Genomic DNA, 130,073 nt, shown 5'->3' with positions numbered 1-130,073 from the left:
ATCATACGGCGATTGATTGTCTTATTTTCATTAAAACTTGATTTTAAAAACTAGCTGTGAGATAGGGTCTTCTTTTATATTTTAACATTAACTGCTACATGTTAACTGTTAAAATGGCCTCTAAGTATGTCGCTGCGAACAACTTAATTGTTAGAAGTTAAACAATAAAATCACCTTGTAGATACACGAACTACCTGGGGTCAACCACTTCCTCGTAACTTCTGTCCTTTGATTTTTTTGTTGTGGAAAGAAAACTGCCCTCTCCGCGCCGTCTCCGTACCATAACTGTCCGAGTTGTATAGATCACCACACCGAACTTGCTAAACGCATCGTGTCGCGGTTTCGATCCTCATTCATGTCATCCATGAACGCTTGTTCTGAGTCTAGGTATCTTTGTGCATGTGAATTGAATGTGTGTAGAAACCCACCGCAAAACGAATTAAATTCGTGCGAAAGTCATTAAAAAAATCTTTATTCGAAATAAAACAAAACGCAACAAGAGTTCTGCTAACTATGCATCATAACATGAATTCATTCATTTATGAATGATATGACCGAGTTTAATAAGTTGTTCCGGATATCTGTTGCATTGTGTTATCTAAATACAAACAATGAAGTTTTATCGAAACATTCCGGATGCTTTCCCTTTAACCTTTATCCCTTTGTACAGTTCCATTTGAGTGATTAGAGAGACAGTTATATTGAGTACTGACGCTTAGTGAAAGAGATGCCTCTTAAGAAACTTTTAGAGTTACTTTTATTAAGTTCAGAAACACTGATACGTTATTTAATTTAAGTAACCAAATGCAGAAGGAACATACCATCAAAACTCTCCACAAAACCTTTTTAGAATTTTTTCTCTTTAGGTACACATACGAATTAAAGCGGTTTTTAGTAACCGTTATTACAGAAACCAACGATATCATCTCTATGACATGGTTTGTTTATAGTCATTTAATAATACACAATTAGATTATCTAAGTTGTACCCTGCGCCGGATAGGAAACAGCGCGGCCTTGGACACATCTAATACAGCGCATTATATAGCCACTAATATATAATTATGTTCATATCACAAATCATGCCATACGTACGTCAAGATAATGTAGATATGCAATATGTGTTATTAACAACCCAACAAAAATGAAAGTAATCTACCTAATAAGGCAAGCTACTGACGCTTGCTAGCTTAACGATAAGTTTTTAATGTAATCATTTAAATCAGCCTATAGCGGCCCATCACTGTACATAGGCCTCCTCCAAATATGGGGTCATGCACTGGACACTGTGACCATATTTTTAAGCTTATAATAGATATGTGATACGTTCAACTGGCAAAATATAATTTTAATATTAGTACAGTCAGTATCAAAAGTCAATAAACATGCGTCCGATGTGTCGGACGTTTTTAAGGGACCAATAGAATCCCTTCATTTACCTCGCTTCGTTCACAGCTTACCGCAATTAGATTCTGTCACATACAAAACAAGTAGAGATTGAGAGCGAGATTGTATCGCGAGGTTCGCTACATACTTAACCAGGTTGTCCAAATCCTCACACCGCACATTAATAAGCATTTTCAAAGCTCCGCTACACATCCTCGCTTTACACATTTCTTTGCATCTTCGGTGAAAACGAAGCCTAAAGTTAGCCGTTTGACATCATCATCGAAATCGACATGACTATCATGTATTAAATGTAATCTTATAGTACAATTAATAAAACATATCTTAACTTATCTGTTATCACGTGTGTATTTTGATATCTCATTAATTATTGAGCGTAAAATCTGATTTATTGCATCATAATAATTGTTGGGTTAATTTAATAATAATTTATGGTTAAGTACTGCAGTTCGTTGAGTTAATAATTATTTATAATAAGTAGGTGTAATAATAAATTATTCTGATACTTTTTAATGCTATTAAGGGATACTTGCAAAATTTACAATAGGTAATACCTAATAAAGACCAATTCGCACAGTCTTTACAGAAATTATATATTTTTTTTGTGCTCAACTTTTACAAATTGAATACAATATTAAAACGATCCGCCTAATAACTCTTCCAATCGCCAACGTTACTTGTCCTCTCGGAAGAATATCCTACTTACAGATCAATTAATGATTTCATTTCAGAAGGTACTGTTTTTTCTTTTGTTTTTGCAGTAGAATTAATAAAGTCATATCTTGTTCCAGAGATGAAGTGAGCACGTTAAGGTTCCTGTTTCTGATTTGGAACATATTCTTCAACTTCTACCTGACGCACTGGGAGAAATACAACACTGGCGTTATGTTCCTGCCTTGGGGGTACGACTTCACCATGATTGTAAGTTTAGTTGCCTTGTCTATAAAATAGAATAAAATAATTAAGTTTCCCAAATTTTACTTTATCCTTCAAACATTGCTTTGGCACTAGCAACCTCGAATGAGATATGTAATTACACGTATGTACCAGTGACTTAAGCAAGAAAGCTTATTGTCGAATGTTTGACGGTTATTACGGATTTAAAGCGGGGAAGAATTCTTTAATTTTGCTTAGGTACCAATTAGGCACAACAAGTTGCATGACCTAAATTATTCCGTATTTTTTGCTTTCTCTCTGACGTCCTTTGCCAGTGGCTGTATTTTTTATTCTTTTTCTAGGGCTCTTGCATTCTCCTGCTGGTGACGTCAGTGTTCGGGCCGAAGGCGTGGCACGTGACGCTGCCGGGCGGCATCACGCCCGGCGTCATCTTCGAGTTCGTTCTCTACTTCTCCGCCATGCTCACCAGCCAGACTGTCATTCTGTGGAATATTTACAAGTAAGTACTACTGAAGGCTCGCTGATGAAGGCAGACAGTTAGTACGTGATTTTCTATATTATTATATGATATGGGCTTACGAATTAGATTGAAGCAATTGAACTTCTACGTAATTGATGTTTTACGAAGTGGCGATACAGCTAAAAATGTACAATCATTAAAAAAAACGAAATACAAATCTTGAATCTGCGTAAAATAAAATATCAAAAAAAACAAGCATACGGAGGAAAAATAATTCATTTATAAAACTATTTTGTGTCATGTTTCTAGGTCATATCGCGACGGCACGGGTAAAATGCGTCCTTTCAGCGAAGCGGTGAGGCCGCTAGTGCCGCTCATCATATTCTTCGTGCTCAGCTCGGTGTGGGCCATATACTCGCCTACAGACATCATCAACAGAGCGCCCAGGATCTTCTATATACTGACCGGAACTATATTCTCTAATATTAATGTAAGTACATACTTTTAATAGGGATGGAAAATTCTAAGATTTTTTAGCAATAAGCTGCTGTTTTTAAATGAAAAGTCATTTTTTTTGTAAAGTAAAAATTGTCTGTAATTTAATATTCTAGCTTTTTAGTCTTAACGTGAAATTTTGTGTGGTGTTAAATAATATTGCAGCATTTCCATACTGTAAAGTAGTAGTTTATTGTTTTGTTTTAACAATAATATCAAGAAAAACAATTTCATGCATTTTCTAGTCATATTCCCGCATTGTACTTACCAATAATTCCCTGTCCATTTCCAGTGTCGCCTCATAGTGTCCCAGATGAGCGACACCCGCTGCGAGGTGTTCAACTGGCTGCTGGTCCCGTACGCGGGCGTGGTGCTGCTGGTGCTGGGCGCGGCGCCGGGCGCGGCCGCCGAGCTGCTGCTGCTGGCCGCGCTCGCGCTGCTCTGCTCGCTCGCGCACATCTACTACGGGACCAAGGTGGTGAGTACGGACACCAGCCACGATCTTTACATTAAAGATGTACTCATTATGTGATGACTTTTTCTTTTTACTTTCTTTTACCTCTAAAAGGGTAAGATTACTTTGTTTTCCGTGGTGTTTGGTTTTTTGTTCACGACGAACATCGAGGATAATGCAGAGGTACCTCGGGCTCATGGCAACATTAATTTCAATGCTAACCCTCAGGGATAGCAAGGTGTGCAAGACATTGCTTCTGTTTCCTCTTGGGATGAGGATCTTGGAAAAAGTCTGAAATAAAAATATTACATTTACTTTATACGAGTTTTCTGTCTTTAGATGCATGCTGATTTTTAATACCTAATTATACTAATTTTTTGCTTTCAGGTGCAGGAAATGTGTCAACATTTCAATATAGAATGTTTCCATATCAAACCAAAGATTAAGTAATTTATTTTATATGATTCAGACAAGACGTTGTGGAAGAATTACAGAAATTTAAAATAAGTAATACTCGTGGTATGTGGTTGTATTAAGTAAAGGAAAAGGTATGCATACCATGCTGGTAATGGGAAGTGTACACAAGTATGAAGTTCGCCAATAATTGGCAATGCCCTTGCTAATTTACTATCACTTAAGAATTATTTTATTTATTAGTTGATTACCTGAAACGGTGAATATATTTTTGTTTATTGAAACATCAACTTTAATGGCTGTAAATTTCTTGCCTTATATAGGTATGCAGTTTTAATTTAATTTGTTTTCGCACATACCTCTATTGTAAGTATATTCCTTATTAAGATATTTTGTCGTGTACCTTTATCAATGAGATAGTCGCGTATTCTAAGAGACCGCATTCGTTGTATATTACGCCCTAAATAAGTATGATGTTTAAATCAAATCAGGGCAATTCTCAGTGAGCATTTATCTTACAAGTAGTAATAAATATTATAATATCTCTTTTCTGTATACTGAGGTTCAACAACATAAAATCATCTGACAATGTATTAATGGCAATGGATTTAATGTTCTATTTTTCCATACTTGTAAATATAATTTTAGTCCAGGGTAAATATTCGTATTTGTTACTGTGTCGGTAATCTAATTATATCGGGTGGGCATTTATTAAACATATTTATAAGAGCTATAGTCCTCATAAAGTAAGTCTAAATCAAAACGTTACTAGTAACGCTAGTCATGTTTATTAGTTATAAATTGTTACTCATGCCATATAATATGTCATACAATAGATTGTAATTTCATGCCAAATGTTTCCATTTAGGTTTAAATTTAGTCAATTTTATCAATTATAGATACTTTCTGTGAAGTAGTAGGTGTCTAGTATGAATGTATTTTTATATACTGATATTCTAGACTTGTAAACTCGATGTTATAGCATGTAATGTTATATTTATTAAGTAGGTACACTTGATTATGATCTGATATCTAAATCTCAGGTTGATATGCGCGTTCCTTTTTATATTTAATTAATTTTATTTCTGGGACAAGGTATGAGCATATTCCAATGTTTTGTGATGGCGTTAAGCATGATGATTTTCATCAAAGTTACTTCTAGAAAATTATTAATACCACTCACAAACTAGGTACTTGGGTACAATAAGTCTAAACAGTTTTAAGGGTACTATTGACATATTTATTATGAAACTCAGCAGTATGTTTAAGCAGTAAATACTTTCAGAAAAGGAGAGCAGTTTTATTATTTTGTAAGTACTGATTGGTGACACTTAAATCTTACTATAGTAGAATAATCATTGTAAGAGCAACATACAATAAAAATATAAAATGCTGTTATTTCAAGATAAACACCTAATGACTATAGATATTTTATCTTGGTCATTATAATACTGTCAGCCATTCCCCAGTAGAAACACATACAAGATTAAATGTTTTGATATTCAACCTCACCATACTTATTGTTCATGACAATTATCTATTTATGTTAATAACTTGTTGCTGAACAAACCTGAAAATTATGGAATATTTCCCATTCTGTATTTGTTTAGCTCTAATATATGTTCAATATTCGAAGTGAAGGTTGCTCAATCTTGTACCTGTTTTATTTTAATAATAATAATTACCACCTGAAGGTTTAAAACCAAAAGGTATGAACTGTAAAGTAACTCTGCCTCATCTACATTTCAAGTCTTTGTATTGTTAATAGAGGACTTTTATTCAAATGTTGTTTTATTTATTAAAAAATACCCTTAGTTTTGACCAGAAGCCAAAATCCACAGAGAATAAAATTAAAAAAAGAATCCATTGAGTTATAAAAGGCAGCTTACCTTTTATAACTCCTGTTCATTTTCTATATCTATAAACCAAAACAAGTATAATAGAGACAAATGGAAATTGTAAATAAGTGCATTGTTTCAAGACTTGAAACTTGAATTCAACTATTGTCTCAGTAACTAAATAAACACATGCTCTATTTCATATTGTAATTGGTTGCATTACTACTGTGACATCTATTTAAAACCAATTTTGACACTGAAAGCTACTACTTTATACCACACATAAATCATGCATTATTAAAACTATCATGAATTCTTATTACCATTCCTATTGTAAACAGTGACAGGCATCTAAGCTGTAGTAAAAACAAGCAAGTGTTTTACAAATACTCAAACATTTATTACAAGAAACAACAAACAGTTTAACATAAAGTACTAAGTGTTTCATTTATTTCATCACCCAGTGACATAAGCTTCCTCCATTGCTCAGGTGTCATGCTAATACCCTTCTTGCCCGGTAACAGCTCACCATTCTTTTCATAAAATTCTCTTATATCTATATATAACTTTCCTTTGAACTCCCTTATTTTAACCAACTTTTTGCCTTGCAGTACCCATGTTGGCTCTTTGTCATCTGTCCTGTTTCCCATTTTGGCTTTCTTTTCTGGTGGTGGGTTTCTCTGTAAGTAATAATAAAATGGTTAAAAGTAACATCAATAAAGTATCTTTCTAAGGCATCACATGATCATGACAAGACAAATAATTACCATTAAAATATAAGTAAATTTATGAGTTAAGGGCCTCATGAGTGATAGGGATAGTCTTGATTCGATATAGATAATAATTAATGCACAGACTTGTGTGTTTGAATAATATAAAATCATTTGGCCAAAGATCCATCTCTACAAAATACCTTTATTTACCGAAGCATTAACGATTGCCGTTAAAAGGCGATAAGGTGATGATTAAGTCATGATTTTCATTTCAACAACATACTTATCGTATCATAATCGAAACAAAAAAGTAAAATAAAAGTGTTGGCCATTTGCATTACACGTGTAAGTATACGAGAAAAATGGTCTATAACAAATAAACAGACCTATTTTAGAAAGCTAGTATGATGTTTAGAAACCGAAAATAAAACAAAAAGGTCTTACATCAACAGGTCCATCATCGCTATCAGAGCTGCTGGAGCTTTCCTGCTTCTTCTTGTTTTTTGGCATTTTATGGTTAAATATCTGGAAAAGCGAATAGAATTAATTATATTGATTCTAAACTTTTCATATCGCATTAATAAGCTTTGGCTCAAAAATGAACTACACTAAAGTGTTGTAAATTATCGTAAATTCTGATAAAATTTATTTACCGGTTCCTCAACAGTAGTTTGTCTTCCGACCGAAAAGTAACTTTTATTTTGTTTCTCTACAGGTACAGAGTTTGACGTTTGATTTTTTATGGCTTTAAGCATTAGGTATTCTAGTTTGGATTACAGGAAAAACACTCATTCTGAACGGAAATTACGTTATCCAATATATTATGATTTACTAAAAGCAAATTAAGATTTAAATGAAGTGGATAGAAGTTTTGAGTAATCCTTGCGTTACATGGTTGAACAACTTCAAGACGCGAAAAGGAACGGTTACCACTTCGATATAAACATGTCAAACTTGACGTTTCAGCATAGAGGTTATGTTAGGAGTTGATGTCATATCGATGTGTTGAATTTAAATAGTTTCGGGTTTCGTATATTCTAATCATCATAAGAGAAACCTGATTGAAGTATCTGATAATGCTTAAGCCATGGAACAATAAATCTCTTTTACCACCACCAGTTAGCATGTTTCTATGTCGATATAAATTTGGTGAGTAAATTAATATTTCGTCTGTCTGTAATATTGACAAACTTTGTGTTAGTATTCCTATAGCCTGTTATCAATAATTATTCATATTTAATTAGATTAAAGTTGGGTTTGAAAGGACTAACGTTTACTGTGTTGAATTTCAGATCTGTCGGCAATAAAACATGTGGTGAATAATATAAACAAAGTGCTATCAAAACAGTCGCCACTACACAGGGAGGGCGCTATTTGTTCAAGATTTTTATACAAATATGATAAGAAATTCCAGAACGATATAGGCTACAGAAACTTAAGAAAAGTTAATACTGCACTAAAGAAATACTTGTCTCTAAACTTATTGAAAGATATAGAAAACTTTATAGCAGCATTGCCTTCTGAAAACGATGACGATCTTTATTTACCCACCAGACAAATGCTAGAATATATCATGTTGAGGATCATAGCATTTGCTGAGATTATGGTAAGGATATGTGTATGTTCAAAACAAGCTGCAGTATTTTATTTAGACAGGGTAAAGAGAGGTGAGAGCCACTGGATGAGTCTGCTGCCATATGCTTTATTAAGCAGAATATGGTCTATGAGTATGGTTCTTGTTCAACATTCTACAACATGGTACTCAAACCTATACATATATTTGGACAAATTGCAATTAAAAGGATTGCCTTTTCTACCAGATAGCTATGAACTACCTGAGGATTTAGAACAATGGTTAGACCTGAAAAATATAGATAATTTTGGCAGGTTTGATTGGGCCCAGCGGAAGAACATTGATGTTGACAACTCTTTAATTGAGGATGATGATAATGACCTTTTAGACAACATACTTGACTATGTCAATAAAATGAGTAAAGATGAAACAGTATCAGATGAAGAAGATAAAATTCAACCACTGTTGGTTAACCCCGTCCCTAGCATGGACCAAATTCAAGTGACCGGTTCCACAAATATTGATCATGGGGTGGCATTATCAAGAGAAAGCTTCAAAGTCCTACTTCAATCAAATAAAGAAGCACCACCAACACCACCAACACCACCTCCCCAAGAGAAGTATGTTGAACACACTTATAAGAAAATCACTAGCACTGATGCATTAAAGGCATTTATCGACAGAGAAGAAGACTTTAGAAACCAATCAAACAGAAGATCTCTAACAAAACATCTGAGCTTCATGCAGTGGCATTCTCTCAAAAACTCATTACTCCAACTATGTGACACTGACAGCAAAAGGAAACTGAACAAAACCTTCTACAAATTATGGAAGGAGAAATGCTTGGATTATTTAGAATTAAAAAAACTTTAAATAATAAAATTTGAGTTTTATATTGTTTAAATAATAATATTTACAGATACAACAAATGTTACAGCACCATTTTTAGATGAATAACTATGCACATAATCGGGCATTTAAATTAAAATAATGCATTAAAAACATATCAGGTACAATTAAATATGTGCAGAATATTTTATAGTTTTGACTAACAAAAACCAATAGGAATTTTGAATCTTACGCATCTTTCGCCGACTAAAAAAGGCTTTAAAGAAACATCTATAATTAATTTTTAATATAATTTTACATTGATATGAACAACAATATGGTCGTCTTAAGTTAATTCCTGCAATCTAATAAATTCAGTGTCTTGGCAAGCTGGCAGGTAGCAAGTATACTAGCTCATAAATACAGCATACATCTTACTGACTGTCTAAAAAGGCCTTTTTAAGAGAACTTAATTCCAGAAATAATATTGGCCATGATTACAAGTAGGCCTTAGTACAATATATTGTACACGATATGAGACTCATTTCATCACATAAAAATAAAGTTTCATAAAAGGAATGTATAAGTAGTTTCGTTAGTTAATCCATTATATAATAAACATGTTTGTTAAATGGAATGTTACATCAGGAATGCAAAAAAATAAGTTGCTTTGTGCAGTGCAAACAGCAGAAACAGATGGCCAAAACAATATCCGATATTTCTTTGCATTACTTTCTAGTACTAGACAACTTCTGTAGTCGTGACTTTAATCCACCCTCCTTTTTGGGCTGAGTCATAGGTTTTCTTTCTTCTTGGAGCTTTTTCGCTTCTTTTAACCTGTAATAAAAAAATGACATTGAAATGCTGTTACTATATACAGAATGATGTATACTTATAGCATTGTATGGATCACCTAACAATTTCAGGGCAGTATATTTGAGTTTACAAATTCAACTTACTTCTCCTTTATAGCAATTTGTTCTTCCTTCTTATAAATATCTTTGAAATCACTACAAAATGAGGTCCATAGTGAGAAGAAATCTTTCGGTTCGCAGTCTTCCAGTTTGCCGCATTTCGGGTTATACTGGTAGAACTTAACCGTCGCAATGAACTTCGTACGGCATTCTTCTAAGTTTTCGTTTTCAGTCTTTAATTTCTCTTCGGCAGAGTTTAGGAATGCAGACATCTTGTCTCTGAATACTTCAAGCCGTCTTTTGCTTTCGTCCGTAGGGGATTCTTCGTTAGAACCACGTGCTTCGGCGTCGGTTTCCAGCACTTTCTTAACTTTTTCTTTGCACGCTAAAAAAATAAAATATGATTTAGTGTGGCATTTTCGCCCTTCATAGAGGTATAATGTTAACATAGAATTCAACTTTTTAACATATATACATTTGCCTTTATAATTAATTAATGGGCTTTGCCTAATTCCTTTTTCTACTGTTGATTTTGTATGGGTTGATGATTTTATTTGACTGGAGCTCTTAAAACACATTAAATATACAGAGTGGCGCCACAACGGTGACATTGATGATGTCACCATTGTAACAGCACGCTGTAGCTCAGTTGGTTAGTGGTGGACAGTACTGACCATCGAGCTGGTTCCTGAGCGCGGCGAGATGCGCGGCCACGTCGGCGAAGTCGAGCGTGGCGGCGCGCGCCACGTCGCCGGGCTCGGGCACGGGCAGCGCGCAGCCCTCCGCCAGCGCGCCGCCCGCGCCGCGCATGTACGTGCGGACTATGAAGTGCAGCAGCGTCACGTTCGACTGCTTCGACTGGGGACAACAATTATATGCAATTGCATAATTAAATGCTAGTAACATCAGCCGACATCAAAAAGATAGAATAGAAAATGGGAATGTTCTACTTGTATCAATAAGTGATAACATGGCATGTAGCATTTAGTAGAACATATTGATACGTAGGTATCAGGTATATCTTTGTCTTAGACCTAAAAAAAATTCAAAACCTTTCATGGTCTATTGAAATAAAAAAATACTTGTTAATATTAAAGAGAGAATTACTGAACAAATTTCAAAGAAGAGAAATATTACCTTTACATCCTTAAGTTTGGAAAGTATCTCCAAACCGAAGCCATCAGCTTGTCCCCTCTGTCCGTTACCACCATTCATGTAGTTGCCAAGAGTCAAAATTATAGCAAACAATTTCTTTAGAGATTCACTAGTCATAAGAAACTGCAAAGAAGGAAAAAAATGTTAACCACAATTATGAAAACAAAACATTTTTAATCACCAAACACTTGCTACTAAACCATGCTTGATGAGGAGCTATGAAATATAAATTTCAATTTACATAAGGCATAGTCTTTTGACTAAAAAATAATTATTTGTAACTTTGTTTATATTTGCTATCATTGTCATGTATAAAAGGCAAATTATAACCGAAGAATACTTTTGCCTGGGTCGCCTACTAACTCAGGAACTACTTAAAACCATCGTAAAAGCAAGTCATAGACATCAGACGAAGAGAAATCTTACCTCGCAAGTATGTTTCAAATTATCTAATTTGTGCATTGTTGTGCTAACAGCATCTTCGAATTCCGATTGGAACATAAAACAAGATATTCGTTCAGCGAAATTTGGTATACCAGACAGATCATGTAGAAATGCTTCTGGTCGGTCCAGAGGCACATCGGATTTTGACCGTAAGTGTTCCTTTATCAAAGATAATTCTTCTTCAGAGGCCCGCTGAAATGACAAAAATGGGCAATCATTATATGATAATACTAGCTGTTGCCCGCAATTTCGTCCGCGTGGTTAGAAGATATAAGTTAGGAATTTTTGAATGAAAGCCCTCGAAGATTAATATTTTTGACCGTTTTTGCCACATTTTCCATTGTATCTTCGCTTCTATTAGTTGCAGCGTGATGTTATATAGCCTAGAACCTTCCTCGATTAATAGTCTATTGAACACAATAATATTTTTTTCAATTTGAACCAGTAATACCTAAGATCAAACAAACAAACTCTTCAGCTTTAGATATTAGTATAGATATGTAAAACGTTACATAGTTACCAAATTATGAGAAAATGAATGAATTTTACCAACCAGCTCGTAAATCTGATGTAAAGCTTCCAAACTAACAACCGAAGTATCGAAATTGTATATCGCATTCTCAATTTCTGAGAACTCAACATGTAAGCTCTGAGCTAATATACCAACATTTTGCGATCTTTTGCTATCAAGTATCTTAATCGGCTGTATCTTCGTTTTAACCTCGACTTTCTTCTTTACAGGCGCTTTAACAACTTGTCTTGAAAACAAATCTGTGAATTCATCAATATTATCCAATTTAGTTTCTTCTATTTCCAACCAGAGTGGTTTAAAATTTCCTGTTAAGGATTCCCCATGGCTAGTAGGTTGTGGGGTGGTTGCTAATATTCGTGTCCAATATAACGGTTTCATGGGTGCAGCAGGTTTCACTGGAGTTTTTCGTAAGGCTGAAATAATAGACATTGTTAATACTAACTATGGCGTGTAAAGTAACAGTATAAGGCCAATTTAAATAAAACACTTACTTGCTCTTTGTACGTTCCATCCTCCAACTGGTGGGGCTGGGAATGGTACAGGACCACTCGAAAGAGGAGGTGGCGGAGGTACGGCACCCATGACAGGTGGAGGAGGAGGATCCATTCCAGGCATCAGCGGTGGTGGGGGGCCTATTCCCGACATAGGTGGGGGCGGCGGCCCTATACCGGGCATTGGGGGAGGCGGAGGTCCCATGCCTGGCATTGGCGGAGGTGGTGGGCCCATACCAGGCATCGGAGGTGGCGGCGGACCCATGTCAGGCATTGGAGGAGGCGGGGGTCCCATTCCAGGCATTGGAGGTGGTGGAGGTCCCATTCCAGGCATTGGTGGCGGTGGTGGGCCCATTCCAGGCATGGGAGGAGGTGGTGGGCCTAAACCAGGCATTGGAGGAGGCGGGGGTCCCATACCAGGCATTGGAGGCGGTGAAGGACCCATGTCAGGCATTGGTGGAGGTGGGGGTCCCATTCCAGACATTGGTGGAGGTGGAGGTGGGGGAGGTGGGACTAGTCCAGCTGGTGCTGTCGGCATTGTCGGAGATGGCTGCCTCGCAGTTGGGGAAAGCGATGGAAATTGGCTGTTCATTGGTGTTGCTGATTTGGGAGAGCCCACAGGGGATAAAGGTGGCGTTCCTGGCATCGGTGGCGGAGGTGGTGGCATACCCGGCGAAGGAGGAGGGTGGAAAGGAAGAGTTTGACTAGCTAGTTTAGAATCTGCTGGCATTGCTTTTTCAATTACAGAAGTGTCTGTAGCTACGGCCTTAGTCTTCTCTTCTGGAGATGAACATTTCGAATTTTCTTCACTCAAAACACTCTCACTTTGTAATGTAATACTTGAAGGTTCAACTAATAACTTATTTGTTTCAGGCGAGGCTTTTTGTTTTCTATCAACTGTTGTATATAAAACTTGTGTAGGTGGATTACTCATAACAGTTGGGCCATTCTTTAAAACAACAGAATCTTCATTCTTTTCCAAGTCCGAGGAACTTTTTGCACTTGTGATTAAATCAGTGGATGCATATGTACTTAGGAATGAAGCATCTGATGAACAAGCACTTGTTTGCTCAGGGGTGAATTCATTGTAACTATTCCTTTTCGAGTCTTCTGTACTAGTAGTATTGTCTTTAAGCTCCAATGCATCGTCTTTGCGATAACTTTTATTACAATCTCTACTTTTATTCAACTTACAATAATTTACAATTTTTTCAGATCTTACATCAGTTTTATTTGCAATAGCCATCTCACTTCTATGTTCTAAACTACTTAAATCTAATGCTTTATCAATATTTACATTTGTTCTTAGAGGGTCATATTCAGGTATGTTTATCACAGGTTTATTTGATAGCTTATTTATTTCATTGGCAAAATTAGAAGTTTGGACTTCTTTGCTTGATAATTCTGTTTTATTTCTAATTAAATTATATTCACTGATAGAATCAAGTCGTTTTTCTAGGTTCTTATTGAGTGATTCAATTTGACTGTTTATTCTATATTTTTCTATTTGATATTCTAGTTCTTGGAGTTTCTTTTTCAATTGAGATATAACTTGTTTGGCTTCATCTATGTCACTTATTTCTTCATTATTGTTTTGACTAAAGAATTTGTTGTTTTCTAAGTCTCTTTGATTATCCTGTGTAATGTAGGGTGAGTCTTTATCAGGCGGCCAAACAGACGTGTGCAGCCTGCCCGGGGTGACTGGTTGTAGCGCCGGCACCTCCATATGAGCCCAGTAGTACATTAAATTTGGCTGGAATAAATAAAAATGTAGTTTAGGAGACAGTTAGCTCCTAAGATTGTAATATTACTATTTTCAATGTAATATCAATTTAATTTAACAATTTATAAAGTTTTAATGTTCTCTTCTGAAAACAATTATGTTTAGTTATAAATTGCAGTTTCATGAAATATTTAAATAAGTCTTATAACTATTTTAAAAGTATATTCACACAGAAAGTTTTTAACTATTTTTCATTTCCTTTCATGAGATGGCTAATTAATCAAGGGAATGTGTAGTACTATTTTTTGTTGATTGTATGTAGAATAGCAGTACACTCAATAAAAGGCAAGAAGTTCAATATTTTTCACAATACTTAAATCTTAAATAATATTAATGTGGGACTTTAAAGCAACATATTACTTACATTTTTTTAATATTATGCCAAGTAATATAAAACACACTTTTAAATTAAGCGAACACATGAAGTACTACACCTACTACATAGTTACCTATGTTACAGCAATCATAGTTTGGTTAGGACATGTAATGCTTATTAAGGTGAAGTATTAGAAATTACTACGCAATAAATAGTGAATTCTGTACCTTGAATACGTTTTCTGTGGGCGCATCCTTGTCTGATATCTGTCTTAGCACGCCTGCAGCAAGAAGATGGGTACAATATTGTATCCCAAGGTTCCTCAGATCTTGAACACTCAATAAGGTTTTCAGGTGGGTGTTATCAGTTATTGAAGACACAAACCAGTTCAGGAGCATCTGACCTGTAAATTGATAAAGACATTTTGCCTTAAACTCGCACAAAACGATATTTATAACAGGTTTAGAAACATAAACAAGTCTGGCAACTAACCATGACCATAATAGTTTGACAGCTGAATGAGTTATGTTAATGCAAAATAGTGACGTGCAAAGACGTTCAATATCGATATTTTGGACCATTTATTATGGTTTTAATGATTGCTAACTATTTTGATTAGAATATTCTGAAATCTTTTATTCTGCTTTTGATCTATAGCCTAGGTTATAATTTAGCATAGTATTTTAATTTTAGTGTTACCTAGTTTAAATCTTGTTTTGTGGCTTGTAATATTGAGCAACTACTAGCTTTATAATGGAGCAATCCAGAAAGTTACCTGTTGAACTTATTAACGGCCGCTTTCTATATTCGATCCCGAATCTAAGATTCCGATCAATCCAGATTTTTCTCAATCCCTCGATTGAGCTTGAATCTGCATTTCTTTAATCGATCTCGTCTCGAAATCCATCGAAAAAAAACGGATAGATCGCCCTGGTAAACGTTTTGTTTTACGCATGTGCAGAAAAAGTACTTCAGCGATTATTAATGAGTAAAATGGTGGCTTTTTTCTTAGAGCTTATCTATTTTATGTATAATCACTAGAAATTGCACAAAATACAAAAATAAAAGATTGGGAAGTCGTAGCGGTAAATACTATAATTCTACCTGAAGAATAGAAAAAGCATAAACGACAAGAAACGTTTATTGATGAGCAACGGAACGTCAGTCAATCGAAAAGTTGTCAGTCAGTTTGACATTAACATAATATATTTTAAAATCGCAAGTTTATTTGTTGTTTGTTTTTCCGATGTCTCAGTTATAGAATAGAATACAGCGGTAATATTCGAGCGCATTCAGAATAAGTTCACGCGCCATCTGTACAAGAAACTGTATGGGGTGTATCCGTTCTACCTACTCATGGATCCCACTCTGTTTGTTCTGGGCATGGTTGGCAATAATCAACTGTATATGAGACGGGAGTTTGCACTGGTCGTCTACTTGGTGAAGGTGCTTCGTGGAGTGGAGAATCACCCGGAAGTATTGCAGTGCTTGAGTGGCGGAGTGGGCGGCGAAGCCCGCACCTACTGCTGGTTCCTACCGCGAGAACAAATTTGCTCGCCAAAGCACCTCTTACAAGAGCTCTCCATACCACCAACTTCTTCAAAATCAGACTGACGTGTTTTTAATAATGAAATGTGTTTCAATTTTTGTTTAGTATAAGTTCTTTGCTGTCGCATTAGGGTAAACCCTGTAATGATACTTCATGGTTTTAAATAAATAAATCAAAACGAGAATATTATAATCGTTATCCATTGATTCCAGTATTACAGATATTGGTAAAAGTGTACTTAGTACACAAAAACTATAATACCGAGAGCAAAAAAGTTTAAGCGTCAGCTTATGCTTAGCAATCCAAAAGAATTACTGAGCGCTGGTCTTCAGCTTAAATCCTTGACCCCCGTTTACAAGTAAAGTACAGAACAACCACTCGATACCTAAATCACAATTACAAATTTTAAGGACAGAGTTTGTTCTACTTCGCTGTCACTACTATCCCAGTCCGATAGCTGAGCTAATACTTCAAGATCGCTATCACTATCACTTGAAAATATTTCCATTTTAACAGATTTCTCAGTACAATCCGTAAAAAATTGGGGATCGCAATTATAGATCAAAAAAGGCCAAAAATCGATTTGTCAAAACCAGAGATCGGTTATAGAAAACGCATAACTGTCACTTTCGTACAAATACCAATCTAAAATCTCGATCCGCCCTCCCAAAGATAGATTGAAGAAAAAGATCGAGAAAACGATCCATGGATCGGTTATAGAAACACTAAAAGTTGTAAATGGATTCAAATGTCAATCTCGATCCGTAAATTTTGGATTGAGATCGAATATAGAAAGCGGCCGTAATTCAACAGTCCCCTTTCTTTGACATTTGTTTATTAACCATTGCGTATTATAAAAGCAAACGGAATTTCTCAAGTAGTATGTAACGAGCAGTGGATAACAAATTTCAAATAATGTTGCATGCTTGCTAATACTTTAGTTAGGTAGGCACTTGTGTACCTTTTATTGACATAGGTACGTCATAAGTCATGGTTAGTTTAGGTAGTTAGCTAAGTAAGTACCTACTTATGAATACAATGGTAATGTAATCTATACATACTGGTGTACATGCTTCCTTTTGTGACACCGTTGGTCACATTAATTGTACACAAAACTGTCGTTTTACTTCGTAAAAACACTTGAATTTCAATACTCAACATTTTTATATCACACTGAACAAGAATAATCTGATTTCCTTTGTATAGTACAAAGATCACATAACGATACCATTGAGATGTCTTTGGGACTTTTGTAGTCAACTTTTTCGGAGGCACATATAATACTAAAGCACGTTTATATTTCAAGCACTTTGATAGGAAGCGGTGGAACTTTATTTTAGTTGAAGATTCCGTCTCCACCACCGAAGACGCGACGTCATCGTTATGCAAACGCAAAATATTTCCGTAGTTGTGCGTCCCTCTTCTGCGCGAACGATATTGACTAAGAAACTCGACATAATTGAATTGTGCTACTGTTGAGTTGGTGAAATTGACACGATTTGTTGACAATTGCATCGCTTTCGATTGAAAAGTTTCGCCCGCTCAGCAAGAGTCACGTATGCACACTAGTAGTCACTAATGGATAGTATCTCTGTTAACGCTAATGATTAACGCCGATAAGACATTATGGACTATTTGTTAATAAGATAACGCCCTTATCTCGACGTTCATTCACCTGTTAGCACTATAATTAATTGAGAGATGATTTTTGATTACTTTTTAAACCTTATTGTTTTTAATGAGGTCATTATAATCTAAAGCTGTCTGTATTATTTACGACCTTGTCGTCGGACTATTAAAGTTAAGTAGGAAGCTAGTAGGACGTGTCGAAACTGCTTACCTTCAAACTTTTCATAGAATTTGAAATCTAGCTTGTCAGGGACGAACTTGGGTCGCACTACTTTCGTCTCGGTGAGTTTATCAAGCGTGAGGGATGCCACTTTCCTCAGGACATTCGAATCAGACATTGGAGCGTCACTCACACTCGAATGTCGCCGGTCTTTTTCTGATGCAACTGTAAATAAATAAACAAACAAATTAGAAAGTAGCTGTATTAGGAAATAAGGCGGAGTGAACTAATTATTTTATGTTCAACGGTGACGCGAGTTTTTGGAAACATTGGAAGACGATAAAACTTGTTTTCCTTTTTAGAGTTACCTTTTGCTGAAGCGCTCTAAATAACTTTCATTTTTATCTCTGGCAGGGACAGACGGACAAGATGACTTACATTTCCATTTAAACATACAGACTAGTTATGGCTTTTTTCTCAAAATTCGAGAAGCTCAAATTCGACTACATGTAGCAATCTGTCTGTCTCCATATTTAGCGGAATAAATGTTTGGGTTTGATTGCAAATTTTTCGGAAGTATTTTGTCGAGACTTTTAAATTAAACTGTTGTGACTTGTTTTAAATTAAAGACTGAAGCTTACTGACCATATTGACGTGCATGATACGTTAATCAATTATAATAATTAAGTTCTAGTCAACCTTACATCATGACTAGGGCATCTTGATACTACATAATTTGGTGGGATGGACTAAAACTGCGCAACGCAAATAATTTGCAACAACTGATTACAAATATTTTGCTCCGATAGCTCGCCTAATAACAGCCCATAAAAACCTTTGAAGTACCTCGGTACCCTAAATAAGTCGGCACTTAGCTGTACTTGAGCAAAAAGAAGACAATTTGTGTCATGTACCTACCAAACTATAATTATATTTGGGAGGAAACGAACTCAGCATTATTGTCCAACAAAAAACGTCATAATAAACTTCCCACAAGAAGCGTACACCAGGTAGGTAGTGAAGGTACGAGTAGTATTCGATTTCGAGCATATTCATTTTAGACTGAGCGCTATAGGTAATCATATTTCATTACAAGTGCGGGAAAACTGCCTTATGTAAGTACTACAACGTTTTGTTACGTCGATGCTGGTCAATAGATCCATTTTGACAGCGCTAGCCCCCTTGCAATAGAGCTGAAAATTGACTGCTCGCCGCTCCGGTCTGCTTCAGACCCGGCGTAAAAACATCAACAAACAGGTTTGCTCGACCATTGTGAAAAGTAAGTACTGTCAGTAACAGGTACAAGAGAGAATAGAGATTGCCTTATATGAATATCGTCTATATATGTATGTAGGTGAAGAGGGGCATTGCGTACTAGATACCACTGATTGATCTGTACAAGGATTTACGATAAGGGATCCACAGAGCGATAACTTGCGTGAATAAATTTTATCTGTTTGCCAAAGTACAGTGTGTTTGTACAGCATATTTGTTTAATTACTAGTTTAACTCGTAACTGTTCTGTTATTCCACGAGTGTTATACTGACACATATTTTATGTATGCATGCGTTACTCGTAAACAACGTCTTATAACAAAGCAAAAGCAAGAGTTTACTACAACTACGAATGGTGCTCTAATTAAAAACTACTAACAGAAAACTGACCGTTATCTAGTAAATTGAGAGATGGTTCACAAGCGACTGGAGGCAGTTCCACTTTCCGATGTTTTGACAGCGTAAACGTCTGCCCAGAACTAGCTTTCAGCCTGTTGTCGCTAAACTCATTGTTGCATTCGTGATTGTTTCTCTCTAAGTTTCTGTCCGCTCTGTGGTAGCCACAAAACCCCGAGAATAATGTGCCCATAACCTTCTCATTTTCGGCTTTGTCAGCACTGTCATCAAATACGTCATCTTTTTCTTCTTTTTCGATGTCGTCGGCGGAGAGCGAGGAGGTGGCATCCTGGTGCGGCAAGTCTACGGTCATGGCTGGGACGACAGTCGCGGGCACGTCGGCCAGCGAGGGCGTGAGGGTGCGCGGCAAGTCGTCGTGCGCGCTGTCGCTCTCGGCGGAGTAGTAGCACAGGTTGAGCTCGACGGCGAGCGGCGTCAGCGGATCCGTAAACACTGAGTCGGAGGTGGAGTCGTTGGCGGGCGAGAGCGCCGGCGGCGGCGGAGCGGCGGCGGGCAACTGGTCGCGGGTCGGTGACCGCGGCTGGGCGCGCGCCTCGCACCTGGTCACCGTTACCTCTGACTGCACGCTCGGCGACTCCGCGCGCTCCCCCTGCCGCAGTGTTTTGAACACGCACTCGACCGTATCGTTATCTGATGGTTCGATCGGTTCGTTGATATCGGAGTCCGGCGTTTTATCAAACTCTCTGTCGATCGCGTCACGTTTGGCATCGCTCTTTTTTCGTCCATGTTTTTTGCTGTCCCTTCCTGGAGACTTCCTGTTCAAGTTTCTCATAAAATGTTTACCCTTCGCTGGAGATTTTCCAGTTTTGGATTGCTTATCGTTGGTTTGAATGTTCCCCATGATTCTATAGACTGTATACTATTCATTTAATAAACTTTGTAAACTTCAATGAGCTTTAGTACAGAAATAACAACGAGAGCAAAAATTGAAAACCTTACTTCAGTAGTTTCACAGCCCTTTATTATCTAAACCCACCCTGAGGCAACTACCCTGGCGACATGCGCAGTTGAGAGATCAATATTTTGGATGCGTACTCATTTAAACATATTTCTAAAATATCTTTTCATATAATTTGTACTGTTTGTCAAAATAAATGTGCTTATTCATTTTGTGGTATTAGTTTTACGTATTATAATGACTGAGCCTTGAAATGGTTTTGAACGCATTCGAATACCCGCGATAAAAGCGACTGTCGACAGACGTCAACGGGTTTTCCTGATTCTGGTTAACATCAATAGATGGCGCTACGAGTATCATTTTGTGCTTCAAATCAAAACAATGCACGGAGAGGGTAGAAAAGCAATTACATGTTTATTGCATATTCAGCAGGATTCTCGTTGTTGTCTTGATTACAATTTTCACTTGCCGGTTAACAAGTTTTACACCGCACTTTATGTTTTGCAAAGGTACGTGCTACTCAGTAATGTTGGACTTGAGAATAATAAATCCGTCTCATTGTCTAGGAGGCCGTTGTTCGCTCCTAACGTATTCTCCCCCTATGTTTGAATACCTGGTTGGATAAAGGTTGATTGGATTTTCTGTTTTTAGATAGTGGCAGTGATAGCGGGCCCATGGGACTCTATATTGCTAAACTGTGGGTGTGTACACCTGAGCCGAACCCTTCGTAACGTATACTGTATAATGGTGATGTACGCTAAGCTAATAGACTGTTGGAGATGATAATGGGAATTGATTAACTGTTGCCTTTGCTTCCTACTACCGTAGACGTATTTTTGCGCAAGCATTAGTAACGTAGGTAGGTACTAAGGTCTTTTTTATTAAAAGCTTTTCCATTGTCTGTCTGCCTGTAATCAAATCACTCACTCACTTCTCACTTCCTGGTTATAGATCGAGCTTTAATTATGACAGTATATACCTACCTACATGTGTATAACGTGGCAATGCACTTTATTATGTCACATAAATGCTTAGTACAGAATAAAAACGCCATTGAGTTTAGATTCGTTTGAATTGTCTTTTTGGGTACCTTTGATTCTAAAGCAAAAAAGCTATTAAAAAAGTGTTTGCTTATTCACGCTGCTTAATCCCGATGGCCCGGCTTAATTCAATCTCTTTTTGTTTAAGATTTGAATTTGTTTCAGTTCTAAAATTGTACTATCAAACCATTTCAAGTGGTGATCCACAAATTACAATTAGTCGTCGTTAGTTGTAGATCGAGCGTAGTTCAAAGTCGTGCCACGGTAAGCATTGGCGCTAGTGTCGGACTGTAACCGAACTCGATTCTGTTATCTGTCGCGAGTTAGATTCTAGAGAGTATCTAACTGAAAAAAAATAGACATCAAGTAGTATTTTTAAAAGATTCTTTCGGGGTTTAAGTTGTCCGTTACAAAAACGTTTAAGCACTGGGATATAGAGCGTGAATATTTCCAAGCAAGTCTTCGTAAATTCTGTACAAAGCCTTATAGCCCCTTTACGTCGCCTTTCGTACAGTTACAAGTCTTTAGACATGTCTAATTTTTCCTTTTTTCCCTGACGAAGCGAGTTTAACTTGTGGAGCGGCATTGTCTCGGGTTCCAACATAAGATGTTACTATGATAAGTAATGTTACTCTCAAATGTACATGCTCCTACTTATATTTAATAAGATACTTGTCTTCTATCTACTCTACAAGGCTTGTATGCCTTGTATCTACTTAACATGATGGTAATATCTGTATTTGTAAAAGAAGAGGATTTTTTTGCTTAGAATTAAGTTGAAGTTAATAGAAGTAAACTCTACACAAATCTTATTTAAAATTGGTTGTGGACCTTAATTATTTCACAGACTTAGTGAGAAATAAAAATTCTCGTCCCTCAACCTGGCATATACTTCTGTAGATTATGTATGAATATCTTTTAAAGAAATTACCCACTTTTTACAGATCTTACGTAGCTATAACTTATAATGGCTACAGCACCAGTAGTAAGGGTGTAATAGGGGTGACCCGAGGTATAAGACATACAACACACGACAGATATCAACAGCAGCCTTTTTTACTAAGCAGGTTTAATAGATGACATAAAAAACATTTTTTTCTAGTGATCCTCACTCACGCGCAAACCTTACTTGAAATAACACACAACATAAAAATTCCAATGTTTTTTTATTCAATCTTATTAATGAGATCTAAATTCAAAATAGGTATTCCCTCTCATAAAATGAACAGGGTTAACATCTCGCTAACAGGAAAGATAATCGATTAGTAGGTACACCTGTATTCGATTCCTTTTAACAGAATCCGAGATTTGAGTGCTTTATTTTAGAGGTCCGTACTTTCCGCTCTTTTCATGAAAAAAATATGCAAACTAAAACACTTGACGGCTTACTGAAAAATGTATTATTTGTTATGGAATTTCAATTTGGCCCTCACCTTGACTAGCTTTTAGATTTTGTAAATTCATCATTATTTAAAAAAGCAATTTTGCAGATTACTTGTCAAGAAATTTAAATTCCTCTATTGTTCCACTGAGAACGATTAATAATAACCATCTATATTGTATAGGAACATTTTTCCATACCCGGAAACTTGTCTGTGCTTACTCTACCGTAACTATGACCTATATTCTGCTACAGAAAAAGTGGTTAAGGAATACGTGCTTAATTAACAAAAATAAATTGCTTTGAATATGGAGTTCTGTTCTTTAGCCTCGTAATAAATCTTTTCTGTCGTCCCTAGAATCGCATCAACAGCAAGATGGCTAACTTGACCTGACAACTAGAAATTTTAAGAGATACCATTTACAAAATTGCTCCACTAAAAGACTTGCTTATGAATAATTTTGATAAAAAACGTAGACTTCTTTTTCTTGGTCAAAAGTTAAAAAGTAATCGAAATTATGTAAGTACTTTATTCTGTCATTGTACACGTAGATAATTACATCAAGAAGGTCTAACTTTAGTGTACCCTCCAGTACTGTACCAGTACTTCATCAACAATTCAAAAGCAATATTTTCAGTTTCACAGTAAAGTTTCAGTCTTTCATGTGCAATTAAGTTATTTATGCAAATTAACTTTGTGAAACCTCATTTCGGAAGCAAAGGTGGTCAGATAACGAAAATCCAATGAAGGGGTCGAATGTCGTAGTGAAGTCATACCGTCCTACTCTTGTGATATTATATTCAACAGACGACACCTCTGTTTTGACAATGTGAATTTCTCCGCAGGGAAAGCTGCGCCTCCTTTCTTTGCAACGAAAATGAGATTGAGGAAATTATTTCATAGCTGTTTATACGTAGGAACAAAGCCTCCCGGATTTTATGCGGATATCCTGTCTAATAAAGCTATAACGTCCTGTTAAATACCTCTCGGCGGATCTCTTTGCTTCATAGGTATCGGCGTAAAGGGAAACTCTCTTTGTAGTCGACGTTATCGCAAAGACAATGTATTGGACGCAGATGCAAGCTGAGTCGCGCTTAACTCAAACATATTTCATAGAGCTCAATATAAGTTGGTACTGAATAAGTTACTCATCCTCCAACAAACTTATCGTAATTCGGAGTATTTATTACGTTGCAGATATGTTTTGGACAACATTTTGTAGGATCTGATGGAACAGGATTTTGTTGAGTATGTATGTTTTTGTAAATAAATAAGATTCTTCCTCAAAAGCGGGAACTATATATATTATAGAGAAGGGTCTTCGGAGGTCCGATATAAAGTGGGTTGGAGTTGTGTATAATGGTTACCGCTTTCTATTATTCTGAAATAGCCAAGTGTAGTCAGAAAAGTTATTACTGATGCAAAACATTTCCATATAGGTAGGCAATTTTATCAAAACGAGTGTCGCGTTGATTAACGGAAAATGTGTGTGTATAATTCGGTTTTATCTGTTCGAAATACAGATTACATTACGTCACGTACTGCGTCATGAAATAGAATGTTTGAGTACATACCGAACATGGCCGGTCCCGAAATGTCCGATGTAAATTCGCATACTGGATGAGGCGGGAAATTGAGCCAAGTAATAAAATTAAAACATTCTTGATCTAAGTGCACATAACTTTGCTAATGACCTAAGTTCAGAACACTACTTGTGTCGACTATATTTTGGCAAACTCAAAGAGCAACTTGAAGATCAGACAAACAGTACAAAATAACAATACTACCAACCTAGTTTCATAAAACCTTTTAGAATCATTAATTAAAATCCATTTGTAAGCAAATTGGCACATCAAATACAAGGAAATCTTTTGACGAGTGAGCAAAATATACAATATTAGATCTGCTAAATTCGTCCAGGGAATATTGATACGGAATAATTGCACGGGCAAAGTGAGGCCTTGGGTAAACCTATCCTGGGATAAAAACAAAGTAAAGATAAATATGTAAAAGATATTTCTTTTAATAAATATCGGTGGCCTCGTGCTTCACGATACTTTTATTAGATTTTTTGCATAACGTTATGTGGATATTATCGGTAAAGAATAATCTTAGGTTCCTCAAAATATATTTTGCTCTCCTCTACCCTCAGTTTAGCCGGAAATTTTAGCCGTTATTACAGCTGGCAACTTCTGAACTCCGAACTCTTGTCTAATTTTCATAAACCGTGGGTCTTGTACGAATAAAATTACTTTTAACTGGTTTGGCAAGTGGCGTCTTTAAAGATATCTGAAATGGCTGTAAATTATTAATTCTTCTTAAATTGTTTATTGGTTATGTCTAGTTTATTATTCTTTAGACCTGTTACTGAAAATGGTAGGGCGATCTAGATATAAGCATGTAACGTAGCGTTTGCAAAGCCTGAATAGAAACGGTCTAGTCAAGTCCAAAATGTCTGTTTGAAAAGCTGATTGACAGCGGACTGCTTTATAGTTGGCGGGGCACAAAGTTTGGTCGGGCATTAGATACTCTGCAACAATGCCTTAAATCCTTTTGTGATTTTGTTTACAAAAGAAGTAGTAACATTTAGATATAATTCAGATCGGTACAGAAATAATAAATTACTTTTTACAGGGGGTAAGTGTAATATACCTTAATTTATTTAAAAAATATGTTGTGGGTTCATGGTTACTAGACAGTTTGATTGTGATATAGAAGTTGTCTCTAATTTTTTTAAATTTCAACTATGTGAATTTTCATTCACTGAATTAAGTAAGTGCTGGTGTTTCATTTTCCCTGGTTACCAGTGACATTTTCTCATTATTTGTAAAAATATTTTTTAAAGTTGATTATTTCACAAAACACCTGCCTAACTTTACTCATTAAAATATTAGAATAGATAACAGAAACTTACCTAGGCAATGTATAGACGGAAATTATATCAACTTCTGGGAGTCGCAAAGAGGTTTCCGATGTAGAAGTTAGTCTAGTCAAGCTTATACATTTATTTTTAAGTAAAGTTCGTTCATTGTTCAAGGCACTATTTTAAGGCAACATAATAATAAACAATTATGTTTATACTGTTAATATAAATAAGTAGGTTAGGGAAAACCTGCATATTTAAGTTTAATCCGAACAGTAAACGTATCCACTTTACTATGATACATTGAAATGGTATTTACTATCTACAATTAATTAAAATAAAGTAGTTGAATCTAAAAGGTTTTTTATTATGTTGCAGCCTTTTTTAATTACCGCTGTACAAGACGCAGCGTTGATTCTGTACATTTTTCACACGCCCCTAAGGAATGAATCTTTACGATCTCTCAAATGACTCATAAAGCCCGACTTGATTAGTGTTGCGTTTATCCTGTACCACGTATTCGCTAGATGTATGGAGAAACAAAATTGTGATTCCTCACTGTGTTCCCAGGCTGAAAGTCGAAATCAACTTTTTCTATTTAGCCTGGAATTGGAGCGCGTCAGTTTTGAGAGAATGAATGACTTATAGTGGGAGTAATCCGGAATAGTCTTGTCATATTTGTTTGTTTGTTTGTTTTACTGTATCATAATAATATTTTACAACTTTTACACAACGGTATTTACTGTTAAATTAAGCGTGGTTTATTATGGGAACTTATTCAACTTATATATTTCTGAATATTTTTAAGAACTTTCCTGGGGGGGAATTCGAGTCCACGACCACGAGCCAGTCCAAAATGAATTAGTAAGTTGATAAAAACTGTGCCGAAACTCCAAGAGCTTGAAAGTATCTAACCTCGTACAAAAAAATGCAAAAAAAGAACCTCCCCTTTTTTCTCAGAAAGCAATTTACAGGCATAATGTATTAAATTGCTAACAATACACGGTCATAAAACCATTGAAACGCCTGCACATGGGATGTAATTTATTAGGTACTATTTACTCGCTAATTTAGCCGAAAATTTATCACGTTTACCTCATAATAACAAGCAAAAAAAAGAGATGAAATTGCGCCAACATATTTTACTCTTTCACGCCTTACACAGAACTACCTCGGGGAGCTATAAAAGAAAACAATTGAAAACAATTTTCTCTCGAAAGCTTTTTCATAGCAAGGAGGCGTAAGATACGATACTCGTATTACAACAAAATTCGCATAATAAAGGGCAATCTAGAGAACGTACGAGTTAAATAAAATTAGTCTTGTGTAAGTTGGACGCGGCTATTTTCAAGTTGCTTGTAAGGCCGGCTGGCTGCGATCACGCGACCTTTACAAGCATGTAATCTAAACATATCAGTGAATTTCTTAATTGAAATAATAAAAAAAATGGTAATAAGTGGAAATTACCGTAACAAAAATTGCAATAACGACTAAATATGTTAAATACTTAATTGTTTACAAGGATAAACACTGAAGTGAAAGATTTTCAATTAAACTTCGTTTAATATACTAATCGTTTAAGGAATCTTTCAAGTGTTTAATTCTTTTAAAGTTCCTTAAACTGCATTATTCCAACGAGACCGTCAAATGGATTAACGTATTAAAACCCGAACGATCCAATTGCGAATTGAGGTAGATACTCTTTATAGAATTCGGATATTTATAAGTAGATTATTGGATTTTTCGAGTTAGATTACCGAAGCATTTCAATCTGGTTTATTTGTCAAGCCCTTGATTAAATCCATTCAAATTAATCTGAACCTCCGTACATAACACAGAATACTAATTTCGGTGAAATATTGTACCAATACATGTTAAGGTAGGCGGCTACTGAAAATCTTAAGCTTGTTACCTGAATTTTGATGTCACTGGCGAAATAAAGCTACACTGATTACTGGACGAATTAATGGCAAAATTATTCATGGCTTTGCGGGGATGCCTTAAAATTTAAATTAAAGAACATTAAAGAGTTTTCCAATTACGAGAACGAACAAAGCTCTTTCATTCCTCCAATGGTCGCTTAGCGATCGACAGATAATGTAGGTATAATTATGCGACATTGATGAGTAAAGCCTGTCAAGTTGTCAACAGATCAATAGGTCTCTGCTACAATAGAGGTTGTATATAGCTTTAATATATAATTATACTCTCAAATTCCCAACAATGTTTCGCAAAAGCAAATAAAAATCTCACCTCATTTGTGAGAACTTTACTTAAGTCCAGTGTTCCAGACGCTATTGTTCGGAAAGAAAAATAACGAGAGCTCCGGTGATAATAATATGTCAATGTTATGAGAAGTCACCGTGAGTGAAAACCTGAAACAATTTCAGTAACGCAATCTGAAATATCTATTTTATTTGGAAGGGTGCTTGTCAAATAGCTGTCATGTGTAATAAATGTCCTTCCCTCGTTTACATTTTCAATAAATGAACCGTGGACCTTCGAAAATCTCATTTGGACCTTTGTAAACGTGACGGGTTTGTGAAATAAGAGTTTACCTACCTTGTCAACAACTATTCTTTGCAACGGGTTATTTAATTCTAATTTGTATGTGTTTAATAGTCGTTGGTAAATGTCCGCTACAAAACAGGTAATTGTTGACGTCGGTTTAATTTTGAATAAACGTTATTTTTGCCATTTACAATGCTAATAGGGTGGTATAGGGGAAATGCGATAGTATAAAATAACGGTTTAATTGTTATAGCCATTGGCATACTTTGTAGGTGTTATAATTAGGGGATTACTTTAAATCAGTTGGCAGGAAAAATATTCTTTTTGTGTTGTATAGTACTAACTAAATTATATAGTTAATAGAATACCTAATTATATCAAGAGAAAGTAACAGATCTTGTTCATGTATCAAGAATCTAGTATTAGCATTAGGCAGTCAGCACGTAAAGGGTTGGGCAACATTATAACATTATAAAATGATGTTAACGAAGCTTCGATTTCCATTGAATTATTAATACGGCTATAATTTCATGAGTCCGTTTGCTCAGCGTTTAATACGCCACTAACCATAGATTTTGTTTAAGCTTTAGTTCTAAGTCATTACATATTGGTACAGGACTTTCATATTAAACCCAGTTAACCTACTGAACTCGTTCCACGTCTAGCAAATCACATATGTAGGATTGTGTTACTGGGTGCTTTGTTAGTTGAACTAGCAGGGGCTAATAATGGCTATTTATACTGGCTCAATTACAATAATACGGCACGGTTCGGCCAACGTTAATGTATAATTCTAGGTTCCCACTTAGTGATGGGACAGCTGTAACGGGCGGTTTACAGCGAGAGCATTGCTTGGACATATTTTTACCACAAACATAACGACCTGCCCCCTAGAGAAATGACGTCACTAAACGGTAACACCATTTTTCAAAGAGGTTTTTAAAAATATAAATTTATTATTGTTTATTTTAATGTGCACTCTTTATTATTACAATGTAAGTACAGGTTTCATCTTTTATATCCACCGGCCATTTTAAAAGACGAAGCCAATATGAATTGCAAATCGGTATGATATTCGATTCATCTATTTTGTGAGATATCTATGCAAATTTGTTTTATTGGTGAATTGCATTTTTATAATACCTAAGTAGCTTACGAACAGCAGAATATTAATTTATAGAAACGTCTGAGTTTTGCTTGTTGTTATATTTTTATACAATATGCCTTGTGGGAGTGACAAATTAAAGAAACACATTTCTTTACTTAGAGAACAGAAAAGTGAAAATAATAATTTGTGCGGACTCGTGAATCAGGTTCTGTACTTATGAATTCTTAGAAGGAGACCTTTCGGGATTCAAATTTACCTAATTAACAGTTTCAATGAAATAGAAATAAACAAAAACGTTTATATCTTGGTTTTGTTTATTGAATAATTACATTGAAAGTTAAATTTTAATTGATTCTAATACTATTAGCTTGTAATACAGCTTCTTTTCATTGCAACATAATATAATATTAAAGCAAGAAAATATGCCGCGACGTTTATTAACTGTGCGCTAATTTTCACCCAAATCCAGTTCAGTAGCTTTTTAGCAACGGGGTTACAGAACTACAAACATACATTGAACAAAACTTTGCGCTTATAATATGAGTGGGATGTCGATCATGTTTCATGCAACTTTCGGAGCATGTAGAGGGCGCTGCGGGTCGCCACTCCGACTTGCTCCGTCACGGAACGATGGGTTTATTCCACTTTCGGGACTCTACACGTGTTTTGAGTTACATCTTTGACTTAATCGGGAGTCTGTGGAGTTTTTATTATATCAAGTATGCGAAAATACGTGGTTTGATAGCTGTTATTGAGAGTGTGGTGTTATGATTTGATTTTTATGTGTGTTTGTTACATGTATTGTTGCGCATAAAAGACTGAACCAATTAGGATGCGGTGTTGCCTTGCGGTTGAACATAAATATAATGTACATACATCTAACAGTACGATTCTATAAGCCTTTTATACTTACTTGAAATCATATTTTCATCGCAAAAACCTAAATTAATTTTAGTAAAGGGCGTTAACTTTGTAATTCCACTTACAATTTTCGAGATCACCACTCCACAAGTCAAGATGAGCTTACTATTTAATAAATGTTTGAGCATAATACCTTTGAATATTTCTAATAGAGAACTCATTAATGTCAGCTTTCCATGTAAATATATTACTAAGTGATGTCCATAATTTATTAACCATACGTCTACCTTTGTTTAGTGTATCCAGAGTGTTCTACTGGTACAATACGAAGACGCAATTATGCGGTCTAGCCCCACACCCAACGTGGCCTACCTCAAGACTATCCAACTTGATTGGCCAGTATACGCACGGATAGGTACCGTCAGCAACTGAAGTCGGTGTTCACAATCTGGTTTTCAAAGCAGTACACGAATAAATGCCACGAGTACTAGTGCACAAAACCCGCTTGAGCGTAGTAGGTATTAGTAAAACGAAGAAAGCACTAATTTATACTTCGGTGAAAAATACTGGCGGTTCCTAAATACGTGTTTCTGTTTATCGACTTCTGTAGGTGATTGTACAATTGTAAAAGAGAGCCATTTCCAGATGGCCATCTTTTGTAAGATCATACTTAATTTTAAGTTATGCAGTTTTCATGGTAGAGGCAGGCTTTTCTAAAAGACAGCAATCATTATGATTTATTTATTGTTCTTAAAATTTAAATATAATAAAATAATTATCAAGCAGATTGCAAATCATATTATAATTTTCTAAATTATTTAGAATAAATTACAAATGAAAATAAATAAAATACAGGAATAACAATAAGGGTTAGGTCTGTTAGGATTCTGCTAAAATGGTACTAAACTTGAATACTCCTTTCTACATTAGTTATTTGAGTCGCGTAGGTTTATTTAGTCAAATAAATAAATTAATCGAAAGAAAATAAGGTAGCGCGTAAACAGGCTAAAATATCTTGATTAGTCCCCTAACAAATTTTTGCCCTTTACGGCCATTACTTAATGACCATTTTTATTTTGGTATAAGCCTTCTTTGCTTTGGCGGCAACAGAAATACATCATCTTTGAAAAATCCATCTGAATTAAAATCGCGGTTCCAGAGAAACAGCCCGGTAACAGACAACGGTACCTCAGTAAAAGGATTTAATTTTTACCCAATGGGTATGAAAACCTGCAAATGGTTACTTGTCAAAGCATAACATCCTAATATTGCCGGATGATTGTTTGAACAGTACTTATTTATAAAGTGTTTGTGAAGACCGAGTAAAAGGGAATGGTAATCTCAGTCGCTTGAAGTAAGAAATTATGTATTGTTTCTGATTATAAAATCTGCTGTTTATTTACTTATTTTTATCTAATTAAGCAACACAAAGTATCTTTCCTAGAACTCGTGTTTGAATATGAGCTTGTGATAAAGATGTTTGTAATGTTAAAATGTTGATTTTGTTTTTATTAGAAATATTTTGTTTTTCTTGGTACAGATTTCTGTTTTTTTAGATAGAGACGATTTATTATTGGCTTTCGGAGTAAATATAACGCGTTTAAAGTTTATTTATGTAGGCACAACATACAAAGATTACTTACACACACATCACAAATCGATGAGTACAAAGTTATTATTAAGCATAGACAGTGTGGAAACAAATGAAACATAGTAAGAAAAGCAGCGAATGGATACAAACACACAACTATTGCATAATATATTATACATACTATACTATTATAACATATGTACTTTTATTTATAAACTAGCTGTTGCCCGCGGCTTCGTCCCCGTGGGTAGAAGGTATAAGTTATGATTTATACCTGAATTATTTTTTTTCACATTTTTCTTTGTACCTTCGCTCCTATTAGTCGCAGCGTGATGGTTTATAGCCTAAAGCCTTCCTCGACTAATGGTATATTCAACACAAAAATATTTTTTCAATTTGGACCAGTAGTTCCTGAGATTAGCGCGTTCAAACAAACAAACAAACAAACTCTTCAGCTTTATATATTAGTATAGATTGAAAGGGTCAAAAGTCACACAAAATTACAATTAATATGAGTGACAATATAATATAGTATTAGTATATATACTTATTTGATGGTTGGCGCTCTTTGGGGGAGGCCTACGTTCAGCAGTGGACGGCGATAGGCTGAGATGATGATGATGATGATGATATATACTTATTTATATAGTTTTTTCACATTTTGTAGGTATTGTGTCTAGTAAATGGATCTTGTGTTTAAAAATGTATGTATATAAATAAAGAACAGGCACTCCATCAAACATTACAAGCAAAATTTTGCTCCCCATCTTAATCCGGGAAACTAATCAATAGAAGATCTCCCGACAAACGAATAACGCCTAATTATTCATATTCCTCGGAAGCACACAATATAAGGTCCCTGCTCAATTAATTGAGTATAATATTAGAGGTAGAATCTTGTGGGCGCATCGTTCATTTATCACCCCGCTGATAAGACAGGTGGATGGTTTACCTTACCCCAAATGTATTAGGAGATATTTTACAGGCGAGGGTCAAAATGTCAAACGGAACGTCCAAGTATGTAGGAGGAGTTTTAATGTCTTTAGTTTGAGATATATGAAGTTAATTAAGGCACTGAAATTTGTAATTTATTATGCTTCTGCTAATGTGAGACATGTACCTACAGGTAAAATTCTTTATTTCATTAGGTGTAGCTACTGGTATGTAATGTTATTTAGAGCTGTCAGTTGGATGAATATTTAACAAACTGTTTAAAATTGTATTATAGCAGAGTCATCACTTCTATAAGAGGAGAAGTAAACCAAATCTATTTCAATAAAGTGTTTGGTTTTTGAAGCCTATTTTTAGGATTCCGTAAGCAAAGGGTGAAAACAAAACCTTATTGCTGAAGCCCCGCTGTCCATCCATCTGTCGGTCTGTCTTTCTGATCGTTCGTCCGTCACCAAGCTGTAATAATTAAAGATCAAGATTAAGCAACGGTCACAATAGTTTTATTTTAATCCTCGAAATATCGCGATTTTGATTTGCACTTGACTGATTTTTAGAACTTTTATAAAGAACATATCACGCAAATATTTTTTTATTGGCACGTAGAAATACCATCCGGTATTCAGAATATGATCGGAGATTATTTAAACAATTCGTAAAATACTAAAGTAGATAAATGATTTGAGACCTTATCCAATATTCCCTAACCTAATCTCATTTATCAGGCACCAGGCATCCCTTTTTAATAAAGTAAAAAAATGATAAAACGTAAGCTATATCCTAAATGGTTTGACATAGCAAAACCGTGTCGCACGAATCTTTGTTCCTGTGACGACACACAATTTTTTCCTCGTTAGTCACGCGCCTTGCCCAAAAACGCATTCCTAAAAACTAGGCTAAACTAGACATGGCTTTTTGAAAATAAAATGAAAATGTCGTCACATTTTTTTCCGTAAAAAACCATGTCAAACAAATACGGGACCAAGTTAGGTCCTTCGTACGCGTAGCGACGCTTACTGATACTCAAAACTTTTGTCTATAACGACTAGTGTGATTGTACGAACTCTGAATTTGTATAACACGCCCTTGGAGACAAAATTAGCGTGGCATCGGCAACTTTTATTGCCTCGTGTACATAATGGTTTAAGACTAGTAAAAACTAGTTTTCTATTTAATTATGAGTGCTACAAATCCAGATAGGTTTTCTAAGCAGTTTCTGGTGCACGTTGTTTCTTAGTGGGGGCTTCTACTTTATGATGTCCGCATATACATGCACACAGTCACACAATAAACCCCTTTGTATATAGAAATACTCTAGATATCTAGTATCGCAAGAATAGCAATTGTTTTAAATGTATAATCAATTGAAAAGAAAACTTGTTCAAAAGATTTTTAAATTAAATTAGTTTAAAATAAAATATCACGAAACATGTTTAACTATAATTCTTCATCCACATTGGCATTTCTATGTAATATAGGTACATACATACATACAAAGTTAACAATACCAAGTTAGTTTTCGAGACAAAGGTCCTGCACCTTGGTTCTGCCTGTACCAGCTTTCCGAATAGCGTTATATTAATTACTCAAGTCCTCCACCCGACTACACGATGCTGCCTGAACGAGATCGTTGAATTGCGATAACACAAATTGTAGGTACTATAGCATTGTCAAATGATAAATTACTTATTATGGTGTTCAATAAAATGGAAATTTACACAATTCATCATTACAAATGCCAAATTAATTGTGTCTGTTTCTATCGTTTTCACGAGTAAAGTAAACAAATAATTCTAATACAAATAATTTCCATATGCCTCTTATTACGTGAAAAACTGCATTAAAAAAGCACTTGAATAATTTCTTTAAAAATATATTAAATTTTAGGTCAAAACATTAAAACAACACCTTTTGTAATATTAAAAAAAATCATTAACAATTTATTTACAAAAACAGCTTTTACAGGCTGCCTTATTTAGCACTATACCCAGTAAGGAACACAAAAACAGACTCCCCATAGGAAATATTACTGCATTTCGCGCGTGAATCCATCTTTTAGTGTGCTGTACAGTAAACAAGAAATGATGTGCACTATTCTTCACTTTGCAAACTACGTGGAGCGAATTATGCTTGATTTAAAACGAAACGTGGTAAACAACAAAATTAATTCATATCTCTGGCACAAAAGAACGCATGCACCTACAAAAAGAGGAATAAGAAATGCCTTTGACTTGTCTTGCATTTCAACTGCTGTTTGAAAAAAAAAACTGGCCAAGTGCGAATCAGATTCGCACACCAAGAGATTTAAAAAAAGACTCCGCAGTAAGGAATTTTATCCTTGTCGCGGGTTGTACAAAGACACCCAGACTCATAACAAACATTCGTGGATCACACAAATGCTGGTCGTTCGCGGGGTTCGCACCCGTGACACGATGTGCACAGTCAGTTTGACGTGGTGACCTCAAACATTATTACGATAATGTACCATCATCCATGACAATAGCAAAAAATGCTTTCTTAAATGTTTATTTTAATCTGTATTCGTGGTTTCAGCGGCATTAAAAACATTCACGGGTCATGAAACAGCTTGGTGACAGACGGATGGACAGACAAAGAGCGGAGCTTTAGTAATAGACTTCCGTTACCCCCGGGTACGGAACTCTAAAAAGGTGCATTCCAGTGTAGCGTTCTTAAACAAATAAGAGAGATATAGAAAAGTATTTTTTTAGTATAATAATCTTGTTCAAGTACCTAGGTATCTTACTATTTAAGTCATGCGACAATAATTCCGAAGCATTTCTACCGGAGCGGTAAGCAAATGGCCTTTACCGTTGGTCAAAATAATTATGGAAAATCCCAAACAAAAATTGTTGCCAAAGTTCTATAAGGAAAACAGACGCCTATTTAGATTTCCATGTTTACTTATTCTCTCTTTTTGTCTCATAAAAAATTTAAACAGGTCTGTTGGTTATACACGAAAGAACGACATGCCATCTTTGTATAACATAGTTTATGTAATAAGATAAATCTTGATATAGGTAAAACTCGTAACCGGACAGATTTATCTTGTAAAACAGACAAAGGAATTCTAAAGCAGTTAAAACTTAGTCCAATAGACACGTGTTTCTTAAATAAAAGTTACTGTACATTAAACCCATTTTTTTTTTTCAACGAAAAGTTTTAATTGCTATGTAAAGTTATAGGTATACTTTATACTAGAAATATATCCGGTATCGGTATGAACTTTGAATATCGCGTTTAAAGAGGCAAAGCCACGGGCGGCAGCTAGTTATCACATCACAATAAGTACCATGGCCACTGATTGGGCTCAGTTCGGTCAGCGGAAAAGTTCTTAGTGGTCCGAAAAACAAAACACGAACATAACTTTACATAAGCCTGCAATAAATTTCATGTAAATCCGAACATTTAAGAATAGAAACTTTGTTATTTATAGGAATAGCAGAATTATGCATGTCATGGCTGGATGTTTGGAAACGTTTCCGCCAAGTAATTTTCTGCTGAATTTCGATACTTCGTAGAAATTCGTTATACGTTATTAAATAAGATCGTCTACGCGTCGGACGTATGGGAAGGTGGGGTAAGACGGGGTAGCGAGGTAAGATGGGGACCCTCCAAAAATATATAATACAGTATTAATTGAAAAGTTATTTTGACGCCATCTAGTCGTATTTATCAGTACTTGTTAGAGTCGCAAAAAGTTTGTTCGAAGGAGCGCACGATTCTTCATGGTAAGTACATTTTTAAAATTTGAAGTGGTTTTATCTAATTATTGAAGCATATAAAGTGCATGACTGTTATAATGTATGATAAACATAATGTGTGACATATTTTTTTTGTTAATTTGTATTTATTTTACTATTGTAAACTCATTAATTCATGCCGGTTTCTTTTGATTTATAACCTCTAAAAATTCAATACAACTTTTAAGTCCAGTTTGGGAAAGATGGGACACTTATGTGGGGCAAGACGGGGTAGGTACCCGATCTTATCCGCTGAGTTGTTATTCAGTTTGTATTGAGATTGCATTCAACATTAACTATTTTTTTATAGTACAGTTCCAAAAACAGTAATGTTGTCATTTCCTGATGCTTAAATGGCTACACCGCCGTAAATCATTTAGCAAACTCTCCACCTCCACCAACTGCTTCAACCTCATGTCTCAAGCAGGCAACAGTAAATGATTATATAGATAATGATGCATTCCATCTGGTTAGCCCGAAAAAGTTAATGCCTTATTCGCGATTCGCCGAAAAAAGACCAAGACAAGTTCGAAGAAGGGGAAAAGCAGCTATTATTACTGCTTTTCTATATAAAAAAGAATGAGAGGAAAACTAAAATAGGTAGAAACTAAAACCACATGTAACAAACAAAAAGTAAATGACAAAAATAACAATAAAGAGAACTTGAAAAACCGAAAAAGCGAAAAGGCACAGAAGAAGAAGATACAGAATGTCTATACTGTCGCGGCTTGTATTCCGATTATCATACTTGTATCACTTATCGTACTTGAGGCAAGTGAGCGCATTGTGTCTGTGCAGGAGTGGAAGACAGCGATGACGAAGCTGAACATATCTGCCCGGTTTGTGAAGATGACGGCGCTTAAATAGTCTATACCCCATCTTACCCCAGGGGTATACCCCATCTTACCCTATAGGTGGGGTAAGATGGGGTGATTCAGTTATTTTTTAAAAGTTTATATTTTTATGAGAAGAACTTATTTTTTTTTGTTTTGACTGATTGTTATTAAAAGAAGAAAGACTGATTATTTAATTAATAAAAGTTCCTACGTTGTGCAATTAAAAAAGATGGGTTTTATTTATGAAATACCTTAAGGTCCCCGTCTTACCCCACCTTCCCCTCCCTTCCTACATTGTGTCGATATTTTATTCAGTAATTAAGATTGACGTTACCTTGTTGAATGAAATAAATTTAATAAAAAATAATTACTCTATTACTCCTAAAATTAGTATCATGATGATCCATTCTTTCCAAAATTCCAAAACAAATGATGATTTTTAATCATCATGAAGTATCTAGTCTAAAAGAGTTTCCCTCAGACTGGTTTCTCGGGACGGAAATAGCTTCTGGTTTTGCAGACTGCGGATAATACCTACTTACATAGTTTAAAAACATTGAGGATTATAAAAATACGACTGCATAAATAGTTCTTGTAATATCATGAAAGCGAGAAATCTTATTTATTTCACAAAAGGAACGCTTTATTAAAGGAGGTTTTAATTAGTGATGCCTTTTACTACCAGATATAGTGGTTCTGCAAGCTTTATGATATAACAATATTTGTACAGTTCATGCAGAGCAGTTATGACAACTTTTTAACTACATGAGTAGGTACACTGACAAATAAACGTAGAAAACATAATATTAAACAAAATTTTCCCTGTTTTTATAAATAAACAGATGACATCTCATATAACAATGAGTTAAAGTATTACAAAACTTTGTTTTTCTTTCATTCTGTTCAGCACGGATTGTTTGTAAGTAAATTCAGAATGCGAGAGAGTTAAGTGAAGGTTTACTCAGTCAACATAATTTTCAGGAGGCTCTAATGAGTTACATAAGTATTTGTATTATACCTATATTATTCCGCCTTAGGCATGTTGTGAATTTTAATTATAAAGTTAGATCAGATATCGCACATGACAAACAATAGACTGCTTCTTATGAAAACTGGTTTGTGTACATAACGTCGTAAGTACTGACTCAAATTAAAAGGTGGTTGCTTGGAAAGCTGTATGAGGCTTCTGAGCCGGGCGTTTTCTTTGTTGAGATGGCTATTGTTATAAATGCTTTATAAATTCATTAAAGGAATCTATAAAAAGTAAGTATAAAGTTAAATACTTGGTGAAGTTTCACCAGATCAATAAACTGACGTCGAATTCGAAATTTCCTTCTCTGTACGAGAAGAGGACCCAGAAATAGAATACTTAGTTTCGAAGAACAGTAGACTTTGGACTGTTCGAAGAGACAAACTATATTGGACGGAGCTAAGGGCTTACTTCACTAACTTCAAACCCGATCGAAAACTTAAATAGCTGATATTATTTAAGTAACTCGGGATCGATTCAAGATTTCGGGCATCAGTGAGTTGTCACATAGCTTCGTAATGTGATATCAGTAATTTGCATAGATTTAGCAATTTTACACTTCGTTAACGCTGATTGATGACATTTTTTTCTGCCTCATTCACTCTGGATCTAAGCCAAACTGAGTCACGCACTTTCCAATATCTTAACTCTTTTCACACACTCATGAGCGCTACATATTTTTATAAGGAGGCAGTGTTGCTTATTGTAAGTGTAATTTTAATTCGGCAGATCAGGGTCCTACCACTATATTCTAAAGATTTTTTATCGCAGATGTGGAAGCAGGACAACGCGATACACAGCGTAGAGCGGCATCTCTCTTTCACACTTGCAATGTTATGTCGAAGAGGTCATAGTAGGGCCTCATACCCCATACTGTTGTACGCAATAATTCAATTCAAGGATGATACATTGAGTTTAGTAACAAAACTTGGCATAGTATCTAGAACAAACAGTAAATATATGTTTGTACCTATCACTTAGTATCAGTGTACAAATAGGTATTTACTTCAAGTCTGGCAGTCTGTGAATTGATGAATGGTAATGGGTCTTGGCTCCTGTATAAATAAATATCTACAGGAGATTTAGGTAGTTCGCTTTGATAAGATTCAAGTGGATCGCCAACTTAAAACTTTTGCATTAAATAGGTTATCTGCGTTCGTAAAGGCAGATAGCCGCATTGTTGCATGAAAATAGATAAAAAAACGAAATAATCTACTAAGAAACAGTTGAGCTGTCAAGTGGTATGTTTAGTTTCTAATACTTAGGTAGAAAACGCTGTGATGTGATAAATATTGTATATAATACCAAAACTTGCAATAACAATTAAATACATGTTACATAGGATTTGAACCTGCGACTCTGGTTAAGCGGATCAGTGATTACCAACTGACCTATTGGGGTCACTGACAAACAGCCTCATATTTGTATATTTCAAATTGCATATCCTAAAGTCTATTTTTACTATGTTAGTCTTCATATAAAAGTACCTAAAGCAACCTGGTTGCAACAGTTTTTGGTTTAAAAAATATAGTTTAGGTTATACACAGCCGTACTCCCTGAACCTTGCCTTCGACACACGACATCATTGTAATAAGCGATTCAAAAAAAAAACGTGAGCGTTTTACATAAAAAAGCATGAAAGAGTAGATATATTTTTAAAATACAGTGAAAACGAGATGAAAACTCACACATGTCATTCCCTAGAGATCAATTCATCTCCATACCAAATTCCATCAAACTCTGAGCGATTTCACTGTGAAAAGGAACCGAATAGTAATTACATTCGCATCTGTATTGTGGGTATGCGGACTTAATTATGTTTCTGAACATGATATCACAAGGAATCCCGTGATTCATCAAAACAGGGAATTAAAATGCAGACTGTAAACTAGGATTTAGGAGAGCTAGGGTAATTTAATATTATTTTGAGAGATTAGATTGGTATTGAAAGAAAATTATGAATTATATTCGTATATCATTTTAAGTAACGACAAATGTATTTGTCACCGAATCGATTTGTTTTATTTTGCCTATTTGTAGCAAAACCCTCAGAGGCGCGAGTGCAATTCGCACTTGTCCGTTTTTATTTCTATCTATGTGCAATAACTGGCTGATATGCGATGGTTTTCCTCGAATTTCAGATATGACATCCATTAGATCAGACCAGTCATGCGATATCATACTCCAAATAGCATCAAACGCAATGTCAATTTCTGCGTCAAAATGTTACAAAAATGGTCTTTTGACGTCGAACAGCGACGAGATCGACAGTGACATTGGACAGTTTTTCAGCTCTATTTAAAATTGAATTCGTGCAGTAGGCCTACAATTAGTACGCAATAAATATTTTGATTTTCAGTCAAAGCTTTGCTGCTAATAAATATTTTATGTTGTGGATAGAGTTCCATTGTTAATATTTGTTAATACCCGTCAAGACAGGATGTTTGAGGTTTGTAAGGTAACTTGATTTGTTAGGAAAATAGACAACAGATGTTCACATGCCTAGACGCAGATGCTCAATAACACATCGGTCACATATCAAGTGGCCTCCTGTTGTCAAGAGCTCATAAATACAGTCACTAAGTTAGGGTCAAGTTGTGTGTAAGTTGCACGTGTTTGTAATAGCTCCGCACATAACACTGTGTTACATGTTGCATGACAAACAGTGTGCATGCGAACTTGTTTCCAGAAAATTATGTAGAGAACAGAAATTGATTAATATTTAATTTATTTATGATTTATTTATAATCAGCTTTCCCTGTAATAACAAATAAAAATCATGTTTTTTTTTTATAATTGCTGCATAATTTAATGGAATAACTTACTAAGTTACTTTTTATCAACGAATTGAGATTTACTTCTTGTGTAATCATGTCTGCAGCCTTTAGGGGGAAAGTCAATCACTTAGCAACTGCGTGAATAGGGTCGTCAATTGACCAACCATTTAATCAACAAGAGATAAGTCCCATTTTCATCGTCCTGTTTTCAAGTGGAGAAATATTCACGTATTAGTATTAAAAAAAACAGTCGACGCCTACGAGAATCTTCTATACTACTACATTGAAAGAGGTTTCAAGTAAGTAGTTTATAAACCCGGTCGGGTTTAATAAATAAAGGTTGGGTTGTTTGTTACTTAATCACGTTGTTACATCGAAGGGGACCGGATTAAATTTTGGTTTATAACTTTGCGACCTAACCTGCGGTTCTCATTTAAAACTATTGTGTCACAATACCGTAATACAGTCCACCAGTAATACTGGTGACCACATTACAACACTCGTAGTTAATTGAAATTATTCATTATTATAAGTTGTTGTTTTATTTAATTTGTGTGCGGTTTTCTCTAAATATTTTCTGCTATAAGCTATATTTAACACAGTGTTAAGTTCTCGAGGCGATGGAGGAAAGTTTTAAAATCATAAATATTAAATCTCGATCGATAAATCTGAATCATTCACAGGGAGAGCTATCCTATATTATCTTCTCACAAATGAAAGGTTCTTAAAGCATAATGAGTTCAAAATCAAGAGCAAGGTTGCCAACAGTCAAATCGTCCTTCGAATAAATCTTTTGAGATTTTAAAAACCCTTTTCATCTCGCCTTCATTTTTGTATGTTTTATTCTTTTTAGACTTTCATTAAGTTTTTACATTCATTTCATTGTTACTCTAAAATAACAACTCGAAGTCGTTTGTCGTATTTTTTGGAATTTGTAGCATCTCAAAAAACATCTTCAAATCACTACGCCAACACGGATTATGATTTTCATTTAATAATGAAATTATAATCTGCGCCAGGGTGAAATCCATCAATAATCGCTCACTCAAGTTAATCTATGGGAGTGGATAAGAGGTTAGATCAGGAGGCGGGAGAGGGTTGACTGACGTGCTTATGGCTATGTAAAACTCGCTCGGTCGGTGACTGAATGCCGGCCTGAGAAAATTCAGCCTCGGTTCGGTAATGGCTCTATAACTAAACGTTGAAGTTCGAGCGAGCGACGAAGCGTTAATTTGATGTAATACGGGCGTGTCTACGGCAAATATAAGGTTGCCAGACGCGGTGGATCCAACACACAGTCATTTATATTCACAGTTTGAGTGAGAAATTGGGCAACGATAAGAATTTTAATGAAACTATCTGTTAGGATAGTTCGGGGTTAAATATAATTTATTGAAACTGAAAATGGTTCTGCGATAACTTTCAGTTTTTATTCGATTTATATTTAAATTGTTATAAACTCTTCGGTTCAGTTTTCTGGGTTATGTTAATATTGCTAGCTCGTTGTATCTAGAACACCTAGTATCTTGGAATGTTTTCTGCTTTTTATAGTAATCTATTTTGTGTAAAGGTGGGGATAAATATATCTACAAAATGTAATACTTTAGGAGTCAGTACTGAAATGAATTAACGTTTATCCCTTACCTTAATTCAAATCTCTGTCCTTTTAACGAAAACGTCTAATCTGACACAAAGTTAATCAGAAACCAGATTACAAACGCTCATTATATCTGGACAAGGCTCCCGACTGAAACAAAGAAAATGTTCAAGCAGACTGTCTTTCCAATCAACGTGTTCAGAGAATCCGATAGCAAATGTCTTGACTTGAATGCAGATGAGAACAGTGTATCTACACTATCTTCACCCCAGGTATAAAGCAAAACTCATAAACGCTAAGTTGCAGATGAAAATTCTTATTTGATCGCCTTTTCTTAAAGAAAACTCCAAACCTATTAGTTTCGAGTCAATAATTTTCATTTATTACCTGTATTGAGTATGAAAACAAATCGGTATGGATATATATAAAATTGGTTTACTGTAAAAAAATGAGGTATGTTAGGAGTTAAACTAGTTGACCGAATACGGAACAGTGTACTGCGTTCCAACAGTTTAATGAAAAAGGGCATCTCTTTTTAAAATATACATGTCGATACATTATATACATATGCATGTATAGTAACGTAGTGGTAAATATGCAGCAGCTGTGCGATCAAAAAGGGTTAGACGGTTAGCCATATCTGATACGTGCCAAATTTATGCACAAGTATTTGTCGCGTGGAGTCGAGTAGCCAAGTCTAGCGAATATTGCCGCGATCCAGCCTGCGTCGGGAATATCGGGGACTCTCATCCACACCTACCTATGTGAATACAACATACGTGTATTTGTATATGTATAGGTGTAAATCATCAAAAAGAGGTGGGCTTTGCTGAATTAAAAAGTCAAATCTTGAACATTTTGCTTAAAAACTCAGGTTAAAAATTAAACATGGCTAAATGTGGCTAACCAATGTGGAAAGATAAAAATTACCAAATGAAAAATATTAATATATAGGTATATTTTCATGTTTCTGAACAAAAAGACAAAATCGTTTACCATTTTTAAGTAGGTAGCTCTTTATGTTTTTTCCGACTGTGCGCCTCGTGTCACTGCAGCACTTCTTCAACCCCCGTGTGGGAAAAGCGTTTGTGTGATCCACGAACGCTTTTCCTGACACTTGACTGTTTGTGATACCCGCCACGAAACAAGGATTAAATACCGTGTTCAATATGTAAAATGTCGCGTTCAATTTAGTTGAAGTAAAATATTGGACCAATATAATGAAAAGCATTTTATAATATTTACCTTTAGTAGTTTTAATTATTTAATTTGTGGCTTCAGGATAGATCAATGCGGCGTCAAGTAATTATAACATATTACTGGTTTCATGGTTTGAGAAATGTTACTGTGTTACTAATATCTGTTATTAATAAATAACTTGCCGCAATTGAGGGGTGAGAGCCATTTAATAAACTACAAGTCAATATTTGTAGAGTTAACAGAAAAAAGAGGAAAATTGCGAGTCGGACTCGCCCATGAAAGGTTCCGTAGCAGCGAATAACGTAATAAAGTAATTGTAGATTGTTATTGGTTTTATATTTGAGTTGATTGAATGACATAAAATTGCGGTGACATCTTTTTAGATCAATTTTCGGTAGAAGTTAGACCTTAGGTACCTTTTTACCTTTAGAAACAAATAATATTAGAAACTTCAACATCATTTTTGAAGAAAATGAAAAATAATAGTTTCTGTTGTATGTTAAACGTCGTAATGCAGTTCAAAGAATAAATCTTTTAACAGTTTCGGAAAAAAGTGACGGATATACGGACGGGCAAACGGACGGACATGACGAATCCAAAAGGTTTTCCTATTCTGCCATTTGGCTACAAAATCCTAAAAATCAGATGAAAAAGAAACACTCAGTTGTTTTCAGAATTCTCTACAAAAATACAGAAACTACAGTTTACTGCCAAAGAGGGATTTAAATGGTTATTAAGTAGGAAGGTTCCTAATAAATCGTTTCCTAGAATTCATAGAGGATGTTTAATTCAACTTAATTATCCAGTAAAACATTAAGCGTGGACATTTGGAATTAACTCTAGAGCTATTTAACAGTGCTAGTTATGTAAATAAGTTAACATAAAAAATGCTTATTTATCCTCTTCCTTTTTTGTAACATGTCTATTTATACGCTTTAACAATATTTTTTCCGTTAGCTACAAAATATATCATTTCTCGTGTAATCTAAGAAGCTTTCTGCTGTAGACGGAGATAATCTGTACGCCCACATTAAACAGAGTACTAAGCGCACGGTTATTCAATGAGAATCTCAAATATGGCGAATTATAAAAATACTTTTTTAAGTACTTTAACTTTTGCCGAATATGTTGAGTACTTAAATTTCCATGAAAATAGTCTAAAATAGAATGTTGTCACCTCTAATACTCAAATGCATAGTCAGAGACAAAAGCTATATAGATCAGCACTTTTCCGAAAACTTTTCTAGTCTCGTCTAATAGAATCAGTCATAATTATCCTCGCTTTAAAATTCTTAGGTGAAAGGAGTCAACACTTTGCTTGCCTGATATGGCGTTTTCATTTAAATATTAAAAAAATAGCTCAATTCTTTGCAAAAGTAATAAAAATTCACCTTAATTAGATTTTACCCGGCATTCTTGTTTCAAACTTGCATGTGTCGAAATGATTTTCTTTTATTCAGCTGACTTTTTAAATAGTGCATGCAGTCCGGTAGTTATTATAAATGGGGCCGACATGGAAACGTAACACGGGAGTATTTAACTATGTTGACGTGTACCTAGTTAGCTGAGTTGTTAACTAGGTGCTAGTGCCACTGTTCCATAAAATGTTAGGTAATAGTTACTGAAAAACAAAAAGATAAAATAAGTACCGTTTGAATGGAACTTTGCCACATTATGGTAGTCATAATTACGTATCATACTCGGTAGCACTTGACTTGTCTTTATTTATTTGCTGAATTTAAATCAGGACAGATTTCATACAGGTATCCTTTCTTAATACTCTTTACTTTACTTAATTAAAGAAATTAGCAATAAAAAAGTCAACGAGACATCTAGAACCTTGTAGTCAAGACCTTCCATTTGCTGCCTATATTTAAGCAGTTGTAAAAATATCCTTTTTTCTTACTTTTTGTAATCTTTTTATTTAGAACGGAATTAACGGAGCTTAACATCATTCAGACAAAAATAACTGATATGGTACATCCGTTCCAAAGCCACGATGCCGTAGACTAACACGTCATACTTATAAAAATAAGACAACTTTAAATATTATGCACTAAATGACTGACATGCCATATTTACCTATACTACATGTACTAAATAATGAAAAATCTAAATCTATCATCTGTGTCCTAAGTTTGAATCTGATTTCACTGTACTCAGTACATGAAACACATCTATCTGAAACCTGTCCAATATTATAACTAGCCTATCTGGGTAGTTCACGTTGGCTTTCCAACATCTCATCTTGTTGATGGATTGTTTGTGACATAGGACAGTGATGTAAATAACCCTTTCGGCGAATATCTTAGTGTTAAATACAGCATGTACGGCGCGTTCAGCAAACCAGCTATTTGCGACGAGGATCGAATCGCCGAACGGAACAAATATTTGCTCGCCTTACGGATATTTGTCCCGGTAGTTGCAAGCTCCATGTTTGCCAAACTTCTCTTCAGAAGAAATAATTGGAACTATAAAATGGCTTTAAAAATATTTATACCTTCATGTTACAGTCGGCATAGTTGCCATATGTGTAACTCGAGAATACGTGAGCCAATTTTCATGATTACTATATTTTTGGATTCGTATCCATATCGACTAGCATAATTATTGAAAACTGCAGGAAAAATAACAAAACATAAAATTTAATAAAGCTTTTTGTATCAACTGAACTTGAACGGGTGACTTTCAGCTGGTATATTATAAAAAAGGAAGAGTTTTTGAAACACAAAATGCTTCACCTAAAAATAGTCACGGATGAATAATTTCTACAAGACAAGTGCTAACATACACCCAGTTACCAAGTTTCGAAGTCAACTAGTATAACTTGGTACGGACCTACTTGCCAACTTGAACCGAAACGTACGTCTAAGCAAAGTTTCCAATTCAAATCTTTGGTTAGCACCTATGCTCCAGAACTAACAATAACTCGAAGAATAAAGAAATATTTTAAAGAATCCAATTCCAATCGTGTCTCACTTGTCTTTTACTTTGGACATAGGTAAAGGATTTTCGTTTGCCGAAGATCCGTGTTTATGACCTTAACGTGAACGGGAATAGATTTCTGTGAACTTTTAGACTTACTAAAACCTCACAGAAGGTAAGTACTAACGGACAAATGAAGATTTTATTAAAGGTTTGTAGAAATGCTGACTAACGAATAGGAAAGCAGTAAAAAACGAGGTCACTACGAAGTGAATAAAGTTTATGTAGAGAGTGTTAAAAGTGTGGTTATAGGCCTTTTAGTACTTAGCGCTCTTGTCATCTCCTCAAATTGTCTACTAAACTAAACAATTCTTGTAGAAGTCTATTGGATAAAGTTAAAAAAGCGGTTATTATACAATGTTAAAAAAGCAAACTTCAGCAGTTTACCGTTGCTAGAACTTCCTAAAACTTAGTCTAAGTCTATGCTGACAATATTTAAAAGCCGAAGTTATTGAAAATAATGGCTCGAATTTCCAGTAGAATGATTCTTCTTTCCTTTGGAACGTTTAGTTTTCTGCACTGAAAGCTGAGGATTATACCGTGAGATATAAATATTTTCGATACTAGGATTTTTCGCTTCGCTCGACTCAATTATGCCTGCGATATTTCACGCCAGTTAAACGATGCGACGATACAGGAACAATTCATTTTGCAACGTTTGTATTAAAACAAGATTTGATGATGTTCTGAAATGTCAATTATGCAATTTTCCTGAAATTCTGCGGTTGCTCTTTTCTTTACCCAATAGTTTAATCCTAAATTCGATCAATCGGATGGCAATAGTCCTATTATCCTACATGAAAATCCTTTCATCCGTATCCGAAACAAGTCTGACCGTGTTTATGGATTGAATGTGACAATTGTCTGCGGTCAAATGGAATTAAGGATAAACAACGAGTGAACACTCTCTAGGGCAGTCCACAGCGAATTAATTCTGTATATTTTACTTTGAATCGCATAAAAATGGAACAGTACCTCATGGTACGATTTTCACTTTCCTATGATAGTTTTACTAGTAGAGACTCGGTATGGCGGTGTCCTAGACGCTATCTACAACGGCTGCTATCTACAAAGACGGCAGATACCTTCAGTCGATTGCCTCCTTATTAAAGCCAGTCGACTGCAATATACCTAATCGGAGGAGTCACGCAAAATGATGTACACTACAGAAATATTGGCAAACGAGACACTTTATTGACGTTACTTATATCGAACAAATCTTTAATGCTCAGACATGAGGAAACTGAAGATATTGGCCAGATATTGACAATAACTAAAAAGTAAATAGTGGGATTAGACCTTGGAAGCGTACAGATATCCTTTGTCAAGCGTACAATGAAGAGAATATAGGAAACTATCAAGTTGATTTTATCTTACTCTGATTTCAGTGAGAGGCCTTTGAATGGGATTTATCTAAAATGTAGTCACGCAGCATTGCACATATCTACTAACGAGAAAAATTGAGGATAGCAAAGGACGAAAGAATATCTGGTATTACTGTCCTTCAGTTAGTTAATGGTATTATTTATCAGTTCGGTTATTATAGGGAAGTCAGTGATCGAGAGGTCAGTAATAGAAACCTTATTGGAAATACAGTATCAGTCACAATATTATATATAAAGGAAACATCCTTTCCTCTGCAAAGTAATGTGGTAGACTTTTGTTTCTGCCAAAGTGTACACGTGTATTTTAATATTAAACGTAGCACATTCTACGATCTAGCTAAAAAAAGAAATAACAAAAAATACCCTATTCCTGGCTTTGGTTAAAAGAAATTAGAACAGGCAGTTCATTTGATTATTAATAACTCCGTTTTCAAACACAAAAATAGCTTCCGTGTCGAATGAAACTTTAGTTAATTTGCATAATATCGGTTCATTGAATCTAAACACTAATAGAATCGAAAGCCATAAAACGTTTGGTTAAAAAAGTTTTATAAAAATCACTGAAATATTATTTTCATTTTAGCATCGGAATTGATGGTGACAAGTTATTCAATGGCTGCGTTTGGATCCGGAACGGTTTTGTCAATGAATGGTCTGCCCGACGAGTGTGTTTCAACGTCTGTAAAAGACCACTCTCAACACCCATGTCCTAATTAGTGAAAGTGCCTTTACATTTGAAGTTGCATTGCGACAATCGTTAGCGTAGATAGAAAACGTTACGATGCAAGAAAACGTTAGGTCACGTGATTAACCGATACCAAATATCATCGTCATACATTTGAGCGTCTTTTGTTGACGGTTAAGATACGTCCCTTTGCTAGGGAATGACATATGTCAAACCTTACATATATAACGTTAATATTTTCCTACGATTGTTTTAATTGTTTATTAGCATAGTGCTATGCATGGTCTCCCCTTGTTTGTGCAATACTTCAATGCTTATTTTACTAAGTGTTAAAAGTCTTCAGAAGAAAGCAGTAACTCCTTATAGTAGGGTCCCAGCTAAAGCTTATTAAATAACACAATGAGCATCATAAAAGTCCCGTAATAGCTGCTTCTTGTAATACAAAACCTAAATACAGTAATTTAAGAAAAAGGTAAGTAGGCAATCTAAAAATAACGGGCAATTCTCACAAACGATTTAACATAGTAAAATAAACGATTGAAAGATTCCGGATATCACATTAAATGAAATGAAATTCATGGAATCGGAATCAGTTGATTGTGCAGATTAACAATAAAAATTGTATCGTAAGGATGCTGCGCCAATATCTAAGAGCGATCGGCTCATCAATCACTTACCGATTACCCAGATGTCTCAGCCTTCAACTTATAATATGAAAGAAATTGAACAGATCTTATCACAATATAGCCCATTACAAGCATTATAATAGGACCATTGTATTTATCAATATATTGTAACGGCGGTAATTTACAAAAGGTATTGTGACCACAACGTTATTGTTCTGATTTTCTCTTATTTATCGAAATGCCAGTTCAACTGGTTGGCTAAGTCTTATTGTACCTATGTGGGGATTTTCCATGAATAAACAAGTTGTTTTTTTATATTTGTGTATTTTAAAGCTCTTCGGGGCAAAAAGTGTCTGTATTCAGAAAGAGATCCGAGAACGCGATGTGCGGCGGGTTTGATTCCCACTTGATAAAAGTTTGTGTTTGAAAACCGCTTATTAAAATGCGAATTATATGTGAGTGTGTAGATATGTACGTGTGTAGATGGGTTACCTCATCACGAATTATCAAATTGAGTTTAAAGGCAGTCGATACCTTGGATTAACACACAGGCTACCTTTATCCGATTGCGTTAAAGGAGGGTAATATTTTTGCAGTTATAACCAACATTCAGTCTGAAAAAGCCTGAATGCGGAAGAAGAATTAAAAAGAAAAGCCGCGAGTATCAGCTAGTATGTATTTTTCTGAAAGATTTTTGTAAGTAAGCATTGAAAATTAGCACCCTTCATGGTGCTTATTTTCAATAAACAACAAAAGTTTCAGGTAAACATTTCCTGATAAACAAATACCCATGTTATCCGCATTATTAATTTACAAATACGAATCAATTATAGTTTATAACTTTCGAAATTCAATCAAACTCTTTTGAGTAGTTTAAACGTTTCTGTAGCTTAACTCTACGTGGTTCTATTACAAGGTATTTATTTAAAACTAAGTAATGGCGGGTTAAGGGTTGAAACTTACCCCCTCACAACCTGTGCGGGGTTTATTAGGAAATATATGAAAACATGATGGTATGTTATTGTTTATATAGCGGAGAAGACACATAGATGAGGCATTCCAGCGATTTGTGAAAGTCAAAATCAATTTTTGGAAACGTATTTAAAGAAACACTATTGATTATTCATTATTTTGTAAAAGGACAGACGCATTACAGAATGTTTTAAAATTAACATACCTTAGAGAAAATATAATAAAAAACAGCTGGAATTAATAGTAATTAGGTAGTATTTGTTATCGTTATTTTCAATAATATCTAAATGAAGTTATGCAAAAAGCAGGCGACAGTGGCAACTATTTGGGCGCTGGAACTGAAAACATCCCTATAGAGGATCTGAAATATTTTCTACTACTGGGAAATGAGTTTTCATGTGAATCCGCAAAACATAGAAACTTTGTTTCGTTATAGTGATACTCAGTGTCGGAGCCGACGCTACTTAATTTTAATAATTTAAATTTTGCCACACACTTTACTTAGTATAACCCAGTTTGGAAACAAAGAAAAAGGCTGCGCTAGAAGTTTTCCTCTAAAAGCTCATTTTCGTTTTAATCTAACGTATACATATACCTATAGCTTGGTCGCTATTTTTTTAATACGCAGAAAATGCTTCAAATCGGATTATAATTGCAATAAAAAAATGACACGTTAAAAAAAACAAGTTCTTAACCAGTGACCTCGGTAGCTTATGCGGTAGAGCAACTGGCGCGTAATAGGTGTCCTCGTGCATTTGACTTGAATGTTTGTGAACCCCCCGCGATGCAAGGAATTAAATCCTTAACGCGGGAGTCGTTTAAAAAAGTCAGGAGTTGCAAGCGACCTGACACATACATATTATCTACTCATATAAAGGTGAACGCACACTGAGCCGTCCGCGCGCATCGTACGCACCGCACGCACCGCGGTCAAGCAGGTAATAGCCTCGCACACCTGTCATCGTACCGCGGTCACCGCAATCGTACTCGTCGCACACATCGCAACGAATTCCTTTCAGTCAGTCCCTAGGTCACGCTGGCTATTTGATGCAAAATCATGGACGTGAATGCTATAGTAACGTCATTAGCTGCGGTTTGGAGACTTAGCACGTTTTGGGTACTGAAGCGTGAGGTTACATATGGTAACTGCGGTGCTTGCAGTGCGGCTGAGTGTGCGTTCGCCTTTATTAGTATATGAGTCTATGATGTGACTATTCGATTCATTTTGTTCGATTGCTTCTTCCGCTGCATTTTATGAACGTATTTTTTATCAGTTTAATTAAATGCAACCCGGTACACAGTTTAGTACATTAGGTTTCATATTATTTTGTCTTATTCTCATGGAACCAATTGTTCGAACCAAGACAAGTATAGCTGGGTAATCAGTGCTCGTTCAATTTAAGTGTTGTTAGCTAAGTTAAATAAATACTTTGCTTTCTTATAGGGTTTGAATAAATACCGAGTGGTTTATGAACCAATTTCCTATGTGAGTTCTATAATTGATTAACAGAAGTGAACCAATTGATGCACTATCAATGAATAGTATCTATTAAATTGAATAAATATTTTTACTGAAAAAATATCATAGCGTTTCGTCCTTATTTTCTAAATCAAGTTTAGCGGTATTTTTGGTTTAGAAATATTAAAAAAGGCGTGTGCTATTGACGTTGACGTTGGTCGAAATCACCATTTCTCTTAGGACGAAAGAAAAAAAAAATGTGATGCGTGATGGTAATTTTTTTCCAACGCCGTTAAAGAAGTTTCACTTCAAGAACGAATCAACATTTTACTTTCAATAGATATTCTGGTACATTTAAAACTAAACTACTTTTCGAAGGTAGATTGTTCCGTCTCATTAACCAGAAACTGTCTAGAACAGTGTAGGAACACTTTATGCAATATAGATAATGGTTGCCAGCTTCAGTCAAGCTCCAGACTTCATGAAGCTGATAGAGGAGCGCAAATCTGATTTTCTCTATAGTAATATTCAATGGTTATGCTCTTCTGTATTCTATTACTTAGAGATACGTAACTAGACACATTATATATGGGCTGTCCTATAATTGTATAAAGATGAAAGAGCCTTTTGCCTGTTGTTTACAATTTAGTATTTTGTTTTTCTCTAGTATAATTTTATGTTTTGATAAACAAATAATAAGGACACATACATATAATACAGTTGACTCTACGACGTTATTTCGATATTGTTATATGAAAATAACTCGTCATATTTTTTCGACAAATACCTACCGGTATCCGCAGACATACCGGGAGGTGTATTAATTAAAATTTTGCCATACCCACCCCATGTCCTGCCTTTGAAGCTTTATGTAAATATTTTTAGAGTTTAATTAATGAAACTGTTTATAAATGTCAAATAAGCGTAGTTGCTAATATTAGAGCTTTTGACGTGAGTGTAATCATTAGTACATTAGAGCATTGAATAAATACTCATTTTGTGTACATACAACACTTAGTATTTCTCTCAGACTGTGATTATTATGACGACAGCAAAATCAAGAAGTAGATAGTTTAAAAATTGCACAAAAAGTAATAATAATAATTTAAAGTATTGGTTTTAGTCGTAATATGCACTACTTCTCAATAGTGTACCATAATAGTAAGCACATACGGTTTACAATTGTGTGTATATCAAACTTTTTCGTTAACAATTAACTTTGTGAACAATTTTAATGCACTGGGGGTCTATTAACGAGCAACTGAATTAGTGAATCCCTTGTATAGCCCACATTCTGTTTATTGGCTGAGTTATAGGCTAATGGGAATGAATCCAAACACGATCGAATTCAAAATGACTGGCGTTTGTTTTAGTAAATGTGTTTTAAATACGTCCATGATTGGCCATTGATATAAATAAAACAGATAACTGACAAACATCTGATTACGTGAATTGATTATTTATTTAGTGCCTACTCGATACTCCGTGTAATCCGTGTAGTTCTAGCATCTGTAAATCCTCCTCATCGAAATTATGCAAGTGTTAAGCGATATAATTTCCGCATGAATAAACATGCATTTGTTTTACCTCTAAAACTCACATGCCAGAAACCTTTAGTTTTATGATATTAGATGGTTTATTTTAACGCTCATAAACCGACTGGTTTAAATTTAATGAAGGCTGTCGTAGCGTTTTATAGTACGTTATTTCAACTGAGCTGGGTGAGATATATTACTTAAATGCATTATAAAGAGATACAGCCCTTAAATATCTTTCAACCGATTTTCATTTTTGATGAAATATATTTTGTTATTTAAAACCTTATTAAATGATTCTGCTCATGATTAAGGACTCCGATTTTTTTTTTATTTATTTATTTATTAAACAGGTACATGATAAAAAACATAAAATCTGTTGCAATGTCCAACAAAACTATCGACATAGTTTGTCTGTTGGATCTCGTTAAACATTTCTTATACATAGATATCTAGGTATGTAAATTAAGTATAGTATATATCTGCACGTTTATTTTACAAAGTAGTGAAATTTGAATTTTACTGGTAGAACTAAATATTATCGTGAATATAACAATAATATATTACAAGGTAACACATTTTTAAGGCACATCTATAAAATATTATAAATAAATACTCAGTGCAAAGAATGGTTGTTTCACCGTTCGAGGGTATAAATACCTACAGAAAAATAATACGGCAATTTCAATTCTTATTTGATGGATAATAAAATAAACAAATTAAATAACCTTGAACATCTCTTATGTATACAAAATGTTTGTATATTTTGATCTTACTATCTCCGGAATTATCGCATTAAAACAATGCACGAATAAATAAATTTAAGCGTTCGTATGCTCCATGCACACGCTGAGAGCTACGACAGATGCAACAATAAAAAATCGCGAAATAGTGCTACGCTATTCATGCCAAGCTAAGACTAGTTGTTCAGTGAATGTACTTATTGGTAAAATATGTACTTTTCGTACAAAAACCTACAAAATTATCACAAGCGCTCAAAAGTAAAAATAGATAGACATATTTATGTGCCTATTTAATACTTAAAATGTGAAACATTTCTGAAGCGCCTCTTTAAATCCAAAAAAATAAAGCTTCACTTTAGTATAACATAAGAACATGACGATTTAAATACACTAGGTATGTTAAGGTTCAAAAATATAAAATAGGTACTGCGATACTTTGTACTTTTTTAAGATTTGTTCAAGAAACTATCAAAAAGTCGACATAAAACAATAAAAGATTTAAATTCTGGCATTGAAAAGAAAAGTGTATATCTTTTAGAAGTAACTTCAGGCACTACACGTTCCGACAGGTGACGCGGCGCGGCGGCGCTACTCTCCCTGGGGGCTGCTTCGTCGGGAAAATGCAGGCTCTTCAACATGGCGTGGATCGAGAACAACAAATCTCTCATCAATACTCACAACTCGATAAAACTCTACATATAAACGAAAATATAGAGAAGAGCCCTCAATATCCTCAAAAACATCCAGCATAAAGTCAAAAATTAATATTCGTTTTTAATCGTCAATTATTGACGCTTGTCGATAACGTATGCGATTTTGTAATTAATAGCTGTGCAATGCAATTTTAATTGAAGTCACGTGTTTTTTATCAAGCTGTATAGTCTGCAAAACAAAGGGAAACCTACGAAAATCTTAAGAGAAAACTTACGTAGAGGAAGTAATTTATTTGGATTAATATAATTTATTTAGCTTTTACCTTCATTTCGCCGACATGAAGGCAAACCAGCCAAAATTCATTTGTTCTAATTTGAGTGTAGGCACTTACGCACTCCACCTTTCTCGTAGACGTTGCGTAGCTCTTAGAATTCAGTGAATGACTACTTTTACTTAAGAGCGCGATTATTTCTGGTGACTTAATAATTGAACTGTATAGGATATGGTATTATCTTATTATCTCATCTGCTTTCGGTTGTGTTGAAAGTAGATTATCGCTTGAAATTCTACGAGGGTCGCTTGCTTACATTTTCTCGTTACGATTACCGGTTTGCAGATAATCGTTTAAAAAACAAAATAATTTAAACCTCATTTTTATCAAAATACCTGCTGTAGCCATTCCAAGATATTATATATTTTAGCTATACACTTATGTACGTATAGAGAAGGAAGATTGATCACCACCCTTGCTATCGTACGTGGTGATTTCTGATTTTATACTGGAATACCTACAGTTAGTGTAGAAACGTCATTTTAATTTTGCCCAAATCGAAACTACCACCATGCCACTTTGAGATTAGATCTTCATACAATTAGTTAGTGAAAACTCATTCAAAAACACAACAAACAACAAAGCAAGGCTTGAAGTGATTTATATCAATTTTAAACCTCAACCACTTGACCCGAACAAACAATTTATAGAGAGACCCCAATATTCTTATCTCAGATTGCTGTCAAAGTTATGGACTGCTTATTGCGGTTTATAATAGAAGTGATATATGTACTGAATACTATTATAATTACGAAATGAATAAATTTTATCAGCGGCGTCGCCGCGTCGCTGAGCCGCTCCGACCTCTTAATGCAGTCATAGTTTAGGGAGGCTTTTAACGGTATATTTACATAATATTTATATTACTCTGATGTTCAGGCCCTAATTTGAATATTTTTTTCAATGTTTACAAGTAAATAGTGAATTCAACAAAGCATACAACATTTTACTGTAGTTTTGTATCTAAGGGAATTAATTAAAATTAAGCGCATTATTAAACAATTTCACGATTCTATAAAATCTGTTCAATATTGGCCCATGTACGGAATTTCTATTATATTTAAAACAACTGTTGCGAAACTCACATTGTTAACAAAATACCGCTTTATATCTCATTGCTACACAACTCTTCGTTGCATCAATGAATCGGGTCAGATGCAAGTTGGACTCGCACTGTCGATACTAAGGGATCTATGCAAATAGGATAAAAAATAAACCGGTTCGGCGACCAATAACTTTATGGGTCACCCACTCACAAATTTATGTGTAACTCATCACCAAATTTGCGACTGTTTTGAAAACAGTCTACCCATCCTATAGACTTATAGGATACTTATAGTGGACCCTCAATTTTGGTTCACCGTATTTACCCTTTGAGCAAGGAACCTCTAAATAACTATTTTAAACTTTATGAATTGCTAACCTGATTATATCAAAAGAGGTGAATTTTACGTATTTTCTCCAGGAATGTCCCACAAGAGCTATACTTCCTTCAAATGTCTGTAAAACAGAATTGCTTCTTGGTTTTAGGAATCCCACATGCTCTGCTTGTGACTTAACGTAATATCTTTATGGAATATATAAATGTATTAGAATGGGATTTAGTTTCCATGTAAAATGCGGTGTTCAGCTGAATCCTATCTGAATATCAGCGGCTTGGAAAGAGACTAGACACAAAAAAGGATTAAAAATTTGTTTTAGGTTTCAACGCGGTTTTTTTTACTTCTAATTGTCCGTTTACTTTTCAAGATATCGCTTTTTTGTGAAGTATCCTACTTTGTACATTTATCATTAAAACTATACCAGATGAGAGTTCAGTTAATTTATACCGTATTTCGTTCATTTTAAATATTTACTCAAATTAAATGAGTAAAAAGTAAACAGGCCATTTCGTAATTTAAATCAATTTTATCTCGAAAACAGCTTAACGTGATGGTGGGACGGATTTAACATTAAAAAAATAACGCAGAATACGTTTCACGTAATTTAAATACAATGAAATCTATTTATGTTCCCGCTAAAAAATATATGAAAATCAGAATTTCGATTTTAAGCGCACACACATGTAGATACATTCGTAAATTTAAAGGGTGACCATGTCTTTTCATATTTCGCGAGGCCAATTATAATAGCCCAATAGCTATCATTATCTTCAGTGAGGCATCGCTAGTAATTATCTATTTATTGCTTGAAGAACTAACACATATTCGGGTTTCCGAAGTGGTGTTGTCAAAAGTATACCTATTATTGCTTAGCTGGTATTGGGTCCTTTGCCTTGCACAAGTTTTTATTGTATGCTAGTTAGTAACAATAACCTACTTCGGTAGTCCGCATTAATAAATACTCAGCCATGTCGTTTTTTATATTTATGCAAAGCACAGAAGTATGGTTAATTACGTGTTGTTAATATAATCTTATCGTAATTAATACCACTATAATCCATTACGTTAGCTCACGTTGACGGTTCAACTTGCGTGAAGTGAAATATGGTGTAAGAAATAAGTTCTGAATTCTCCAGCGCTGTTCATGACACAAAACTATTTTCACGGATTATTGCTTTTATTCTTCTCACGGTGCCAGAAATAGTTCGAAAGTAGTTCCTGGGCGTTTGAAATTTCGAACAACAAAATAAAACGGTCAGCTTGTAAGTACGTAGTAAATTAGTTCTGATCTTTCCTAAGCAAGACTGCACCGATTTTTCAGTGCTTGCTTTTCAACGGGAATGAGCGCGAACGTAAATTCTACACAATTTTATTTCTCTGTTCCTTCTGACGTCATAGAATGAACTGCTCGTGTTACGTACTGCATCGCTTTTATGTTTAGATTTTCTCAAATGAGTCATTTGTTTTAATTCTTGTACTAAGTATTGTAATATAACATAAGTTATCTTGGAATTTATTAAGCTTTTACATTTTTTTTTCTATTAGGTGGGATTTAATCGCCTCCACAAAAATGCTGTTAAATTATTCAGGGGCTTCAATACAAATGTTCTGTTGGCGTATTCGTACGACCGCTTCGTACAGTGTAATTACACTTATTTTATGTGCGTTGAATTTTAAATGTATTTTCCATATTTTCCTTTTCAACTCAACCCTATTTCCAATAAATCGGAGGACATATAAAAGCGAAACCGCTAGCTGACAGTATATTTCATTACGTCATGGTGAACAACAAAGACGAGATACACGTTTATTTAAAACTCCATTAAAAATGGCTAGCGCAGCTGAAGCGATTAAACCCCAACTGTACGTAAACTCCGCCTTCAGAGTTAAAATTATGACCCTTTTGAATACGCCATAGCGGAGTAAAAACGAACTTACCTACCTGGAGGTATTTTCAAACATCGCGAGGCAAAATACACGAATAAAATAAGTGGCTTTGTTTCTTAGAAACTTGTTAGTTATTGATATTCTTTTTATTTAGGATTATGTTATTGTTACGCGGAAGTTTAGTACTTACAATTATTTATCATGAATTTGAAATGTATTTGATTATTCTTAGCATTTCTTTGGGCCCTTAAGTGGGCTCGAAACAGGTCTGTTGTATACTTTATTTTATATTTTTTATACTTTATTGTGATATTTTATATTAAGAGTAAGTTTTCATAGCCAAATTTTCTTTTTACTTTTTTTGTAGTATATTTTTTTCCTTATTATTTGTTGTAATTTTTATTTCTATCTATTTTTAATCATACCTCTGTAGCACTGAAACATACCTTTTGTGATAATACATGTAGGATGATTAGTAATAATTAACCAAGTTTTAGGAGGTACAGCACTCCTCGCTGGGATCTTCCGCGGCGAAGGTAGTGTGAAGATCCACGTAAATACGCGGGGCGCACATGGCTACAAACTGCAAAGAATAAGGAGGCTTTTGTTAAGCAGTGTATGTTTAAATACAATACTAATACTTAAACTAGCTTTGGCAAAATGTTTCTTCAAACGTTCAGATTATGTTTGAGAATACCTAAGTTACGCTGTCCAAGATATCATTTGAAATAAACCCAATTATTTCAACTGTAATGCCCATTCCTTCAGATTCATAACTATGGAAATATACGGGGATGTTTCCATGGTTACCAACCCTAGTAATATTATAAATGCGAAAGTAACTCTGTCTGTCTGTCGCTTACTGTTACGCTTTCACGTCTAAACCACTGAACTAATTTTAATGGAATTTGGTAGATAGAGTTGACCTTGAAAAAGAACATAGGATAGTTTTTATTCCGGATTTTTAAGAGTTCTCTTGGAAACGCGATATAACCGACATAGACGCGGGCGAAGCCCCGGGCGAAAAGCTAGTTCCTTTATAAAAAAAAATATAGTGAATAAAATAGTTAAAGGAAAGATTTTTGCTGAGATAAAAACTATACACGCTGTAAATATTGTATATGTGATGAGTAGAGGTCTCTGAAAACAAAGTTACACCTGGCATTAATTATATACAGCCAATCTAAATTGAAATTTAATATTGATCAAATAATTATTTGAATAGCATCATAAGCACTTTCTGTTTATTAATATGTTGTAATCGTTATAATAAATATAGTACTCTAATGTAAATGATAATATATTATGTTAGAACATAATATTGTTGAAGAGCCTATTCACGATAATACCTACGTTATTTTGTACCAAAAGAGGCTTTATTCGATGAACCAAAATAATTCATTAAGTAATACTTCATTTGGTAAGGCACGTTAATGAAGGTGAACAAACTTGATAAAACTTTTATGAAAATACATATTAAATAAATAAATGGCTTTTAGGTGGTATTTTTGTTTTAGAATAAAATGTGTATAAAATGATATACTAAAATATATTTAGTTTGTTTGTTTATGTAGGTAAACCTAACCGAACGGAGTATAGACCGGTTTTTTACATACAAGGTACCCAATCTGAAATTTGTTTGTCAGTCACCAACAAGTTCACGAAAGTAGCAGCAGAAGAAATACATCATCCTCAAAATGTCAACTGTCTTGCTATCACAGTTCATGAGATGCAGCCTGGTGAAGGACTGACGAACAGACAGCGGACCTTTGTGATACCCCCTCTACTCTTTGGGTGTGCAACCCTAAAAACGTAACCGTAATATTCCCAAATCGGGGCATTTTCTCTAAATCTCATTCCATTCGCCACTGCCATTGTAATCGGAACTTCATTGGGTGCAGTTTATTTTTGGTATCGTTAGACACGAAGACTGGACACAAATAAAACAGAAAGTTACTTGTGGACTTATGGAGCAGTAATTAACTGGTAGAACTGCTGGTACGAGGTATTTTTTGTTCGTACGTGGAAGTTTGTGACGGGCAATGCGAGTCGACGTTGACAGGATCAAGTTCTTATTTTAGAACATAACATGTATCTAGAGGTTATCTCGTTAACGATGTGTACGTCACAGACTAATAGATGGTATCCAACGCCTTTACTCGATAATTTAACATGTTACACCATGTTACGTTCGATCATGTTCGGATACGTATGCCGCTTACATTTTGTTATTAGTATAATATTATATTATAATAACATGTATCTCGTACCGTGTCGACATCGAGCTAGTAATCCTTAATGAAGAGAAAAATAAGCATATTTATTAGGAAGTAGAGGGAGTATTAGTAGTACGCCGTAATATAACATTCTCAAATTGCTTTTAGGTTTGATTAAATGAGTAATGGCAATCGGACAAGCCATTTTAGGAATTCAGTTTCAATATTTATTTTAGGTTCTTATCCAATACAGTTGGGTGTAACTGATAACCTGGTCTAGTATTTTATTTGATGGAACTTCGCAGAATTTCATTTATTACCATTCTGAACGATACTTTTTCAGAATTCATTTTGTTCTAAGTGTTAAGTTGGCCTTTTTGAAAGTACTGGTTTATACCGTTTGTAAAAATAATTTCTTTATCAACGGATTTTGCTTTGTGTAAAAAATCCCTTTTTTTAAAGATTCTTACTATAGAAACTTTAACGACTCTTGCACGATCTACGTTACGGCTATTTGGGTTCGTCTTTTTGTTCCCCACTTAGCACATAGCCTCATATGGCAGAGCGTGGCTGGCAGTTAGATGCGTTGTAGTCTTAATTAATTACTGCACTTCAGGAACGTTTACCCCTAAGTACAACCTACTCAGACAGAACTGCAGTTTGTAATTATAACTAGGTATGGAACGAAGAACAAGCAGCTCGGTCCTATTACCCTATCTGTATAATAATATGTGAAATGTGTCAAGCCCCTTTCATGCGTTGGTATTGAGCGCAAGGGGTGTGAGATTCGGAGAGTTACGCTTAAAGTTTATATTTGAGGAGCGAAAGCTAAGAAACATTTAGTACGGTTCAATTGGCTTTGAATTTATAAGCATATGCTCGAAGAATATTTTTCTGAATAACACGTATCTGAAGCGTAGGTATACTAGGTAACTTGGAAGAAAAGCTGTCTGATCCACAATTCATAGATATAAATAGCATTGACAATGGATAATAAAAAATCAATATTATATCGTCCGCTAAGCAGCCACTTGCAGCGATATTAATGTTTATGTCAACATGTCTTATGTGGGAATCAATATCCAGTTTTATAAGCTCCTAACAAATCTTCAATATTGTAGAAAAAAAACATTGTGGGATTTTAATTGCATCGAAATTATAGTTAGTACAGTTTTGAACTGTCTGTTATCCTGTCATAGTATATTAAAGTTGGAAAATAAAGACGTCAAGTCTCTCTGTTTTTTTGATAATGTAACCTCACTCGTCGTTATTCTGTAAGGGCCACTGAATGTCCAAGTTAAATTCACACTTGAGCGGTTTATTTTGTTTGGTTTCTCTTCTTTTCCATTTCTTTGTTATTTCCAATTCACGTAAAGATTGGGTCCTGTGTCTACCTGAGCGGTGAATTTGTCTTTCAGGCGTAATGATATCCAGAAAAGGACTGTTTTATTGGGTTAGAGGGTAAGATTATTTGAGATCACAGGTTCTATGCCAAGTCATACCCGTAGACGTGGCACGTTTCTGTTCAAAACAGATAACTTGAATATATTTCTCTTATATAAGGAATAATAACATCCCTAAGTGCGTATTAAATAACTTTGAACCTACTTTGGTCGAGTAGCAAATTTATACGTATGTACTAAAAATAAAGGGTTTGTAAACATGTGTGAAAAACAATCGAAATTATTTTCGATGCTCAAGCAAGTTAAAGCGCTATTTTCATAGCGATAGAGTCTAAAATGTTCTGGCACATCTCAAGTCTAAAAATCCTTACTATTATTTTCTATACCTACAACCGAAAGTTATGGAGCGTGTCACCCTAAGGGGCGTATTGAATAAGTTACGTTGCATTATACTAATATCATATTGCTCTTTCATACTTCCAAGTACGGGAACCGTAATGCCCTTTTAGCGAATATGACTTTTGCCTTCAATAGATATTGCCAAACCCAATACGAAAATAATTCAAGTAGGTTCTTACTCGGAGATTTTTATAGAATTAGGTGTGGAGGTAAATTGGTCCTCGAAAAAGGACAGAGGATTTGTCAGGTAAATGAACTAGTACTTTCTCTACAAAAACGAATGAAAGTTATTCAGTCTGTTAATTCAGATCGTAATAAGTATTAAAAGTGTGTCATATGCTTGACTAGGAAAAGGAAAAAAACTACAATCGTAGGATTCTAATTTTTAGATATGTGTTTTTATATAAGTGTTAAGTTCAACACCTAAAGATAAGCATCAGAAGTTTTCGAGATTAGTAACAAGGTTTTAGAACCCATTCTAATAAATAAAAAAATATTACTCATTGACGCATCTACTTATTAGTTAGGTATGGGTGTCAGATGAAAAAGTCTGATACAGATAAAAATAAACAACGAAATATTATGGGAAAAATTTATTTAATAAGTCTTACGGGTGGTTTATAGTACTATTTACAAATCGTAACATTAATTGTAATATTAATAATTAGCAATCAATTTCGATATCCACTGCTGTCAATATAATCACGTTACCACTTTGTCAAGGTGTGTTTGGACAACGTACATTGATGGTTTAATTCAACTACGAGTAATCACACCAGTCATTACCGCCATACAATTCAGGACAAAATGGAACGCTATTTTAAATTATTAAAATTATCAAATATCCATATGGCATATTATTATATTTATATGTTCAATTAAGTACATCACATAAAGTATCATTTATTGTAAATTACAATGTAATTGTAAAAGAAAGACTATTTACAAAAAAAATATCAATGGTTTCACCCCTTAATATAATTTTAACTATTCTTCTATACTTAGGCAAAGGCAGTGTTTGAAGCTTAAATATTCTAATTGAGTTTCTGCATGTTTGTTTACAGCGGTCTTGTTGCTTAGGTGTTTATGTTAATGTAAAAATGTTACATATTTACATCATCGGATGAACGTCTTAGGCGTTATCTTGGTGTCGACATTACATGGAATACGGCTCGAGTTATTTTATATGAAAATGTTAACTGTTTTTGTGAGAACTCAAGTGGTAAAGACGTGATACTAAAACGAACCTTACCAACTTTGGCACACCACAAGGGTGTTTAAAAAGTCAACATTTACCACGGTTTAATCTCTATTTTCATATCTAAATAAAATCGAAAACAATCAATAAACTGGGCCAATAAATGTTATAGCGGTACACATCCTAACACTATTTCCAGGTATTTTGAATTGGAGTTATTCATGAAGGATTACCGCTGCAATGTGATAGGCATGTTATACGTACTAATTTGGAGAGTTCACACAAATATTGATGTGGTGATACATGAATGCTTTTATAAGCCTAGAGTTTATTAAAACTAAGCAAATAATATCAAAATATTATACATTCACTGTCTCGTGCTAATAAGCTCTATAATTGACGAATAAAAACTCACACTGCCTTATAATATAATGTCGTACAATTAATGTTTCGTATAAAATATATATATGTATATATCTAATACATAGTGTAAAATAAATTTCAAGTTAACATTTCAAGGTGGGAAATTTCGTAACTTTAAATGAACCTACCATAAAATGGTATTGATGATGCTGAAATACTTATCTAATAACATTATAGGATCGGAGTAATCGTTGTTGAATCTTTAATATTAATTGTATTTTAACAGCACAGACTAGAAAATGGATAGAGCATGCAACGTTCGGTGAATAAAAACGTTGCAAAAAGCTGAAGAGCGGATTTCGTTTTGTTTTTTTTAAACGAAATATCTAAAACACGTTTATTTATTTTCATTTTGTTCAGCTCTATCTACTTTTTTCTAGCCTGTGACTACATTATAAGCCTATTTCAAGCTCGTCGTATTCTATTCCAATACACCAGTAGCGAGAAATATTCTTATTTGTTAAAATACGTGTATAATAAATTATAATAATTGAATTAAACGAAACTCAAAATCTCGTGTTTCTTATTTAAGTAGAAATTTATAATTAATAATGATGTTTGTAGAATTCATACATTTTTAAATTTGATGAAAAGACACGTCAAAACGAATTAGAAAACTGATTAACTGAATGTTTTATAAATGAAATATACCAAAAAATATGATGCTCAAAACTTTTTACAGTATTATAAAAATATAATGGATAATTATATAAATATAGTAGATTTACATAATAGATAAATTGATTGACGGACAGTCAAATATTTTTGATGACTTATCCAGTCAAAACTTGCAACTATTATAACTAAATATTATATAAATCGTGTATTGATACGTCATAAGTTTTTCGCCCCTTCTGTGAATGACTATAGTCTATGCTTCTGACGAATTATGTACATTGTCTTAAACTAATACGTCATTTTGTAACTAGTATATTATTATCCAGGCAAATTAACAGACTTATGAAGGAAGAAGTTCTATTTTTGACTGAGTAAGTTTAATGTTTTTTAAGTTGTGTCACTCACAGGGCCAAGACAATTTGACTAGCCCAAGAGGACTAAACTAATAGCGAAATATCATGAACTAATAAAAAATGAAAGAGACTTATATTTGTAAATCACAGACATCTTTTGAAAACAGTCTTTATCTAAAAATCTAGAAATACTACTAATTAAGTGCTATCGTAAGAATTTATTTTTAGAAAATACCTTAACATACCGCAGTCTAGACTTTTAGGTAAAAAATATTATTAGATGTCTGGAATATAATGAATTTAAGACTAAATAAATGTATATCAGCACTTAAAAACTTGATAAATACAATTACATTAAAATGAAACAAGAATTCATCAGAAGTGCGTTCAAAACACGAAAGATTAAAGTTAAAGTATCGTTGTCATATTTATTGTTTAAACAAAGTATTTTGATTTCTAGTCTTCTGTGATGACATCTCTTTTAACACTAATAACAATAAACTAAATGCTAGTACATTTTGACAATCATAAAGTGTGTTTTTTTCGATGAGCATTGCAAGCAACGGCACATAGTGATACAGCATTGAAACTGTTAATGATATTACGAATTAAACATGTACACCGATCTCACATTCGAAGAAAAATAAAAATTCAGGTTTGCAAGGCATAAAAAATATACGGTGGTCAACAGATCGAATAACCAGTAACACACCTGGCATCTTGCCCATATCAGGGTCCTACAACAAAAATTTATTGCTCTCGAATTGTGGGCCAGTGTACATAAAAATTGGCGCACTCTATGATATCCGAGGTCTGCTAATCGAAGCCATTTGTTTAGATGGTATAGTAGCTAGATATTTAGGTCTTTTTATATTACGTCGACCGCCGGTGACCGACGAAGATTTAAGAAGAATAAATCACCATATGCCATTGCTACAAAAATAAAAATAACAGAATTCAATTAATTTTGTAGACATGCCTCGACTTCCAGTATGACAGTCTTTTATCGATGACTATAACCGTGGGCTAGACAGGATTTAAGGAGTCTCTAATTTGGAAGAGGTTCGTCGTCCGAACTAGAAACCCGAGAAAATCATAGAGAAATTCTTTAATCGATTTGTGCATCCTGCACCTTACCCTGATTACGCCCCAGGCTAAAGCCGAAATATGTAAGTTGATCATACATCTAGAATATATGAAATAGCTTTTGAGCCCTTTATACAGACTAAGAACTCATTAAAAGTCATTAATATAAAGAGTATGTTTCGAAAATTCATATATTTATGAACATTGACATAACAAGAGTATATATTTACAATTAACCAATAATTATCTTAATCCTATAATTTAAAAACCAATGTCATCGTTCTCCTAATTAACCTTACACTAATAGATCTGAACTCCTCACACAACAATGCATTGTAATGAATGCGGCTTGAATTCCTGTTTAACATGAAGAGTTTAAGAAATTACCATATGACATGACAAAAGCTCACGGTCGCCGCCCGGACATTTTGTAAACAACATTTCAACAGATCAAGACTCTAAACTTATTTAGCGTCGGTAGAATATTAAACCTGCTGATGAGAACTCTGAATGTCGACGTTGACGCCATCCTTATTTTTATACCCAAGTAAAGACCAAGTTAATATTTTTAAAACACAGTTTTAATAAAGAATAAAATGTAATTACGGTCGTTACTAAACAATGTTCCAGGGAGTCGTTATTCCCGACATCAGTGCAATTCATATAGAAATTGAGGTCATTACCAGATCACATCTTGAGGTCGCGTAAAAAGGAATTTGTGGCTTCGACAAGATTATTTGGGTTCAGAATATAGCTTGCTGATTTAAATCTGCACACAATCTCCCGTACAATAATGAGTTCTCGTAAAAATGTTGTTTGTGAAATGTTACACGAATTTGTATTTATTGTGATGTGATTGTATTGTATATTTTCTAAAGTATTATGTTGGATATGAATACTGTGGCGCAGTGTTCGTGTCACACTGAAGTGATGCTACACGACACCCAAATTACTTTGATTAAATTAGTAGGAAGTGAGTGAGCTCGAACTCTGTCATGCCAAATGGAGGTGTCACCACTCTTGTGCTCGTAAACTCTACAGTGAATGTGCTTCACGTGCACACGTCACACCATCACAACTGACAACGATCACTATTCTATACTTGGATGATTTATTTACAACTCGCACCATACTTGTATAAATTCAATAATAAACCACATTTATTACAAAATATGAGCTACGGAGATCACATATTACTTCCCTTAGTACAAAACTTAACTGTTTCGAAGTTGTTTAAAGGACGAAAGTAAAAGAGGATTTTATCATGAAATAACAAGACCTTACTTAATAATCCTATCGCTTTTCTACCAGTTCGTCGCGATAGATAGCTTAATTAAAGAACTAGTTAAGTAGTTTTATGGCAACTTGCGTCTCTATACACGTAACGATGTTTTCACGTTTTTGTGGATTTCAATAAATGTCGAAGTGGACAATGCATCTCTACAGGTTTTGCGTATTTTTAACCAATCAACATATTGGACTTCCGTTGGGAGAGTCATTTTAGATAAGTGTTGTGCATGGTGTAGGGAAGAACGTGTTTCAAATATGTCAAACGAGTTCTTATCAACATTTTAAACACCATGTATAAATCGAAAATATGTTAAAATTTTTGTTCTGCTTTAATGTAAGTATTTATTATATAGTAATTTGTAGGAATGCATTGCCCATAAAATTACATGGTTTAATGTATTACACACATTTCAGCTGGCAAGTAAACTGAAACTAGTTTATGATTGGGCTAAGAATTGCGTATTCCACAGTTTGAGATTCCAATACCAGGATATAATTTGGTTTCCGTTTAATAGTTAATTACAGCACTTACGATTCTCACGACACTCACGAACTTTTCAAGTCCAATTCCGTCCCATTTTAGTTCTAGTGTTCCTTCCCTGTATAAAGTAATTTACTCAACTTATCACAAAAATTTACTGTGCCCACGCACAAGCTACACATATATTTCACTATTCTCACAATAGAACGATAGCTGCACTCAAAGTTTTAATGACAATAACACAAATTTGTGATTTTGTCACTTTTAGTCCTTAGTGGCAATGAAAGTTGATGGTAAGTCCAGAAGGGGGTTTATAAACGGAAGTCAGGGGCGGACTATGATGGCTGCGCGCGGCGCTTGTCGCGGGCACCTGGTGCGCCGGCGGGCTCGCGCTGGCCGCTTTACAGCCTTGTTCATACGATGATCTCGCGGATGACGCGGCGCGCGCGCGAGTTCGGCGTGGAGTAGCCGGACTCCAGCGACTCGTCGTAGCCCAGCGACATGTGCAGCGGCTTCTCCTCCGCGCCGCCCTCCTCCGGACCGCCGCGCATGCCGTACTCCGGCAAACCGCTCACCTCGTGGTACGGAGATTCTACAGAACAACAAAATAATCAACATGATACTCGTACATCCGTTTCGACAGCATGGTGATTTCTGGCTCTTATATTTAATTTATGGCTAAAACTTTAAAAGACGTCCTTCACATAGACAATCTGCGCACAATGTCACGACACTAAGACAAACTAAGCTGCTAGTTTCACTCCATTTAACAAAATGCTTAGTTTGAAAATGAATGAGGTCCCTTAAAATGTGTGGGCGTAAGATCATTATTTCCCGAGCGAGCTTCGCTTTAAGAAAATATACTGAAGTAATTTATGGACAACTTTTGCAAGCTAAGAAAAACATTGTAATGTGTCGTTTATAGCTTCAATAAAACTGACACAGTTAAACATGTTTTCATATTCATTAAACAACTTAAAAGCTCTTTTGAAATCTTAAGACATGCAAAGTGTGTCATGCTTTTGTTAAGAACCTGTTAAGAGATTACTCGAGTGATCTTATTGTGGTACTTACCGATGTGTTGGTCCATCCGCTTCTTGGGCTTGTGCACGGAGGCGTACGGGTCCGAGCAGTACTCCTGGCGCGAGGGGTTCTGCGCGGCACGCATGTCGTAGTCGCTGGGCGCGGGCGGCTGGCTGGCGTGCGGCAGGTGCGAGTAGTGCGCGTAGTCGTCGATGTTCCTGTACCCCGCGTGCGAGATCGGGTCGTAGTCATAGTTGCTCTGTCTGTCCAGCACCTGGTGCGCCGGCATCGTCGCCGCATTGTTCGCCGCAGCCATCTTCATCTGCCACAGCGAGTCTTGCGAGTTCACGCTGCCCCCGTTATTACTATTCGTATAACTATTTTCTATGAAGCCCATGTTTACCCCTGTGAACAAATCTCCTCATTGATATAAACGTAACAAGACCGCTAGAGGTTTGAGCGCGACATGCAAAGCGTTCTCTCCATATACTTTGTTTGTTTACCTTCTATGACGACTGTAGTTAGTCCTTGGTGATTGCATAAGAGAAATAAATAAACGTAATGAAGTTTAAATAAAATAAAATCAAATGTAATCGTGACTTACTAATGAACTATGAAAATAAAGTTATTTCGATGTATGGAAAGTAAGACTATCAAACTCATTGAAAATAGAAGAAGAAATGAATAAATAAATGGTAATTTATACTTACAATCTGAATTAGGCATAGTTTGTCCTGGATGAGGTTGTGTGTGAGGAGGTACGTGATACGCGTAGCCTCCTTGCGTAGCGTATACTGCAGTCTTCGAGTCATCCATGGATAACGCCATATCCATTGAATGTTCTAGAGCTTTGTTCTCCATGCCTGAGCTAGGGTAGTAAGGCGGTGGTGCCTGGTTCTGCGGCGTCACTTTAGCGGGTCGCATGGAGTCCATCTCGTAGTCTTTGGATCTATCCTTCTTGTTAGGTCTACGTCTGCACTGGTAGATAAGGAGTAGTAGTCCAACGAAGAGCAGAACCACAACGGTCGTGACAAATATTCCTACAATAGCGGCAGTAGTGCGCGCTGACGTCTCCTTGATGTAGGATGTTCCAACTGTTTGAAAAAAAAAAGATTGTAGGACAACAAAATAAATCTCAAACCTTTCAAATTATGCTTCCAAAAAGCCCTTTATGAAGGTCAAAATACAATGAACAGCATCCACAATACCTCACCGTTCAATTTGGCTCATCGTTCTTTCATGCGCATTGCGTTAATAATTCGAAAATATCAAATCACCTTTTTATTCCAATTAGGATAACGGGAAAATTCAGGTTGCCATTACATCGAAATTACCTTTTTCTTAAAAATATTAAAGGCCAGTCTTTCCTCTTCATAATGCTTTCATAGAAGCAGTTTATTACGTCTTTATGATCCATTCATTCGCCAGGATAAGATGTTCGTAATATTGAGCGCAGAAAAGCTGCGTAATTTACAATAAACAGGCAATAAGCACTGTCTCTGAGAATTTTGCGACTGACGAAGTGTGAATGAAAAATGTTCTATTTTGTAACCCTATTAATATGTAGTTACAAACTTGATAACTGACGAGCTAAGTTGGCGGCGGCGAGGGCCCGTGTCGCAAGTCATAAGATGAACATTAAAAGTACATAAGTTCAACTTTCAAATAAGATTTTGGAACAAAATTTCTTCAAGGACGAAAAAGTTTTATAGTTGTTTAGTCACTTTTACCAAATAAATAAAACGGATATAATATTAAAGTTGAGTTATTTACAATCTTTGTAAAACTGGATTTTGGATGATAAATATGGTCTCATTAAATATCTAATTTAAGTACATATTTTATAACTCTTAAGGCCAAGGATAAATGGGTCTTAGAATTATAATACTTACTTTCCGCTTCAGTGTAATCACTACAGACGTCTTGATTAACTTGTAAGCATATTTTCAGGCGTATGCGAGGGTTAAAGTCGTCCAGCGGCGGGTCGGTGACGTGTCGCGTGGCGGTGCGAGCCGGCTTCGACGGCAGCTCTACGGTCGCCTCTTGTACAGTCGCCACTGCGCCCGACAGACGTAGGGGCACCGTGTCCACTACCTGATACGGAATTACATGTTAAATTGGATTCTTGTGTTTAAGACCAGGAAGCTTGCCATCATCTTTGGAGAAGAGGCTGTTGCAGTCGCGGAAAGAAGACGTCACTTCCGTAAAAGTCGACGGATAAATATTAACTTAAAGAGAGCAACTACTAATATTTATTCATTTCCAAAATATGTTTCAAAAGTGATGAAAGTCCTAATTTAATTGTTAAACACATTATCACGAACATAATAATCTATCGGTAATTGAAACTTGACAAAACATTTGTGTAATAACCAAAACCGTTCACTATTAAGCCTTATCCGCAAACAACCGCAGCCACCAGTTAGGCCTGTATCGCCAAAATCGTTACACTTGGCAGCGGTACAAATATAATCATTTTAAACTTAGTTGTCCCCAAACTTATCACGCAGTTTAAACTTGAATATTGCTCGTATTTCCGTTCACATATAGTTGGGTGTAATTAATTCTTGAACAGAATGTTTGACATCTGTATTTGTCTGAATGGATGTCACATTTGAAGTAAGGGGGATATTGACTATTTTCTTAATGGAGTCTCCGGAGGGAACTAGCTTCGTCACTAGACGATACTTTTTTTTGGGCGGTGTAGTAGGCTAATTATACCGTGAGCCGTCTAGTAATAATTAAAAAATCGCAGATTACCTCTTTGTTAAATGGTATTAGAATTATTCTTTTTCTTATGTATTTTGTAGATTATTTTTCTAACTCACTCATTTTACTTGTAAGTAAGCTGTGATACAATTTATTATTTAAACCTATCTACAAAAACGGCTCATAGGGAAGTACTCGTTAATAACGTATTACGCAGAATATTTTCATTGTATTTAAGCCTTCTTTTCGCTTCGTATTATTCTTAAAATACGTAATACGTACGTTAAAGCCTCGTCAAATTCTCCTCGAAAATTTATTGTTTAACATTTGTTTGCAGATGCACGCTTTTTTACATTAAATCGCTTAATAAATAATCCCAAAGTAAGCCATCATAATAAACAAAAATACAACTTTGTATTTTTACAGAAACTTCAGTTAATACTTAATTGGGTAACACGTCGTACTTCTTAACTAGGACCATTTTGTTTTCAAACCCGCATAGAAAAATGCAAGCATCGCAAAATCACAAGGGACATTCGTAATACAGGAATATTGCGTAATAGAAGCAAATGTAAAAGAAATTGCACGTAATTATACTACACTTCAGACAGGCCTGTGGCCAGCGGTGGGGCAATTACATGTCGATAGTGTTGTAACAGTCCTTTGAATATTATGTAACTTAAAGTTTCCTTAAATTATTATTTTAACTATTCAAAAATATTCCATCACACCCCTTTGTTTTTTGTTCTTTGATATTTATTATTTTAAATTCAAATTCTCTGGGCATAGAAGAACTGTAAGTACCTCAATTTATATTTTATTAAAGGAAATATTTAAAAAAGAACTCCTTATAAAAGAATTCCTTATTTAAATTTCCCTTTTGTCAATAACGTTGCGTCAAGTTTCTCTGTATTAAATTACCTTATTTACGTTTTATTTTTAAACGACTGTTTGTTTTAGTACGTCGGATACTGGCTTCCATGTTTTGCGATGCCACAGTCATTTAGTAGCAAATAAATCGCTTAATGAGCTGTAGAGGTAAACGCCCGCATCTAAACAGCTAAGCTTTGTTATATTAAAATTAATTTACTAACTAATGTAATATTAATAGACAAAAGAAGCACACTAAGAATAAAAGGTGTAGTGAGGTGTAGATATAGTTCATGCTGAGAGTATGAGGATTTAAAGGTGGTGGTATTTACCTGCCAGCCGGCCGTGCCTGACATGGTGGCTAGGCCCTCCACGACGCCCACCAGGGACAGGCACGTGGGGGTCACAGTGAAGGCTATCGCCTGCGTGCTCGGGTCATAGGTCACCTGCTCCGGGGGATTGATCTTGTCCACCTTGGTAGTCACAGCGATCTCATTCGAATAATTGCTCTGGCCCTTAGTATTCACAGCTTTCACCTGCAGTTCGAAACTCAATTTAGTAACTTGATGAGAAGCGCGAAATTCGAACGTGAGCATTCTAAAGCGTGTCGAAAACCATAGCGACGGCACAAAACGTAAAACAGAGTATTGTAACTTAAATAAACTAACGGCGCGCGCCGGATGATTTACCTTGAAAACAAATGTGAGATGCTGTCGGTAGCGATAACAATGAAAACAGAAATGTAAGTTAATACCGTATTTAAGTTAAACAATTCCTACTATGGAAAACTACTGGCTTGGTACAGTTAACGCTGCAATAAATGTGCTAAGAATTTATTTTCAACAAATGAACGATATTACTAGAAATATTTTCATCAGATGTATTTTTTCTTGAAACCTTATAGTTTTCTATACTACTCGTTATCGTATAATGTCTAACTTGTTATAGGTTCTATATTTTTTGCTTACTATTCACATTTCATCACAAAAACTAGTTATGACATCTAAATTGAAACCTAGAAAAATACTAAGTATTAAGTAACGAATGATTTGAGAAACAATAAAAGTTGTCGTTGTGGCTACCTTGAAGGAGTAGGTGTTGTGTTGGTCGAGTCGCGTGACGTTACACGGGTTGATGCGGCCGCAGTCGTACTCGTTCCAGTCGAACTCGGAGGTGCGGTCCGAGGCGCAGTGCTCCGAGCTGGGCGCCGCTCCCGCGCCGCGCAGCGACACGCGCCGGTAACGCACGAAGTACTTAGTACTCGACAGGCCACCGTCAAAGCCAGCTTCCCACTTCAGAGTCACATACGTCGGCCCTACTTTTTGGCTCTCCAACGAGCGAGGCGACTCCGGCGCTCCCTTGGGCTGTAATCTTATTTGAGGTCGAATACTCCCGAGAGAGTTCTTCACTTTACAGTAGTAATCCCCATAGTCCTGCGGTTTCACCGTTTTTATTTTCAGTACACTTCTGTACGAGTCGTTATTATCGGTCGTTGTATTTATTTCGTAGTGCCCGTCGGAGGACATCTGCAGTGGAGCTGTATTTGATCCGTAAAACCATTGGAATTCAGGCTTGGGGTATGCTTGGACTCTGCATAAAATTTCAGCTGTTTCCATTACATCATAAGCAACTTTATTATGTTGCCGAATCGAGATAGGTTCGTCTAGAAGAAAAAAACAACGCTGTTATGTGACACAATTCAAATCAATTAACAAAAAACTTGACAAAAAAGAAAGCGTTACTTACGTTCTATTCGCAGGTGCATCGTCGATTCGACTTTTTTAACTTCGTTTTCGAATGCGCATGAATAAATTCCTCTATCGTCCGGCAATAGATCGTTAGTGTTCGGCCTTGCTTTACCGTTAAACCTGAGAGTACTCTGAACAGTATAAACAGCATTTCTGCTTTCAGTTATATCAGTTTTGACTTCGTATAAGTTCGTATCGGCTTTAATCTCGGCATTGTCCTTGAACCACTTCACATTGGGACGCGGTTTGCCGAGTGCACTGCAAGTAACAGTGAAATCTTGTTCACCGGAACGTTTAGTCATGTGAGTTTGTAACTTGGTTTGGAAACGCGGCGGTTGGTGAACTTCAAGTGTGACGGATGCAAGCTCTCCATGACCTAATTCATTAGTGGCTTGACAATGATAAACACCCTCGCTGCCAAGGTGTGCGCTTGGTATGGAATATTGATTGCCTGTCGCTAGTACAGCCGGCTTAGCGTCGGAGTTAGTATCCATGTCTCGGAACCATCGGTATTGAGGAGCAGGCCAGCCTGGTGGCTTAGCGCTGCAGGTAAGAGTGACTCCAGCTCCTTCTTGAGCTACCGGCCTATCAGGACTGATAAATGCACGCCCAGGCTTATGTCGCACCAACACGGCGACTGATGCGGTGTTGGATCGTTCCGTCCGCTTTCCATTACTAGATGATATAACATTGACTGCGCGACAAACGTATGTTCCGGCCATCTCGGCATTTACTCTCGTTAAGGTGAGATTGTTTCCAGTTTGATGGAAGTCAGGTTTTCCTTCCATTGTCCATTCAACTGACGTAGGTTCGGGGTTCGCTGAAACTTGACAATGTATTTCGACGTTTCCTCCTTCTTCTGCTTCATAAGTTTTAGATTCGACGGTCACACTCGGAGGGAACAGTACATCAAGGTACATTTCTTTCTCTCCTGGTCGACCTAAACCGTTGTCGGCGCTACAAGTGTACTTGCCCGCATCTTGAACAGTTACTCCTTGAATAGTGTGTGTAAAAGAGTTGGATATGTATTTGCCATTTCGGGTCCATCTGACAGTGGTCACTTTGGGTTTGGCATCCACTTTACATTCCATGGTAGCAACGCCGTCAATTTCTACCCGCAAAGGATTTTCTGGGGCAACATCAACTCGAGGGAAATCTAAAACAATGAAAAAGTTATTGAATAAATTACATTTTATTAACACTTCAAAGTATTGCTTGATTTCACTCAATCATTTTTCTCGCGAGTAATAAACGTATCATAAATGTTTTCAATGTATGAATAAAGTTTGAAAGGGTTCTGTTCTCAGTATGTTTGTATTCTTAACGTAATACAGAGGAAACGGATGTGCTGGTCCGGTTAGCTGTATGAACCGTACCAATAATAAATTTGTTTACAGAATCTGTCAGAATTAAAACATGCACTGCACGTATTCACGATGTACGTTATTCATCTGCTCAAATGTTACTTATTTAGGTCAGTTTATAACAAACAGTACCCAGATGTGAAGAACTGATGGCATAAAATAACAAAAAACAGTCTAATCTTTCATTTATGTTTCTAAGCCTATTTTTTCAAATGTGTGCCTAGCATATGGCGACTCTAAAAAAACAATCGAATGATTTGATTAGTACACGAGGTTAGTGATCTTTTGTAACAGTAACATTTTGGCGTTAAAGATCAAAACAATTATGTCATGCATTCGGTACAGATCGGATATAGCTGTGGATTGGAATTGTGCCCGGTAAATGGCTAAGCCGGGGTTTCCTATCATTAATTACAGGGCGCAACACCGCGATTTACAATGACAAGGAATGAAATATAAGTTTTTAGATGTTGCTATTAACAAATGATCGTGACAGCTTTTCATTAGCCACTTAAAAACATAACTTTACGACGAGCGGATTTATGAAATACAAAAGTATTAAGGACGGTAAGCCGACACGAGATATAACAACATTTTAACTAAAACTTAAAAGGCGAACAATATTCCACAAGGAGCCAATCTACGCGACGCTTCGGGCTTGTTAATATTAGCCGAAGAAAAATTCTACAAGTTGGAGGAAAAGTGTTTACTACAGCCATTTTGTAGGCTAATTATAGGGAATTTATCAAACCGTGTTTGTGCTTGGTAGATCCATAAAATTCAAGAACGCCTTGTCGAGAAGCGACAGCGGGGTGCCGTATTGCTCAACACTTGGCGTTTCTGGCAGTATATTACACTCTTGTGGCCGTTAGTTATTGTTTGCCACAGAATTTCAATTTAGCTTGCAGCGCAATCGCCGCATTCTCTGTAATTTATGTTATTAGCCTGTATAACACCTATTGCTTTTGACCGAACCGTTACAACTTGAATAGATACGAATTCAGAATACAGAGTACATAATTCCGACGTGGCAGTTCGGTGTGTTTGTAAACCACAGCTCAAACAGTTTAATGAAATGAAATCCTAGAACCGATTTTAGCAGCTAAGCAAACTCATAATGTATTGAGACCAATTACAATGGAACTACATTTAAGAACACATTGCTAAGACAAGCATTTTTTATTTACCAAATGATAAAAATGTAACATAAAATCAGTAAAACAATGTGCCTGTTGCATCTCGACGTCTCGTTTGAGTTAATTGTTTGCCGACCGCAACAAAAACAAAGTTTCAAAAGTTGGGCCTTACACCTAACAACCCTCGAATTTCGGGATTTGTCTTATTACGTTCGGCCTAAACTAACCAAAACTATGCTACTATAAAATGTGGTAGGTAGAACATCTGAAGAAACTTTAAAACAATGAGGAAAAATGGGCTTTTATTTAATCCCGAGATTACTTTTTAGTTCAAGAACTTTAAGTAACTTTAGTTATTTTCAGTGTAGTCTTAAAGTACGTAGATGCAATGTTAATTAAACAGCTACAAAAACCTCTTCTGAGATTAACGGGTAACACATTTATAACCTTATTTTCGCTGTAGCATCCTGTAAATAATAGCTAGCAGGATTCCATTCCCGAGGCAGTGGGAGCAAGTTTAGGTCATTGAGGTTATTTGCCAAGAGCTTTTACGTTTCCTTGATGGCCGCTGGCTCCGCTCTGGGATTCCTATGCAGACTAGTCTGCATTGCAGCGCAGAAAAGGAGTTTGTGCAAACACCATCTACTAGTCTCTTTACACTGGGCGACTTCAGACTGGTATAATAATATGTCTCTCTATACAGTTTAATATGGAATTATAAACTGATACTAAGAATCGGAACGAAAATTAATTTTGTATATCTAAACCACGTATTTTGTTCAGAGAATATTGTAATTCATTGTCTTTTGTAATTTTCCAAAATAGTAACTGTTTGCTGTAATATTATTAATTGTATGATTCAGGTTATTTCGAGATTAATGCACTGTTACCAGAAACAGTAAAAATACTGTTATTTTAATATTCATTGTGCCTTTATATTTATCAGATGTTCTATAAAGCTGCAAAAACTTGTAAGTTTATAAGAGAAAATCCTGTACTTCTTTAAAGTCGAAAAAAACTCTTTTGGCAGTTAAATGCAAATAATATTTAGATGAGTAATTAATAATTTAAAATAACTATAGTTTAAAATTGTCATTATCGATGGTATGACAGACACACAGTGTCATTGGCCTTTCAGTATACTTTTTTAGTGAAAGCTGGCTGACGTAACCGCCTCAACATAAAGATGGAATAACAAAACGTAGGCTGACTAACGTGACAAATGAACTTGTTGTCTGAATTTTGCGGTATTCTAACATAATTCTCATATTTGTTTGCGTGAGCTCTACATCACCTTACCGCACATATCTATGCCTATTTTATGTAATATTTTGTTTTACTGCTTGGGTATCTATATACCGAACATTCCACAAATAGTAAGAGTATATATGAGTGCTCTCCACGCCTTTAAGATTTACGCACCCAAGATGATATCGCGTAATAAACGTTGTAACATCCAACAATTTCGAACTACACTCATCAACCTTCAGCCATATTGATTTATGTATTAAAACTGCTACTATGTAATAGAAGAAGTAAAGTATTTATTTACATTTACTTTTTCTATTGTTAAAAATGACTGCAAAATACTAATTTGGTAACTAGACCCGCGGCCTAATTTTATTTTGGAAGGTTTTTAATGTGGATCCCAATTAGAGTCTAGGCCAGGATTTCGAGTAATTTTAATTAAACCTCATTTTTACAAAAGCCGGCTTTCAGCTTAATCCCATAAATAATTAAGCGTTTTACAGAAAAACTATTTACAGTAATAAATCTAGTTATTTGTAATTCGTATTATTATAATTTTCACTGAAATAGAAAACTCGCCTGTCTGTAAAACAGTTTGTTGGGGATATTGGCGCTTTTTTATATTTTCCAATAATTGAAAAGTTTTACGATTACAGTCTTAACTAGTATGTAATAGGGTGATCGCTATTGATGCGCCCAATCACACGCCCGGGACGTGGCTCAGCGGTGTGAATTCCAAACGTGATAAATTGCATCGATATTGATTTCAGTCTCACTGCGATAGCTCTGTGACACGGCCTTTAGTGTTTCCAAAATAGACGTATTTGTTCTGATCATTGTACCATCCGGATGCTCACATTTATACCCTACCATTTAGTGTTACCCCGGCTTAATAGAAGTATATTTAAATTCATAGCTATATAACTACAGTTCTGTTAGAGTGTTTCAATACACGCCGACATGATTTAATTCCAACTTACAAGGAATGTCGCTCCATTGCAGTTGAATTTTACAATATGCGTGAGAATTAATGCAGGTGATATCAGAACGATGTTTTCCTTCATTTCCACAACAACTGTCATCCTTGTAATTTCTGACGTATGTATTGCAGTATTCCCGGTATTGTTGTATGTACCTTTGCTTAAGACATCAATAGGTCGTTTGCGTATTAAAACGGATTGAACCAATTACACGCGGCCCTTTATAAATGAGTATGATCACCTTTTGATATCTCTGTACGTTCTATCATATTTTAAATTATGATTTTAGGGAATTATATTATAATTGGGTCCTTGTAGATAACGAGGATATGATAAATCAAGGCAATTAGGTTGTGTTCCAAATTTAAAGCATACCTACACAAGATAAAAACGTTCCAGAATAAAAATGACGTCTCTAAGAAAGGGTTGGTCAGTATTTTCGGTAAGAATGAGTTTTTAAGTACTTACAGTTAACGCTGAGGTCAACAGACGCGTCGAGCTGGTTGCCTTCAGACATGGCTCTGTTCCACACGACACAGCGGAAAACAGCGCCGTCGTCCTCCCTGGTCGGCATCAGGGTGAGCGTCGCTACGGTGGGCTCTGCTCGCGTCTTGGCGTGGACCATTGTCGCCTCGAGGGGGTACGTCGAACCTTCGCGGTACCATCTGGAAAATAGCTCAGGTTAATACTTATACTGGTTCCGAGGATCTGCCACCGCCATTTAAAGAACATATTTCGGTAGTTATGGAAAACAAACGCCGCTTTATGTTATGTAGTAGGTGGTACCTAGTGCGCTGTGCCGTTTTCACAAATACAATAATATTTTCTTTGATATTTTTTGCTATTTATGCTTTGGCGGTAAGCCCCAAGGCTTAACTTCTTGATTTTATTCTCATTAGTAAGGATTTCGATTATGTCAACTTCTTTTACCACCTTACTGTAGGTAGTGTTTGAATAGTTTAAGTTAGATTTTAGTCTGCCCAGTTATTTAAAACAGGAAATCAATAATAATTACTTAAAAAACCTGTAGCTGCTATCAGAACTATTTTAGGACATCAATAAATTATTTCACAATGTATGAGATTCAAAACAGAATACAGATTTCCTGTATTTCAAACCTCGCTTTCCAGCAGATAGTGATATCAACAATTATTTTAAAATAAATTCCTTTTTTCGATTCTAAACTAAATCAGCCTTGTCCACTCCTACGTAATAAATCTAGACCGCGACACAATGGGTGGTGGCGTGAGAGTAAATTTACATTAGTCGGGAACCCTTCTGTATTTGGTAAATACTGTTTATTGCTTTTTTCTTATTGAAAAACATAGTAATCGATTTCTTACAAAGCTTTGGAGGCTTTGTCTTTTAAAAGAGCAATGTCGCAAGTTCTAATCAGCATGAAAGAAACAGTACAACTTGAATAATATTATAGTCCGACTTTACATTCAAAAACAACCAAAATCGATACTACACTATTAGACCGACGATAATACAAATACGTCCGAAGTAATTACCACCCTAATGTACATGAAATAGTGTATACAATAAACATGATAATGTATAAGCATTATATCGAGTTTTTGGACTAAATAAACTGGATAAAGAATGTTAAACATGATACAGGAAATATACAATACCTGAAGAAAATACCCTTCACACAACTTCATGACTAATACTTTTTTTTTCTGTTAATCTAAAGGAACAATTGAATGTTTAAAATAGTCTACTTACATCATATTTCACTATAAATAAAGCGCTAACTGCCTATTATGGTTTCTAATAACAATAAAAAACGGGGAACAATAACATAAACCCTACAATATTTACTGTGGCCGAGGTTTATTTAATTTCCGTAACATTATGATAGATAATACACGAAGTCATATTTAATTACACGCGGTTTAAGGCTGTGCATAAAAATACGCTAATGTCCCTAAATGTTTTGCGTAATGGCGTTCTTACAATAATACATGTTCATCGGGTCGTAGGTACGTACGTATGTAGCAAACCACACATGTTTACTTTAGATCCCACTCAGAATAGAATTTAAAATTTAAACAGGAAGGCACATAAGTTTCACAAGCCTCTGCGTATACTTCAGTGTGTACCCAGCTTGATTTTCTTATTTATTTGCGCGCATTCGTTAGTATTTTATACGTTATTAATACACATGTAAGTTTGTCGGGCCCTACTAGGAGGGTAATTGCGGTCCTTACCTATTAATGCCGGGTCCACAGTCCGTAACAAAGCCGCAACTTTTTGGTAAGTTGGGACAAGAATGGCTGACATGGAGGTGTAAACTATGAACTTCGAGCGGGTATTGCCTGGGTTTACCTTGATTTAGGGCATGTTTAACAAATGCATTTGATGATGATGATTCTTGCTGTCCAACGTGTGGAATCCCTAACATTTAAGTTTATTGGTATAAAAGTATCTACGCAAATATAATTAGGTAATTTGAGACATTATGAGGAGGCGTCATATTTCGATAAACTCTAATTATCCAATAATGATAAGTTAAAAATCAATTCAGTTTTTTTGTGACCTGCTAGGTATGGGTAAGGCGTAGAAACATTTAATAACAAATTGAAAATAGTAAGAGTAATAAACATGAAAGGAACTACGCGCCTCGGCTACTCATTAACATATCTTGTACAAGAAACGATTCTTACTTGGGAATTTTGAAATAATTGTGGATGAAAACTGCACAGCGAAAGCATGAGGTTAAAGAAAATTATTTCGGGTACACAAAGCATCTCATAGTTCATGTATCCGGGCCACATTTCCGGGTAAACGATACACGTCTGCGCGGTACTTCACGAGCGCGGTGTTTTTGTCGCGTCTATCCAGAACACCTAGTTTTCATCCGGCCGAGAGCCGAGAGCCGAGATGCCGACCTTTTTATGCAAACTAGTGCTAGCTCAGCGAGGAGCACGCAGCGAGCACATGACATTATTTCAAAGTTTCAGCAAAGCATCGCAGTGCAACGCTTCCCTTTCATTATTTGTACCGGCTCGTAATATGTGCGCCAGCAACGGTCATTTCGACAACCGGCTGGCCGCCGGGTACCGTAACCCAGCCTTTTCGCCCCGACTCTAATTGAATCCGAGTCACTGCCTACATGAAATTTATCACCGCATTTATCAGCTTTTTATCTTCCCTGTACGCCGTTCTTAATGCGTTAGGTAAAAGCCAATTACGGTTTTGGTACGAAAATGTACAAAGTGAAGTAGAGGCTTAGTGCCGACCGCTCCCGTAGAGCTGGGTCAAGATTTCGGCAGTTTGACAAATTAGAAACACTTCTGCCTAAAACCACAACCATTGTTCATATTATGCCGCATTTTTCTCGGAGAGCCTCCTACTCAGTTTCATTGTTCTCGTGGCAACGGCGTATATGTGAATGAATAATTAAAACACTACAGAGAATATTATGACGAATATAATTAGCCTGCAATACGGGCTTACAGAGCTGCCGTTAATGACTTTTATTTCTCTGAGGCTTTAGTAACGTTTTAAATAAAACATGCTGTTCCGTGAATGGCTTTCGATGTTCTGCTATGTCATAATTAACAAACGAAATAGGTTATATGACATAATATGAAGACAGATGTAATCAGGCCGGCTCCTTTATGATACAGTTTAGTATCGCGCACTCAAATTCAATTTTAAGGCTTCCCCTAACTCATCACATCGCACAAAAACATATCTGGTTTATTTAACATTTCTCTGTGTTCGTGTAAGACGAAATTTCTAATAATTTTACAAGTCACACGTGTTAACAGGCAATTACAATTTAAATGTTTAATTTAGAACTTTATGCTTTACATCACGACAAAGTTTTAAAACTGGCACACCTTTGTATCAAGTATTATCAACAAAGTAGATGTACATAACCGAGACTTACGCCGTAAATGTGAGCTGTGTTGTCTTTCATCATTATTAAATATTTCAAGTTAATTGTATTCGAAGGTTGAGATTAATTTAAAATTCACTTATGTTTTACATCATAAGGGCCTAGCAAAAAGATATAATTATTTTTTAAATTTCTAGTTGAGTACACGTTAAGTCCAATTTAATTATAATAAGCTTTTGAGCTTTGTTTTACATTCAAATAACACTTGTAACTTTTTACACCAATTTAGTCTACTTGCGGCGCTTTCATTTATTTTTCCACGGTTTCCCTGAATATGTATGTTGTAAAAACCACGTTTGGCAAAAAAATTGTATGTGAAGCGCGTGTGAGCGTGAATAATTCTGGAAGTTATTTTAGTCACGCGGGGGGAATAAGTGATGAACATGTAGTTACTTGATGGTGGGTTCGGGAGAGCCCCCCGAGCTGGAGCAAGACAGGTTGAGTTCCCTGCCCTCCTGGGACTGCGCGTGCGAGCCGGGCGTGAGCACGGGCGCGCGCGGGCTGGTGAGCACGGTGAGCGCGTGCCCCTGCGCGTGCAGCGTGCGCCCCGACCCGCCCGCCTTCACGCGGCACTCGAAGCGCCCGTTGTCCCGCTCGTACGATACGTTCGACACCAACAGGTCGAACCGACCCTCAGATGGAGCGTACGAAATTCTGGAACAAAAAGAGTTACAATAAGAATTACATTTCAAAATATTAAATCTTAGTATCCATAAATATGTTCCCATGAGAACTATGTCGAAGACGAGACGAGTTTAATGACTCTTTACATTGCTTGCAGAACATATGTTAGCCATTAACCGATAGACAAACACAGACGCACTATGTGTTATTGCTTACCTACATATGAAAATCCGAATGATCCCTATTTAGTGCCACCGTGTCTGCACCAACAAAACAATTTTACCCAACCATTTTTAAAACAAACCGCTTATAGCCGAACTTCAGATGAGAAGCTTTAGAAAGGATGTTAATCCATGTATCTTGGTAGAGAAATGACACAGAGGAATAAATTCCGCTATAGAGGGAATAAGGCTACAGCGTAATTCCCTCTTAGCGGTGACAAGGCCCGGTGGTACCTACTTTAATACTACATATTGTGGTCGCTACTGGTGAATGCTGAAAGATTTCCTGTTTTGATATTACGCGATATCAACGTTGACAACTACATCCCATTTACATTATTACCACATATTTAGGAGGATAATAGGTGCCTTTGTAGTCAACAAAAGAAAGTAACAAAAATTTTCTCTCATTTATTCTGGGCTGTGCGCACTCACTATAGCATCTAATGTTATTTGGTAATTAGGAGGTGACATTAAGTTTCTGTGTCATAACGAAATAATTATGTGATAAAAGACGAGGGAAAAAACCAGAACATCATAATACAAGGAGCGGCAGTAACAAGCACGAGATTTCTTGATAAAAGTCTTATATTTCTTGCATATGAGTGCAAAACAACAGCCACTACACGTTCTTACTTAAAGGTGGAGCATTATAACAAGGTACCATTAGCAAAGAAACCTGCCCCTAATTACCACAACATTCTTATAATTAAGTATATCATAATGCTGTGGGTGTAATGGAAATACCAAGATAATACAAAGCAAATAACTTTGGACATTTTCTTACAACGTAACAAAAACAAACCTCGTTCTGATTACTACGCCATAAATCATATTTTTGTCGAATGAAAGCTCATAAAGTCATGTTCCGTAGAATCGGAAGTAACGTCATCAATAAGAAATAAATTAGGTAATCCATAAAAAGCGAGTTTTTAATGAAAATTGCTTTTGTTCTGAACTGTAATGTGGCGAGGGAACGAGATAACGATTCTCCTAACTTAGTCATCGATTACCGACGCTTAACACATACCTACACCGATATGTAACCAATTTAAATACCAAACTATTCGAACTCATTCAAAAATCTTTACGATATTGTATTTCTTATTGTTATAACTGCACCCCACTCCCAATACAAGGAGGCAATGAACGTCGTGAAGAGTGACATATCGTACATCGGTCAATTAATACCACAACTGTCCACGTGATAAAATAATTATTGCATTACTTTCGCGTTCCGATTCTTAACAAATTAATTGAAAACAAAAGAGGATGAAGTTAATGATGTAACGTAATATTTTTGTTGAACAGGGCTTCGTTTATTTTATAGACGGGAGTCAGGGTTAAATGTATCATTTTCCCTCTTTTACGGAGCGTGTTTTGGCGACTAGATTAGGCTACAGAGCGGCTATTCTTAAAAGGTGTTACGTCGTTGTAGGTCAAACATTCCAGTTTACTGTTTATACGCTTTATCCCTCTAATATTAATACATGCTGAAGGTTAGAGGTCATTTTCAGGTAGTGGCCGTACGAGGTACTACTTTGTTGTTACGATCTAAAACATTGTAATATTTTAATAGATTCGAGCTTAAGAAATGTCTGGAACAGAAGAGGTTCTTAAAGGTAGAGAATATTCTATTTGTGAAAGGCTGAAACGATTTAAATATCCTTTTGTTCCAAGGTTTTTTATTACTTCAGTTGACATATTCACTAAGAATAGAATCAGACAAAAAATATAAATTACAGTGTTTCCCTTACAACACCGCAAAACATTGAATTACGTTTTCCCTGTCTGTCATGTCATCACTGTCGGCTAATTTCATTTCTTTTTCACAACAGTAAACTCCCTCGGCGCCGCCAATTTACGTATAATTTTATGCTCGTGGGGATTTATCTAAGACACACTTTAAAGAGTGTCGGCTCCTATAATGTACTCTTGAAAATAAATATATTTTGGACGTTGAATTTATCTTCGTCGCATTAGGCGATGTCGTATCGCATTCAATGTACCCATTCGTGCATGAAATTACATAAATGTATTTCTTATTTTCGTATTAGGTCTTCTTTTAGTGAAATCACTTTAAGAACCATTCTGAACTGAATCTCGATTCTTTATGTAAATTGCAGTGGCGTTAAAGCTACAGTAAAAACAAATGTAGCTTTTGCACGTTTACGTTATAAAAGTTATTAACTCGATAGATAAGTTTTAACCCCCAATAATTTACTTTTTTGAAGAGTTAAAGCGGTTTTATTTTGACCCTACGTAAACTTCGTACTTTTTTATGAATATTAATTATTTTGTTCAAGGGTTGGCAGATGTCCGCCAATGTTCATACAAGGCATCGGTTTGTATTTGAATATCTTGTTTAGGCCAGACATAAAAAGGGATATTTTTATAGAACTACGCGAGGGGAGCCTACGGATGGTCGTAACATAAGTATCTACTAGTGCGTAACTAGGATTTGCATTTTGACACATTTAACCTTAGAACCCATATACAAAAGGAACACCAAAACATCCTTATATTGAAGCAAAAAACTTGTTACGAACCCACATAACAAGTGATCCAAAAATAGAAAAAAAATGCCGTAGTTTTTGCTTCAGGTATATTATGTTTTTGTACACGGTCATGTAATATGTACCTGCATGAGAAAGGTAACAGAGGTAGAACAGGCAAAAAAGGATTAATCAACTTACTGGTAATTAGTTTCGAGGGGGATGTTGCCGATGGCGACGTTGTCGTGTCCGCTGGCGGTGCTCCTCACCCAGTAGTAGGTGAGCGACTCTCCGGCGAGCGGCTCCAGGGCGAAGCGACACTGCATGGTGACGTCATCGCCTTCCCGAGCGTCGTGCTGCTCGTCCTCACCACGCACCGTGCACCCGACTGGAACAAACCAATCAAAATATTAAACACACGTCTATAACACCAAAATCATAAACCAGCAAATAACGCGGATGTAATAACTCATTGGTTAATATAGGCCATCTCATAAACCGCCATAATAAACATCTGGGAATATTGCCATTATCACCACGCTCGGCTAACGTTTAGTGATCGCAATATATTTGGATGCTGCTGTCCCTCTCCACACACTCTTAATCCCTTTCACTTAACTAGATGCTACATCATTATGGATAAACAAAACAATCCGTCTCCCGTATCTTTCTTTAGTCTCGCGTCTTTTAAAGCTTACTTTTTAGAAAAGTTTATTTTGTTAATTGCTCGTTAGTCTGGAAAGATACAGTGGTGTATCTTTTCATGTGTAGAATTTAATATTATATTTGTTTCAATGTTGTGCCACATTTCATTATAGAATCCGTAGCCCTACAGATTCGTAAATTATTCAGTCGAGCGGAATTTCGATTGGTACCTCTCGAGTTCTCGAGTCTAAACAAAGAACAAACTAATCATCGACTACTTTCACTTCGACAATCGATTCAGGCAGTTTCCTTTGCACTGGCATGAGCCACAAATATATGAATCAGCAAATTGAGGTCACGGATTTTTCACGTAAATATATACTTGAGATCAGCAAAATGAAATCTTCCAGCAGAGTGCATGTGGCAAGGAAAATTGTCCGAAACCTCTGTGTAGCGAACTACGGAGGCTTTTTATTCCATATCCTTATTTGGGCGTAAAATCTTGGTTTTAGAAAAATGTGTCTAGTATAAACTGACGATGTACAAAACCATTACGAAACATTCATAATATAATCTTTAAATATGTATATTAAGAAATGTTTATTGAAACTTGCGAGTGAAATTTATATAGAAGCTTAAAAAATATAGATTAAATTTAAAACAATTTCCGTCTAGGGATTCTCAATTATAAGGCGTACTTTTTTATTTCCGGACCGGTTAGGTACGAAACTAGTCGAACGACGCCGATAAATATGCGGGAGTAATTTTAGGACAAAATATTACAAATTATGTTATTACTAATTCTGTGATTTGATACAAATAGAGTAGGTAGAATTTAACACCGTTCACTTTCAGTGTTGATACGGATTCGTACAGGCACGTCTGTGTATCATATCTCTCAATTATTCAATAAACCAGTTATGAGCCTACCAATGAGCGGGTTGAAATTCCGAAAACGTCTCTGAAATCCCACGTACAACTTTAATAAAGGTTCAAATAACAATTTTCAGTGGTAATCGTATATATTTATGAACATGGAGTAATGGAACACATAAAGACATAGATATAATACAGACTATGATTATAAAAGAAATGCCACCATTAATCATAAACTGGCGTGATTAATAGATTTTTAAATTCTCTGTTAAAATAATATGGAAGGAAATTAATCTTAGCTGAGGTAATTCAGGTGTAAGTAAAGTTATAAGTTTAATAACTTCGCTGTGCCGACAAGAATACTATTTTATTGTTGGACAAAGGAAACGGCCACCTGACTCGTGGGAGACTGAAATAGTTAACAATGGCGGGACAATATTTCTGCAAATCTAATTGTACGTATTTTATTATGTTATCAATGCACCCTGGATTGTAGCAGCACAGTGTAAATGATTTAAATCATTTGGAACAGAGGACGTCGAACTTAAATTGAGAATTTGAAAGTTAGCTAAAATCATTCTAGAATACCGTTATTTTAATTGTATAATTCTTTTGCTTTTGTGTTTAATGGTTACGATCGTTGTGTTTAATATTTTTTTGTAAAAATCCGACCCTGAGTCTATTCTTCAAAACGAGTATTAAACCTGTGCATTGTAATTTGAGTAGAAGAAACGTTTATCGATTACAGTAAACCCGTAAAAACAAATGAATAAAACAATTATTTCGTCACGTGTTCGGCATTTACGCGTACATACTCATCACTAGCGATTCCATTGGAAACGAGTTCCGAGAATCACATTCTAATCACAAGTTCTCGGTATGAATGGACCAAATGTCAAAGTTTAGATTTCTAATCCGTTTACATTATTCAAACTTAGTTTGAAAACTAATATTTTATAATCGAATATTGAACATTACAATGGTTAAATATTTTCAACGACTAATTTCTGTCCCTTTTCATCAGTTCTGCTATAAAAACACGTTTTTTTTTCAAAATTACAATGACTTAACGTATTTTTTTCTCACACCGGTTTCTCTTTTTCTATCTACACAACAGGAATCTTGCCATCCTACTCCGTCTTATAGAAAGTTATTAAACGGCCGTCTCTTTCGCTCGTACATCTAAACGGTTTAAGTTAGGGTTACCCAAATTACTTTTTAAATATTGGTATATTGTAACTTCGAAGAGTTTGTCATCGGAAGGTAATTTTTGGTTCAAATATGTAGGTCTGGGAAACTACTGTCAGAACTTAAGTGCGTAGGAGGTAAAATTTCGAAATTGGTGATATCAGAGAAGCTTGAGCATTATTGTGCAATCACAAACTTTCATTGCAGAATTGTGAGTCAATCAAAAAATATTTTCCTCATTCTTATTCCGGTGATTGACTAGGTGTTGGTACTGGCATCCTTAGCTTGACACCCATTCGTAGAAGCAGCAACGGCATCGGCGCGGGCGCAACGCGGCGACCGGCGCGGCGGTCAATGACACGAGGTCGCGTGCGCCGCTGCCTGCGCCGGCTACCGGAGCTTCGAACTGGAACCACTAGACCCTAACACGCGCTCAACACCGCCCACATTATCACCTTCATGTTACTATAACGTAAACGGTAACTTATAATTAACACACTTTATTTAGACAACTGTAAACAATCCTTATTTATCCTCGGCTCTACTTTGGTACTCATACTTCATACTGAAAATAATGAATGTTATAAGCAAACCTAGCTTATAAAATGTACGGAAAGTGTTACATATATGTAGGTGCTTTACATGGTATGTTGTAGAACATATTGAGTGTGTAAGACAATATTAGAATATTAAGTATGGAATTTATGGGTAAATGCTTGGGGAAATAACACGTGATTTGAAAACAAAACACGATTGAGATGGTAACGACTATCAGCGCCATGTTTTTAAAGTTGGGTTAGTTTGATCTTTTTCCAAACACGTTTTATACTTTGGCGCCATATATAAATTCGATATACGGACACAAAAAGTCGAAAGATATTTGAGCAAAACACTGATGTTCATTCGATGAATTTTGTAAAGATTCAGCACATTCACAGCGATTGACAAAGTACGGACACTAGGTTTAGATGACGAAATAAAAAGAATATTCAGCATTTTCTTTTTATAAAAAGCAACAAGTTCGCGATATGCAACACGTGAGAAAAAAGCCTTGCTTTACGGAAACCATTATCGCTGACTGTTACGAATTACAATTGCTAATGACACAAATTCACGTTAACAATTATTTATTCTCCGCAGTTTCTTTGGGGTGTTTGTTCTAAGTATTTCCCTAGTGCATACTATCGTTGTATACTCTTACAACATGTTTGGCGTTTCCATGGAAACTGAATAATTTGACTAACAATTACGAGAAGTTGCAGTGGTTAGTTGAATTATTTCAAGCAAAAATACACATTTAGATTGAAGTAAATCACTTATTTATGTCATAACCTATTTTAGTAGCCACGATTTTCTCACTTTAAATAGGCCCAGAAGGTATAATGAGGCGAGAACTAAATGTGCCCATAAATATGACTAAAAGTCAAACCAGTCCGAAGTATTTATAAGGTGGGTTCATAAATCAAAAGCTTAGCTGTTTTAATCCTAAGAAAATGTTCGTGAATATGTATGTAGTCGAAAGACGAAGGTTCGCGTAGCGTTCTACTTGACCCTTGCCTTAAATGAGTTTTCATTAAGCCGGGCCCAAGTTAATTCACTCGCCGCAGATCAGGAACTGTATAACATGACTTATTTAATTTAACTCCACGCCATCTCAGGAGAATATTGACATTAACAAGGGTTTACTCATTTTGATTTAAGTGTAATGTAATATTGTTGTGCCATTTAAATAAAGTAGCAGGGAAGTGCCCGGTAGTAAGCCCGGTTATTTTTAATGTTATTTCGTCCGAATATTGTGACGCTAAGATCTTTTCATATTCGGAATATCTCCCACATTATGAATAATGCTCGTAAATATAGTTTTATTTTAATTTCATCAATTCAACCGCGTCTGTATGTTTGTAAGTTAAATGGTTTATTCATATAATATTGAAGTATTTTTTCTTCCTTTATCTTTGATCTTGAAGATCTGAAGATTGTCCTTGTAACGTGTATGTTCAATCTGATACGAATGTGTTCCTGAAGCCTTAAGTAGGCATGTGTGGGTAGATGACAAAATATTTATCATGAGCAGGAATGAAAGCGCGAAGCCTTACTACTTAACTATGTCAATCGTATAATCAGGTCGCCAATCTATCGTCCGTTCACACCTGCTCTCCGAATTACCGGTCCACTTTACCGGGCATAAATATATACTTAAAATTTTATAGTTTGGTGGGGAACTGTCAAAGACATCAACCTTCTTGGGCGATGAAGTGAGTAGTGTCAGACTTTTACTGACTAAACCTGAATCATCGTGCTTTATCATCCGAGTCGCGTGTCGGTGCCTGATAATGCAATGCCTTTCTTTATGCACCAAATTTGTAACTATCTACCAATATTATACATAACAATAATAAATCAAGTAAAAAGTAACTCTTACATACGTTTCCGGACTAGGAGGATGGAGCGGCACGGCATGCCATGTCTAAACAGACATTTATGATTCCACCTTTACCTAAAGGCGGGAGGATTGAAACCCGAGAAACACGGTTTCCTAGTAGTACATGCCCCAGATTCTCGTTTTTATTAACTACTAATAGACGTTACGTCTATTAAATAAATGTAAGCATCTTACGCAATATTTACACCCAACGTACGGGTCACCTAAAATAATATAAATGCCGTGTTTGTGAATAACCTCCATTACGGTAAAGAAATTATTCACAGCAATTTTATACACTGTTGTACAATCAATGATATATGGTAACTAATCGCAAAATAATTACACAATTTTATTGCAATCGGTATTTACATAATTAATAGCTTTTACGTGTGAAAATGAAGGAGTATTTTTGTAATAAAGCTGAAGACGGTAACTGACTGTGAGACCTTTGAATATTATTATTACAAAGTAATATCATCTTTATTAGTAGTAGAATATGGATGAATTTTGTTTGTCGTCTGAAAATTAGGTACTAATTCGGCCATGATTAATGTTATAATTATTTTCACCTCAATTAGAGGTGCTTGTGAGGGTCTGCCTGGAGACGCCGGGCTCCCGCCTTCACTATGACTACCGAATATTAATCTCAACGCCCCGCTTAGGATGTATGGTTTCGAAATGTAACAATTTCCTTCACCCGCTCATAATAAAATGCAACGTCAGTCTGTAGGTATTTTCCCCGTAATTCCAGAATTTTTCTTTTTTATTCGTACTCGAGTATGTTAAGCCTACAAAAATGCTGAAGTAGCCACTTCTTATGTAAATTAAAATGATGAAATAAGCTTAATATGATGATTGCTAGCAGTTTAAGTACTAACATTCTCATGTTCAATTTGTTTTAGCAGGTTAATGAAGAAACTCTTAAACATAAAAAAAACTGAATTAGGGAGAAAAATGTTTACAACTGTCATTTAATAGAGATGAAGAACTTATTTTAAATTATGGAAAAGTAAGAAAGGTATGACGAAATTTGATATGAATATATATAGGTACTTTTTGTAAAACTACGACTAATTGGTAAGTGGATTTTATAATAGTCCTAAGGTTAGTCCTACATTTTTATGGGCTCGCCAAATTTAAAGTCAATGCAGGCGTCATCCATTACATTATTTCCTTTTTAAACGCGAAGGAACTTGGTAGAACAAGGAACATTTATCTTTAAACTGTCCTTTATCTTTCTTACATTAAAACTCATTCAAAGTTCACCTACAAGAAATAATGTTTGCTGTCTTCTCTGTAAATAAGGTACGTTGAAACTTGGAAAAGGCTGAGACCTTGGGCTAAAGTCCTGTCACCGACGCAGCTATCCCTTTGTGCAAGAACTTCGTGACGCAAGTTCGCCGTACAGTGTACGAAGTGACAAGTTTACTCGACAAAATCCAATAGCTTTTAAATTATTAATTATATCTGACTCTTGCTACTCTAGATACTTAATTGAATAACGATTGTAACGATCACGTAGGTTTTGTTGTGACATTTTCTGAATTTTCTGCCTTGTTTCCAATGCGTCCAGCTGAAAGTAGATTTGTAGATTTATGTTAAGAGTTTTAGCATGAAATAAATGAAATGCTCGTTTTCATTTTACTCAATACACAAAGTTAATGCACGTTTCGCCGTACTTTTTGGTAAATCTGATATTTCCGTTCTGATCAGTCTCGATAATATAATGAATACAAAAACGCCTTGCTGCCAGTTTTTCAGGAAGGTTGCATTGTTTCATATTCATCGCCGTGAAAATTTATTCCAGCCATATTTACGATGAGCCCAAAAAATCAACCGTAAATTAGTAAATACGCGGCGTGGTGTCTCGAAACATTTATGAAGCACTTTCTTCACTTTAAAAATGCATGGGCGTTTCAAGAACAAAGACTTCTATTTTCATTAAATAAGAATGCGAGCAGAGGTTAGTTGTAACAAGAATGTTAAAAATAATTTAAAAGAAGGTTGAATGGTTTCTCTGATCAATTGTTCGATTAAACCACGTAGAGTATATAAGGAGCATTGTTAGGTGTGTTGAAATAGTAAAAGGCAGTGAGAGCGAACGAAATGGCAACAATATCAGCAAGGTCGAGTTATACGATAGTACGTGATAAACTAGACTGTATTGCAGTGTGTGGCTAAATTGTACCGTAGAAAATAAGATCAATCAAAATAACAATGCGCAATACATACAAATATGAGGAAGCAACTCGGTACGTTTGTATTTCTTTTTGACTGTTGCCTCCTTACACTGGTAAACCTGTTTTCATATTTTTTCATATGTATTAATAACCTATTTGGTGGATAAAGGACTCTTTTTGCTCCAAGTTGTTCTCTGCTGAACCAGTAATCACACGTCATGGGTACTTTTGTTATACTCTATTTACTTCGTATGAACAGAGTTCGCACCTCAAAAAAAGACAGATGGTCTTTCATACCGCTATAAACAATATTCACACAGAGAAAACTAAAACAAACGTTCGTATAATATTAAAACAATTATAATAACCTTAACTGTAAGCAGGACAAGGCCTATTTCGTGTTATAATTGGATGTAAATATATACAATGTTAAGTATTATTTACTTTAAGCTTAGGTACTTATATTCGCGTAAAATTAAAGCTACTCCTATTATAATTGTTACTTAGCCTGTATAAATAGTCTTATTTAAGTGAACTGCTAAGCGGATTCACTTAACAAATATTAACTTAGACCCAGTAAAGCTAGGTTTCACAGGCTTTTGTATATGAACTCTTTCGTTTGAAATAAATCACGATGATTTTAAACGATTTTGGCAGTAATGTTTTTAATCATTGTACCGAGGAGAGTTTAACTTACATTGACAAAACGCGAAAAGTATATTTTAAAATATATAATATTAAAACATTTCCGCTTTAATCAATTTCGTTCTGCCATCATTCGCGCATGTCATAATATCATGTGTGATAAACATTAACATTTCAATAAATACAAAACTTTCATATTTTAAATGCTTGGTACTATCAGAAATTAATTTGTGTCGCTATTAACATATTATATAAATACTGTGATTGAAATAACATTTTGAATAGATGTTATTTTACGTGGTAATTTTAATAATGTATTATTGTTTTATTAATTAGTATTATTTCTATAATTATAATGTTATTACAATTTGTACAGAATAATCTACCAAATTATTCAACTCTGTCTGTTTTTAAATATCTATAGTTCACGTACAGCCCTGTCTGTCTTCATCTAATATGGAAGTAATAATACCCATTATCTTCAAAAGTCGAGAGTTTCTTTTTTCTTTTTAGAAACATCTACTTGCAAAGAGGTGTAGAATGAATCCCAGTACCACTTTTTCTAGTGCCTCAATACTAAGTATATAAATCTTTCAGAACCACATAAGAAAGTGTAAGCAAACTGATGTCACAGCACACGGTAAGTCTTTCAGCTGCCCTCCCGCTAGCGGTGAAAAGTGAAAATATTGCAAAGTGGCATCGGTATGCTTGTGTTTATGAGTTCGTAACTCAGCAGTGGCCGGCCAGAGTTTCATCATTTCCTTATATCAACAAACACGGTGCAAGCAAGTTTATTTAAATCGATCTACATTTCTTAACATCTGCATTGGCGTTCCTAGTAACAGATGTTTCAATATAAGTTTTAAATATACGAAGTAATGCAATCATAAGTTAAACTGGGTCAACAAATACGTACGTGTACATAACGTGTGTACCTATGACTCCTGCGAGTATGTGTTCAGTTATGATTTATGGAGCGACGTTCATGAAAAGCGATGTACGCCCAAAGCACAAATACTTAACATTTTTTTCGACTTATATACGTACTTAATTTATTATATTAAGAATTATTGATTTTGTTCAAGGACCCGGCAGTAGAATCAATTAAGGTTACGACAACTTCAAAAGTACAAAGGTTCGTTTCGAATGACAAACTAGAAAGCGCTTATCACTTCTTATTATCAACGCCTATTTATTATTACAACACGACGATCGACAAAAGTTGTGTCATCTTCACATTAATTTCTGATATATCATTGTTTACGTTGGTGTGTGGAAACAATAAATAAAACGGACTACACTGCCGATAGCATTAGTTAATGAGAATGTAAAATCTGGTTGTAAAGCGGATAAGAAAATTAAAAGGCAAATCGGGGAGGAAGATGCTGTTCATAAATCAACGTATAAATGCTGCAACATGCAACCGCAAGCTGCGGCAGATTGTAGCGAACTCGTTAATCTCGAATAGTGATAAAAGATCGAGTGTCAAATAGAAACCGAAGAACAAAGGAAATCCCTAGATACTTTTGTGTTCTAAATATAAAATGTAAGTGCCGATAATTATCACATAAATGATCGGTTGGAAATATCGGTAATAGCCGAAATTGACAACTGTACGAGTACGTTTATTTTGAAACAACTTCAATCAATTCTATTAAAGAGGGGTTGTTTGTGGGATTCAATACATTTGTTTTTATTTTAATTGAAACATAATCCAAAATTAATAAAATAACCGTTTCGTAGTTACATATAGAGTACCGTAAAACTGGGTGAATAAATTTTCAAGAGGTGAATAGAAAAAAAAACTTAAACATAACTATTTTATTAAATGCTTAAGAATCTTCAAATAACCATTTTGTTTTGTTCTGATAATCTCCATAACTATAAACTCATGTTTCTATTCAAATAGTCTACAAAGAAAGCGACTGGCAATAGTTTAAAAGTAAGGTTGTTATTATTTTACATTTGTATTAAAACTAAAAGAGAGATCCCTCCAATCAATATTCAAATAATAACAGTTAATTTCTGATTTCTTATCAGCGACGGATGAAAACTGATCAAAAGACCCTTGACAGCGATTGAAAATAATTAAAATAGAATATCAAAGTAATTCATAAATAATCTTTCAACAGTCAAGTTGTCTCTAAGATACAAAGGAGCTTCAAGCTGAGGGCTACAATCTTTCATTGAATGTTTAACTAAAAGCGGCCGTTTCAAATTTATTAGTAATTGATCCATCCTCAAGGCTTAAGTTATTTGAATTTTTCCACATAGTTTCTATGTTAAAACATTGAATTTGTGGTCAAAAAGTCTCCACTATTTATTTTTCGTGATTGAATTTGCGTAAACGCCTGTTTTCATGTAAAACTATTTATAACACTTTAGGAATATTAGAATAAATGGCGTGGTGATAAGTACGGTTCGCGGATTGTCGGGACGTGTACGCATTTGAATCAACATTGAATGTCAACGGCGACAGCGGTAGGCCGCCGCGCTCCCGCCCGACTAACAAATGGCACCCATTTATGTGAACGAATTTTATTGATAATATAAATTGAAAAAAGGACATAGTCGCCCATACATTTTTATTTATACGACGGTTAAATGTGACGTCTTTCACAACCATTGTTTCATGTAATCACCTCGCTTTGTCGTTTTTGTCGAGTCGTGGGACAGAATCGCGCCAGATGCGTCTAGGATTGAGATATTGTTATCAAACATTGTTGCTAATACAGATTAATTAGGGTAATACATTAGCTTCCACTCGACTACGCATGTTAATGAGGCTATGCTTATATAACAGAAAATGTGTACCAGAGAAGGTTTGCCTTGGAATTGAATTACCTACAGTTCACCGAATATGATTACTTACGCATAAATATTCTTTGTTTGTGCTTTGGCTCATCATTAGTAATAATCTAATATCCTGCTATGAATAAAACAACGAATAATCAAACTAAAACATTATAGCCGCTAACATACTATGCCTAGTAGAGTAGAACAGGACTAATGGCGACGAAATATGAGAACTTTGTGAGAGAAAAGGTCATTAAGGCCTCGCATTAGGAAAATATAACCAGACAAATGTTATGAGAAAACAATAAAGCATTCTTACTACATTGCAAAATTGTTTGAGATGTTTCGTATCCGAAAACGTTCCCCTGAGGATTGCTCTATAAAATATATTGTGCATCGCCTACTTAAAGCAGCTAGTAAATGAAACACTTGGGTTCTACTTCCAAGATTTCAGTCTACAATGAAAAGCTGTGTTTACTATGAACGGGTGCATTTTGTGTATGAACAAAGTCTTTGTTCTACTTAAATAATACCATATACATAAATACATGGTGCTTGGCTACACGTGTTCCGCATTGTTAATGGCGAGACCAAGTTGTCTGATCAAGTGGGAAGCGTGGTGGCAAGGCGCACACATCGGTAAGACGAGACCGTGGGAGCATGCGGGCTCCGCGCTCCGCCGCCGCGCCACAACGTGTCGGGTTGTTACTTTATAGCTGACATCATTCGCAAACAGATCACTTGTATCATCTATCAATATTACGCGTTTTAAGTTAAGCTTACCCGAACACTTCAATCCGTACACTTTGTAATTGAATATAAAGGAAAAATGAAGTGACGACCCAAAACAATATAGCTTAGAAGATTTTCGAGCCGATACGCTTCAGGAAAGGCTTCGGGTTTAGTTATTCCATTCCAGAACCCTCTTATAATACTGGAGGTTATCGGACTACATCTTACGTCGGAGCATCTAACGAGGTTTTGAAATGAAATTGTTCCCCAAAATAAATAACTTGATGGTAAATCGAAAATGGCAGTCTCATATCTCATCAAACTCCTCGAGCCGTTTGCAAATAAACAAACACGTATATAAATATTGTCGGCGGTACACCGAGGACGGCAGTCGGCAGGCCTGTGCAAACACATCACAAACACATCTGGAATAGTTTTGATTGAAAACCTATAAACTTTGATTGAAATTTTATATCGTGAACATTTAGACATTCACCTCTGCGTCATAAACCTAGAGGTGGTTGCCATTTAAAACTCGGTTAAGTGCTTATCAATGCCAGGAGTGATCGCTCTGGTTTCAAATAACAAAACATTTGACCTGAATCCGCAGGCCTTTACAATTAAATTAATAGTTCAATACGACTAAATTTGTGGAAGTTTAAGCTTTTTTTGTTCGCAAAGCCCGAGGTCTACGATAGAACTTATAGCGTTAATAAAATTAATAGCTTCTCAAAGCTATAACCGTCTCAAAACTTAAATTAAAGTATTACGCACATTTATACGCACAATAAAATTAATGCGATTAATAAAATCAGGCTTTATGGCTATTCTGATGTGTTTTAGCTTTAGAAACGAAAACAATTTTAAGTACCAATAGGTTTGCTCTGGCCATGGTCATCGAAGGAGGTCACATGAAGAAGCATGGTGAAACTTTGAATATAAACGAACTCATAATAAGGCCGATACAGCGTTTGTCACAAGACTTCAGGCACCTTGTTAAAACTTCTCGCTAAACAATTTCAACTGTACTCGAAAGCAAGGCGCGAGAACTAGAAATAGAATATTGAAGTTTATAGTTATAAACTTTGTGTAAATAAATATTATTACCCTTTTATCAATAGTTAATAAAGAAATATCAGAATCTAGTGCCTCCTTAGTAGTTTCTAAGACTTTTAAACTACATCAACTTAGTTGTGGCATAAATAATCTAAATGAATTGATGTCATAGAGGTATAACCGGCTAAGTGAGGAGTGCTAAGTGGTGAGGTCTTGGGGACAAACGGTTCGCGTGGCTAACGGTCGTGACAGTTCGATGGAGCTTACGTAGCTTCGTATGTGGGTCCGGCACTCGGACTACTACCGATACCGTAGTCGAGCTATTTACCGGTCACAAAGACCGCTGTCGTTAATTCAACTACGTAGGTTAATTACATAACCACCTATAGTCATGTGTGTGTTTCTTATGATGCCGCTTTCCCCGAAGGGATATCCAGAAGTTTGGCATCGGTTTTGTTATTGGCTGACTCTGTTTTTAGACGTAAGTACAATCCGGGACTATCGGAACTTATCGGGACACTTATAATCCTCGCTATGTAAAGTGCCTTAAGTCTTGGTTCAAAAATATAGATCCCATTAAAGATATTTTGATGATTTTTTAAATACATATCCATGTAGTTGTCTAGTTTATCTATAATTTGCAGTTTATTTATTTATTTTAAAAGGCTCGGGAATATAATTTCAAAAAGTTTTTGTTTTGTCTACAGTGCTGTCAAGCCATTACTGTCCAGTTTTATCTATTTTAGACCCGTTACAAAACACGTTTTAAAACTGGAAATATTTGTTGAAACAAATACAAACGAAATTTAAACACGAAATCGTATGTAACTAGATACGTAGTTACAATTCGTAGTTATCTATTGTTTGAAACTTCTATCGAAGCTATTTTAATTAAACATTATGTAGAGTCCTGTTTGGTATTCCGAGAGCGTCTATTTCTACCTCTGTCTACGGCTATACGTGTCCATGAACCTAAACATGGTCTCTCACCCATCTCAATCTGAATAAATAGGCTCTTTTGTGCGCCACATGTGGTTGACACTACCACACAAAAAAATTCCTTTCATTTTTTCAAAAATGATTTTTCCTTGTATAGTTGAAGGCGACGTCGACGTCCTCAATGTTGCTTCAGAAATAGTTTTTCGTATTCCTTTCTTCAAAAAATCTGACGCTAAGTAAAATCTGGCTACAAATAGCATTACGGATAAAAATATATGTCGCATAGAAACCAACGAAGAGAGATTGACGCAGAAACGTTAGTTGGACTATCCCGCGTAATAGGAAACCCAGGGTACCTACATACATACATATATAGTTATTTCTCCTGTTTTGTTTAATGTGAGGCATTTTAACGAGACCGAGTTTATTAAATTTTCTGTAAATATTTAATTTAAGTGGGTTGTCGACGAGGCGGTAATTGCCATACGACCACGATATCCATGAATATTTTTTGGTAATTAAACACTTTGTAAAGAAACATTTTTCAGAACGTTGTGCACTGAGGGTGATGTATATTTATAGAACCAACATACCTATACTTAAATCAACGCCGTTTAATGAGGCTTTGATTAACGTGATTTACACAGAATTTTGGTTAATAGCACTACATTCAGATATCCTCGTGATGTTAAGGATAATGACAGCGTCATAGCACTCACAGTCGCCATACATTGTGTATGTAGTATTATATCAACACAAACTTTATCATTACTGCCTAATTTAAATGTTCTAATCCGTATATCCATCTATCATTTTCGGAATTTATTCCATTGTTTAGTGTATAATTTGTTTGTAATTCCTGTAATATTAAATCGTAATAAGGGTTAAAAGTGCGGCTTTTTAAGTATTTACAGCAAGACTTCGTGAAGCCGTGTTCAGTGGCTGGGGTGCCTTGTACTTAATCCAGAATGGTTGTCTACGTATCCTTTATGATGTAAAAGCGGATTATTTTATAATTACACTAGCTGTTGCCCGCGACTTCGTCCCCGTGGGTAGAAGATATAAGTTATGATTTATACCTGCACTGTTTTTTTCACATTTTCCATTGTATCTTCGCTCCTATTACTTGCAGCGTGATGGTTTATAGCCTAAAGCCTTCCTCGATGAATGGTCTATTCAACACAAAAATAATTTTTAAATTTGGACCAGTAGTTCCTGAGATTGTTCAAACAAACAAACTCTTCAGCTTTATATATTAGTATAGAAGTATAGAAGTATAGATAAACGTTTAAAATCCGTCCATGCACTTTATTATATATCTCGCTACAACTGCTGCCAAGGTTGGATTTAGCTTATGTTGGTACAATTTTAATTTTATTTAAATATTGCAAAAGCTTTATGTTACCTGCTATAAAATGTGAATTTGACTTTTTTGATAGGTCGTTGTGAATGATGCCAAATGTTGGATTCACCTTGGACTGGATTTTAAAATCTTATCATAAATCTTGTATTCCATTAATAAAAGTAGTATTCACTCTACACATTGCACAATAAAATGGGAATCGTTTTGTTAAAATGAGTTCGTAGAAAATAAGTCATCCGTTTAGAAGTCAGTTAAAACAATCTGGTAGTGTCTGACAGTTACAGAGTGCGACGATCAATGGTGCTCCCGGCATTCATGAAGCGAATCCTTTGTCCTCCGGTTGAACCGTGGAACAGACGAGCACGGGGAAGTGCCTCATGTCTCGCAGCTTCTAATTATCAACGAAGTAAATTCAATAACTTGTTTTTCTAAATTGGTCTAGTTTTGTTGTGCAATTTTAGTCCATCTAATGGCTAAGTCTCACTAAGGATGTTCGATCTCATTACAAGACAGCATTAAGAAAAATGCATACAGGTTTCTTTTTCGTCACCTCTTGGGAGAGTTAACTAATAGCTCAATCAAAATCTGACAAAAACGCGTGACCTGCTGGTCATTCCTTCTTCTTGTCTCTGTTCTACGGGCGGCCAGTGAGCTGGCCAGTATTACAATACGTGCCCGTTTTAGTATTACACGTAATTACTGACATAAATGGGGGATAATGCTACGATAGCTATTCTAACTCTATTCGCTACGAGATTATATTAATGCTACGTGTATATTCGCATGTTAAATAAATCCAAATATAGATGAAAAACATGAATCTAATTTGAACGAGTTTTAAAAGTATTATTTTTCATTTACATAAAAGGCTGAACTGATGAGTTCGTTAGAAAGGATTTTAAAATAAATTAAATTTTATAAACTGTCAGATCATATAGAATAAAGCCTGTATAAAAATGTTAACTGATAATCAAATTCGTTGAAAAGTTTCAAAAAGGATTCAAGGATCATTGTGAATTGTAGTAATCGAAGCAGTTTAGGATAGTGCTTATTAATTTATATTCCAATAGTTGAATATGAACAGTAACTAACCGGGGAGCGAGTGTTAGGACTTCAGGAGCTTATTGCGGCTAACAAGGTAGGGAAGTTATAATACAATAGTGTAGTTAGTAATGCACTCAGCGCCTATCCGGCACTAATGTTAACAAATCAGCCTGTAATGGGGAATCTACACACACATAATGGATAATAACCCAATGATTATAACTAATTGCAATACGAATGAAACATTCCAAATGTTGTTTCCAGGGTAATTCCTTTTTGCAAGTATACACACATATGGCTGATCACGTTTCACGAAAATAAATTGTTTTTTTTTTTTGGGATTTTCGTTTTATTTGCTTAAAATACATATTGATGCGCTTAAGTTTCGATAATTCTTACAACTCAGACGCTGTTCGCGTTTTATTTTTATTTAAGTATAATAAAATATTCAGTGTACTACGAGAACCGAATACGAAGATTGAAAGCAGTCGCTTTATATTCCATATTAACCTCAAATGTATATCATGAAAAATATATTTAAAATTATGAACGAAGAAGTTCGTAAAACTGGTGCGTTTCATAAATAACAAAGGATAAACCAAAAGCCTCTATGCAGATGATGTATCGCTCACAATTTTAGGATTCCGTTCTACAGCGCGAGTCAAAACCGGTGTTTTTTGTTATTTACGGCAGAGTGTCCAGATGAATCTTTTAAGTTTTATGTATCTTGATTGTAACATGATTTTTTTTTATTGTCTTTTCTCATCCAAAAATCGCATTTTAATACAGAACCCAATGTCAGTAACAGCAAACCAAATTAATAACGAAGGAAATCTTGAAATATGTTCTCAAATATAACATGAGTTATAAACGTGCTCGTACACATGATATTTAAAACTAGGATTTATAGTGAAACATTCTGCAGTTAAGCACAAGCGAAACTTGTTCCACAGATTTTCATTCAAAGTTTCCGCCTTCAACAAGTATCTAAATAAACAAGAAAAGCAGTTGTGAGCGTATTAGCATCGTAGTTGTTATTCTCGCCTAGCCGCAGCTGCCACCCCACCCGAGTCACATTCCTCCAATCGTTAGCAAAATACAAAACGCTAAAATGTATAAAAACACCCATTCAGTTTCCATTAGTCACGTGACTTAGCCCTGTCACAACCATACGTTCGAACGTTTTCTATTAAAGCTTAAAATTCTAGCAATATCAATTGGCTAGGGCTAACATAAAGTCTTACAGATGAAATGAAAATATACCCAGTTTCTCTCAGAATTGTAGATTCTGCAAAACGCCTTTGGAATAGGCCGAACCTGTTTTAATGCACATTAATTATTCATTGAAACGTAATTATTTATAAAGATTGAAATAGACTTATTATACAAAAGCTTTTAAAATCTCTCCGTTTAAATTGTATACTTTTGTTAAGACTGCTTACTTTATTATTATGCCGACAAAACCTGGAAACGACATTTGAAACAAATATTCTTTTGATTTCCCCCTAGGGTAACGAGTGTGGAAGTTGGGCCATAGATTATTTTTTACAAAAATATTTTTGTAAATCCTGAACGAATCCTTGTGTTATTTCCATAATAAATTGACGAGGAGATTTGTGCTCGGCATGTATAAAATGATTTTAACGATGTGCTGTATTTCGTTAACAGCATCGCTTTTGTTAAACATTCAGGTTCACTCGCGTTTTACGAACATAGCGATACGATTGTACTTAGTGAAGAATACGTCCCTCAAAAACATGTTGGAGACGAAAATATTATTATTTATGTGCATTTGAGTCTGGTTCAGGTAAGGAGGTACACCTCAGTCTCTTTGTTGTATCCTAAGCATCCCCAAAATCTATTGTCGCGCTCACCTACCTGCTCTCAAATAAGGTCTCATAGAAACTCGAGATGATATTGTAAAGAAAAGAATACACTTTGCAGAATTGTACGCATATAATAATACCATATTGTATTGATACATTTTAATCATCTTACTTTGAGACGCTTATAAAATATTCGAATGCATTTCTGTTAATTTGTAGATAGAGCGTTAATACTTCGCGGTTATTGTGAGCTTTAAACAAAATAAGCGCGAAGTATTTATTATAGCAGCATGGTCTTTCTTTTGTTACACGTTTCCATAATTATAATTTAATCTAGCTTACAAGCCCGCGCGGTATACAGCTACATGCTCGAGCTACCCGACGTAAAATGTTAACCACTGGGTTATGTGCGTTGTTCAGCTTAGTAAACAAATGCAAGGCAACTAATTCAGGAGTCTCATGATGCAACATTAAATCACTATGATTGCATGCTGTGCGAACGCTGCAAAAGCTTCCAATGCACATTTAACAGGCTTCGTGTGTGCGTTTACCCACCACGAAACCACTTTGTAGCTGAGTACAGTATTAGTACTAGACTCCGCTACTGTTTACTTCTATGTTGGTCTTCAAAACAGTTCGGGAGTGTAATTCACTTCCTGAACGTAACCAAAACAAGGTATATCCTTCTCCTCACAAAAATAACTTTCGTAGATATCTCATTTTCATTCAAAATTTCGTCGAGACCTTTTTTGTTTGTGGCTATCAATAAAAAGTTCAGCAAAACTTTAGAAAATCACTATAAAAAATTCATACAGTTGCAAATTCCCCTACACAACTACTTTAAAACAGCCGAAAGTTGTTATCCAATTTTAATTGGTGTTGCTAATATTGGCATGGCGTAAAGCGAATTTCCTAGGAGGAAGTTTTGTCATTAGGTAGATTGGATTGCCACTCGACTTGCTTCTCCTGTCATTATCGGCAAAGTACCAGCATATGAATAAATTGGTTGCTGCTAATATCTCCCAGGATAGCGTTAACCCTGATAATTTTATGTTTGGAATAATGTAGGACGAATTATGTAGCTGTACAGATATTGTTTAAGTCTCATTAATTAAACAATGAAGTTTTTGATTCAACCGCCCTTGTTTTGTAAGCATTTGCCTGTTCTATACGGCTACACATTTGTATGAATAACAATCCCGCAGAGGGAGCGACGAAAAGTCGAGTCAGTCGGTTTTGTCGATTAAACAACCTGTCCAAAGTTTATTATAAAAATTAATTTATACAAGAGCCAATTTGTTAATTGAAATCATTCACGGCTAGCTTGTTCTTAAGAGAATTTATAACGTTATAAAACCACTTCAATTTGCTAGATACAATATAATTTCGGTGTTACTTTTTAATTTGATGGAGCTTTATCTGAAACAGTTTTCGGTCGTTGTTATACATTATACGTTCAAGAAAGCTATCAGTCTGCGATAACAGTTGTGCTCAGTATTGGGCCACTTGAAAAGTTGATAGTTTAGATAACAACTTCAAAGTGTCATTATAGAGGAACTATTCTTCGTCGATGCGGGTGCGATATTTGTGAGTGTTTTTTGCTCAACAGGGCGACATGTGCGCGGAACGAAGGGCGACGTCTGGGTAAGAGCTAACATGTGACGCGCCCCGCACCGCGACACATCCGGGACTAAAACAGCTAAGCCCCACTTAACTCGTAACACTTCACCACAATTTTATAAACATTTTAAAAATCAAGTCGAATTCGGTTAATATGACACGGAAGTCGTCATACGCGTACCGTACACAGACATACCGACGAAGTATTATTTATGACTCGTATAATAAAGTATTCAGAATGGGCGATTGATTAAAAAGAGCATTGTCTGGGTCAGAGAGCACTGCGGACTCATCAACAATACACAAACAAAAAGGCGAATAATGAAACGTACTGAAGACAAGATGACTGATGAATATTCATAATATTTCAAGCTTAGTTAACACTGTCTTTTCTGGATGAGGTTTATTGCTCGTTTTATCTTATTCAAGAAAGATGTAAGTAACAGATTTATGAATTACTTTATTTTTATTATTTTTAGGATAAAACAACGATATAAAAGGAATACAAAAGTTCTAACCTTCTAAAAGTACTGCGCACGTGTTTTTTTTATATTCAGGTTGCATAGCACCGATACTGTTACGTGGTTCATTGCCGAATGCCTGGTGTACGTACGAACGTACTCTCTGAATAGAGAACGTGGCGTGGTGGTGACTTCCAAATCACATTAGCCGACCAACGTGTAGGTTACTACTGGGCTAAGTACTCAATTCACAACAGTTTTAGTTAATCGCTCATACATTGCAATACATAAGCGTATCAACAGCTGTATGCATTCAAAATACCATTCAAATCTGATTGTAAAATCCTTGACGGGCAAGTGACCAAGTGCAGCATATGGCACGTTGAAATAACGTGGTTAGGCGAGTTGTGATGCGACAGGAGATATTATGCATAGACTGCGGGCGCTCGGGCAGGTAAGAAAAACGATCACGTTTCAATGCGGCTGCGCCCGCGCCGTTCGAGCAGCTTGACTGCTAGCAGTGCTGCCAATACGCAAACTTTACACTCAACAATTTAGTTTATCGAAACAAAGACTGTTTGAATTGTCGCTTGAGAATGTTCTGTTAATTGTTTCGTCTGAATAGGTTTTAGTATAATATATGTTATCAGAAGATTGTTAAAACTTTCCGGTTGGCGTGAAATATTTTGATTGATCTTCCAACCACACGGTGTACTTTTTAACATATACATAGTGAGTAAAAAAACTATTATGATATTATTTTTTTTATTTTGTTTGAAAAACTATGTAATACATAATATATGGACGACGATACCAATATTAATTGACAATACCGATTGCAGGTTATTTTTAGGACCGATAATAACACATTCTTAATATCGTAACATATTCCGCATTCTTAATATTTTAGTAGCAGTACAAGTAACCAAAGAAAGAAAGTTATACAAACCAACCTACATCTCAGTTCGACTTATACCGTTGGCAGCACTGTTTATACGTAGAAGCGATGTTGCATGGCTACATTCACGTGCGAGTGAGAACGATATAGTACTGGCGGGGGAAAGGAAAGAGACGGAAAAGACCGGCTAAGCAGGTAAACGGCGCGGGCGCCGTCCTGTGCACACCGAAATCACGAAGCCAGATGCAACGACCGTCTGTTCGCCACTCAGGTATACATGCTTTATTATACGTAGGTAGCTATGTATATCGAACCTACTCAACTTGAAAACGCGTTGCGTGGGCAGCCTGGCCTTAAAACTGTTTCAACTTTGTTCGCAAATATTTTCTGAGAGTATTTAGTCTGAAGTATTAGTGTGATAAAAATACTTTTATGAATAGAAAGGTTTTTATCTTCAAACATATACGACGAGATTTGTCTTAAACTGACATTAAAAAATGGAAAATTAACCTCTGTTCTTTATTGAGTTCATAATTAATTTACATCTGCTATTTCGGTAACCGCAAATGTTTCCTAGCTTGTTAAATTATGTGTTGTTAACAATAACTATAAAGATTGAAATCCTTTAGGTGTTCGCCTACTCTCACATGAAAACCATTTTATTTTGGTAATTTAACGTTGCATAACAGTTAATATTCCACTTAACTCAGTTTTATTAAAGTTTTAATCAAAAACCCTGGGCCCCGAGTAAAGCAAGAAAAGCGGAGCAATTGAATTGGTCGGCACCGCAACGCTTACACACGGCGAGGGAGGTTAACCTCCCTTGTTTGTTGATTACCATAGGTTTAATGTGGCCTCAATTTCAACTCGAAATTAAACTCGATTACACAGAAACGTGCAAATGATGTGTAACATTTCGGTCTTGATTCCATCCTTATTTAATTAACTCTAACAGTTATCACTCGAATATCGTCCATAATATTTCGGGTCGAGAATTCAGAGTTCGGGCTGTTTTAATGACTAAGGCTTTACATTTTAACGCGCGGCATAGTCTTGTGTAATATTTAGTTCCCTCGTTGACAAATTTCCTCGTTGGTGGTTTCATTCCACTTCATATCATAAATTAATTACAGCGTTACATCCATATTTCATCACTATAATATTCTTGAGAAAACCATTACAATGACGAATTTTAGAATTAATGTTCGAACAACGAAGGAGGACGATGAAGAATCTAGTTTAAGTTACCAAGAACTGTTACAGGTTCTCACTATTCTTGTAATTTTCAAAAGATTTCCTGACAAGTGTTCCAAAAAAACAGGTTCTTTATTTACAACGAAAAACAATGGTTCATTAAATGCCAGGTTTCAATTGGCCGTGTCAGTAAACATCTAAACAGTAAAGTTTCAGCCGACATTTTGGATTAAGGGCTGTGAGGAGCTCCTCGCTTGAAACCCTAATTACCGGTAGCTTATGTTTATCCATCCGGCTGTTTACAGACTAAACATTATTTTTGAATATAATTATGGAAAAGGGGTATTACGGTTATTTTTTAATTAATGTCAAAAAGCGTTCTACTTTTTTTCTTGCGGTTAAGGATCGTATTGTCTAAGACGGGCGCTGAAAGGCAATTTTTTTCGTAAGGCTTATTTTTCGTCTGTCAGAACTGTCGGTTCAGAGATCGGTTTTCTTACGGGAATACATCGTGCAATCTACGTCTGATGGAAGACCGACACGTTCCGTATCTGTGGACGAACCGCGTATTGTATTGTTATTGCATTCGACACACGTGCAATCAGATTTGGTAGATTCGAGCCTGGATTACCATGCGACATAGCTACGGCTTGTGATAAGGAAAAGACGACCCTGTTTCTGCGTTTCTCTAACCCATTTATCAGATCATTACAGTTAATAAAATTATACCATTCTGTGGCTTCGGAACTCTGGTTTAATGATCTTCTCAAACGACATGTCTCAATTTTATTGCTAGTTTGTAAAGATATTTTAAGGAGTCTTTAAAGTTAATAGTTATTAGGGAGAACCACGCAGCCGGATTTCCCATTTCTGCGTTTGACAGTTTTTTTTCCTATGAAATGCATCGTTTGTGGCTACTTTAGATGTTTTATAAAACATCGAAAGAAGCTTTTTATCGCTCAGATTATCGTATTTGTAAACAAACAAAACTACATGTATGGTTCAAAATAAATAAATAACTAAATCGTTTCGAAATTTTAATAAGTAATATTAATTAGCCTGATCGTCATTACCCAATAACAGTTAATTGCATAGTTAATAAAATGCATAGCGTTTACAAATGAATGGTTATTGATTCAATCTAATAAATTAACTTTCTAGTAACGACGCGTGTAGCACAGACACGTGAATGATGAATGACAGAAGAAAAAATGTGGGTCTGAGATCGTTACAGATCTGATAAGAAATCGGTGTTCATTGTGTTGCGTCATTAAGACACGAAATCGTCCCAAAAATATAGTATCTTTTCCTTAGCGGCGTCGTGCTTGCTCACACGTGCCTGTTGGTGGGACAAATACCGCGACCTAAGAAGCCACTGCCGCCGGTACTCGCGCATCCCAGGGAATACGTAATGCGTCGCATATCTTCAGAGTAAGCCAGTTTCGCTAACGTACGCCACACGCGTGACGCGAAACTCTAATGTTCAAGACTACACAAAACTCTAATTAAGGGCCAATTGACTTCGGGATTATAAGAATAATTTTGTGAAATAATTTACCCACGTCCCCAGCAGAGTTCGCCATCTTCCCACTGCCATTTGTCATGTTACAGGCGTCATTAGTTTTTATGTAAGAACTTACATAACTTTGGTCTCTGAGGTTTTATTCCAATTCGAAAGACAAAGTATCCCCTTAAATGTAATATTTTGTACGGTATAGATAGACTGAATAAGACTTAATTTTCTCGAATATTTGAGCGCAAAACGTCCCACTGAATACGATGTTGTTTTTACGACGGTATTTCCTACCACTCATACTTCTAACTTTCAAAAACTGTAGTTCTTCTAAGTGTTTCTTAATTGTGTTCAAGTTTGGATCTTAAACGATTCCCGAAAGCGACATTCCACAACTTTCTAGCTGAAATAAACTCGAAGTTATTCCACTTAACAAATTTTGTAGATAACTTTACCAATGGATTTTTAAATAATTACCTTCGAAATCCTGAAGCAGAATATTTATTATTAATACTTAAAGGATATTTTCGTCCTGAATAATATTTTTCTGTGACGTTTAACTAGAAAAAAATTGTAACTTTACGAGTCTGTTGGAGAAATTATGAACAAGCCACACGTTCACAAAACAGGAACTTGACAAACAATGAATAGTAACGCAAGTTAGAAAGATATTTTCTTACGCACATTGACCTTATTCTTACAAAAAGAAATAAAGTGTAATGAGAAAATTTTGTGCGAATGGGATAGTGGGAACGAGGAGATAAGACACAAACACCTATTGTATCGGGTCGAACACTGGCGTGCAAATAACCGCGCGACTATTGTTTTGCACACGACGAACAATACACACAGAAGTACCTACTTACATATGTAACGTCGATGCAGTTACTAGAAAATGGAATGGAAGCATGTGGATCACCGTAGTCTGTGTACAATGAGCAAGCAACGTGCATAATAGAGTCTGTATTTTATGAGCTTTGATAGTACCTGTCCAAGGATTGAAATGAATAAACTTGGCTAATGAAAGGATTGGCGTTCCTCGTAATCAACAGGTAACAAAATGCCTAAGTAATCGATTTTATAATAGTTGTTATTCCATGACTTGGAACGGTTACAAAATAAGTTATCGTGCGTCATGCAATGGAAACATAACTCAGTTTAAATGAATTCACCGCATAAGCCAAGTCGTCAAATATCGTCTGCTATAAATCTTCACTGAGAACCTAATGTACACCATGTTTTAAAAAGAAAATGCCTGTATAAAACTTCCTTCTATAAATGAATAAACATTCCTTTTTATGGTTCCGTAACCAAAGGTAAAAAACGGTCAAGATGGAGTTCACTGAGGGTTCCGTACAAATAATTCCGAAGAAAAACAATTTGTAACCGAAGAGATCTTAAATGAATTAGGTTACCGATTTTTTGTTTAAATTTGTTTTTTTTTAAGCATACGCGAGTTCCCTCCCGTAATAGAAATGCCGTAGATGGCTATTTCACATACTTGTTCATGATATTTGAGTGTTGATATTCTATGCATCTAAATTATTTGTAACCGTTACAACGTTGTCAGAATTACAGAGCTGATTTCCAATTTGAATAATTTCTGTAACGCTTGTCTCTCCTTTTGACGGCAAAATTATCAAACTGACAAAGCCAAAGTAGTTTTAGTTAATAAAGACGTGACCTCTTGGAATTTGGAACTGTGCAAATGCCGTTGTAGAAATTTAATTAGATTTTGTATTTCAATCTGCGTGACGCTCTCACTGGTCTGTTTTTATACCTTTTGATGTACCTAAGCATAGAAAAAGTTATTCACAAGTAGGGTCTTTTTCCTACCCTTTGCAAAAACAGAACCAAGGGAATCTTTATAAAGGTCTCCCACCACTACATGCGGCTCCGCTGCGGATTTATTTAGCTTGTATTGAATTTATTTATTCAGTACCTAGAAGATTGAAATACGCTCCGGACACTTGACCCCCTCAAATGAGTTGGGAATATATGACCTATTCAGAAGTAAACCCGAATATGAATAAATTGGTTTGAAATTTTCGGGGGTTGTTTAGAAAAAAAATCCAAATTCGAGCTTGATTTTAAATCCGTAAATGTTTTTTTTTATAATATGGCTTTGGCTATGTGAATGCTTCATAATACCCACATTTTTTCCAAAGTAAGCAGTAAGTAGCAGTAAGTTTCATTTAAGATGAAAGACAGATTTTGAAATTATTTATATATTTGTATTTTTAAAAAGCGAAAAAGCTTAATAGCCCACCGTTGTTGTTAAAACTAACAATATAATTGCCATGTAAACAAACATATAAATCATTTTCAGAACATTAACTCTGCCTCCTGGTTTCTAGGGGCACATAGCACTAATTCTACAAGGCTTTGCGGGCGATGCAGTAGCTGCTTAGATAATTGAACTACGAATAGAACATATTGTTATTGATTGCGTAAACAATTGCTTGTGACGCGGTAATACGTGCAACCAAGTAAGGCGAACAGGAATGACAATATGGCCTCTAGAGCAGACCTCGATTGTATCTTTGGGCATTAGAGAGTAAAATAAATACTATCACACAGCTTAAACTACTATTCAACAAGTTTAATACTAAATGTTTTTAGGCACGGTTAAGTTAAATAACGTTATTTCACCTTTTGTGTACAGTTGAGATATTTATCAAGCAATCTGTAACTCGGGTCGATTAGACCAGAGTCGGCTATCGAAAGTGTGCCGTGAATAGGGCTCGGTCAAAGCGTGCCTTTCAACTATTTTAATTGGAAAGGTTGTGTACTATTTAATTTGTTTAAGTCATAGTCGACAATTTTTCTGTAAATATTTACCCTTAAGAAATGTTTCATAATTGTAGTACGCATCTAAAATTAAATCAATTAATACTTTTGTTATATGAAAACATAGCTTGCTTCATACCCTGGTAAGTGACAAACAAAAACATATGCTCTTCGTTATTGGTGTGGCGGAAACGTGCCCTAATACAATATGCAATATAATCTACTCATACAAAAAGCTCGGGGATTTATTTATTTTTATACAGCAGTAATAAATATATAAGGTCACGAAATAGATAAACTTTTTCGGTGAGACTTTTTACCTCAACATAAAAAGGAAAACAGATTTGAAAAGAAAACTTTTATCAATATAATGTCAGCACAAAATAAAGTAGATCAACAATCGTGAATAGGAATTACTTATAAGAATTCAAGGCCTGTCGTTTCTCGCCTAAGTCTGGTAAATATAAACATAAAAACAGTAATGAATACATCAATGAGCAATATTACTGTTATTAGACGTTTGTGTGGTACTTCTTTATAAGTATGATCTGGATCTGGAATAAACATATCAATACTGCTGTATATGTCCCGTATTTTGCCCGCTCTCTTACCTTTTTTAGGACGTCGCGATTGGTCCATTGGTCTGGGAGGCGAAAAGGCCCTTTGGAGAGTCTATCTCACGCAGAATTTGAAAGTCTTTCTTTGTTCCGGTGGACGTCGTACATAGACTGGCCTATAACCTGGGGAAGTCAGAAGTGTGCGCTGGCATTCGAACGGTTGTAACTACCGGAGTGTTTTAACATTTCAAATGGCTAGAGACTATGAGAAGAACGTCTTGCAGACTACTGTGCGACAAAGATTTTAGTCAGCTCCAATTTACTAAAAAATAAAATTAGCCTCTTCAGCTATTTCTTAGGGTCTTCTCTAAATAATTTCATTTCAAAACTTATAATTACCCTTCAAGGGAACACTAAAAGTAAAATCAAGAATACTACAGCCACTGTGTAGCCTTACATTTTTCAATAACTTGGGAATAGCTTTCGTGAGACGGTTTCTTAATTTTTTATTTATAACGGTTTACTCACGTATATTAATATACGAGTCGACAGAACGGCTCACGATGCCTGCCGCGCCATCACCTCATGATGAAGTACTTGTGTCCAAAACTAGTCCGGCTTACCCGATAAATAGCGTGAGTAAACTGTTATAAAATAAATAATTTAAAACATTTCTCTCCGTCTATAAATTCCAAATATTTCAGACTGTTTTCATAGCATATTCGATATTTTATTACATTACACATTTTAATAACTCTTGGAATTCTAACTTTGGTCCAAATTTCCACGTGACTTAATCCTGTAACTAGTTTTCTGATACTCGTCAAAACGATAAAAACAAATGCTATCCGAAATTGATTCCAATAGGTGAAACAGTAGAACAGGATACGGTTATAAAAATAGGAAAATGTTTTTAGGTAAACAACGAATAAAGTAAAATGTTTCATTATTATATCTAAATTATAAAGTCTTAGCAACACAAGTGTTCGGTCTTAGCAACAGTAGGGTGCTTTAATATGTAGACTTCGCAACCCAATTACGTTGATCAATAGAATTAATATTTTGATGGTTCGGTTGGTCAAAGACGCGATGACGGCTGATAAGCTAAGTTAAGTTTATGATATCACAGGAGTATATCCCGAACCGTTTGAATATGTCACGAGAAGGTATTTATGATCTAAGTGGGTTGTGATAAGATAAAATCAAATTCTAGAAAAGTTGGAACTAAATCATTGAAATCCTTAACACTTTAAACCCAGATTCCAAACGTCTAGATTTTTATGAATGCATTTTAAAGAACATTTACTAATACTTAGCCTTAGATTTTCTCTAATCATAAAAGCAAGGTAAGTACCTACTGGTTTACAATTACTTCTCTAAATAGCAGTAATGTTGTCTTTATATAAGTCTAAACACTTTAATAATGGATGAAAATGATAAATCTACATCGAAACCACTAGTAACGAGAATTAATTGAACAATATGGTTAATTAATGAATTCCATATAGTCGATTGATAATACTATTGTGTTATAAGTTCGTATTGGACGTAAAGTACTAGGTCGGTACTGTTTAATTCATGCTGCTATTTCCAACATTCGATTTGATTCTGCACCACTTACTGACGCTACATTTAATTAAGATTGTCGAAGCTAGACTTATTGCCAGAACACAAAGGCAAATTAATTTAAAGTCGTTAAATCTTATGTCTGTAACTTTATGGTGGTAAGTTGAAACTGTAAGTAGAAAATATTTAAAAATGATTTTTTTTTAATAAAAAGCGATTTTGCACGCGGACTTAAAATGGATATGAAATCTAGTAAATACTGTCAAGAGAATAGTTTTTTATTCAGGTAGAGTTTTGCAAGTCAGTTTTCGTTATTCAGTTTATTCTCAGTATCGAAGGTAAAAGATAAATAAATCCCTTAAAAGTAAAAGTACAAGAAATAACTGACTCACCATATATTTGGTAAATCGTGAATAAAGCGTTTTTTCCAAGATATGAATACAATTTATCATTTCATATCGCGAAACCTTGAGGTAACTCTTCCAGGTAACTGACGTGATGATACGCTTTCCCACTTACCAAAACATAATGGAGGCACTGGAGTGTTTTCAAATATGAAAGGATACAAAAAAAAAGAACTAAAAAAGTCCTAAAAGACAATAGAGGATACTTTAATAAACAAAGTCGTGTTTTAATATTTAACAGTTAGCTGTCAAACTAATCGAAAATCAACAACAAATTTAATGCCGTAATAAATAAAGTTTACTCATAATAACATAATGTACCGCATGGAGTATGTTGGATTGTTTACCTGAAGATCAAACAACGCACGCTGTGGGCCGAAACACCCCAGGAAATTAATTTTCCATCAGATAACTTGTATTATGACACGCACACAGCTTACATAGAGTCGAACTGAATAATTCAGTGTATTGACATGTAGTGACTGTGTAACGTTCGTATTTAAAAAGGCAGACATATTTTATTCAACAGAACACGAAAGGTGGATTTGTAAACTAAAATCTCTTTACACGCAAGCCGGTTTGAGTAATCCGTAAGTTCCGTAACTAATCATGTTTTAATGCAAATTAAAACTGGTAGAAAGGGGTCTACGAGAAGCTATGGCGTAGAGGATTAAAAAGATAAACCAAGTGCTACACAGAAATGTCATCTCATCTTGCATCTCTGCAATGACATTTTCCTTAAGTGGACATGTTCCAGATTAATGCAAGGAACTGCTATGTTATGACAAGGATAAAACAGACCGGTTTCATACACAACCAAAGTCACGCTTCAGCTTCCTCGTTTATAAAAAATCTTTTTATTACTGCAATCACTTGAGTAAAAGAGCCTGAATTTTTTACGTAACTTTTAAAACAAAAGGTGCTTAATGAAAATTACAAGAACAGTAATTTATTATATTTTCACATTTCGTCCATAAGAGCGTATGGAAAATTAATTAATTGCGAAGATTTTTTAAAGAAACCATGATTGGTCTAATTAATATACCCAAATTCAAATTTATTATCGCAGGGTTTTGACTGTTAAAAGTTCTAAGTAATAAAAGTTCCTTCGTCACTTTGTCACTTGACAATGACATTATGAAAGTAATAAGTACCAATAAGTCCCGCGAATAATCCCTTGATGTAAGAAAACGGAAATTGACCAAGTTACGAAGACCCTCGCACAGGGCTATCTTTGTTCATTACAAATTCCTTCCTGGCCATTAACATAGTTGACAAGCTGGACCGTAACCCAACCACTTATCAAGCTTTCTCCCAAGTACCTCCGATAATGGAGGCTCGGGTGCATACGATCATGAGCTGGGATCCTATCCTCACTATAGGTATAGCCCGCCATTCACTTCCCCGCTGCCGTGGCGCTAGCGTGATACAATATAATTACTTGATATGGGCCAGCAAGTTTAGGAAAATAATCGTTAAAACCTCCTTTGTGATTCAGATTTAAGCAGTGCGATTTTAAACTGGCTTAAACACAATTTCAAAATATAACTTTACTTGAATCTAGATTATACCTGCAATAAACTCGATTAAATAAATCCGAAATAGTATCCCGAAAACTTTATCAGATATAAATAATAACGAAAGCATAAAATATTTTTGTGACAATGTGTCTATCATGTCTGATTTTAGTAACAAAATATTCGGCTATGTGTTATGTGACGGCCAATTATCAGTTAACAATAATAAACGTAGACGACTAGACGTAATGTAAATATCAATGATTGTTTATTTATGTTTAGGTTTGTACGCAAGTGAAAAAAATAAGAATTCGAGAAGAGAATCATCGTCAATCACAATAACCACTCATCTTAAGGTAGTATGACCTAAACAATTGGAACAAAATTAGAGTTCGTCTAACAGCAATGTTTGTAAGTAAACGGTCTTGAGATGCATATGCGGTAAGATCGGGGAGACACATTGACCCAAATACGAATCCAATTAAGTAGCTTCTGTCACCTCATAGCGACTTAGCGGGTATTGCCTATTGACTTCAGCCTTATAGAAAGCTACTATAGCATCTGTTTCAAGAAGAGCAGAAACGAGACTGAGCTGAAATAATAAGACTACTGGCGATTCCTACACCGTAATACCTCTAGACATTGGACTCTACAAAATAAGCTACCGAGCAAAATTTAACAAATTAAATACGGGCGTGAACACGACCCGTCCAAAAACAAAGAACTTTTTAGATAAAAATGTCCGAAAAGTAAGAGGAAAAGTTGAATTATTTGGTACGTTCTCACTTTGAGAAATTAACCGTATGTCCAACAAATCTCTTTGGTCTGGATCGATATCTCACCGTTTGCCACGTGTCATAACTAATAAGATGTTACACAAGTTCTGAATTAGTTATAGCGTGATATGAAATCCACCTGTACAAATAATTACCTTATTAATTTCGGCATTAGTAACAAGGAGTATTTCTAATAGTTACTTATAATAGAAGCGCGTCAAATTATCTTTAATGGACTTCTTAATTACGATTATTCTACCCCCGAGAAATAAGCCGGTTAACGCCCACAGCTGTACATGGCTTTTATGGACTGTTGCTTTCGTGTCGAATACATAGTAAATTGGGAAAATTGATCTCGGTATATAGGTAAAAATAAAAGAAAAATAGTTTCTGTAATTTTCACGTATCCCGCTGTCGTCTTTTACGACAGATTCTGTGAAATAGTTTGTTGTCAATTCAACCCAATATTTTCTAGTCCACTATTCTAGATCCGAGATAGAATAGTCGGTGGTGTAAGGTGCACGTCGGGAGGTAGGTATCTCATTATTTGTTCCAGTACAGAGCAGTGACTCGAAGAAAATTGTCCGTTCGAAATTGCTATATCGACATTCTTTTGTCTTGTTTTTAATTTAAAATGTTGATGATTCTATCGAACATCGCGTTCCTATTGGCTTCTAGCCATCGTCCGCAAAATTATGTCATTAGGGTTCAGGCACTTTGTTGGTTTTAATGTTGATTCAATATTGGCTACCTCGTCATCGTTTGTGGTATAATAATATTCCCAGTACATCGTGGCACAAGTATCGACAATCCGGAGAATATCACTAAAGAATTAATGAACGTGGAAGAAACTTTTGTTCTCGTTATCGAATGTCTAAAACTAGTTTGAAATTGTTGGTGAGTTTAGTAATAGTAAGTTTAACGAAGGAAAACTGTTCTTATGCTGTAATCTTTAAGTTCGCGGTCATAAGTTGACGGTTCTATAAATCTGTCAGCAAACTTATAAAATATAACAGTATAAGTTGGGAGCGCGATACAACGAACATTTTACTAGAAAATGTTTTTAATTTTATAAATTTTCAGTGATACAGCTCAAAGGAATGAATGCTCATAGAAAGTACATAACTAGATGATTCACAAACCGTGTTCTTCTCTAATTGCGAACCTGCAGCTATTTGAGTGTACTGGTTTAATTAAAAAACGACTACGAGTTCCCAGGAATGGTCGTAGCACTTAATGTTATAGGTACTTACAATAACAAACCTTTTTTCTAAGCCTAAAACAACTTAATAAGATAAAGCAATGTTTTCCTTTACTTTGGAAACAACCGGAAATTGTTGAGTTCTTTATAAACAAAGAAAATGGGTCTATAAATATGTATTTTTCAAACTGCGATTAAGTTACACAAGGACAGTGTTATGGAGTGTCGGTCATCACTGTTCATTTGTGAAAATATACGGTACTTTACTTAGGTTGATTCCAGCCATTGAACAAATGATTGAACCAAAATGTCACAATACGGCCTCAAAACAATGGGAGGAGATCCTGTGCTCGATCAATTGGTTATCCGTATAACGTCAATGCGAAGACCCAATTGGATCTAAAGATTATGTGTCGATCATGTGCTATAAATGAAGCTATACGTATAAGGAAAGAGGAAGACAGGGAAACAGTAATCAAAGAAGTTCAAGTATGTCATTTGCCGACAGGTCTTGTACCGCCACCGGCCGTACTCAGCTTATTATATCGTACTTCTGTTGTTTCATAAAATAATAAGAGATCTAGAAACAGTGTGCCATCAGCTTGTTAAGCTTAGGTGAATTACAAATAACGTTCTACTATTAAAGCAACGATTCCTGCTGATATTGTAAACCTGAAAGTTTGTTTGTATGGGTGTTTTCGATGGATTCGTTCATAATTTGGTATATTATATGACTTTGGTTCACACATAGTAATAGATAGTTTTTACCCTTATTCTTGGTTCCCGTGTGATCATTTTCGGTTTGTAGCGAGTGGAGCCGCTGGCAACAGCTAGCTCTTCATGTTACTAAACACAAACGAGTTCACTGATCTAAGATTAAAAAAAGACATTGACACATTCAAATATAAAGAGCGATGTAAGAAAATGTCACGATAGATAGACAGATATAAATGAATCCAAAAACGTTCTCACTGATAAACGATCGAACACTTCGTAACATACTGATCCTAATGAATTCCTTACGAGGAGCCACATATGTATTACCTATAACACCGAAGACAAGGCTTGCTCTCAGGAAACTCGATACTTGGCCAAGTACTTCCATTTACTGCATGTGCATACCTAGATATTATAAGACATTACAAAGAACTGCATACCACTAAGACTCGAATGGTCAACAAAAACCTGGTTATAGCGCCGAGAACAATTTATCAGGTTCCCGAGGCTATTAGAAAACTACATCTCTGCAGAAAATGATTACATTTGTTATAAATACTCGTACAACTGTAAATGATTGAGCTTCAAATACCGGTTGCTTTTAAAGGTACTGCAAAAATGTAAGCGTTTTTTAAGTTTAATTTCTATCAAAGTATTTTCAGTACATTATCCGCAAATAGACCGATTTATGGAACTTATAACGGCTTAATGTGGCCTTTTGGAGATAGGTGCCAGACTTGAATTTAATATGTTTAACAAAGTATACATATACAATACTTGGATTTCGCGAACTTTATTCAAATTACGGTTACACTCTGCGCCAATAATGTCGAAATAATTATTTAACACATACTTGTTACACTTAATTAAGTCAGTTTGAGAACCTACTATATAGAACTCGGTACACCGCATACAAATTTCTTGACAAAACAAATGCAATACTCTTATTCAGCTTATCAAGTAAATGCAATTATGGGAACAGCTAAGTATGAGTTATTTGATGCGGACGGTTTGCTTCACGCATGAAGAGGTGACATGACGGGGTCACTCAATGGCGAATAAAGACTGGTAGACAATCAGTCCCATGCAAACGGAAGCCCTTGTTCGTTTGCAAGGCACTAATAAAAGAAAACGAGCTTCTTGTGAACTGAACCACGACGATAAAATGAACCGTTGGGAATGAAATACTTATTAGTGAAGAATACAAATTATATTGCTATTATTCAGATTTGTGGACTGGTAATAGTCGTAGTCTAAAAGTTTCTTCATCCAAGAGACAAAGACTTTCAAAATACTGTTTTTATAAAAAATATTATACCCAATGCTCATTCATCAATTTGTAGAACTTGAATAATATTGAGTTACCGAAGACAACAAAATATTTTCTACTTTCCTCTGTATGTAGTACAAATATTGGTCTGTCAGCACTGTGTTTTATATCTCCTATTGTTTCTTTTATAACTTCGTTTCGAGTTGCGAAACATATCAAATCCTCTGGAATACAGATTTGTCGTAGAACAGATTTCGAATATTGGAAGAGAGATATAATGTTTAAAACACCACTTAAAGAATACGGGCTGCTTTAAATGGAGACGCAAGGGAAACTGTAATGTACAAAAATAGAAAGGCAATATGCACAGCGTCTGCTAAAGTAACTTGTTCTATGCTCATAGCTGCGTTTTGCAAATTAGACGCCGAGTTAATTTTAGGTCTGGACTTACGAAAAAGACCTTTGTCATTTGCGTTTAGTTCATTAAAATCCGGGGAAGCAAAAGGAGTTTGAAACGAACCGTTACTGCGATTGCGGAGCGGAAAAGTTGAGTAATAAAAGTTATTTGTTTTTGTACAGTACGTAAGTAGCTGCTTTAATAACCTAAGAAGTCAAGTGGTAGTATTTTTACAAACACAGTAAATTGTTTGGCTACATTTTGGGACAATTTGAAAAGTTTGGCGACACGCGTCGCGCGTCCTCGCTCTGCTCCTTTTATGTTTCTGTAAGTCTGAATGTCTCCCATTTACTCCACAGTGTGCTCTAAGCTTCCTCGGTGCCTATGACTCGTTATACAGTATTCAAATGCTACAAGATATTTCCCTTACAATTAGGTAAAACCCACTCCTCATAAATTCTGTGTCTATGTAAATTATTCCTTTTTTAAAATTCCAGTATCATTCAAATGAATTAAAAATTAATAAGTAGGTGCCTAACAAGTTCCAAAAAAATTTGGTCCCTGACGAAATTACCACGTTGGCTTTAATACACAGTACTCGACACTCGCAGAACCACTAAAGTCAGAAGTGGATTAATTACTACGCATAGTTGTAACCAAAAATAATATAAAAAACATCTACTAAAATAACTTGGTATGACCACGAGTGGACTACTCTGCCTCGGACGGCGCACACCTGCATCAAAACCGGTTTTCATAAACATGATTTCACTCTCTCGGCACCACTGGCGTTGCCTAATTTACGCATTTAAGCCTGAGTTTGCTACGAATATTTTCCTCTATTTCATACAGAAATCGTGCTTATTCATAATAGTAATTAGCTCTCTTTTTCTTTGATTTCACTAATCTACTTTTGAAAAAATACCTATGTATCCGACAATATTTTCTTGCTGGCAACATTTTTGAAAGAAAACAATTATTCTGTGTAATGGCAATTTGATTTATAACTTCAAATTGAGTAATATTTTTACCTTCAGCTGACTTTCTATATTTAATTTGAACAATTTGCAATTAGCTTTAAAATCAGTGATTAATGTGGTAATTACTTGAGTAGATACCTTTGTAGCAAGTGTTTAGTTAATAGGCGGCTGCTGAACATTTATTTATTATTGTAGGTATGCTAATGGGCTCCATTAAGGATCTTTTGTCGTCGTAAAATGTGTTGCGGTTTTCTTTAATAAAACTTGGTAAAGTACACCAGCCAAAACCCCTCGTCATACTCCAAAACATTTGGTAGCGAGTCCGTGTTATATCTACGTATAGGATAATCTCACAAATGTTCCAGCAAAATGCTTAAAAGAGGAACAACTCTTTTAAGCATTTTGCTGGAACAACTTAATTAGAAATCATTAATGTTCAGTATTTTTACTATGAAGTACAAAATATTTATGAACTTTGATATCAATCTATTGGAACGTTGTAAATGTAAGTTAGAAATAATATACCTAAGTATTGTTCAGTTTAGTCCAATAGTGCAATTTGCACTAAATATGGTTGCAGAAGGATACCGCATTGCGCGCACCACTCACTGGTCGTTTTATTATATTACTATTGGCATTATGTTGAAAACAGCACATTACAATTACAACATATAAGTATATTGCTAAACTTACACAATTTTAACAAAATTATTTGTAAAGAACCTTGTAAAATAACTTTTCTGGTACTTAAATTTAGTCTTATCCTACAATCCAAACTTTAGCCCGTACCTGCGTACAATGGTTTATCTAACCCTACAACGCTCACGTAGCTCAAGCAGCCTCCCTTGCATACGGTTAAAAGAGTCAACAAACACACACACACACACAAGCAAGGTGTAGCATAATAGTTACACCTAAGCACACAGACAGGCTGTGCCTCGGTTGTTGATACAGCGACGCAGGCCGCAGCGGCGAGCCGCGAGCGTGCTGAGCTAAGGTGACTCAGAAATAAGTAGGTAGCTCCGCTTACCTGTACAAATCAGCAGCAAAGTAAATGGTGAAAGCAGCCGATTGGTCCCCATGTTGGCGCTCCGGATACTTTCTATCAATTATGCACTGGGAAACAAATCTTATGCGCCCGTCTTGCAACACATTTTTAATAAGTGCTTAACTCCAACTTAACTGTTATGCATCGCACACACAAAGTAAACGTTTACACTTCAGTTAGACGATTCACTTTTTGTCAGTTTAATTGACTAGAACTAGTAGAATCCACACTTTTCAACTTGCTGCACTTCAAAAAATATTCTCATTTTCCAATCCTCAATGTAAACTTTGGCGCGAAATATCCGTTACAAGCAGACATGGGCACGTTGTACGCGGACGACGGTTGGCCCAAGGCTGAATAAATTTCAAATCACAAAGCGGCGCGCGAGAGAGAGACAACATTACGAACTGAGTGAAACAGACAGATAATAAAGTTTGCCTTGTCTTGTCCGGGAATGAAGTGGCAACAACGCGCCGTTTTTAATACCGACTTGCGAGTTTTTCACTAGATGGCACTGCGGTTTTCTTAGAATAATAGTTTTTAGTCTGCGTCTAAGTATCAAAACGCAACTATCCTATGTAAGAAACACCAATTATCATCTTCCCCATAGGTTTCTTAACATTTCTATTCTTAACTCTATTTTAGAACGGTCTAGATAACAACGTTTAACTTAATATCGCAAAAATCAGAACGTAACGAACTTAAACGTTTATGTAAATTAATTAATTCCATAAAACGACATTAATAAACACAACAATTCTAGTTCAGTAAGGCCATCGTGCTCTTAGGAGCGTTATTTTAGCAATACACATCACCATCCCGTCACATTTTGCAAAAGCAATAAAAGTTATCATCAATTTTAGGAAATCTTCAATGGCATCCAACTCATTGGCGATATCAGTAAAATTCTACAACTAAACTCCAAAAAGCAAGGCAGAGCCATAACTTATTTTTGCCTAAATTTTATGTTTCCATTGTCAAAAAAAGGCAAGAGCTTCAAGAGGGTTGCTTTTTACCCACTCGATATTTTGTTCAATTCTTCATACCGGGTCAAGATACTCTTGCTTGTGATCATTCAACGCCTCTCGGCTTTTCGTCATTCTTAATAAACACTTGCAAAATCCTTCACACCATGACTCAAATTTAAGGCTTTGATCTCGTGTGCTTTAAATATTTTGAACAAAAAATGCCACGCCGTCACGCACTGTGTTATATTTATGTGGGGAGTATTTTTTTTGTAACAGAGAAAATGTAAAACTTCTAGGGAGATCCTATAATCAAATAGGCACCTAAAAATTGAGGCTCAAAAGAACAATTTGTAAAAAAAAAACAAAAATATAAAACAGTTCTACAATTTCTTCTGCCAGACGTAATTTCTTACTTTGCCTGTATTCTACTGTCTGGCCTATTGTAAGGCAAAATCTTCTTTTCGTCCTTCCACTCTTTCGATTGATATGAAACTAAGAAAGTAAACCATCAGCTTATAATACCCAGAAATATGATATACAACCAACAAAGTTGTTTGGAAATTGACAACGGGTGAGTTTATTTAAGTAAAGATTTGATTATTACTATTTTATTTATTAACGTTTAACCTCTGCGGAATCAGAGGACATTATAATATCAACGCCCGCATGTCACGGCTTGCTGACCGCTTTTCAGGCTGGAGAGAAAAATAGGCGCAACAAAGTCCTCATCATCAACCTGTCCAATACACATTATCTAGTTACCAATACAATCACCCTTGTATTCACGCTACACAACGACCGCTAATTACGTTTCAATTGTAACTTTCTTTATTATTACGCAATAAATAATGAATTAATTTCGTGACAACTGGAGTAATAAAAACTCTTTCATTATAAGATATCCCATTTGACGTTTACCAATATGCTAGTAATGTCTATAGAGGTTTCAGCTTAATCATTGCAAATGAGGTTGTAATTCAGGTTCAGAAAATAATTTTCAACATCGTATCCGAAATGTATTGAAATTTAAAGTTTTGTGAATATCGGGTTAAACAAACACTCGAAACAAACCAAATTCGTATAAAATTGAAATTCTACAAAATACCATTTGGGTATGTAAAAAGAACTGCTGATATAATATTTGATAATAGCTATGCAAAATAAATTGAAACATTTAAATATTTCGATAAAACTAAGGCCTTTTCGATTTGTATACAAATACAACGGATTCAGTAGAGTGTTCACATAGATTTGATATGTAACACACATACTCTAGTATAATGCGGTCCATTTACGTAAATTCAATAGAAATTTGTTCCCTTCAACGTGACAACACAGGCTTTCGACATGATACCTACTGGCTGGCTTCCGGCTCTCGTGACCAAGCATAAGCGACATGTCCCAATTTACACCTGTATTATGAACGAGCTTACTGAGCTGTAGCCAACTGGCTGTCTATTCTATTCACATTCAAGTCATCAGCGTAGCAAGGAACCATGAATATAATATAATCAGGCTTGTTAATACTCTTCGAATCGATATTGTGAAGTATCTGCAGGTATGACTTTCCGACGAATCGTGCACAACTCGAACAGAAATCAGTTACTCATCTTTGAGTTCTATGAGCTATTTGCTTCGAATAAATCAAACCCCATTCCAATTTTGTAAGTACTTAATGAAATTTACAAATCGAATAAGAGCCCAAATTCGCAACTGAATCAGTTTAATCAGTAATTCTGCCGCCGACTTTTTGTATAGACTTTATTACGTAAAATCAACAGAATCAATTCATTTGAAAGCAGCTTAGTTCCCTTCAAATCGTCGAAGAAATTTAAAACAAAACCTGACTGGCTTCACAATAAAGCTATTTAGCGCGGCTAAGCCTCGCAAAAACCTCGTAATTTCGTGATCGATTTTGATCTCTATTTGGGTCTTATTTGGTTGAATTACGGAAAGCACGTCCCTAAGTGCCAAAATACATTTTCAATAAAACACAATAAATTCTATGCATCTTTGCGCAATTTTATAGTTATGCTAAATGTCAAGTATTCGGCTCTCGAAATCAAAATTATTATATAGATCGTACAAATCTACGTTAAGACCACGTCATTCAAATCTAAAGTATTTTAATTATCCACTCACAGCAGCTTTTCATTAAAGTAAATCAGTCGTTCGGGTAAACTTTTAACGATTTCTAATAGAAATAAGTTAAGTACTCTCAAGTATCACTTCTCTCGACATTTCGGCCGCCAAATCAGTTTTAAAAAGAATGTACTACCTCAAAGGCACTCAGAAAAATGAATAGGGATTAATAAAAGTGATTTATTGTCTCCTAACTAAAATACTAGTAATTCAAGAGGTATTGTTTTTGGTGAGTGTACGAATAATAGATTAGTGATATCGGCATTGTTCTTATTTAAGATATTAGTGACTAATTTTCTTTGTCCTAACCTTTTTATTCGAACAATAGGTCTGGCAACGATATTTAAGAGCAGAACAGAGTGAATCATAAAAAGTTTGTCACATTTAAAGGCATTCAGGATAAAAATGTTCACAGAAAAATATATGAATCCCAAACTTGTTACCGTATATTAAACTACTTTATAGTAGCTTAAAAAGTAAACCTGTAGGCAATACCCGTGTGTTCTGTTAACATATTGGTCATTCAACGAATCTAATGTTACCCACTTTAAAACCGAATACAACTAAACATGCTCCTGTTACAAACTCGATAATTTGTTCCTCGAAAGTAAATTGGTCTCGCATCATTAGGTTACGCGGGTACACAATTTGAGGTTTCATTTATTTATTTCATGGCTAAAGCAACATAATACATTAGAACATAGAACAATTTGCACCGCCTGGAAACCTGTTAACGTATTCAGGCCAATTACTACAAAACCCGCTTATTAGTTCACAAATCTCGAGTAACTAAAGTTTCTATTACTTAGTCACAGCGATATGATGTGATTCTAAATTGTTGAACATCGTGTGTGATTCTCATACACACCCACCGGAAATAATATACTTTCTCATTTATTTGCACGCTAAACTCTAATGTCTAAAGGATATGACTTCAAGGCTTAATGCTTATTGGTCTAAAATAATTATCGATTACCACACGCAGCTCATGGGAAGCGCCAAAAGGCTAGTTTCTACTTAACAAGAATGCGACGCGACAACTTGTAGCCAATTAGTTGGATAATAACATGACAATTATTTAACGCTAAGCAAATAACTTTACCGATGTAATGCCGTTTTAAACGCCGCGTACTCGAGGTTAATACTCGAAAAGATTTCTAATGGTTTAAGAAATAAAAATATATTTCATTTAACTTAATCCCAATTGGGGCAAGTTATGACTTTCACTTTATTTATTGTGGAGTGTCTGCGACTTTATTTAGAGAGTAATGCTGTCATTAAACTTTGCTAAAGTAGTTTGAAGTGGTATGGCAACATTGACGACATCATAAGGGGACGGATGAAAGTCGTGGGACTCAAAGTGTGGGTGATAAATGTGATGGCATGCGCGTATATGAGAAGGGAAACGTCGGATTCCATTAAAGATTTTAAATGGAGATATACATATATACTCAATTTGTCTGCGAGGTTCACAGGCTGTAAAGATTTACAGACATGCTGTCTGGACATCTAAAATGTGTTGTATATTATATAGGTGTGGGATTCAGTAACCTTAAAAATACAAATGAAACTCAACAAAACATGAAATTCTTTGTGTGTGTTACATTTGTTGTTAAAATCTATAATATCATAAAGCTGAAGAGATTCTTTCCTTGAACGCGCTACTTAAAAAGAAAATCGAAAGTACTTCAGTGTTAAATAGCCCATTTATTGAGACAGAAATTGAAAGCTATAGAATGCCAACACGCTATGATAAATAGGAGCAGAGCAGTAATAAAATGGTTTAAAATATAATATTGAAACAAACTTTCTGTTACCCAAAAGGATCTCTTGCAAAACCGAAAATGCAAAATGTTTGCTGTTTATTCTGGGATAAAGGAAAGCCAGAGAGTGAATTCAAGACTAAAATCCATACATTATGAGGTTATGGAAGTATTAAACTTACTTCTGGACTGTCAAATGTTTGGACAGTTGCTGAAACTCATGAACACACTACTCTTCTGATTACTGCCGCAGTGCTGTAAACTCTATGTAAACCAAGTTTAAATCCAATCCCAATTAATTCAGTACCTCCTGAGATTATCTAAACATACACAAACAAACTTTCTTTCTCTCCGTCGTTATATATTAGTATTGCGTTTAGATGGTCAACTTTGGGGAAACTTTTACATAATTAAGTTGGTAAATTACTTTAACTTTGAATTAGTCTTCAAGTCGTTGTGCAACTAAAGTAGATCAAATTTTGGCTGTACATTGATTAAGTAAAAATAATTTATTTAATCTGTCTGATTAAATAATTTGGTCGTTTAGAACTTTAGTAGATAACTTTTTACTTAAAAGTCTTATTAGTTTTTTATATTTGTTCTAAAATTAGGGTCTAAAATAAATGTAAGAAGTTAGTAGTTAGGGCGACCTTTAATATTCTAATACTTGACCGACTTAATATTAAAATTATAAAAATACAAAGTTATTTAGGTTCAATATGTAATATATAGATTTCAAAAAAGCCTATGTGTTCATCATAGCTTTTTAATTAAATTTCTTCCAGTCCTCACAAGTTGTACGGTGCCGCGCTGTAAAAACAGGCATTTGGCAAGACAAGTGTTGCTTTTGTCATATTTATGATCCATTAAGTAAAAACATGGGACATGTCTCTTCATTGTTTTAGTAGGAGCAACACTTCCGAATATCATCTTTGATGATACATTGATTTCAGCTATCCAAGTCTTAAACCTCAAAGAATTGTATATGTCAATTCTGGCACCTAAGGTTTAAAGAAACTGGCTTCCTACAGGTGGTATCGCAATTTATTTTAAATATACTATTTATACAACAAAATTTTAACGTGCGCACTAAAGACTATGACAAGCAAATCAGCATTTCGGGTGGGTATTTCTTTTTTGTCTGAATTATTTTAAAAATAGGCTGTAGATCATCTCCTTTCTTGAAATATGCGAAGAGGTTGATAGCTGACCCTTGCGTCATACTCGTGAGCGGGTGCGACTTGCGTTGGCTAGTTGTTGCCGGCTAGGTTGTTAATAGTTTAATTTCAAGTTTCAAAACTTTTTATTAAGTTATTAAAGAGCCAGCGTGCAGTTTTTTATCTTCTCGGAAGTGGATTAAAAAGTGTTACTTATAAGCTTAATTAGAGTATATGAGTTTTGACTTCGGTTACATGATTCTTGGTAAGTGCAAAGGATCAACGTAATTAGCTTGACAAAATCTGTTTAAATTAATTTACACTACCGTCCTATCTGGATTTTTGGAGGTAGCTATCCACATATCCGCAACATTCAGACAACCGTGCTGTATAAACTAGTTACTATAAAACGGATTAAATTACGAGGTGGATGAAACGAGACTGAATCTAATAATAGACTCGACATTGCAGAGATACAGAATGTATAGCAGAGTTGCGTCTGCCGTCAAACACCTGCCTCTAAATAAGCAAAATGTTGATAGTTTGTCATTTCATAGCTTATTTTTAGTTGTAAAATTTAAAATGACATGGACTGTAAGTAATTAAGGTTGTATTCGTTTGTGACTCTGCACGCTTTTTAGTCCGCGTTGTCAAATACTGGAACTAAACCAGTTGCGTGCGACCCTTTTTAGGAAGGAAAACATATATTACAGGTTTACAAGGTAATATCAAACACCTGGACTCTGGACACCTGGTGATTTCTCTGTGATGCTCTGTGAAGGTTTATAATAATTAAAGCCGGTCAAGTGGAAGTCGGAATCGAGACACAGA

The 130,073-nt window shown here is 35.4% G+C and overlaps 5 protein-coding genes and 2 long non-coding RNA genes across 9 annotated transcripts in view; 4 read left to right on the top strand and 3 right to left on the bottom strand.

Annotated features, from left to right (window-relative positions):
* The window catches only part of LOC113497431 (ethanolaminephosphotransferase 1-like), a 12,403-nt gene extending 6,493 nt beyond the window's left edge, over positions 1-5,910 (top strand). Inside the window, exons 4-9 of the mRNA XM_026876983.1 lie at positions 1,652-1,689; positions 2,198-2,327; positions 2,645-2,802; positions 3,073-3,253; positions 3,551-3,736; positions 4,100-5,910. Coding sequence (XP_026732784.1) covers positions 1,652-1,689; positions 2,198-2,327; positions 2,645-2,802; positions 3,073-3,253; positions 3,551-3,736; positions 4,100-4,162 — 756 coding nt within the window. The 3' untranslated portion in view covers positions 4,163-5,910. The remainder of the gene's footprint in view (positions 1-1,651; positions 1,690-2,197; positions 2,328-2,644; positions 2,803-3,072; positions 3,254-3,550; positions 3,737-4,099) is intronic.
* A 430-nt stretch (positions 5,911-6,340) lies between these two features.
* Positions 6,341-7,447, bottom strand: LOC113497130 (RNA polymerase II transcriptional coactivator-like). Its single transcript, XM_026876521.1, has 3 exons — positions 7,331-7,447; positions 7,122-7,202; positions 6,341-6,644 (listed from the first exon to the last, which is right to left on the bottom strand). Exons 1-3 carry the CDS (start codon positions 7,430-7,432, stop codon positions 6,387-6,389), a joined length of 441 nt encoding a protein of 146 aa, XP_026732322.1. The 5' UTR covers positions 7,433-7,447; the 3' UTR covers positions 6,341-6,386.
* A 23-nt stretch (positions 7,448-7,470) lies between these two features.
* On the top strand, positions 7,471-9,143 carry LOC113497129. Its single transcript, XM_026876519.1, has 2 exons — positions 7,471-7,826; positions 7,970-9,143. The coding sequence occupies exons 1-2, from the start codon at positions 7,754-7,756 to the stop codon at positions 9,121-9,123; spliced, it is 1,227 nt and encodes a 408-aa protein (XP_026732320.1). The 5' UTR covers positions 7,471-7,753; the 3' UTR covers positions 9,124-9,143.
* On the bottom strand, positions 9,119-20,727 carry LOC113497128 (formin-2-like). 2 transcript variants are annotated; one of them, XM_026876517.1, is made up of 10 exons: positions 19,717-20,727; positions 18,103-18,276; positions 14,941-15,116; positions 12,615-14,367; positions 12,145-12,536; positions 11,574-11,783; positions 11,130-11,270; positions 10,667-10,850; positions 10,038-10,377; positions 9,119-9,915 (listed from the first exon to the last, which is right to left on the bottom strand). In XM_026876517.1, the coding sequence occupies exons 1-10, from the start codon at positions 20,582-20,584 to the stop codon at positions 9,807-9,809; spliced, it is 4,347 nt and encodes a 1,448-aa protein (XP_026732318.1). In that variant the 5' UTR covers positions 20,585-20,727; the 3' UTR covers positions 9,119-9,806. The 2 variants fall into 2 exon arrangements, with proteins under 2 accessions (XP_026732318.1, XP_026732319.1); XM_026876518.1 differs by lacking the exons at positions 18,103-18,276; positions 19,717-20,727 and adding an exon at positions 17,324-18,046.
* Positions 20,728-20,866: 139 nt separating this feature from the next.
* LOC113497131 lies at positions 20,867-25,386 on the top strand. The gene is made up of 3 exons (XR_003400872.1): positions 20,867-21,150; positions 21,293-21,500; positions 22,626-25,386. It is a non-coding gene; the product is annotated as an uncharacterized LOC113497131 (long non-coding RNA).
* Positions 25,387-63,386: 38,000 nt separating this feature from the next.
* On the bottom strand, positions 63,387-123,578 carry LOC113497795 (hemicentin-2). Its single transcript, XM_026877527.1, has 11 exons — positions 123,195-123,578; positions 86,790-86,976; positions 83,642-83,902; positions 79,804-80,000; positions 74,606-75,763; positions 73,942-74,522; positions 73,192-73,395; positions 71,173-71,374; positions 69,991-70,374; positions 69,332-69,685; positions 63,387-68,849 (listed from the first exon to the last, which is right to left on the bottom strand). The coding sequence occupies exons 1-11, from the start codon at positions 123,244-123,246 to the stop codon at positions 68,671-68,673; spliced, it is 3,759 nt and encodes a 1,252-aa protein (XP_026733328.1). The 5' UTR covers positions 123,247-123,578; the 3' UTR covers positions 63,387-68,670.
* Positions 90,174-94,132, top strand: LOC113497796. Of its 2 annotated transcripts, none has more exons than XR_003400924.1 (3): positions 90,174-90,746; positions 92,628-92,740; positions 93,028-94,132. It is a non-coding gene; the product is annotated as an uncharacterized LOC113497796 (long non-coding RNA). The 2 variants fall into 2 exon arrangements; XR_003400925.1 differs by having other exon boundaries at positions 92,625-92,740.
* Positions 123,579-130,073: the final 6,495 nt, after the last annotated feature.

This window comes from Trichoplusia ni, chromosome 9, assembly GCF_003590095.1.
Source record: "Trichoplusia ni isolate ovarian cell line Hi5 chromosome 9, tn1, whole genome shotgun sequence".
Lineage (NCBI taxonomy): Eukaryota > Metazoa > Arthropoda > Insecta > Lepidoptera > Noctuidae > Trichoplusia > Trichoplusia ni.
This window is presented reverse-complemented; position numbering and strand designations above follow the sequence as displayed.

Excerpts from the sequence above, each read along its gene's own strand:
- LOC113497130 (XM_026876521.1), bottom strand. The coding sequence starts at position 7,432 with ATGCTTAAAGCCATAAAAAATCAAACGTCAAACTCTGTACCTGTAGAG. Across the intron at positions 7,203-7,330 it reads AAACTACTGTTGAGGAACCG|ATATTTAACCATAAAATGCC; the intron begins GTAAATAAATTT and ends TCGCTTTTCCAG. Across the intron at positions 6,645-7,121 it reads GCGATGATGGACCTGTTGAT|AGAAACCCACCACCAGAAAA; the intron begins GTAAGACCTTTT and ends TATTACTTACAG.
- LOC113497129 (XM_026876519.1), top strand. The coding sequence starts at position 7,754 with ATGCTTAAGCCATGGAACAATAAATCTCTTTTACCACCACCAGTTAGC. Across the intron at positions 7,827-7,969 it reads TCTATGTCGATATAAATTTG|ATCTGTCGGCAATAAAACAT; the intron begins GTGAGTAAATTA and ends GTTGAATTTCAG.
- LOC113497128 (XM_026876517.1), bottom strand. The coding sequence starts at position 20,584 with ATGGGGAACATTCAAACCAACGATAAGCAATCCAAAACTGGAAAATCT. Across the intron at positions 18,277-19,716 it reads TCTCAATTTACTAGATAACG|TTGCATCAGAAAAAGACCGG; the intron begins GTCAGTTTTCTG and ends ATTTATTTACAG. Across the intron at positions 10,851-11,129 it reads CCAAACTTAAGGATGTAAAG|TCGAAGCAGTCGAACGTGAC; the intron begins GTAATATTTCTC and ends TGTTGTCCCCAG.
- LOC113497795 (XM_026877527.1), bottom strand. The coding sequence starts at position 123,246 with ATGGGGACCAATCGGCTGCTTTCACCATTTACTTTGCTGCTGATTTGT. Across the intron at positions 83,903-86,789 it reads CCCCTCGAAACTAATTACCA|AATTTCGTACGCTCCATCTG; the intron begins GTAAGTTGATTA and ends TTTTTGTTCCAG. Across the intron at positions 80,001-83,641 it reads TCTCCCGAACCCACCATCAA|ATGGTACCGCGAAGGTTCGA; the intron begins GTAACTACATGT and ends GCTATTTTCCAG.